At 46.3% G+C, this 144,179-nt stretch overlaps 1 protein-coding gene across 2 annotated transcripts; it reads right to left on the bottom strand.

The window, feature by feature from the left end:
* Positions 1-36,389: 36,389 nt before the first annotated feature.
* On the bottom strand, positions 36,390-109,620 carry RBM12B (RNA binding motif protein 12B). Of its 2 annotated transcripts, none has more exons than XM_078687043.1 (3): positions 109,500-109,620; positions 39,310-39,348; positions 36,390-38,771 (listed from the first exon to the last, which is right to left on the bottom strand). In XM_078687043.1, the coding sequence occupies exon 3, from the start codon at positions 38,744-38,746 to the stop codon at positions 36,737-36,739; it is 2,010 nt and encodes a 669-aa protein (XP_078543169.1). In that variant the 5' UTR covers positions 38,747-38,771; positions 39,310-39,348; positions 109,500-109,620; the 3' UTR covers positions 36,390-36,736. The 2 variants fall into 2 exon arrangements, with proteins under 2 accessions (XP_078543169.1, XP_078543170.1); XM_078687044.1 differs by having other exon boundaries at positions 39,292-39,348; positions 109,500-109,613.
* Between the last annotated feature and the right edge of the window lie 34,559 nt (positions 109,621-144,179).

Below are 144,179 nucleotides of genomic sequence, written 5' to 3'. Positions count from 1 at the left end.
GAATTTGCATATGTCCTATTGGGAGCAATTGACCCGAGGTTACCATCTGAACACGATATACTCCTATTAGACCTCATGCTTACACTTGCATGCAAGGTAGTTTTAAATAAATGGAAAAGTGCCTCCGAGGTATCGTTCAAAATGTGGCAAGAATGGCTAAACTCCGAGAGGTGCGGATAATGATGTCCTATACTAGTCACCATGACGGAAACCTCACACTAAACTCTGGAGCTCGCTTGATTCAAGGGAGACATGCTACGACCCACCTTAGGCCAGTATGGGATACTATCTACTGTCTCGCACCCTGTTTTGGTCTACTAATTGTATAGCAGTGGATTGCATGACTTGGACAAAATAGACGCTATTATAGACAATTTTATGATATTCTGTTACGCTGCTGCAACCTGATAATCTTTTTCTTCTCTTCTTCTTTCTCATCCTCTCATGTTCTTTCGCTCCCTAGCCTATATTGTTTCTCTCGTCCTTTCGGTCCTCCCTACTTTCCTTTTTTCTTTCTTCATCCTTTACCACATTGGTGTGTTAAGAGTATGGCTCCATGTAGGGATAATTTGTCTGACATGTTTATACTGTGTTTTTTTGCCATTTCATGACCTATTAATTATTCATGATATTCTTTTTTGCCCTCAGGATGTGAATCAGACAGATTATCATTTGAATGCACCGCACCCTCTGTATCCACTCGTATATTGTTTTCTGTCTTTTTCTCGTTTATTTTGTATGCCCTTTAATCCTTAATAAAAACGATTTGAAATCAAAAAGAATATCCCCAGGCGTCAGACTGGATCCGAAAACTTTTGCGTAGCAGTACCCCTCCGCGTCAGTCATTGGCGCCGGGATGACGTCACCGGAGTACTTAGACGCCGCCCTCGCGCGCTGACGTCAGTTCTTATACATAGCTTTTCCGCGCCAGAAACGCAGAGCCATGATAAAAACCAACACTGGTGCCATGAAACTAGAGCCCTGAAAGGGGATGACCTTAACCCTAGATATCGGTTCTAGGAACGGGGAGGATGGGTGGGGCGGTAAGGAATCTATCACTAACTAATGTCTCTTACAGATATATCGTTACACCAGTAGTAACTTGTGCATCTGAAAGAGACACTTTAGTGATAGATTCCTTACCTTAGAATAGATACCCCAGCAATACCAACCCCGGTGGTGGGTCTGCGAACCAATAATCACACCAGAAAGTCCTGGAGGACGGAACGACCAAAGAAGCCATCCCTCCGGACTTGGCTGTCCAGGCAGTAGTGTATTGCGAACGTGTGCAGCGAGGCCCATGTAGCTGCCTGACATATGTCCTGCAAGGGTACTCCCCGGCCCAGGGAAGTAGTAGCCGCCGTGGCCCGAGTGGAATGGGCCCTCAGACCAACAGGAGGTTCCTTCTTAGCCAAAGAGTAGCACGTCTTGATGCACAACACGACCCACCGAGAGATGGTCCATTTGTGCACCGCATGTCCCTTTTTAGGGCCCACGTAACCAACAAAGAGTTGGTCATCCAGCCGGAACTGGCGTGTGCGATCTAGATAGTATGAGAGCGCACGTTTTGGGTCCAGGCGGTAGAGCCTCTCTTCCTCTATCGTGGGATGCAGAGGCGGAAAGAAGGTGGGCAAGGCGATGGACTGCCCGATGTGGAAGGCTGTAACAACCTTGGGCAGGAAAGAGGGTCTTGTCCGCAACACAACCTTGTCCGGATTGACAGAAAGGAAAGGAGGTTTAGAGGAAAGAGCCTGGAGCTCACTCACTCTCCTGGCTGAGGTGATGGCAACCAGGAAAGTAGTCTTACGTGTAAGAAGACGGAGAGGACAGTTATAAAGCAGCTAAAAAGGAGCACACATCAGGTAAGTTAGAACCAGGTTCCAGCCCCACTGGGGAATCACGAAAGGAACAGAGGGGAACATATGAGTGATGCCCTTCAAGAATCTGTTATCGGGGACTTGAACAAAGAAGGCTGATCAGGAAGCCTCAAGAAGGCGGAAAGGGCAGAAAGGTAGCCCTTGATAGTGCCCAGAGCAGAGCCCTGCTGGGCAAGCGAAAGAAGGAAGAGGAGAACCTCAGAAAGGGGGAGCAGAGAGTGGATCCACAGCCTTTGCTGTGCACCATGCCACAAATCTGCTCCACCTGCATGCGTATACCGACTTTGTGGAGGGACGCTTGGCTGCCAGAATCACATTACAAACTTTGCACCATGCCACAAATCTGCTCCACCTGCATGCGTATACCGACTTTGTGGAGGGACGCTTGGCTGTCAGAATCCCATTACAAACTTTAGGAGGCAAGTCAAATGGCCTCAACTGTCGCCGCTCAATCTACAAGCATGGAGGTGGAGACTGGACAGGTTCGGGTGGAGGACCGTCCCCTGCTGCTGTGACAGAAGTTCCTCCTGAAGAGGCAGACAAATCGGGGGATCGACAGACATGCTGAGAAGCTCTGGATACCAATATCTTCATGCCCAGTCCGGAGCCACAAGGATAACCGTGGGCCCGGTCGAGCCTGATCTTCAGCACTCTGGGCAGAAGTGGTATAGGCGGAAAGGCGTACAATAGACCGCAACTCCACTTGTGACGAAAAGCGTCTCCGAGCGAGTGCCGCCTTGGAAATTCCAACGCGCAGAACTGATGACAATGCGCGTTCCCTTCTGTGGCGAATAGATCTAACCAAGGCTCTGCCCACTGCTGAAAGAGGCCTGGCGCCACGTCAGAGTTCAGACTCCATTCGTGATCCATCATGCACCGACGGCGGAGTTCGTCCGCCCTGGTGTTCAGGGAACCTGCCAGGTGTTGAACCACCAGGGTCACGCCCTGATGTTCCAGCCACTGCCAGAGGCGCAGAGCCTCCTGGCATAGGGTCCACGACCCCACCCCGCCATGTTTGTTGCAGTACCACATGGCGGTGGTGTTGTCCGTGAACACCTGCACTACACTCCCTCGGACAGAAGGGAGGAATGCCTTCAGTGCAAGCCGGATCGCCCGTAGCTCCAGAAGGTTAATGTGGAGCCGGGACTCCGCCGGAGACCAGAGACCTCTGATCTCCGCCTCTCCCATGTGGCCCCGCAGCCCTGGAGGGACGCATCCGTCAAAACTACGTGCTCCGGTTGGGGTAGGGAGAGGGATCTGATGCTGACCCAATCGCGGTCCGTGAGCCATCACTGCAACTGTCTTGCAGTGCCCTCCGAGACCAAGACATGGTCGGACAGTTGCCCTGATGCTGGGCCCACTGAAACTTCAGTTCCCACTGCAGAGCCCGCATCCGCCACCAGGCGTGATGCACCAGAAGGATGCAGGAGACCAACCCCAGAAGCCGCAGCGTCAACCTGACCGAGACTCGGGATAAAGGCTGAAAGATCGGAATCAGAGCCTGAATATCCCAAACCCACTGTTCGGGAGGATAAACACGAAACTGCGCCGGGTCTAGTACCGCTCCGATGAAGAGGAACTTCTGAGAGGGACACAGGTGTGACTTCGGCACATTGATTGAGAACCCCAGCAGGTGCAGGAGGTCGGCCGTAGTCTGGAGGTGGCTGACGACTGTCTGGGGCGAGCCCGCCTTCAACAACCAGTAGGGGAAGACTGAAACCCCTAACCTGCGCAGATGAGCTGCGACCACCGCCATCACTTTAGTGTACACCCGTGGGGCGCTGGTAAGGCCGAAGGGGAGCAAGGTAAACTGAAAGTGCTCGTGGCCTACCGTGAACCACAGGTAACGCCTGTGGGCCGGCAGGACGGGGATGTGGAAATAAGCGTCCTGCAAGTCCAACGCGACCTTCCAGTCTCCTGGGTCTAGGGCAGCTAAGACCTGAGCCAAAGTCAGCATCTTGAACTTCTCCTTCCGGAGGAAGCCGTTGACGTTCCATTGGTCCAAGATAGGGCGCAGGCCCCCTTTGCCCTTCTTGGGTACCAGAAAGTAGTGGGAGTAACAACCACACCCTACTTCTGGCCCAGGAACGCGCTCAATAGCCCCCTTGGCCAAGAGGGCCGTAACTTCCTCTTGCAGAAGTTTCAAGTGATCCCCGACAAGCAGTGGTATTGAGGTGGCATGGCTGGAGGGGACGCCTCAAAGGGGAGTGAGTAGCCCCTTCGGACGATTTACAGCACCCACCTGTCCGATGTGACAATGCGCCGGTGGTGGTGATGGCGGACCCGCCCCCCCCCCCCCCCACTGGCGTCACATGGGCCTGAAAGCACGGACTAAGAAGGTTTTGAGGCGGATGCTGCAGGGGCAGGTGTGGACTGGCCTCGCCGTTTTCTACGACCGCAGCCACAGCGGTTTCCACGCCCGCCACCGCGCTGGATGGAAGTCTCCGTCCCGTGGCTGGCAGGACGTGTGGGGGCGCCCCTTCCTTGGCCACGAAAGGGGCGAAAGGAAGCAGATTGCTGGCGCGGGGCCAAGAGGCCCAAGGACTTGGCCGTAGCCCTGGAGTCCTTAAAACGCATGGACTGCCTTTCAGCCAAAGAGGCGATGGCCATCAAATGGCATGTCCGTAAGGGTGTTTTGGACATCAGCCAAAAAGTTGGCGGACCTCAACCAGGCGTGGTGACGAATCGCCACCGTTGTTGCCACCGCTCTGCCCAGTGAGTCCGTGGTATCCAGCCCACACCGGATAGAATACTGCGCTGCATCTCGACCCCCCGCAAGGGCTTGGGTGAGTTTAGTCCGGACCTCCTCCGGGCATTGTGGCAGCACGTCCGCGACCGTGTCCCAAAGAGAGCGGGTGTAATGGCCCAAGAGGCATGCGGTGTTGACTGACCGCAATGCGGTCTGGGAGTTAGAGGCCTGGATGACCAGACTCTCGGGAGTGGGGTGGGTGGACAGGAAGCAAGGGTCGCCCGGAGCCAGGCGGTGGCGCCTGGCCACGTTCCTGTCTACAGGCGGACCTGTAGCGAGCTTGGACCAAGTGCCCAGAAGAACGTCTGACAAGACCTCATTAAACGGCAGCAGAGGCTCGGCCGAGCTTGGCAGCCCGCGTCAGCACCACACTATATTCAGCCCCCTCCTCCGTAGCCACGGTAGGAGGGGAGACAAAACCAGTGTCGGGCAAAGTGTCCAGACCACTGGCCTCCCCAAGCTCACCTGTCCAGTCCTGAGAAAACTGGCACTCATGTGCCAGAGGGTCCTTGGACCCCTCCCAATCCCCCCCGTCACCCATCGCCTGGTATTCAGGTGCAAAGGATGGGGCCGGGTCGCAGAAATAGAAATCTCCAAGCGGCGTCGAATGTGGCGCCGAGCGGTGCTGCTCCGACGCCGTTCCCCTATCGAGGGTAGGACCTGGGACGGCGCCGGCAACGACACCCTGGGGGCCGGCGAGGTCGTAAGGTCGACCGGCGATGACCCGGGCCCGGAACCGGCGGGACCCTGCGACGTCGGGACCGAAGTCGCCGACGGCGCCGGGACCGAAGTCGCCGACGGCGCCGGGGCCGAAGCACCCGGCCCGCGTGGGGACCCAGTCAGGACTGCTGGGCCCGAAGGCGCCGCGGAACCTGACGGAGTGAGCGACCTCATGGCTATGGCCTCGTCGGCCATCTTGGAGTGGGGTAGCCTTCCAAGGCAGCCGATTGGCCCCTATAAAAGTGAAAGCGTCGCATTGGCTCATCAAACCTTGCGATTGATATTCCTCTTGAGGCGTGAGCCGGGAGGTCGTTATTTGTTATGCTTGTCACTTTTGTTTTTTAACTTGCACGTTTTTACTAGCTGACCTTGCAGCTTATTAAAAATTCACTTCACCTAGCTTGACTACGAAGCTAAGTTGCTCGCATTTGTTATCCCTGCCTCTTGACTATTAAGCGGTAGCGTTTCTTCCTCCCATTTCCCTGCTACATGCGGGTTAGAAAATCGCTGCCTGAGACTCACCCCAGCCGATCTTAACGCTGTTTAGGGTGCTCAGAATAACTTCGTCAGCCATCTTGGAGTGGGGTAGCCTTCCAAGGCAGCCGATTGGCCCCTATACGAACGGAAGGCCATGTCTCCGCGCAGAAGACGCAATCAGCGGACGCGCCGGATCTGTGCCGGAGTCGTGCCAGAGTCGTGCCAGAGTCCTGCCAGAGTCCTGCCAGAGTCCTGCCCGTCTGCGCCCGTCCGCGACCAGGATGCGGCCGCAGACGCAGGTACTGCTCTACAGAGCTCCTCTCCTCACTTGACGTATGATAGTACCAGGCTCAAATCCCTGCGTCCTTCATATTGTACCATACCTCCCTCCATTAGTTCATCTGTCACACCCCGCTTTCCTTTGGTAAAATGCCTCCCACACTTACCCATCAATGATAAATACGATTGCCTTTTTTGTCCACAGCCAACTCCTCCGTACGCACGATTAAAAGCTGGCCTACTAAACTGCCGGTCTTTAGTAAAACACTCCCTTGATGTATTCCAAATTTTAGAAGAGGAACAATGGGATCTATTGTTCCTCACGGAGACGTGGTTAGGAGAAGACACTAACCCTGCGCTACACCTAGCAATCCCTTCGGGCTACAGTATATTATGCGCCAATAGGCAAAGTACCCACCCTGGAGGTGGAGTGGCCATCATATACAGAACCCACTGGACCATCTCGTCCTTCTCCTATAACCAAGTAGAACGCATTGAAGCGCTCCCTTTTTGCATTAAAACCTCGCCCAACTTTACAATTTCTGGTCTTTTGGTTTATCGACCACCCAACTCTAAACCAACACACCTCCCAGCTTTCTTAGACTACGCACTTCAAGCCTCATTGAGATATGCCAACTTCACCCTTCTTGGGGATTTTAATCTCCATGTTGATAATAGTGGGGATACCGCGTCTATGAACTTCTTGTCTACGATAGCAGTCGGTGGTCTGAAGCAGGTTATTAGCTGTCCTACTCACAAAGCGGGTCATACTCTTGACCTAATTTGTACTAACCTGGATGATTTAGATGTTCACACTCCCCTCCCTATGGTATGGTCGGATCATCTGTTTATTCCCTTCACACTGCCATGTAACTACATAAACCGCCATACTTGCCCGGCTAAACAACTGGGTAGAAACTGGAGCAAAGTATCTCCTGACAGCTTAGCTCCTTACCTACCACTGGTGGATCTTTCAGACATGGACTCAGATCTCGATACACGTCTTACTAATTTCAACGAGCAGATAACTTCAGTAATCGATCTTATTGCCCCAGTTAGGCCTATAAAAACCTATCGCTCCGCTCCATCCGCCCCTTGGTATTCAAATGATCTCCGAAACCTTAAATCGAAATGCAAACACCTTGAAAGGCGCTGGAGAGCCAACTACTCACTCGACTGTAAAATCCTTTATAAAACTGCCTTAAAAAACTATAGAAAGAAAATTATAGAACATAAAAGAGCATTTCTAGAAGAGAAAATCAATCGTTCCCAAGGATCATCTAGGGAAATATTTGAGACAGTCAGATCCTTTACAGACCCCCTGGCACTGAAACGCCCGCCAGTGATATCCCAGTCGCTTTGTGATAATCTTTCTGTCTTTTTTGAAAACAAAATAGCTTCCATCTATGATTCCTTCCCTGGTATCATTCCGGCAAATACAAGTCCCTCTCCCGCCGTTTCCGGACCCAAACTCATGTTTTCTGATTTCGCAGAGATCTCAGTGGAACAATCTCTAGCGGAACTTCTTAAAACTAAATCAGGCTCACCATTGGATCCATGGCCTGCTAAACAATACAAGTCACTAGCCCCTATTATTAATCCTTCACTGAACAGAATCTGGAACGACTCCCTGAAGCTGGGACTTTTTCCAGATACATGGAAACAAGCACGTCTGGTCCCTATTATTAAGAAGCCTAATGCAGACCCAAGTGACCCTGCCAATTATAGGCCAATCTCTCTTTTACCTGCTCCTGCTAAAGTACTTGAAAGACTGGCTCAACAACAACTAGCGAGCTTTCTGGAAACTACAGGAGCTTTTCACGACTCGCAGCACGGCTTCAGGCCTGGATACAGCACCGAGTCGGCCTTAATTGAGATGTCAGACGCTGTAAGATGGAGGCTAGACGAGGGATTCAGAGCGGTGTTGGTGCTGCTGGATTTGTCAGCAGCATTCAACACTGTCTCCCATCCCCTCCTTCTTGAACGCCTCCATTCAAAGGGCATCCGGGGCACGGCTTTGGGATGGATATCCTCTTTTCTGTCCAACCGGTCCCAGGCAGTTTTTACCCCCCCTTTTACTTCTGACAGCCGTCCGCTTCGGTGGGACGTCCCGCAGGGCTCCTCACTGAGCCCTCTTTTGTTTAATGTTTATTTTTCCCCACTTTTTGATATCATCGCTCAAACCGGTTTAAAGGTCACCTCCTACGCTGATGATATCCAGCTTTTGTTTTCTTTTAACAACCTTTCCCCCTCCACATTTGATCCCTTAAAAAAACTGCCTTCGCACTATTGCTCAATGGATGGACAGTAACTTCCTCAGGCTGAACACAGGGAAAACGGAGGTTTTGTTTTTCCATCAGCTTCTCCTCTTGACCCTAACATTTGGTGGCCTCTTGACTTAAGTGCCCCCCCCGTACCAAAAGACTCGGTGAAGAATTTGGGAGTCAAATGGGACTCTAACCTCACTTTTCATCAGCAAGTTCACTCAGTCTCCGCCGCCTGTCTAGCCAAGATTAGAATGATTAAAAAAAGTTTATACACTTCCTCCCTTGTAATACCAGGAAGATTATAGTACAGGCGCTCATTACCTCACATCTAGATTACGCCAATGCTCTCTATACTGGTCTGTCTGTGGGGCTATGTCATCGCCTACAGACGGTCCAGAATGCGGCCGTGCGACTAGTTGCAGGTATTCCTCTTCGTGAGCATATCACCCCCATCGTCGAGAACTTCACTGGTTGCCTATTCATAAAAGAGCTGAATTTAAAGCCCTGGTATTGGCTCATCGGGCCTTGCAAGGTAAAGGCTCTGCCTATCTATCCACATGTCTGATCCCTTATAATAATTTTAGGACTTTACGCTCCTCATCTAAAAATCTCCTAACAGTCCCCAGATACAGGAAAACCCGTTCAGGTGGGAAAACCTTCCCAGTACTGACCGCGGCCCTCTGGAATAAACTTCCGATTACCATCCGGTTGATCAAGGAGGAACAACCGTTTCGGAGAGCCCTCAAAACTTTTCTGTTCTGCTAAACGACCTACTGATCGACCTCGACCTCGGTCTCATTTAAAATCACCAGGTTGTATGTAATCACACAGGAGCGCCGGGACACCCCGTTGGGGTAGCTGTGCGCGATACCAAAACACACCAAATAAATGAGGAAGGCCTTGATCTCCTCCGGCGTTGCGTCCTGCCCAGGGACCGGCGGGTGTGGAGCAGGCCGCGATGCCTGCGGCTCTGGCAGAGCCACGAGGGCGGTGTCGCCCGAACCCCCAGCCATGTCGCACGAACGTCGTCAGAAGAGCGGTGACGCCTCTTCGACTTCTTGTGCCTCTTACCGGAGGACTTCGAGCCCGAAGACTGGTGACCACTCCCGGAGCTATGATGACTCCGACCCCACGACCGGTCCCTCGACCTCCTCGCGGACCGGGACCTCGAGCGGCGCGGGGCCGACTGCCGGAGCTCGCGTCGCTTGCGGGACCGCTCCAGTCTAGCTTTGGACGTCAGGGCCCGGCAGTCAGAGCAGGACTTGTCGTCGTGGTCGGGGCTCAGACAGTGAGGCACCGGCGATGGGGGTCGGTAACCGACATCAGTCGGTTGCAGTCGACGCAGGGTTTGAACACGGGCATCCCTACAGGCACCGTCTGAGACGAGAAACTTAAAAAATGATCAAAAAGGATCGAAAAAGTTAGTAAAAAATTGACTAAGGGTACCACTTTTTCCGGATCTGCGCTTGCTGGCGTGGAAAAAAGAAGAACTGACGTCAGCGCGCGAGGGTGGCGTCTAAGTACTCCGGCGACGTCATACCGGCACCAACCACGGACGCGGAGCCGCAGACGCTTACCGACACGCAGGGGGACTGCTACGCAAAAGTTTCCAGATCCAGTCTGACGCCTGGGGACATTCTAAGGTAAGGAATCCATCACTAACGTGTCTCTTTCAGATGTATGAGCCATTCGCTGATCCTTTGTTGCCATGCTAACTAGACACACTCTGGGAGTACAGCTGTGCAGGCTCCCTGCCACCCTCCATGCTGGAGGCCCAAATAGTCATGCTCCCTAAGCCGGGTAAGGACCCGCTAGACCTTGGGTCATATAGTCCAGTAGCCAATATTTTTACGTCTACCTCCAACATAGTTAAGACATTGGAAATGTGCCTTTGCCATGTGAACAATCACGTCCATATCAGTGTGGTTTTATGGCAAGCAGAGGAAAACACATGAAACTGTGGCAATTTTCCCAAGTTGCTCGCTTGATGGTAGGTGTCGATGTCCCACAAGCAGTCGTTGCATATGAAATTGAAAAAGCATTAAATACCCTAAGCTGGGAGCATCCCTGCGAGGTGCTAGAGAGGATGGGACTGGGCCAAGAGTTCATCTCCTCAATCCAGCTGCTTTATAGTAAACCAATGGCAAGTGTCTGCAAAGGAAGTGTTGTATCTGAGGACTTCCCTATAGAATGGGTCATAAGGTAAGGGTGTCCGCATCCCCTGCTACTGTTCACCATGGAGCCCTTAGCGATACAATATGCCAGTGTGGGACATGGGGGGTAGGTGGGGGCTTATGCACACCATCTCCTTATACATAAACACATTGTTCTATGTTTGCCACCCGGAGAGGTCAGTGCCTGCACTCTTGGAGGTGCTATCCTCCTTTCGGATGGTCTCGAGCTTACGTGTCAATAACAAGAAGACGGTTCTTTTACCCTCTGGCAGGGTTAGTTGGGAAAGATGCTACAGCTCTCCCTGTGACAGAACTACAGTGGCCGTGTGACCTCTTTCGATATTTGGGTATACAACAGATCTACACAGTTGAGGCAAACTATGGGCACAACATAGGAGCAGTCCTTCAGGGTGTGGATGCTTCTGTTCGATTTTGGAACCACCTCCCCCTCTTTCTATTATGGGGAAGAGGGATTAGTTACTTACCTGTAATCCTAGTTCTCCTCCAGGGGTATACTCATTAAAGTCCTAAGCACTGAATAATCTCCGCCCATGAGCGGGAACCCGGAACATATATGTGGGTAAATACATATAAAAATAGTACATAGTACTAAACAAATTATACACATATATGTATAACCAATAAAAAATATGCAGCCCAACATAACCCATAGGCTAATAAGGCCATAATTACATATTTCCTGCAGTATGAAAATAAAACATTAGTAATGCAATAAAAAGGCATGAGCCTCAAAAGCATTCCATAAACAACAGAAAACCTTTATTTTCATCAAAGAATTTGTAATAAAAGGCAATTAGCCTAAGAAGGCTGCATACAGAAAAACTACCCCTGTATAGAAAATCAGACTGACACCTCGCCTTTAAGGCATCAGAGAATCTGAACACTTTGCCTTTAAGGCCTCCAGGGGAACTCTGTTCCCATCATGCACCACAGGTGACAGTTAGGTCAGTTCTTTTGTACGGTACAGTAAACTTAGCAGGAATCTGCATCTAGAAACAACATAGTACCATCATAAAGCTACTGCTCGCCCGGGGAGGCGGGAGGGTGCTTATGATTTTAATGAGTATACCCCTGGAAGAGAACTAGGATTACAGGTAAGTAACTAATCCTTCTCTTCCAGGGGATACTCATTAATAGTCATAAGCACTGAATAGAGTAGCAAGCTCATACCCACAAAACGCGGGCGAACAGAAAAAATAATTACAACAACAACTGAAAACACACAGCCCTCGGATAGCATTAGCAAATACATTTCTAAGAGATGTTTGCCCAACCTGAGCATCTGCCTGTGTGTCTGAGTCAAGGCAATAATGGCGAGTAAAAGTGTGCACAGAACGCCAGGTAGCTGCCTTACAAATTTCTGCCATAGAAACATTTCTAAGGAGAGCTATGGTAGAAGGTTTCCCTCTTGTAGAATGTGCTTTTGGTCTTCCTGACAAAGACCTATTTGACAACTGATAAGTTAGAAGAATACAAGAAACAATCCATCTAGCAATGGACCTCTTAGATGCTGCAGAGCCTGTATCAACAGGACCATAGTTAATGAACAAACGGTCTGAATGTCTCAAAGTCTTTGTTCTATCTAAATAAAACTTAAGGACTCTCTTCAGATCTAAGGAATGAAGAGCCCTTTCAGCAGGACCAGTAGGATCTGGAAAAAAGGTAGGCAAGGTTATGACTTGATTAATATGACAATCGGACACTACCTTGGGCAGAAAAGAAGGATGCGTCCTGAGTACCACTCTATTGGAATGGAACACAGTAAACGGTTCTTTGCAACACAGAGCTTGAATCTCGCTCACTCTACGAGCAGAAGTAATAGCCACTAGAAATGCTACTTTCCAAGTTAAGTGTTGCAAAGAAGACGTATGTATAGGTTCAAAAGGAGCACCCATTAACTTAGTTAACACCACATTCAGCTCCCACGGTGGAGAAGGAGACCTGACTGGCGGATACACCTTTCTCAAACCTTCCAGAAAATCCTTTACTACATGCATCCTAATAAAAGGAGGCCTGAGTAGGTGATTTTCTGTAGGCTGTGATCGCAGCAAGATGGACTTTAATAGAATTAAATTGAAGACCAGATCTTGCTAAATGTAAGAGGTAGGGCAAAATCACCTGTTCCTGACCATGGATAGGATCAAATCCATTACTCTCACACCACAGGTAAAAACGTTTCCACTTCAATCCATAGGATTTCCTCGTAGAAGGCCGTTTCGCCTCCTTAAGGATGTTCATAGAGTCAGGATTCAACTGCAAGTGTCCATACTGGATGACTTCAGGAGCCATGCTGCCAGGCGCAGGGAGGACAGATTGGGGTGGAACACTCTCCCCTTCTGCTTGGACAGAAGATCCGGGCGACACGGCAATCTCCTGGGTGGTACTTCCGACAACTGAAGGAGATCTGGAAACCACCATTGGCGTGGCCACTCTGGGGCAATCAAAATCATCCTGGAGTTGGCTCTGTACATCCTGTTGATTACTGTTGGTATCAACGGGGTCAGTGGAAAAGCGTACAGTAAGTTCTGACACCAGTCTATCAAAAGGGCATTCCCCTGAGACCCGCTCTGGGGAAACCTGGACACGAAGACGGGGCATTTTGCGTTTTCCGCGTCTGCGAACAGATCGATATCTGGTGTTCCCCATGCCTGAAAGATACTGTTTGTGACTTCCTCGTTGAGGACCCAATCGTGAGCCTCGACGAAGTCTCTGCTTAGAAAATCCGCCTGAGAATTGAGAACTCCCGGCAGATGTACAGCTGTTATCAACAAGTCTCTCGCCAGTAACCAGCTCCAGATGGTCTGGGCTTCTATGGACAGAGTCCTGGACCGAGTCCCCCCCTGCTTGTTTAAATAATACATTGTCGTTGTATTGTCTGTTTGGACCAGGAGGGACCGAGACTGGAATGATGGAAACAGGGACTTGAGGGCTAGATGAACAGCCCGCAGCTCCAGCAGGCTGATAGGATAGCCCTTCTCTGAGTCGGACCATAGCCCTTGTACTTGCAGAGGGCCCATATGAGCACCCCAACCCAGGAGTGAAGCGTCCGTGATCAGAGTCTGCACCGGAGGGTCTTGATGAAACGGAACACCTCTCATCAAGTGTGATCTCTTCATCCACCACCTGATAGAATCCTTGGCGGACTGATGAAGAAGAATTCGATCCTCCCAACATCCCGTCCTCCGACTCCACTGGTCTTCTAGACACTGTTGTAGAGGACGCATGTGCAACCTTGCGGTGGAACTATGAAGATGCACGATGCCATGGATCCCAGAAGAGAAGATACTTGACGAACTGTTGGATAAGTGGATTGAAGAAGCAGTTGACACTTCGACCTGATTGATAACCACCTCTCCTCCGAATGACACACGTCTTCTCTTTCTGTGTCCAGAAGAGCTCCCAGGTAATGGATCCGCTGAGTAGGATTCAGAATTGATTTTTTGAAGTTGACCTGGAGACCCAGCCTGTACAAGAGATGAAGACATATGGACAGATGATCTTCCAACAGAGACGGGGACAAACTCTTCAGGAGCCAGTCGTCCAAGTAAGGATAAATGAAAATTCTCTGCTTTCGAAGGAAGGCAGCAACCACCGCCATACACTTGGAAAACGTTCGGGGAGCGGACTTCAGCCCGAATGGAAGTACTGCATACTGGTAGTGATGAACAGACACTCGAAACCTGAGAAATCTGCAATGCCTTTTGGAGATTGGAAAATGAAAATATGCATCCATCAGGTCGATGGAACACATCCAGTCCCCTTGATGTAACTGAGGGAATATTTGATGGAGCGCTAACATTCGAAACTTTTCTTTTCGAATGAACCTGTTCAACAGTCTCAGATAGAGTATGGGCCTGAATTCTGCCTTGGGACCTTTCTTTTACACCAGGAAAAACCGGGAGTACAGACCTTGGTTTCGCTGTGGACGAGGGACTTTCTCTATTGCTTTCTTGCACAGAAGGATGTTTGCTTCTTGTTGCAACAGCTTTAGAATGCGATGAAAAAGTACCTTCGGATTGATAATGGGAGGAGGTTTCTTGAACTTTAGAAGGTAACCATTTTGAATAATGCCGATAACCCACCTGTCCTTTGTTAATCGTCTCCACTCGTCCAAGTATAAAGCAATGCTTCCTCCTACCGGAGTGGACAACAGCTGCGGAGGAAGTCTCTTTTCATTGCTTCGGAGGCTGTTTTGCAGCAGAAGACTGCTGTCTATTTCCTCCTCTGCCTCGCCCAGGTCTGCGCTGTTGAAATTGAGACCTCTGTTGGTTTTGGCCTTGATTTTGCGACGACCAGTTTGACGATTGTCCACGTTGCTGGAAAGATCTTATGTCATAAGGACGAAAAATACGCCGGCGGAAGTCTTTCTTCTTCTCCAGGCCCACTGCCTTCAGAGTGTCCAGCTCCGATTTCATCTTGGTCATCTCATCATCAGCATGAGATCCAAACAATGTCGATCTGTTGAAAGGTAGGTTAACTATCTTTCTTTGGGCATCCGGCTTTAGACCCGTGAGACGGAGCCAGGCCGATCTTCTGGAGCATATGCCGTGGGCATAACCGTGAGCTGCCAGATCAGCCGAATCCGCAGCCGCACTTATACTTTGGTTTGCCACCAAAGCAGCTTCTTCCACAATCTCCAGGAAAACTTTCTGATCTTCCTTTGGAAGTTTGTCTGCAAACCTCGCCATAGAGTCCCATAAGAGGCGATCATAGCGACCCAGCAACGCCGCAGCACTAGCCACTCTCATGACCGAACCAGCTGTGTTACACATCCTTCGGCCCAAGGAATCCATATTTTTACTGTCTTTCTCAGGTGGAGCAGACGAGACAGACGTAGCCGAATGGGCCTTCCTGGCTGCAGCCACTATGAGAGAATCTGGTGGCGGTTCCGTGCACAGGAACATGGGGTCTTGATCAGGTGCCTTATCCTTTTTCGCAATCCTTGGAGGCCTGATCCTACAGTTGCTGGCGTCAAAAAAGTCTTCATTGCCGGTTCCAACAAACCAGGCACCAGTGGAAGAAGAGGCCTAGCAGAGGACTTTTGATGTAGAGTCTCAAAAATGACAGAAGATTTCACCTGAGGCACTGTCATAGTAATATTGAATTTACTCGCCCCACGACACAAAACCTCATTGAAGGTTCCCAAATCATCTACAGGTGAAACCCTGGAGGGTGGTGTTGATGAAATCGTGGGCGAATAGACTCTGTAAGAAGACCTTGTTAAAGATGAAGAAGCAGGAGATCTATGTCTTCTCTCAGGAGTAGTAGACCGATGCCTACTGCGTTCCCTAGAGCGTGAACGCCTTCGCACTGGAGATCTGGACCTCCTTGGAGAACCACCAGCCGATGGTTTCAAAGCGCCCATAGTTAGTGGTCTTCGATCAGGTCTTGGCTGCATCTTCAAATGACGGATGCTTTCTAGCCATCTTGGGAGACATACCTGCAGGTGGTGTTTTACGCACCGGAGCGCCCTCCGGGGAAACCTGCACAATATACATTCTCAACGATGATGAAGCATTCCGAACTGAATGTGGAGACCCAGAAACGGGAGCCTGCACCACTCTGGGGACCACCTGTCGTTCTCCTGACGCGGACTTCCTTGACCTCGAGTCAGAATGAGCCATCACTGAAGAATCTTGGTGTGGAGAATCTCCAACCACAGATCTGTTCACCGATGCTCTTGACTGCAGGTCGTGTGAAACAGACCTTGGAGGGTTATCCAACACCCTCGACACGGATTCAGACCTCGACAAAGACCTATGAGAGGTCCAAGAGGCTGATCTAGAATGTCTCGACGTCGACCGTGCGACACGCAGCGATCTCGACGTCGACTTCCTCAACGTCTGGCATTTTCTCAACGCCGACTGGATCTCAAGCCTCGAGCCCGAGGCATGCCTCGACGTCGAACCATGTCTCGACGGCGATCTGGATCGCCTTCTGTTTCTCGACGTCGTACCTTCGTCTCTCGACATCGATCTGAACTTCTCCCTCGATGCCGATCGAACTTTGCCTCTCGACGTCGCTCGCTCTCTCTCTCGAACGCATTGCTCTCGACGTCGTCTTCACAGCAATCGACACCAGATGTCTCGATGTCGATACACGTCTCGACGGCGACCTCGATCTCCGCCGACTTATGCCTCACCGGCTAGGTCTTCGACGTCGATGCAGTTTTCTGCGGTCTCGACGTAGACGGTGATCTTGCTTTCGACGCCGCACTTACTTTCTTCGACGCTTCCTGATTTCATTTTTTCTTGCTTATACCTTCAGGAGAAGCAGATCTTCGACGTTTTGAGTGAGAAGGGGACCTTCCAGATGACAACACTCCTTGCCCCCTTTTCACGACGTCCTTCTCTCTCCATAAGCCCCAAAAGCCGAACCTTTTCTCTTTCTTTCAAAGTTCTGCTAGAAAGCTTGAGGCAATGGTAACATTTTTCCACATCATGTGTGGAAGGTAGATAAACCACTCGAACAGAATGAGGATCTGTTTTGGACATCTTCTTCCCACAGGAAGGACACTTGTAGAATAAAGGTGGCATAACTGTCTAGAATTTTTCGAAAGACTCAGTCAGAAAAGGTAGAAAAACACCACCAAAAGCCAATTCTGTCAAAAAAGACAAGAAAATACCAAATTCTGACTGAAAACAGTCAAATTCAGCAGAGCTCAAGTTCAGGTTCCTCACAGAACAAGCCGGAAAAAAGAACTGACCTAACAGTCACCTGTGGTGCATGATGGGAACAGAGTTCCCCTGGAGGCCTTAAAGGCAAAGTGTTCAGATTCTCTGATGCTTTAAGGCGAGGTGTCAGTCTGATTTTCTATACAGGGATAGTTTTTCTGTATGCAGCCTTAGGCTAATTGCCTTTTATTACAAATTCTTTGATGAAAATAAAGGTTTTCTGCTGTTTATGGAATGCTTTTGAGGCTCATGCCTTTTTATTGCATTACTAATATGTTTTATTTTCATACTGCAGAAAATATGTAATTATAGCCTTATTAGCCTACGGGTTATGTTGGGCTGCATTTTTTATTGGATATATATAGAGAGAGAGATATTATATATATATATATATATAAAATTATATGTTCCAGGTTCCCGCTCATGGGCGGAGATTATTCAGTGCTTATGACTATTAATGAGTATCCCCTGGAAGAGAATGGCCCTAAGCAAAATGGTCTGCTACCGTGTTGCCTATACGTCTTACAAAAACTCCCCTTTGCTGCATTCCATGTACCACTTTTACTACTATGAATAGTCTCCTGGTATGGGCCGGCAGACGCAGTAGGGTGAAGTTAGATGTGTTTAAGCTAGAAGGAGTCTGGAGGCATTGGCCTGCGCACCTTTGCCTCTATTATTTTGCAGGATAATTGCCTTGTGCTGCGCAGTGGTGTGCAGCAGGTCCAAACATCAAAAAAGGCTTAATTAGTGTAGTGAGGCAAGAGTTCAGGTCTCCGGAGGTGCCCAATGATGTGATCACAGGTCACCTCCAGCTATCCATTCATAGCCAGGCAGGTGGCAAGAGTTTGGGAGCGGGCAGTTATTTTGGTGCTAAGCAGGGCCCCATTCAGCTTCAGTCGGATACAGAATGTGATGGACCTTACAGTGGTATGCAGGGGGATGCTTGATGGCTAGAGATCTCTCATTTTAATGGAACCTTCCTCACTTGAGTGAGCACCATCAAACACCACTGGGTCACTGCTCAGTGTGGCGTTTGCGCCATATGGGATGGCGCAACCACCTATATAGGTGCCACCCAGACACGCAAAGGCAGTTACTTGTCACTTTTTCCACACCAGAAGAGCAGAGCCATGTAGTGAAATGACTGTCAAAACTATGGCCCTGAAAAGGAAGCAAACCTAGCCCTATAAATTAGTCCAGAGTGGGGCGGCATGGGTGGGTCTGTAAGCATTCTTCTGCTAGATATCATCTATTCAAGATAATGAGTTACCATAGGTAATTAACTTGTTCATCTGTTAGAGACTTCTAGGTGCAGGCTCCTTACCTTTGAATAGATACCCAGGGCATACTTCCTGGTGGTGGGCTTCAGACAAGACTAGATTACTAGACTAGAAAGTCTAAGGCAGAATGGGCAAAATGCCCATACCTGTGGACCAGACTGTCCAGGCAGTAGTGATTAGCAAACATGGGCAGCCAAGCCCATGCTGCAGCCTGGTAGATGTCCACAACTGGCACTCCATGAGCCAACGCTGTGGTCGCAGACTTCTCGCTGGAGGAACAGACTTGTAAGCCCTTTGGCGACTGCTTCTTAGCCAAGGCGCAGAAGATTTTAATAAAGATGACAAGCCAGCACCAAATGGTTCTTTCTGTACTACCCAAACTTTTTTCAAGCTCCCACATAACCCACGAAGAGATAGTTGTCAATCTGGAACTCTTTCGTGCAACCAAGGAAGAAAGCAACGGTCTTTTTGGGTTCGGACTATGGAGACGCTCCTATTCCTTAAACGGATGCAGAGGAACAAAAAAAAGTGGGAAGTGTGGCCTAGATAAAATGGGGTCACCATTTTAGGAAGGAATGAGAATCTCGCGCTAAGCACCACCGCATCCACGGAATGTCATTAGATAGGGAGGCTTGGATGATAAAGCCTGCAGCTCACTCTTCTTGGCAGATGAAATAGCCACTAGGAATGTTGTTGGTAAGCAGCCAGAGGTAACAATTATGAAGTGGCTCATGTTGATGGTAAGCAGCCAGAGGTAACAATTATGAAGTGGCTCAAAGGGAGCAAATGGGAGGAAAGTGAGACCCAGGTTGAGATCCCAATGGGGCATAATAAAGGGCGTAGGGGGAAATGTATGTGCAAGCCCTTTCATGAACCTATTTACAATAGGGTATATAAAAAAATGAGGGTTGGTCAGACAGCCGCAGGAAAGCAGACAGAGCAGAAAGATAACCCTTGGGAGTGCCCAGAGTAGAGCCCTGCTGGGCAAGGGTAATAGAGGCAGCAAGAGGGTCAATAGACCTTTCTGTACAATATTGATTTTAGAGTATAGAGTTATGGTGGCTGGGCGCCTAGATAGGCAAAAACAACAGGTGATGGACAGAATGCATAACATTGTCATACATTCACCCCAGTACAGAGATCTGGGCTTAAATCCATCATTTTTGTTTCACTCCACACCACCCCAGGTCAGACATGGCCATATGCAAATCAGCCTTGACCCTGTGCCTCATGGGAACAGTCCAGCCCGAACTTGATTCCGGTCCAGGAAAGACATGGCTTGGCAGTTCGGGCTGGACTGTTCCCATGAGGCACAGGGTCAAGGCTGATTTGCATATGGCCATGTCTGACCTGGGGTGGTGTGGAGTGCAAAAAAGCGATGGATTTAGGCCCAGATCTCTGTACTGGGGTGAATGTATGACAATGTTCTGCATTCTGTCCATCACCTGTTGTTTTTGCCTTGGGCGCCTAGATAACCTCACAGACTTCGGGAGGAAGGTCAACTGTTGGCGCTCAATCTTCACACGAGGAAGAGACTTGACAAGTTTGGGTGGAGGACCTTATCCGGCTGCTGTGACAGAAGATCATACTGAAGAGGCAGCCTGATCAGAGGAGCGATGCTCATTCAAAGCAGCTCTGGACACCAGACTCTCCGTGCACAGTCCTTACCCACAAGATTGACCTGGCCGTTCTAGATCTTCTTGAGAACTCTGGGCTGAAGCGATGTGAGCGTAAAGGCGTACAGGAGGCCCGAGCTCCACTCGCAACGAAGAGTGTCACTAAGCGATAGTCACCTTGCAAACTCCAACGCACAACACTGCTGACATTGTGCGTTTCTTTTGGAGGCTAACCGATCTAACCAACGCTCGCTCCACTGCTGAAAGAAAGCTTGCGCCACCTCCAACTGGAGACACCCTTCTCGATTTGATAGGCATCAATGGCTGAGTTAGTCCTCTTGGTGATCAGAGAACCTACTAGGTGTTGAACCACCAGGATCACGGCCTGCTGTTCCAGCCATGCCCAGAGGCGAAGGGCCTCTTAACAAAGGGTCCACGACTCCCCACACCTCCCTGGTTGTTGAAGTACCACATGATGGTCGTGTTGTCTGTTAACATGTGCATCAACTTCCCCTTCACAGAGGGAAGAAATGTTGTCAATGCTAGTCAGATCGCCCAAAGCTCCAACAAGTTAATGTGGAGCCTCGACTCCGCCAGAGACTAAAGTACTCTGATCTCCACTACTGCCAGATGGCAGCCCCACCCCAGGAGAGACGCACTATAGTGAGATCTGGCCCAATCGAGATTAGTTTCCCACCACGGCAGGTCTTTTGCAGTTCCCTCTGAGATCTGGACCATGTCAGAGATTACTTTGAGGCTGTGCCTACTGAAGCTTCAGGTCTAGCTACAGAGCCCGCATATGCCACCTGGAATGACTTCCCAACAAGATGCATGAGGCCATGAGTCCCAGCAGCCTCAGTCATACTCACCGAAACCAGGAGAGGCTAAAACATCAGTATCATAACCTGAATAGCCTAGACTCGCTATTCAGGATACTCCCAGAACTGCACTGTGTAGAACAGCTCTGATGAAAGTGTGTCTTGAGAAAGGTATGAGTGACTTCAGCATGTTTATAGTGAAGCACAACAAATGCAGGAAGTCAATTGTAGTCTGGAGGTGGAAAAGAACAGTCTGGGGCGAGGACGCCTTCAACATACAGTCGTTGAGGTAGGGGGAAGACTGGCACCCCAAGCCTGTGCAGATGAGCTGCAACCACGGCCCTCACCTTGGTGAAAACCCGAGGTGCGCTGGTAAGGCCCAAGGGTAGCACAGTGAGCTAAAAGTGCTCCTGGCCTACCTTGACTGCAGGTAACTGGATGGGGATGTGAAAATATGCATTCTGCTAGTCCAAATCTACCAGCCAGTCTCCTTGGTCTAGGGCAGACAAGACCAGAGCCAATGTGAGCATCTTGAATAGCTCCGTTTTGAGGATAGGATAAAGAGTTGTGTTCTTTTGTGGTATCAGAAAGTAGCGGGAAGAGTAACCACTGCCTACTACTGTAATCTGAACCTGCGTTATAGCCCTCTTTACCAGGAGAGCTATGACTTCCTCACTGAGCAAAACAGGATGATCCTCCGCCAGCCGTTCTTGAGATGGCGGTAAAAAGGGAGGAAAAGATAGTAAAGGGAGGCTGTAACCATCCTAAATGATCTGAAAGGCCCATTTGTCCGATGAAATAGACTGCCAGTGGAGGAGATGTTGATTCCTCCATCCAACTGGACACCAATGGCCTTGCAGAACTAAATTAGGAAGGCTTGGAGCCTGCAGCTACCAAGGAGTAGGTGGAGGACGATTTCAGCTACCACATGAAATTGGAATGTACTGCGTCCTCACACACCGTGGCTAGTCTGTGCAGGACGGTGGCTGGGGTATGGCTGACTCAGTTGATAACCCCTTCCGTTGCCTCGAAAAGGGCAAAAGGAAGACTGGGAACAAGGTGTCACTGAGAGGCCTAATGACCTGGCCGAAGCTTGCGAGTCCGTGAAGCGCTCCAACGCAGAGTATTTCTCTCCGAAGAGACGAGTCTCATCAATGGGCATATCCATAAGGCTGGCCAGGAGATCACCAGAGAACCTTTATGTTCTCAGCCAGCATGGCGCTGCAAAGCCACTGTTGACGAAACTGCTCTACCCAGCGAGTCCATTATATCCAAACCACAACTAATGGTGAACTTTGCTGCATCTCTCCCATCTTTCACTGCTAGGGAGAGAGCAGCCTGGGCCTCCCCTGGGACCTGTGGCAGCACTTGCCCAACGGTTTCTCAAAGGGTGTGCAAGGATATGAGTAAGAGAATGCGCTGGTGGACGCATAGTCTTGGACCACCAACCTCTCAGTGGTCGGGTGTTGGCTGAGTAAACCTGGATCACCTGGTGGTTCTGTTCACAAGCGCCCTTGTGCTAGGCTTGGACCACACGCCTAGAAAGGCATCAGTCAGTGCCTCATTAAAGGGCAAAAAAGTTCAAATGAGGATACCCCAAGGCTGAAGCACTTAGTGCAAGTCAAGACTAATCTTTTGACCAGAGGGCAGCTCCAGTCCAAGTACCTCTGCTGCCCTCTTGACCACCATAGCATAAGAATCCACCTACTCCGTAGCCACAGTAGGTGAAGAGAACAAACCAGTATCTAAAGTTGTCTAGACCACTGGCCTCAGCAAGCTCCTCATACCAGCCTAAATCCTCACCAGGATTGCCTAGCTATTATTTTAAAGGATACAAAGACCCCCTCCCATTCTTCCCCCATGCCAGAAACTTTAAAAAAAATTACAGGCAACAAACCGAGCCTCTGGGCTCTGGCGTTGCCAGAGTCAACCTCAACAGACGGCAATTAGACTCAGTCGTCAAGAATCAGAATGGGTCTGGCACCAGGAGCATCAACTTTGGACCAGTGCAGGTCGTGTTGGCATGACCCGTGTTGAGCAGGAATCGGATCCCTGGGATCCCACAGGTGCGGAGGCTGCAGCAGTCATGATGTAGCCTCCTCTGAGACCGAAAGCGCACCAGAGGGGTCGCCCGCTCAAATACTCTGCACGTAGCTTCATGAAACTTGTGTGGAGGCGGTGGGCTTTGCTCCGGCTCCTGGAAAGGGTAGGCGAGGGTTGTACAGAGTCTAGCCTGGATCCTCTGAAGAACAGTGCCTGGACCCTTTTATGTTCCTCGCTAGTCACTCCTCAACAGACGAGGTAAAGTCAAAGTCTGCTCAGACTTATTTTTGTGCCTCTTCCGAGTGTCCCAAGAACCTAGAGTGGGGTGATGAGGATTGGAGCTCAGGAAGCAGTCCCGAAACCTTCTTTTCCTCAATCGGGACCACCAAGGAGTCGCACTTGATGGCGTTGACTGCAGGGACGCAAGCAGCTTTAGGGACCCCGGGACCCCCGGACCCCCCCCCCCCCCAAAGCCTACGGCACCATGCCCCGGCAGTCCAAGCAGAACTTCAAGTTATGGTCGCACTCGAGACACCGTACGAACACATGGTGAGGGTCAGTAACCAACAGTAACCAACATGGCACAGTGACAGGTACCAGTTGAGTTAAACCCTACATTTCTAGATATTACTACAAGACTTACAATAAAAAAACCTTCAACAAAACGTCAAAAAAAAGACAGAGGGATAAGCTCTTCTCCGGATCCGCACCAACTGGCGAGGAAAGAAAAGAACTGACGTCCACAAGCTTCGGGGGCACCTTTATAGGTGACCATGACATCTCATTTGCTGGCGACAACACGAGGAGCAGAACGAGCCAACCGACAGTGAGCAGGGTTACTGCTCATGCAAAGGTTTCCGGATCCAGTCTGACGCCTCGAAAATTCAAAGGTAAGTAATCTGCAGCTGTAAGTCTATATCCGATTTTATACAATTTACATCTGTGTCCCTTTGTAAGGTACCTCACTGTGCTAATTCTCAATAAAAACAAGAAATAAGAACTGTATCTGAATGTCCTATATTATGAGTATAGCCTTGAAACTGAAAATGAATATGCTACTTACCAGTATGCATCTGTTCTTGGCATGTAGGGCTGCTAACATTCATATCTTAGCATTAGATCGCCGCCTAGTGTTGGGTCCGGATGATTGCACATTGTTGTCCTGGAAGAGTCTTCGAAGTATCCTGAGATAGGTGGCTCCTCCCCTGGACTACAGTGCGCATGGGCATCGGCTCCATCCCCAGATTGTTTTTCGCCATTGTGGCAGAAGATGGAGTGAAAGGTGTAAAGGATGTCCATGCTAATGATTGAATACAATAGTATATCTGCAGCTGCGACAGGCACCGGGGAGGAGGGTGGGCGATATGAATGTTAGCAGCCCTACATGCCAAGAACAGATGCATACTGGTAAGTAGCATATTCAGTTCGAGGCATGTGGGCTGCTAAATTCATATCTTAGCATAGAATACATAGCAGTCCCTCCATCAGCGGCGGTTGCCCGTGCCAGCTGCAGAAACCTGAAAAAGTGTCTTGAGAACAGCCTGTCCTACAGCAGCTTGCTGCTTGGAATGCACATCTACACAGTAGTGTTTTGTAAAGGTATGTGGTGTAACCCACGTGGCTGCTCTGCAAATGTCCTCTAAAGGAATGTTCCCTAGGAAAGCCATGGAGGCCCCCAATTTGCGTGTGGAGTGCGCCCTTGGGGGTATTGTTAAAGTGCGCTTGGCCTTTTGATAACAGATTTGGATGCACTTAACGATCCACCTGGCTATTCCTGCTTTGGAAATAGGGTTGCCTTTGTGTTGTGGTGAGAAGGCAACAAAAAGCTGCTTTGTTTTCCTAAAAGGTTGTGTCCTGTCTATGTAGTACATCAACGCCCTCCGTACGTCTAACGTATGGAGCATTCTTTCCGCCACCGTTTGCGGGTTTTGGAAGAATGCCGGCAAGTCAATAGTTTGGTTGAGATGAAACTGTGACACCACCTTCGGAAGGAATTTGGGGTTAGTACGTAGCACTACCCTATTTGGATGAATCTGAATGAATGGCTCTTGGATTGTGAGCGCTTGCAGCTCACTAACACACCTCAGTGACGTAATAGCAATTAGGAAAGCTACTTTCCACGTTAGGAACTGGAGTTCACACGAGTGCAGTGGCTCGAATGGTGGTCCCATCAGTCTGGTGAGGACCACATTGAGGTTCCACACCGGAGCTGGCGGTGTTCTTGGGGGAATGACTCGTTTCAGACCTTCAAGGAAAGCTTTAATGGCAGGCACCCTGAAGACAGAGAGATGCTGCCTATTCTGAAGATAAGCTGCGATGGCGGAGAGATGTATCCGAATAGAAGTGAACGCTAGATTGCACTTGTAAAGATGTAGCAGATAGCAAATGATGTTAGGGATAGATGCATCTAGCGGGTTGATGTCATTGTCTGTACAGTAAATGACAAAACGCTTCCATTTTGCAGCATTGCATGCTCTGGTAGTTGGCTTCCTTGCCTCTTTGATGATGTTCATGCATTCTGGAGGTAGGTTAAGGTATCCAAACTCTAGGACTTCAGGAGCCAGATCGCCAGGTTGAGCTGTTGCGGATCTGGATGCTGAATTTCTCCATGGTTCTGCGTCAAAAGTCTGGGCGTGAGGCGCAGTCTTTGATGCGGCACCACTGAGAGTTCGAGGAACGTGGTGTACCATGCTTGGCGAGCCCACGTTGGAGCAACCAGGATGAGAGTCATCGCGTGCTGCCTTAGCTTTCTTGCCACCAGCGGTATCAGAGGGGCTGGCGGAAAAGCGTACGCAAATTTGCCTGACCAGTTCATCCATATCGCATTCCCCTGCGACTGTGGGTGATGGAACCTGGCGGCAAAGTGTTGGCATTTTGCGTTTTCTTTTGTTGCAAACAGGTCTATCTCCGGATGACCCCACTGCTGGAAGTACGGGTGGAGTACAGATGGGTGTAACTCCCACTCGTGCATTTGATGGCTGTATCTGCTGAGCAGATCCGCCATCTGATTGTCCTTGCCCGGGAGGTGTTCTGCCATGAGGAAGATGTTCCTCTGAATGGCCCACCGCCACATGCCCTGAGCCAGATGAGACAGCTGTGGCGAGTGGGTGCCCCCCTGCTTTTGAATGTAGTACATCGCGGTCATGTTGTCCGTCCGGACTAACACTACCTTGTTGCACAGATGTACAATGAAGGACTTGAGCGCCATGAAGATAGCCATCAGTCCCAGATAGTTGATGTGCATCTTCTGTTGCTGCGTCGTCCATAGTCCCTGCACTGTGTAAGTGAGCAGATGAGCTCCCCATCTACATATAGAATTATGCATGCACCAGTCTTAGAGTCTATTAGCCTTTGCCCTGATAACTTTTGGATTCTATCAACATGTACTCTAAACAACAGATACTAGATATGCCTGGGTACATGTCGCTCTGACACTCCAGACTTTAGTCTCCTCTTCTAGCGCAGAAGTCATAGCCCCCAGTTCTCCCTGGTAACACGTCATTGCCCATTTACGCGCACCACTAGGTTAGAGGTCCCAGCTGCTCAGGTAGCCCCCTCCATGTTTCTGCCCCGTTTATGACATATTCTGTTACGTTTACATCACATGTCTATGTATACGCCCTGTACACGCCTTCTTGTTACATCATTTTGCCCTTATCTTTCGCGACTGTTACGAACCACGCCTACTGCTACGCCTACTGTATTGAATGTAATGTATTTGTTTAAGTATATATACTGTACTCGCATATTAAAAGCTAGCCTAGCCTATCTTTGTCCGTTGCCAGATCCTGCCCCCGGCAGCTGCCATCCTATTCCCGTACAGGCTGTCCTGTTCTTGTCCTTTATGCCTGATTAAAAGCCTGTAAACTCCAGCTACCTCGAATCTTGACTCTTATTTATTGAGCTACCTGTTTATTGATTATTCTGAAAAATAGATCCGGTAATAAATTATTTATTTACCACAGGGTAGTTCAACGAGAAACCTAGATCGTGAAGGAGGTGAATGGTAGTCGACATGTCCGCGGCGCACTGTTGTTCCGACTTTGCTTGAACGAGCCAGTCGTCCAGGTAGGGGTAGACATGTATGTTCTGCCTCCTGAGGTGCGCTGCTACTGTCGCCAGACACTTGGTAAACACTCTTGGGGCTGTGGTGACTCCGAAGGGTAGGACCTTGAACTGATAATGCCTGCCTTGGATAGTGAACCTGAGGTATTTTCTGTGGGACGGGTGTAGTGGAATGTGGAAATAAGCATCCTTGAGGTCCAAGGTTGCTAAGAAGTCCCCTTGGTTTAACAAGGGAAGAATCTGTTGCAGTGTAAGCATATGGAAATGTTCTGACAGTATATACAGGTTGAGGGGACGCAGATCCAGAATGGGTCTGAGAGATCCGTCCTTCTTTGGAATAAGGAAGTACAGGGAATATACCCCCGTGCCTTCCTCTCCCACTGGCACGAGCTCTATTGCGCCTTTTTGCAGCATCACCACCACCACTTCCTGCTGCAATAAGTGCAAGTGCTCTGCGGACATAGGCCTTTGCCTCGGTGGAATGTTGGGTGGAGTGGATTTTAACTCTAGACAATAACCGTACTGGACAAGTTGTCGCACCCACCTGTCTGTGGTGATGTTTCTCCAGACGGGCAGGAACTGCTGTAGTCTCCCCCCGACAGGTGTTAAGTGGTCGGGGGGCAGTGACAGAGAGTCACGGTTTGCTCGGGGTAGAGGAGCGGGAGTTGTTGTTCCCTCTGCCGCGTCCTCTGGCGCTGTTTGCTCGGTAACCCCCCTTGTTCTGTTTGGGGTACGAGGATTGTGCTCCACCTCTAGAGAATTGTGATTGTTGACCCATCTGTCCTCTGGTGACTCCACGCGCACCTGAGCGACGAAAATTATTGCCACGAAACTGTTGTGATTGTAGGGCCCCCATAGACTTAGCAGTTTCGGTGTCTTTTTTAATTTTTTCTAAGGTGGTGTCAATATCTGGACCACACAGTCTATCAGGATTGACTGGCTGATTAAGTATGGTTGTTTGAATGTCAGGTTTAAACCCCGATATGCGGAGCCACGCCTGTCGTCTCAGCATGACGCTAGTGTTAATAGCCCTAGCGGCTGTGTCCGCGGCATCAAGTGCACACTTTATGGCTGCGTTGGGGATCAGTTTTCCCTCCTCTATAAGCAGTTTGGTGCCCTCTTGAAACTGCGGAGGCAGGTGTTGTAAAACTTGCTCTAGGGTGTCGTAATGCGCCCTATCGTAACGTGCCAAGAGTGCCTGTGTATTTGCAATACGCCAAAAATTGGCAGCCTGTGCAGCTACTCTTTTGCCTCCAGCCTCTAGCACTTTGGACTCCTTATCCGGGGGAGGAGCTTCACCCGTTGTTTGGGAGTTGGTCCGTTTGCGGGCATTTGCGACCACCAGGGAGTCAAGCGGCAACTGGCCCCGAATGTATGCAGGGTCTGCAGGTGCTGGTCTGTACTTTTTTTCGATACGTGGATTGACCACTCTCGCTCTGGTAGGTTCTTTAAAGATGTCCGCAGCATGCTTGAGGACCCCTTTGAGCATAGGCAGTGTCTTTACTGTCCTTTCAGAGACTGAAAAAGTGTCAAATAGAAAGTCTTCTTCTACCGGGTCAGCATGCATGTCCACATCATGATTAGCAGCTGCCCTCTCAATGAGTGCATGAAAACCTGCAGAATCTTCTGTAGGGGATGCACGTGCACTGAAAGGCTGTGGGTCTTGCCCCACATTTTGGGTGCCTTGGTCACCAATGTCATCATATGAATCTGGCTGTGCATCTGGTTCATTGATGGGGAAAGTGTATTGGTCATCTTCATCATATCCCTCACCCTCAGAGTGTTCTGGAGAAGGAGTTAGGCTCCTTCTTGGAGGAGGCTGGATAGGTTCCATGAGGCCTGAAGCGTCTTGGGGAAGCTTTTTCTTCTTCAGGGGGATGACATAGGAGTCCACTGGCTGTGAAGTGATCCTCCTCTTGTAAAGGGTCAAATTTGCCTGTGTCTGCGTCGATAAAACGCTCAGAATCCTCTTCTGAGTCGAGTAACCGACTTGAAAGTGCCCCTGCCGTTGAAGAATCCGACTTCTTTGGCATCGATTTTGTTGAAAAGGCCTTCGGCGCCTCTTTTGGCGGCAGAAGGAAGAGAAGTTTACCCGCAGGCTTCACCGGAACGTCCATCGGCTTCTGTGGCGATGGCATCGGAGCCGACGTAGCAGAGGCCTTCTCCCTGATTCTCTGTAGTGAAGAGGCAATGAGGGACGCGTCACTTACAGAGGCCTTTGGCACCGACGAGGAGGTCTTGACCTTGCCCTCGGATCCGACGTCCTGTTGGCCCTTCTGTGTTTTGGACGATGATGCCGCAGCCGCCGACCCAGAGTCCTTGGACCGATGCGCAGATGTGCCAGCCTTCGATCCTTGTGATTTTGTCGGCTCCGTCTCGACCACGCGTCCGACTAACGCAGTCCCAGTCGGAACCGGAGCCGTGTCGCTGGCTTTGGCGGGCTTTGCCGGCGTCGCAGCGGTTGACCCGTGCCGACCACCCTTCTTAGAGGATCCCTCCTCTGGCACCGATTTCGAATCGACAGATTTCTTCGACTTCTGTGGACCGGAGGCCGACGGAGTCGATGAAGCAGCGGGTTCAGCCGTTTTTGGTGGTACGGCCGCCATCTTCGGGACGCTCGAATCCATAAGTTTCGGTTTCGATTTGGGGTCGGCCATTTTAGGTGTAGTCGATACCGTAGGTTTCAGTTTCGGTTTCGATACTGGCTGCGCAGCAAGTATGTCCGTGGCCGGGCCTGAGGCGGGGCCGTGGCTTGCGGTACGGGGTCTTGGGTAAGGCCGACAGGCGATCCCGTGACCCGTTCTTGAACTTCGTAACCTTCGGGGCATAGCTCGTCCCCTGAGCTATCTTCCGCGGCCCCATAAACCTCTTCGACGTCCCCTACCTCGTCGACGTATTCAAGGCCTTGACCCACGACTCCGTCGTCGTCTTCCGGATCTGCCTCGACCTCCGTCCCGGGCGGGGAGATTTGAAGAGGATGGCTCCAGTCCTCCTCTTCTTGGTCGCCGAAGATGTTTTCGGGATCCGGGGCCGCTTGTCTGGCCTCAAGGCGCACCGCGCGCCGAAGCTTGAGTGTCTTCTTGGACCTGAATCTTGCGCAGGCCATGCAGTTGTCTTCGTTATGGTCTGGTGAAAGGCATTTGTTACAGACCGGGTGCACGTCTATATGTGGGTATTTTGACCCACAGAGCGGACAGTTCTTAAACGGACTCCGCTCCATGCCGAAAAGTTGCGTCGTGTCGCGATGAGAAGGCCTCGATGTCCGAAGAGTGAAACTACTCCGCTGATTCCGACTCCAAGAGACGGAAGAACTCGAGACCGTGCGCAAACAATACCGACGTAAGAATATAAGGCCTTTTGGCCGTAAAAAAGCTAGTTTTTCTCGGTTCCGACAGAGACGTCGAGACCGCATCCGAACCCAATGGCGGAAAAAAACAATCAGGGGATGGAGCCGATGCCCATGCGCACTGTAGTCCAGGGGAGGAGCCACCTATCTCAGGATACTTCGAAGACTCTTCCAGGACAACAATGTGCAATCATCCGGACCCAACACTAGGCGGCGATCTAATGCTAAGATATGAATTTAGCAGCCCACATGCCTCGAACCCTGTTTTACAAACTGGTAATACAGCAGATAAATGAAGCACATTTGAAATAAACAAAAGATTTGCACAAGTAATGATGTTTTTTGTTAAGCTCAGCACAATACGTTTTATACGCTATTTTATTCATAGACCTAGAAAGCATAAGTTAACACAACTGCATGTTTGTGCTTTAAAGCAAGGCAGAATGCAGCCATTAACTGATGAAGAATATCATTTTGAACAGAGACTGTAAGAATGTGCAGTTCCCTTCATCAAGATGCCATTTTTTTTATAACACTGGGTTAACTTTTGTATTCATGTGTGAAAAAATACTACATTAGTTAAATATTGCCTCAAAACTTTTGTCAAATATACATTTCCTTGAATTATAGGTTTGGCCTTCATTGCTGCATATTTCCATGTACGTTTAGAAAAAGGTGCAACTCAGTAACCCTGGGAAATGTAAACCTAACCCTCATCGGTAATGCAAAGAGCTAACCACAAATAAACAAATTAATTCTATATTATCAGTAGTTCTTTGTTGCCGAGGAATCAGCGACTCCAAAAATGTGTGCTAACAGTCAGGGAACGGTGTGCTCAAGGACATGGGACTGTCTCTAAAAGCAGCCTTAAAGATGTGCACACGGCGCTCCATTCACAGATCCTAGACTGTGTTTCCAAGAAGGTTTGGGACATTTATCCATGGTTTAGGTTCCTTAACAATCCTATTCAGAGACACAGAGTGTCTTTCAGCACACTGATCCCCGACAGTGTAAGCACTATATTTTGGAGTCATGGATTCCTCTTGCATAGAACAATTGCCAATACTGTATGATTCAGAGAAGTTCTCAAACTAGAATATTTATCCCAGAGTCTAATCTACACATCCAACCGCCCATGTGGATCCATTTCCATATTGTGCTAATAGAGAACCACCTCAGGCGTACCATCCTTTAGGTGCTTCCAATCATTATTCCTTCGTCCTGATGATGACCCCACTATGAAGAACTGTATATGGTTGGACTGTTAAAATTATACCTGTGGACTGTTTTTAATTTGTTTTGCAGCATATCATTGTTTGAGTGTACATTTACCAGCAATGTATCCATGTCAGTCACTATTCTTTTACATATAATTGTATTCACTGTGCAGTTGCAATATTGGCTGCAGCAGTTTACAGTGAAAAGCCCTAAAAAGAAAAGGTTAACTCTATTTTGGATTTTAACAGTAAGTAATAGAATAGTTCTTTTTTTAATCAAAAACCAATCTTTTGGATTATTATTATTAAGCATTACCAAGGTGGTTGAGGTTTACGCATATTTTCAGTGGCACTGGCTACAGGTTCTGAAATGGATCGAATCTCTGGCAAACTTTCAGAATACCCACACACAATATGCAATTCAAAGTAAAACAAATACACAAAATTAATAAAAATTGAAGTAATTTACACTGTGCATATTATCCAGGTTAACAACCCTGCTATAGGCTATTAAATTTGCAAAATGTCCTACATAAATATTCACATCGGATTTCAGTAGCCATCATATTCCAGACTGAAAGAATCCAATGACAACTTTCCAAAACACAAACAGCATGTGGTGCCATTAGTCCCAGTAAAACAATTTATACGAATCCATACAATAGGAACTTCTTGGCCAAGTCCCTTTAAGTGTGCAGGATAAGCTCTGAAGATCATACATTTTCCTCAATCCCTCCATAGCATGTTGTTTAGAAGTCTGCAAATGCTGAAAGCGAAAGTTCTCAATGAAGAGAAAGTAAAATCCAGACACTGCACGAGCAGTCAGAGCCACCTTTCAAGAGCCCAATTGGTGCTTCTCCCACGAAAGAGACTGAAAATAAAGGAATAAAATAAAAAAAAGTGGCTCCCAAATTGCTTAATATTTTTTGATGCTACATTCAAAGACGCTGAAATAAATAAAAAATAAAGGGTGACAAATAGAAAAGCAAATAAATATATAAAGTTGGAACAGATGCTCAGCACTGGAATATGTTAACATAAAAAATAAAACCGTAAAATATCAAACTAACAAGTAATACAGCGCAGAGTTCAATAATTGTAGGAAAGAATACAATTTTGCTACAGAATTCAGGAAATCATAATTACATTGTTAATAAGTTGTCAAAGAATAAGCTGAACTTGCCATGTTAACATATGGCCCTGCAAACATTCTATAACCTACCCCAGTAAACATATCCTCATTAAAGGAAGACTCGTAGATGACAATACTGCATTTTCTCGTAGGGCAATTTAGGTGAGAAGTGCGAAGGACAATAATAAAATAATCATTGAAATGAAGATTGGTCCAAAAATCCCAGCAACTGATGGTTGAGGCCCTGAAACGAAAGATAGCCAACCATTAAAAACTACCCGACATAATGGTCTGGCAAGCCAAACCACGTTATCTTGAACGCTTTATTATCCATGAAGGGTTGCTGTACAATCTTCAAAGGCATGTTATCCAGCTATTTTACCCGAAAAGCAAAGGATATCCAATATCAACTGACAAGGGATGGAGAAACATGGACGATTTAAATCTGAAGGGCTCCAAGTAGAAATTGGTTTCTTGAAAACCTCAGACATTCAGACACCTAAGTGTGCTCCAGCATAAATCGAAAGTTTAAAGAAACCGCAGATCCAACGCATTTTTAAGTGGCATTTCTTCAAATAACTAGTCAAAGTCTTCTGAGAAGTTGCTGATCCTCAGGAACCCACTTCAATGTTTTTGATGAGAACAGAAAGAAGCTCCTTTACGTCAAACATTTGGGTCTCCATCACGAACATTCAGAACTAGGTCCGTTCACTGCCCACAAAACCTCATTAACTTAATTCTTTCTCAGCCACACCTATAACCTCAAACAAGTTGACTGTGGTAGCTACTGGCAATAATGAGGCAAGCCACTATCTAGCCTTCATATATTGCTGCTTCCATCATTCAACCCAGCTGCGCAAGAAACCAACAGCAGGCGCCAAGAACCTATTAGCCTACTTGAAACCTCAATTCCAAGCAAGATATCAGAATGACATATTACAGGGGACTCTGACAGTTTGTAGGGGCAAGCAGCCTAGCTCCACGATAGTCAATGCAAGTGCTGGCAGCCAGTGACACCAAAATCAGTCTTTACACACATCCCAAAGAAATTTCTCCTACCCTTGAAGCAAGCCAACCAGCTGAGCAAATCCACATATGGAGCAGGTGGACAAATAATGATTTCCCACATGAAAGACTTTAGGAGGGGAGTAATTTCCAAACCAATAATGTACTTAATAAAAGAGCACTTTCGCAGACTGAAGTAAAGAAATCTGAAGCAAATGTATAAATATGGTGCACAGGTTCCCCCACAGTGACAGGAGAATCCAACTATCATTTATGTCTCCAGGTACTTTGAACCTGTTAGATGACGGATTTTTTTTTCTGTGTTTACGAATCAAAAACGAGAAGGAGTTCTGAATGAGACCAGAAACACATAATCCACAGCTGTTCCCTTGGCTGCATACCCACTCACTATGGGCCATTTTAAAGTCAAGAGGTTGTGAACCATTTTCAATGTTGGCTTTCCTTTAGTTTTTGGCTGAAGAAGCAAGCTATTGAGCCCTTAGGGCTCTCCACTCCTCCTTTCTACACTATCGTCATAGTCCATTCACTGATGAAGTAAACTAAACCTCTTTAGGAACATCTTCCCTTTTCTCGATTCTAATCACCAATAACACTTTCATAGGGATTTTGGCTCTCCCAAGTTTGGACAGGTTCAATAAAGTCTTGGTTGTTCTAGCCAAGAAGCAGCTCCAATGTGCATTGAACAGGGGGGAGGGAGGTGGGGGAGAACAACACTCACTTCAACATGAAGCAGCATGACCATCCGGTTCAGGCTCTTTACCAGCTCCCGGCAAAGCACATTTTACAAATGTTTCTTTGCATCATCCGCATGGGCTTCTGGGAAAAGAGTTATATCTCTAGAACGTTACATCCACTACGAGCTTTCGACTTCCTCGATCAAGCAAACAAATTTGAGGTGGGACAAACACAGGAACATGCTCATGGTGCCGAGCTATGAAAAAAACAGACCCAAACTACTGCAATAACCAAATTATCAGAAATTGATGAGATCTTAAGGCATGCTCTTAGAGGTCTTCCACCAACAATTCCCTGTACAGGACACCAGGCTCGGTGCCAGTCCTACTGGCTGACCAATTAAAAATGACACTCATCTACAATTAGTTTATGCCCAACAGAACAATTGTATATTGGCGAGATGTTGCACAAACAATTCCACTTCTCCATGCTGGCACTATAACAGGAGAACACCAAAGCCTACTGCTCACGAGTTAACTTGCCTGGAGGGGAAAAAAAAACCCAACTGGAGGAGGAGTTTTACTCAAATCGCAAATCCTGCCAGCATTGCTGATGCCCTAATGGCAACCAATGCAGCAGACATCAGCTCTTTCCCAACTCAATGAGAAGCTAATATCAGCTTTAAACATAACCATTTTCAAAACTACTGCCCACAGGCAGAAATGCCACCAATGGTAAAAACTATGTAAGTGCTTACCAAATCAGACCTCAAAGGGGGTCTTCTTCCACTGCATCCGCACATGTATAAAGAGAGCTAACATTTTAATGCCTGTAATGGGTGCTCAAGATTGTCAAAAATAGCAATCGCCACTGTCTGTCTGATTGAAGTGCACCAAAAGGCTTCACATTAAAAGCAGGTGTAGTCAATATAATCATTCTCTGCGCTTTAGAACGGTAATCAAGCTGCAAAGGAGAAACGTTTTTCTACAAGAAAGTCAGAGGGATCCAAAGCAAATTGCTTGCACTGTGCAGAAGACAAGCAAAACAATGCTCTATACAACTCTGCTACAGCCTCTATGCAAATTTGTTAGAAGGCCCCCCCCCCCCCCCACCCCCAACTTAGTTTTTTTGTCACCGTTCTATGTAGATGTCCTCTTTTCAAACAAAGTTGTGAACAAACACTGCACCATGACATTACTTCTAAGAGTGGTACAGATCAGGAGTCAAGAACTTGCTCAACGTTCAATATTTTCCTGCCTGTTGCTAAGGGGTATGGTCAAGACATTTGAAAAAGTCAATATGTCACACAGGCTATCATATCAAAAGTGATATTTTCCATAGTGCCAGTATTTCAACAATTTAATCATTACTTGAGCAGTGATTCAGGACAGTCATTGTCAAAAGTGCACTCTTTCCGCAACATGCTGGGGTCGAGTAATATAAAAATAAATCAGTAGAAAAGACATGCTCCGTTTGGGACTAGTGTCGTTGATTGCCTTAACCCCACTTCACGTGAAGGTTACGAAATTTGACCTGTCTGCAGTTGAAGAGAATAATGAAGTCCTTAAGACATTTACAAAGCTGACATTTACAAAGCTGACAGCTAGTGCAAAAGCGTAACTGCAGATACGGTTAAAAGACGATACAGAAGCTGGCTTTAATGAAATGACTGGAGAGTGCATTAGCCACCTACATACAAATAGGTGCTAAACAACTAAAAAAGGAAGATGTATGCGGACACTCTAAAGGTTTCTCTTGAAGAAGAAAACAGAGCAGTCGTTGGTTGAAGTGTGAGCCTGTGTCACATTTTACTTTTGGGAAATAAACCAATAGTATTAACAGGAGTCACTTACTTTGTTACCGATGCTCCTGTATATTACACAAAACATATCATACATTGTTAAAAGTAAAAAAATAAACTGCTACAAAGTAGTAAAATGGTATATGTTATTTTTTTAATCAACTTGGCCAACCAGCATACCATCTTAAACAATTAAAAAGTAAAACTGTATCAAAATGTTTAGCCTCACTAATAATGCAATAGCTAAAAGTGACTCAGCCAGGAATTGGGCTGAGAAGTACATATGTATTGGTCATAAAGAACAGTGCTGATGTTTACAGTTGAGAGGAGTTCATTGTGCATGAAACCGAGACAGCAAACAATTTGCTGTAGAGAACGTGCACTATTCAAAAACTAGAAACTGTAACAAAGTAAAGCCAGTTAAACGAAAATTAGAAGTGCATCTTACAGCACCAATAGTGGGACATTGAGCCATTCTTTTATGTATGCATAAATTCAGTCTCACTAAGCAAGCTTAAGCTAACTTTACGTGGGCCAATAGGTCTGTCATTTAGTTCGCGTATGGCAGCAATAGCTTCTTTATAACTTTCGACTGCAAGAATAGCAATTCCAGTTGGCAAACCTTGTTTTGTGTACGCTATGGTTACAGAATCAGGTATTACTCTATAACCATAAAAGAAATCTAAGATTTCATTAACTCTAACTGTGTAAGGAACATTCTGCAATCTTATTTTTGTTACTCCACCAGCAAAATCACCAATGCCCTGATTGGTGAACCTTTCTTCAGGAAACCTGCCCACTTTTGCCCTGCCAAAGGTGTCTGCTTCAACGAAGTCCATGGGTGGTCGGGGACTTCTAAAATGATCAGCTGGAGCATTAAAGGCTTCTGGACCACTCCTGAAATCAGGGTCACGTAAATCAACAGAAGGCAAATATTCCTTTCCACCATAAGGTGACTGTGTGAGGTCTTGAACCTTAGATTTGAGGCCTGAAAAAGCCTTCAGACCAAACTCTTCCATTTGTTTTGAAGTGATACGTTTCAAAAGGACCTCTGTTCCCAAAAATTTACGTCTGTCCAGACATTCAGCATTCTTTGCCTGTTCTTCAGAAGAAAATTTCACCAATGCTTCTCCGAGCCCCACGCCTTTATCATCAGTTAACAGGTAAATGTCATCTTCATGTACATTAAAGCCGACAAAGAACTTCTGAACTTCAGGCTTGGTCACATCAAATGGAAAGTTTCTTATGTATATACATATTCTTGGGCCAGGATATGCATCAAAACGTGTTTCTGGCAAATTCTCTTCTCCATGCCTTTCTTTAGCAGCAGCCCGTTTCCTCTCGAAAGCTTCAAAATCTTCAATCATCTCCAACATAGACTTCCTAGAAATGGCATATATGTATACTCGTTGTTCATTGAACAATTCCTTGTGAAACCCAAGAGCTCTTTTATAATCCAACTCATTCTTAAACAAGACAAACGCATCCATTGTATTGTGTTTTGTGGATATAATTTTGATTTGGGTATCTGTCAAATCAAAACTTTTAAAGAACTTTCTTACAGATCTCTTATCTGTTTGTACAGGCAAATTTTTCATGTGAATGTAAAACTCTAGACCAGAGGGTGAATGAGATCGCCTCTGCTGTTTCCTCGGAGGGGAGTTCGAACCTGTATGGTGTTTTGCATGAAGGTCTCTCGGTGGTGTTCTCTCTCTACTTCTAATGCGAGAAGGCTTTGGGCGATTTGTTGCAAGCCCACCAGAATGTATCCACTGTTCTTCAGTGGATGGCCTGACTTTTACAAATCTTGTACCAATATATTCATTATTGCGCTTCAGTCCTTCAAAAGCATCTTTATTTGTTGCAAATTTTACTATTCCACTGCCATTTCTACGACCATCTGGGTGTCTTAGAAGCATAATGTCATCAACATGAAGACCTTGAAAGAAGGCACGTACTTCCTCTTCAGTAACCGTGTAAGGCATTCCTGATAGATGCAAATAATGAAGATTCTTTGAAGTGAAGGTCTTCGTTTCTGCTACATTGCCACCATAATTGATTTTAGATGCACTAGTGTGAATGGGGCGTGTACCATTGGTATCAATTCCCATCTCTTGACGACTTGGATAGTCAGCTGAATGTACCCCTTTTCTCATAGCAGTGACTGCATTTGAAGGAGTCCTGGCTCCAGCTGTACTGGATCCCCTGCGCGTTCCTCTGTCATTTTTTCGATTTGATTCTACTGTGTGCTGCATTTCGGCCTTACTGCTAAGAAACAGCTGTATTGTTGATTTCTTGATAAATCCTCCTGTACGACCCATAGCACGCCTTGCATCTTCGTCTGTTGCAAATAGAATGAAAGCTTCACCACGTTCGCCACCAATAATATGAACCCCTCCATCAGGAATATGCAATCCAGCGAAGAAATGACGAATATCTGCAGAACCCGCAACAACAGGAAGTCCCTGTAAACGGATGACTACAGCCATGTTGAGTGTAAACAGTGAAAAACACCTGCAGATAAGAAAAAGGCACATGAAAGTACACATCTTTAGTAACAATACATTAAAATAAAACATTTGAACAATTTAGATTTTTAGAATAAACTACATTCAAATAGATCTGTTTAAAACATTGCTTTGGAAAGATATTTCAAAAGCTACAAGTCTGATTCAAAGAAACACAGTTGTGCCACTAAGAAGTTTGCAATATGTAGAACAATGTTTTAAAACAATTTTCCGATTTTAAAAGGGGCTGCGAAGCTCAATGTCTCAACACACATGTCAACATTTTAGAAAAGCGGAGACTCTTTGAGATATCAAATTAGGATTGTCCAACAAGGGTTTTACAGAAAGCAGAAGCAAAGCTGAATTAATAACGGTCCCGTTCTTGTTGCTTGTTCATGGCCATTTCTAAAAACCTTAGACCCAAGTGAATTTTTTAAAAGAAACCCGTAGAAAAGTCATTTGGCATGCGTAACTCTTGGAAAAGTAGCAAGTACATTGGACATTCAGGAAACCACTAAACTCCTTACCTTGATTAAATAGCTTACCTTGATTTGAGGATCTGGTAATCTATACAACCAAAATTTCTGCAAATAAATGGAAAAGGATATCAATGCCAAATAGATAACATTATTATGAAAATAACTTAAATCTCTACCTTTGAAACATTCTCTCCCATGGCAATATTTAGAAATCTAAAAGTCATTACAAATCCACGTTCCATTAAATGAAAAAAAGGTAGATATGGAGATTTACGATTCCTTAATAAAAGCTTAAATCACCCACCACCTTCATAACTTTTTAGCAAATTCAGTTTTGAAAGTTAATATACTTGTTTCAAACGACAATGCTATACCAGGCTATTAGAAAATAGGTTATGTGTACACATTACTGAACATAAATAAAACCCCTTGAAAAGATTTCTGGACCCTAGTTGGTCCATTCATGGTCACAAGTCTCATCAATGACCAGCACTAGGCGTACTGTGGTCTGAGAAAATGGGAGTAAAGGTGTCCAGAACGATACAAAACACACAACACTACAGCTCATCACAAAAAAAACACAATTCAACAAATTAATTGAAAACACACCATAACACATATTAAGACACAACAAAGTAGGTGGTGGAGCAGACGTGGTGGGCGCACCCTGAAGTAGCCCTGCATTGTGTTTAAATATCCTGCATCATACTAACACAAAAGCAAAGGTTTTTGCCTGAACTGACCCTCTGCCGGTCAGAAAAGTTCTGCAGCAGAAACCAATCTGCTGGTAGAATTATCTTTGATCTGCATGACCCTTTCTGCAGCCTAGACAGTATCTGAAGCCAAACGTCCCCCTGGAGGGCCCCCAGCGCACTTTCCTGGTCAGGAGCTGGGAAAACCTCAGGACCAGATGGCTTAGTCAGTGCCGACAGGAGACCAGCTCTTTCAAAATAATTGCAACCCGGGAGGATCGGAATGTGCAGGTGAGCACAGGGTGACTCCATGGAGGGGGTAAAAAATGTTCTCTACACTATTGCTAGGGCCCACAGTGGCTGGTGGACTCCTGCTCTTAATAAGCCGGATTGCAGTACATGCTGGTACCCAGGGCCCTAGGAAGATTGCCAGGGTGTCAAGTGTGAGGTGTTGGCCAGCTGCAAAGAAGGAAAATTTTGGCAGTTTTGAGGGGACTTAAAAGTGAGGCCTAAAACAAACAGCCGCTGACAGGGCAGCTCTTGAGTGGCGATCTTACTGGCTCAGTACCGTTAAGAATCCCACGCCCCCTCCCAACCCCATCCCTATGATCAACACCGGGACAGATCAGCAGGGGATAGGAGGCATGGGACTGTTGCAGACCTTCTAGGTCGGGGGCTCTTTCCTGAGCGAATGAGGGGGGTTGGGGGAATTATTTTACCCCCTTCATGAATGGATTAGCTGATAGCACCACTCTTGCGGAGGTTAGGGCAGATGTGGGTAGCAGAGAGGAGGTGGACCAGTCTTCCGTGGGGAGTGACAGGACCATTCAGAGGATGTAGGAGTGATAGCAGCAGACTAGATGGAAGAGGAGAACACCATTGGTTCATTCTTTGGGGGGCCAAGGCTGGCCTTAGAAAAAGGCCTAGTCAGACCAACAATCAATTGGCCTAACCAGAAGGGTCCTCCCTCCACCCTGAACTAGTACACCAAGGTAGAATAGATTTAACAAGCAGAATAGGGGCTGGGCCAGTTGGCTTAGTGCTCACACACTGGGGGAGACTTCCAGTCAGAAGGGGAGTACCTACTCTATGACTGCTCGTGTCACCATCAGAGAAGTATGCGGCTATCGAACATAAGGGCAGGTGGATAAACAATGGGAACTCACTTAAGGAGAAAGCCAGATTATACAAGCAGCAGAACAGTGAGCTAAAATTGGTCAACTTAATGGCAGCTGCAGAGCAATGGCGCCCCCACATAGTGGAGTGGGTGGCCCAAACTTGTAGCTACAACACATTCGTCAGAAACCTCCCTCCTGCACCTACATTCAAATTGGTCCTCGGCGATACCAACAAAAGCATGGATGCCTGTGCCCCAGGTGGGTCTCATTGTGCACAGCTGCTGGCCATGAATTTATACAAGTTGGATAGTGTATATATCATAAAAAGACAGGTAAAAAACACTTAATATGGGTTTATAGTTGTCATTAATAAACACCTCAAGGAAGGTTTAAAATAAACTACCTCTGAAATTCCCCAGGTATGGCTAGCTCCACAAACCACACCTCGCGTACCAAACGCAATGCTTAAGACTTCACAATATTTTTAATGATAACAATTTCATACCATATCTTTTTATAACAAAGATAATACTATGTTCACAGTGGTCTAAAAACGCAATATTACAGACAACCCACTCTCCAGTTTATATGGGGCAAGGATTAAAAGATTTTGCAGCAAACTACTGCAGGGTTGTTTTATTGACAAACATTAAATTTAGGACGGTATGACCTTGTGGTTTAAGTTAGCGGTAGTAAAGTATGTATAAATCGTTCACTAATCATTTACAAAAGTGTGCTGCATCATACACACTGCTTTAAAAACAAGCATTGGCATAGCCAATAGGTCTCGCCTTTGGGACCTTATAAGTATTTTGCATTGCAGAACACTTATTTATTCTTTTTTTTAATTTTCTTTTTTTTTTTTTTTTACAAATTAAGTACCTATATGAAATCACTTTAGATGTAGATGAAAAGGGAAAGACAAGCAAATGCCGGGTTAGGCACTAAGTTTTTCACTGTGCTTGTGCAAGGGACAGATTGTGAAATGCACCTAAAAGAGACAACTACTAGTTGAATTATCGACTGGGATTTTGTAATGCCTTAGGCCACAGTGATGAACAAACGACGTTGCCACTAAAGAACACACACAAAGGTTATCATGCAGCATTGGAAAGATATTACTATTATTAACTTGGCTCCATTGTTATCGTAGCGAGGACTGTTAAAGAATACCCATGTAGAGACATTCCACACTTAATCTTTTTTTCTTTTTTTTTTTTAATACTAGCAATAGTGGTTGATGCACTAAGATGATCACTGCTGGTAATCTTGTAAATTGTGGCCACTAGTGTAATCTTGTCTGATGTGGTCACTAACACTCTGATAATACTGGTAGCTCGAGAATGCCCTTCCTTGAACATAAAGTAGATCTTATTACTGAAAAGGTTGGAGACCTCCGAACCAGCCCTTCTCTGGTGTGTTCCTTTGAGAAGGATACTGCAAGGAGGTCAGAATACCCGAAGATTTGCAAGCATATGCAACTAAAGGATTCTTAAATCACTGACAGCGCTTTATTTTCCATTTAGTTCATACAGGATTTTTATCTGTGAGACCAGGCTTAATGAGGTATGTTGCTGCTAAATGAACATACGAGAAATGCAAACCACTGAACGAAAACAATGTACTGAGCTGCAAGGCAGAGATGACCTTATAGTTTGTTAGCCTTGGTTGATTTTTTTTTGCAGTTGTATATAGCATGAACTCGACTCGATAGTATCAGAGCGTTTTACATGATGACAAGTAGCATTACAGATGGATACATTCATTGAAGGCACGGGGGGGGGAGATTAAATGATTTGCCCAGAATCACCGGTTGATTGAGCTTCCAGCCAGACTTGAGGCTGGTTCCCCAGATTCAAAGTCGGCCGCTGTAGCCATTAAGCCACACAAATGACTGGTGACATAATTGTTAAAGCCTCAGCACAGTTATGAGAAAGACACTTAAGTATTATTTCCCCAATACCCTGGGGAGCCGCGGCATTGGAAATAAGCTGGCAAAAAAATCTTTATGGAATGCCTTAACCCATGGGCGTACTTCCCTCCATGCATAAACCTGCTTTTTTAGGAGTCTAGTGGAAGCTGTTACCAAAGAGGAGCGAGCTGCAAGGCCCCTAATGCCCCTGGGTTGCAGTTTAAATAGGCTAGTGGAGGCCAAAAATATGAGACTAGACTGCGGACTAACCACATGCATTGGCATAGCCAACAGTTCTCGCTTTTGGGACCTTATAAGTATTTAGTTATGCAGCACAATATCCTTGGTGCAACATCAACTGTAGCATGGCTAAACACTTAAAAGGTCCCAAATGCGGGACCAATTGGCTATGCCAATGCTGGTTCTCAGAGGCAATGTGTAAAGCATTTGCACATAACACAGTAACACAATGAAAACTCTACTAAAATCACTAGTAAATCAAATATCCCAATCATGGAAAACCAATCATAAAACACTTTCCAGTGGGATAGCACTAAATAACACTAAAAAAGTGTGCAGAGACACTAAACCAGGAAAAACGAAGACCAGCACACCATCAAAACCATAAGGTCAGAAAGCAAAAAGATCGGGGACACACGCCAAAAGATGCCAGGTCTAACACTATATGATGCAGATAAGGTGCCTTGAACAGAAATCTTTTCTGAACTGGTAGCCAGTGATTGAAGTACACAAAGTTGGCCGTAAACGAGTGAGCAACAATTAAGTGTGTAATATTTCTATAAGAATATATTTTTTGGAAATAAAGTACTTTTGCATCTGATTAAGCCCCAGAATTAGGGGGAACATTTTCCCACAATCTATCTAATGTAAATTTCAACTAATGTGGGTTCTGACTAGGGGGTAAGCGGTGCAATGAAACAGCGAGGATTCCAGCCCTGACTATTTCTTGTATAGGATTACAATCTGTAACACCCTTTTTCGTTGGTATTTTTGGTTTGTTTAATGTCCTGCTCGGCATATATGCACAGGACAGCTTCTAATATATGAACCCGACTGGGGCCCCTAAAAAATTGGCAATGGTGGGGTCCAGAAGAAACAGTCACCTCATGTATGTCTGGAACAACAGGACCTTTGGGCAGTCGAGTAGGAACGCAAGAATTACCCCAGGCACCTCAGTAGCTGTAGGTGTGTGCTGATCCGGAAGAGCGGTGAGGTACGAACCCAGGGACTAAGAGATACCGCAGTAGTATGTATCTGGGGATTAACCAGAAATGGAGGGAGTGGAACACATGAAACACCAGACTCCTCAGTATGATATATGTAGATCTATATATTTACATACTGCTTTGAATGGTTATCAAAATCATAAGCGATGAAAAAGAACGCGCATTTGACAATAAAAGGGGTATGAAAGAAAACAGAACACGAAAAATCCACAATGATAATTAGAAATAGAAGGAAAGAAAAAGGGGAATGGAAGGGATAAAGAGTCCCCAAAAATCTCTGTGCTCCAGCACACCACCAAATACACACCAACCACAAACCCCAACGGCCACAATTTCCGAATCTGTTGCCCCACTTTTCCATTCCTCTGGAGTCCATCAGTCTTCGCCCTTCCACTCACCGCCGGCGCTGCTGCAGGTACTGCGGTGCTCCCCGGCGGGGCTGAGGGCTGGGACAGGCTGGGGGTCGGAGGCTGTGGAACCAGGCAAGGGGCTTGAAGCCCATGCTGCGGGGGTGGCAGGGACCACGCGCTCCGCTGCAGGCTGAGAAGGCAGGCAACTGACTGGGGCATTGCCGCAGCAGCCTGCAGAGGTCTAGGTTGGCAACCTCCATGGCAGGAAGTGCCCAGGAGTGGCCCAGGGCCCATAGTATCAGCCATGGGGCAGACTTCACTACGGCAAGAGGGAAATCTCTCTGCACCTACGGATGAAAATCAAAGCAGACAGCGAACCCATGTTGAGCTGCTCGTCCAGTCTCACTCCTCCCCACCACGGCAGGCGGCACTTGCCTCCCCACACGTCTTCAGGGCTGCAGCATTGGAAGTGCCCTCAAGCCCGCCTCACCTCCTGCTCGCAGGACACCAGGCCAGAGATCAAATCTTTGAATTTCTACCCACTTTACATATCTGAAAGAAAACAGGTCAGCGCCGGGAAGCAACGGAACGCTGGGAAGCAACGGAGACACAAGGCAACGAAGTGCTGAGCACACAGGTCGAAGGAGCGTGAGAAAAAACAAGCTCCGCTGCCGGGATACTGGAGGAGCAGGAAACTGGCAAGGAAGTGGCTCAGTGACATGTGAAGGATGCTTGCGAGGAGAAGAGGGCTGAGGCTGTCGCCAGTGTGAAAAAATATAGTTCGTCCGTGTCTCCCGCCGCAAATAAAGCATCCAGTCCCCGCGTGCACATCTTCTGTCCTGTCCGTCCGCGTGCACATCTGGAATCCGTATTGATTCTAGAAGGCCCTCGCATGGCGAGAGCAACGCATGTGCGCCGCTATCGCCAAGCGAGACCTAACCAGCGCTGGCACAGCCAATAGGTTTTGCTTTGCTAATGTATTTTAGCATTACTTCTTCCGCTTTCCACAGCACTCTAATCTTCAGTTCGCCACATGTGTGCTCCCCAGCCATGGTGATCGTAACAGTAGCAGTTGGTTGTGTGAAAAGTCTGCCCAATTGTATGATATTCCACCACTGCCCAAACCCCCCCACTAGTTACCTGGGACCACTGGTTTTGGATCCACTCTTGTTTCTCATGTGTAGTCTTGCATATGGTATCAGGGGAATGCATGAGGACATTATGGCCATGGGGGCGTGGCTTGGCACGCAATGGCGACAGAAGCAGCAGGGTAAGAGCTCCGATCCGAGCTCCGATCCGAGCTCCCCTACCCCGGGCCGGTTCTCCGTCCCTCTTATCCTGAACGGGCCAGGACTGCAGGCGGAGTGGAAGTTAACCCTCCTCCGCCGCTTGGCTGAGTTTGAGGCCGATTGCTGCTTCGGAGCCGCTCCGGCGCGGTCTGGCGGGCCGCTGCCGAGTTGGACGCCGCAGATCCGGCAGAGAAGATCACGCGAGGCCATGGTCTGCACACACCCACTAGGCCTCAAAAAGCGGCGTACACTGCGCAACACGGCCTGCTGATCGGCAACTGCAACTGACCGATAGCCCCTACACCTCCACGACCCTGAAACCGACCGATAGCCCCTACACCTCCACGACCCTGGAGCACAGCGACGACCCTGGAGCACAGCGACCCTGCAATCCATGGCACCTACTCGCGCCCACCCCTGAGTGAGATCTGAGCAGAGGCTGGGGAATAGCGGAGCCCTGACTGCGAGAACGGGCGGGGACGAAGAGACGCGCCTGGTTGGGAGACGCGAGTCACCAGGCCGTGCTGACGGCCGGAGACGGTGAGCGGACGCGGGATCTTCCTGACCGAGGACCAGGGAGGTGTGCCCCGAACAGCGCCACCGGCGGGGGTCTGCTGCGAGGGGGGCGCTGCCCACCGACACCGCACTACAACTGAGTTCTAACGCCCCGAGCAGAGGGACGGCGCCTAATTTACTTGGGGATCCTGCGCAGGGTCTGGACCCAGTGGCGGATCACAGCGGCGCAAATTGTTAGCACACCTGACGGCGAGTCACTGGAAGACCGAGCCGCGATCTGGGCAAGCCACTGTCCGTCCGTCTCAGGCACCCCTCGCCGCACGAGAAGGAGGACCCCCAGTCCTATACAGTCCAAGTGCAACGTCAGAGACACTCCTTCCTTGATGTAAAGCGACGTCTGAGACAGGCGGATCTCAAGTACTCCTTACTCCTCCCCGCCAAATTGAGAGTGGTGGCGCAAGACAAGACACACTTCTTCACTCGCCCAGAGGAAGTCGAAGCTTGGCTAGATGGAGGAGTGAGCGAGACGCCCAGGCGGACACAAGGGACAGTTACTGTGTCGCGCTCCCGCGGATCGAGACGACGCCGCAGGCGCAAATCGCCCACGCCCCATCAAACACAGGAGGTGAGGACTCATTCCCCACCTACAGATATGGTCCTGCAGGAACAACAGGATGCACTTCGTAAAGTCACGGAAATCAGTAGCTCCCAGACACCGTCCTTTGCCCGTAACGCCAGCCCACGAGCGTTCCAAGCGATGATGAAGCCATATACCGAATATCAGACTCCCAGCTGTCTACGGACCCGCCAGATGTCACACCACAGACAGCGGATTTACTCAACTGACGAGAGCAACAAGTTCCCCCCAATAGATGAGGGACGGACACCGTCTTCTCTGCATCTTCAGAGCTTGCATCAGTGTGGAAGAGATGGGTCGATAGAGGATGGGAAACTCCTTTGACATGGGGAGGTGGCGACGACAAGACGCAGTGAGTAACAACCCCTGACATTAAACACTGTTGATGCATCATACTCCTGCCACCCTCCCCCATCCACACCAGCGGACTCTTGGCAGACGGAGGACTGGATCTGTCAGAGACGTGTGCCCCGGCAAAACTCTTCCTTTTGAAGTCCTACACTAGGTGGACACACTTTAATGAACCTCGGCGGTGATGCCCCAGGGACTGCCTGCAGACTGAGGCCTCTTCATTACCCCGTGGGTGGGGAAGATAACTCCCAACTGAATGCATGGTATCCTCGATTCAAAAGCTTGCGCTTAACGCCTAACACCCCCTAGAACTATAAGGTTTATTGTCTCTTGAGAATTTGGACGGCAGCATGTTCCGCAACCGACCTTTTGGTATTATTCACTGTTTAGGCCTATCCTGGTCAGTTGTGTTATTCTGTTTATACCCAAATTGCGTTAATGAGGACTACTTGCTAGTGACCCAATGCCTATGTTTGTGTGCGGGACGCCTGGGGGGGGGCTGCGTGGGGCGGGACGTTGAGGGATGGGGAGAATAGAAATCGCTTAGACAACAGACATGGCTGAGATAACAATTTGTACCTGGAATGTTAGAGGCATGCACACACCATCGTGTCGATATCAAATATATTCCTATCTAAAGCGACACAGGATACATATTGCACTCTTACAAGAGACGCATCTGAATAAAGCCGAAGTACGTACACTACACTGCAGGTGGCGTGGGCAGGTATACACCACGGAGTACTCATCATTTGCCCGAGGTACATTACTGTGGGTTCATCCTGGGACCCCTCTGACAGTGACGCAAACGCAGATTGACCCTGATGGCAGGTTCGTGGTGATTCAGGGCAGACTAGATGGCCAACCAGTGGTGCTGGGTTCCTTATATTCACCGAATACCGAACAGGGGGGGGTTTCCTAGCACGACTCTCACAGATATTAGCGCCCGGGCATGGTATCCCATGGATTTTAGGAGGCGATTACAACTGCGTCCTAGATGCACAGCTAGACCGCTCTTCCCCACCTCAACATGGCACGTCTGCACACGGGGCCATGAAGGCGCCAACTACCTGGGCCACACAATGGGACCTGCATGACGCGTGGCGCACACACAATCCCACCACTAAGGTATATTCATACTACTCGGGAGCGCATGACCTGCACGTGCGGCTAGATAGATGCATGGTATCGACTGACCTGCTGCCCCTAGTCGTCGACACGCGATATATGGGAAAGCACTCACTCTGACCACAACCCACACATATTAGATATAACGTGGGAACGCCCACCCCCCACCCCATCCCCACCTGGAGGCTCCAACCAGCCCTGCTACAAGATGCAACATTCCAAGACGCTCTCCTTACACAAACAGCGCAATATTTTGAGGACAATGCAGGCACGGCGTCCTCCCCCCAGATAGAGTGGGATGCCTTCAAGGTCGTGATTAGAGGGCATTGCTTGGGCACACAAGGACACATGCAGAAACAGTTAGAGAGTGACTTGACACATGTTGAGTCTGAACTGCTCCAACGAGAGCAGGATGCGATTAATGGCGCTCTGCTGAGGGCGCGCGAGGAACACACGCGACTACTGGAGATACTTCGTACCCTTAACTATGCAGCTCACTCAGCGCGCACACACACCACCTCTGTGACAAACCAGGCAAATTACTCGCATGGCTAATCAAACGGGAAGATCGGGCACAGCCGGTGTCAGCGATCAACACTAATGAGGGTGGGATGGTCTATACGCAGAAGAAAATACACGAAGCTTTCACAAGACACTACGAACTGCTCTATAACTCCCGTCTGCGGGTCCCCTGCGAGGCGATAGTGGACTACCTTTCTGACTTACAGCTACCACAGCTGACTGCTGCACAACAGGACGACCTCAGAGCTCCGATCACAGCTGAGGAGCTTCGCACAGCCATTTTCAACTTGTCTAATGGCAAATCCCCCGGTCCGGACGGGTTACCCGTCGAATTTATAAGGCCTGCGCAGAAGTCCTTATTCCTGCGTTACTGAAAGTGTATGCAGCGGCCACGGAGGACACCTCCCTACCACCCACACAGAACGAAGCTAACCTTATCTCTATCCTCAAGCCTGGCAAAGACGCTACACAAATGGGCTCCTATCACCCGTTGGCGCTCCTAAATACGGACTACAAGATACTTGCCTCCACCTTAGCCCAGAGACTGGCCCCCTTGGTCCCAGAGCTGGTACACCAAGACCAAAACTGTTTTGTCCCCACAAGCAGCACCTCACATAATATCCGCAGACTGTTTCGCATGCAGAAATACGCTATTCGCCTATGGCCGCGGTGCCTAGTACTAGACCTCGAAAAGGCCTTTGACTCGGTGGAGTGGCCATACCTAGCAGCAGTCATGGAAAAGTACGACTTGGGCGATGGTTACACAGATATGGTTAAATTGTTGTATCAAAGGCAGACTGTCCGCGTCCACACGGGCAGACTCTTCTCGGATGCCATACGGGTGCGAAGAGGCACCAGACAAGGTTGCCCCCTGTCCACACTGTTGTTTTCCATGGCCATGGAGCCTCTGGCTACGATATTGAGAACGCGGGGGGAGGAGTGGGGAACCCCGATGGCGGATGGTATACATGCAGTCTCGCTCTATGCAGACGACCTGCTTCTATACGTCAAGGATCTGACCAACATCCCGAGGTGTCTGGCTACAATCTTCCAGACCTTTGAGGACATGTCAGGCTTACGAGTCAATTGGACCAAGTCGGCGCATATTCATTCAGTCTGGAGACACCAGAATGCGACATCAGACTCGGGGGCGAACAACTCAATTGGTATCCCACGACGTTCCGATATCTGGGAATCCACATATATAGGAACCCAACGGATGTACTGGATGGGAACCTGATGAGCGATATCCTCACTACGCGCACAGGTGACTTTCTGGAAAACCCTTCCCCTGAATGTGCCAAGCCGAGTGGCGCTAACGAAAATGATAGTCCTACCACGACTATTGTATTACTATGCTAATATCCCGAACTACGTCCCTACCAAAGTGTTCCAAGATTTGGAAACCCTGCTTCGCGCCCTAATCTGGTACACGGGCAGACCCAGTGTGGCGCTGACGAAGCTGTATATGACAACCAAGACAGGAGGCCTGGCGGTTCCTAATCTGGAATTGTACTATCTGGCAGCACAACTGCAATGGGTATCGGGATGGCTAAGTGGCAGAAATCTGGAAGATACAACCACAGACACCACTCGCCGGACCCACACACAAATTTGCACGTTGTTCCACCCACTGACGAAAGCCCCACGCAGCTACACACAGCGGTAGCACACAAGTGCTTCCTACGTTGCTTGAAACCGACCCGAGCGGTGAAACCATACGCCCCAGTGCTCCCCTTACTGGGCACTCCCAGAGGAGATGGAGTAATGACGGAGGCTGTGCTGGAGAGATGGACGCAGGCGGGAGTGGAGACATTAGGGGACCTCTATGCAGACGGCACCTTGCTCACCTTTGCTGCACTTGCAGCGGACACAGGCTTACCAGCTGGTCAATTTCTAACCCACGCCTCCCTGGTGCGGACGCTAGCGAACACCTGGGGCGATCTTTCCGAGGAGCCGCCAATGCATCAACTCCTGCAATATCTGCATGTCATGGGCAATGGCACTCACGTGGTACACTGGCTGGCACAAGCTCTCTTGGAGCATACGCAACATTCTACCCGACAACTAAGACAAATGGGAAGAGGACAGAGGGCGGGCCTGGACGGACAAAGAGTGGGCGATGGTGCTACTAGGCCCAGTCAATGTCCCACGCAACTCTGTTTCAAAATTATACAGTTCTACATCTTGCACTGTGCGTACCTGTCACCTGACAAGATTAACAGATACTTCTCGAGTCACCAACGCTGCGTGCCAGCGATGTTCCTTGATTGGAGCAGACCTGTTGCATATGCTCTGGCTTTGCCCCAACATCCAGTCATACTGGAGCACAATCACATCACTGCTGACACAATGCACAGACGAAGAAATACCACACACATGGGAGGCTTGCATCTTGTGGCTTTACAAAAGGACCAAACTGAACAAGGTGCCGGCACGATTTTGGGATCTGGGACTGGTTACAGCCAAACGTCTACTCACTAAACGCTGGAAACACAGCGGACCCCGCATACTCGACACTGGTACACCTCTTTCACTAACTGGGTGGTGGCGGAGGGCACAGTGTTGCGCCGAGAGGAAACGATGGGACTGAGAAAATTCCCAATTGCACACCTCTGAGATGCCGCGCTGGAGTCCTCCCAGCAAGCCAGTCTAGCACAAGGGATCACCTGAAATTAGACACACTTCCGGAACAGACCGAAGATATGGGAATGGACAGATGCCCCGTATGCCCGGCGCCTCCCTCCCAACCTGTGCCTAGCTACAAGACGCGGCATGCAGCAAATTATGATTATGAGCCCAGTGCGCATAGGCGTAGATGCTTCCCAGAAGCACGGAACCGGCTGCACTGTCTCCCCCTCTCCCCTTCCCCCCTGGGCGGACACCCCATCCCACAAGCCGGACGTGGACAACATCGCCACCGCTGACTCCCCAATACCCTCATACCGACACTCCCCCACACGCAACTACAACTGACACTAGCGACCACACCACATTTTAATTGTTTTTTTAACCCCTTTCTAGTTTGCACTTACCTCTTCCCCGCCTACTATTCCTATAGAAAAACTGCTTTCATCCTCCCCCCCCCTTCTCCCCGGAACCATCTCACCCCACTGTATACATGATGGTTCCGTAATTGAAAATAGGGTGCTATCACTGTTAAGACTCCTTTTACAAAAATTACATATGAGATTGGTAATAGCACTTCAACTGGCATTCAGTACCTTCTCACCTGCTACAGTGAGGTATGATACAACATGCATAGACAGCAAGATATACCCTGGGGGCGCGTCACACTGAGAAACACAACCAGACCCACTCCTCAGTTCTTTATTATACCCCTCGCTCTGCTGTCCCCGACCGCAGATGTCGCCACATGCATACAAAGACAGGAGCCTCATTAGACTATCTGCAACACCTAGACGACACACACTTAATATCCCGAAATTTATGAGCAACTCATTGCTAGATGAAGCAATCACAATAACGGTGTGAAGAGATAATAACTGATGTATAACTTCTTATTGACATTCTTCAACTGCTTTTTATCAATCTGTGTACTGAATACAAATGCCATTGATTAAGAAATGCTAATAAAAATATTAAACATAAAATGAGGACATTATGGCCATTTTCTACACAGGCCTCACTAGCAGAGATGGACCCTTGCAGCAGAGGCAAGCCTGTCCAGTGATTGTCTTTATCTTCAAGAGGTATGAGGCAGCTCTTGCCTCTACTGTGTTGATTGTTGCTCTCAGGAAGATTTTCTCTTTCTGGCTTCATGGACTACTTTTCTAGGTTGATTGTGAACCCTAGTCTATGAAGGGTGTCTAGGACTGTCCTGGTGTGCCTCCTGCATTGAAAAGAACTTACCTTAACTAGCCAGTGGCCTAGAAACCGATATATGTGGATATACTTTTTAGGTAGGCAGCAACTGTGCTAACTTGAGTCAGAAAGGGAGCACTCTGAATAGGTAGATGTTTTGGTTGACGATGAACCGTAGGTAGCTTTTGTGCTTGCGGATCATATGGATGTGTAGGTAGACCTATTTTAGGTCTATGGATGCCATGTAGCCCTTTTCCCGCATCTTTAGAATGACCTACTGCAGCATGGTCATTTTTTTAATTTTTGCATTTTTATTAACTAGTTTAAGAATCGGAGGACTAGAATTGGTCATAAGAGACCCGTTTGGTTTTAGGATTAGGAAATATGAGGAGTAGATTCCTTGGTTGAATTCCGTTCCGGGTTCTCCATTGCCTTTTATTCAATGAGCTCCTGCAATCTGCGTTGCATTCAACATCTCTCCTCTTAAGTGTGATCTTTTCCTTGGTGTGCCCCCTGCGCAGTGTCTTTAGACGTTCTATGCAATTCCTATATTGGACGATATTGAGGATCTATTTGTCTAGCGTAGCCCGCCTCCACTCCTTAAGGATGCCCTCTATTCTGCCCCCGACTGTGTGGTGGGGCGATTGATAAGGAGTTGGGGAGGAGGGGGGGCAGGGGGTCACTTGATTGAGAAGCAGCCTCCTAGGGAAACCGTCCTATTCCTCTGCCCTGAAAGGGTTTGCCACGGTTTTGTTGATGGCTGTTGCTGCCCTGCATTGTGGCAGGATGCCAATGGCGGTATGGACTCCTAAAATGGTATTTCCCTCCACTTGTGGCCTTGAAACTGCAATGCTCCCATGGCCTTGGCATGGTTTCAATTGTTGCAGCATGGGTATTGGTAATGCTTCCCTGCACCTCACTCCTGAACCCAGACACCCACAGCCAGGCGTGCCTCTTCAGGGTTGTGCCTGTGACAATCAGTCTTGCTGGCTGGGTCTGTGGCGTCAAGGGCAGACTTCAGGAATTTTTTGGCGACTGTCTTCCCCTCTTCCACTAGGGCAGCTACCAGGCTTTGGAACAGCTCAGGGAGAGGTTTCATTAGTTCTCCCATTTCTTCCCTGTGTTGGTGGGTGTATTAATGTAGGAGGGCATTGAAGTTTGCGATTTCCCACTGTATTGCTTTATCGCCCGCCCATTTCCACTCTCTTGCTTTTTAATTGAAGGTGAGCTCGTGGAGATGGATAGGTTGCCTCTTTTTGCTGTGGTGGATTTTGGAATCCACCACAGCATTTCCCTGGGACGTACAGTGGATCCTTGGAGGAGTGCTTATAATTCTTGGCTCTTAGAAAGACATTCCTCTCTGATCCAGAATGCTGGGGAGCATCGGGCTGTTTTGGCTTCTGCTTTGCAAGAGCACAAGTGTTTCAAGGACAATGCATGTCTGTGCATCCTCGAATTGGACTCCATCCATACCGATGTGTTGGCTTTTTTTTTTTTTTAAACGGTTTATCGATATATAGATTTAGCTGTGCTTGCATACATGCATAACATTTGCTTGACTTAACAAGAGATTAACAGTCATGGTACACACCAAATAAGACTGCAGCCATGTTTACACATTGGCTCATGCAATGTGCCACATCAGTGAAGTTGCCAATGACTATGTGTAGTTGCAAATAGGCTTTACATTTGTTAAGTTTAACAATTAGACAATTTGTGTAACATATTTGAACATGAACAACAAGAACTTCTGAGCATTCTAGTACAATTTCTTTTCACCCCATGAAATAAGTTGCCTATGGCTTACACAATACTATAGTAACAAAGCAGATGTGTGCGAGACTGCACATCAGCTTGCTGCTGTCAGATTTATACGGTTAATACAATACCGAGAGGGGCGGAATGCAACTCACCTGCGGTGAGCAGGACATATGTTTCTAATGTGGTATATTTAGTTTGTGAATGGGTGTTGCATGCATGATGGCATCGTATGTTACCACAGGGCCTCCTTCCAGTAGTGCCCCCCCCCCCCCAACTCCAGGAGCCATAAGGGGAGGGCATGTAGGGAGGTAGGTGAGGCAACACTGTGGGCCTACCGTGTTTTAAGGGAAGTCATCGGCTGCAACCTATCGTGAATGGTGACTCCAGGGGAGGTAGTGGCTGGGGACCCCATCCCGCCCTCCAGTGACCTGTGAAACTCTTGCAATATAGCCTCCCACTGTATTGCAATAGGTATGTCCTCTACATGGAGAGCTCTGCCCTCTGCTCTTGCCCATACCGATTGACTCCACGCGGCTATTAAGGGAGGGGGGTCCAACCTTTTTTCCACTTTTTGGTTATCCAGCGTTTTGCAGTGAACACGCCTAGATCTAAAAAGCGGAAGTGGCTTTTAGCTTCTTGCTTCTAGGATAGAGATACAGAATACATTCCTCCCAATTGGGCTCCAGCTGGCGATTAGTGGCTCCCACCAGGGCGTCACAGACTTGATTCCAGTATGTATGCAAGGACGAGCAGGCTTACAGCATGTGTAACAGGTCGGCTCCTAGGTGCTTACATCTGGGCATACCCAGTCCGCCCTTCCATAGTACTTATTGATTTTTTTTCAGGGGTGAGCTAGGCCCTCTGGAGAATATAGTGCTGTATAAGTCTAAAGCATGAGTTACGCGGAATGTATATAGGACTGAACAGTGCCTCTGACCATTCCCTGTCTGCCTATTTCTAACGTGCATTGTTGTTGCGTAGGCGTGAGTACGTAAATCCCTGGGGTCTATCCGAATAGCGTCAGTGTACAGGGACGCTGCATGTGTGCCATCACCCAGGAGAATACCCCACTCCGTACCCTGTTTTCTGAGCATTGCTGCCAATGGCTCCACTGCCAAGCAACAATTGAGACAGGGGATACCCCTGTCTGGTACCACGCCCGATCAGTATGGGTTCAGAAATGTAAATGCCTTTCTTCACTCTTGCTCTTGGTTGTGCATAAAGCAGCTGAACTAAACTGAGAACAGCCTGCAACACTTATTAAGCACTGCAAAGAGATAGTCTAACTTCAGCAAGTCGAATGCCTTCTCCAAATCCCAAAACCAGGCAGCCTGAGTTTGGCCAGCTTTGGGAGAATAGGCAGAGAGACCCTGAAGAAGCAGCAAAGATTCCATGATGAATTGCAGGCTGGGACGAAGCCATTCTGATAAGTTCCGACGAGCAGCAGCACCAGCGGGGCCAGACAATCAGCAAGCCCCTATGCCAATATTTTGAAATTCACAGTTAGCAAAGCTAACAGGCGATATGATCCAGGCTCGGTCGGGTCTTTGTCTGGCTTGAGACACGAGTAGCGCTTCCCACATAAAGGGGTGTGTGGGGCGAGAGAAGCCCACATCCAATGTGGTGTTATACAATTGCTGCAGGTGTAGCGTCACTACAGGTGCATAAGCTTTGTAATAGAGGCAAGGCCATCCATGCCCGGGTTTTGACCATGGCTAATGCTCGTATTGCCACTCCAATCTCAATGGGTGTGATGGGCTCTTCCAACTAGAAGGCTTGTGCCTGATCCAGTGTCGGGAGCGGTAACTGGGAAAGCATGGAATAGAACTGCGTCATTGAATGTGCTTCTGGATGTGTAGAGGGCTGGATGTGTAGAGGACTGTATAGAAGCGAGCCAGCTCTGTGTGTATTTCAACTTGCCTGCAGAGCAGCCGGCCTTCTACATCACGGAGGGAAGTTATGGGCTGCGATTTTGGGCTAGTGGTATAAGCCATGCTAATAAGCGGCCTGCTCGATCCAAGTGCACATGCACTCTGGCAGAGTGTGCCAGATAGTTAACGTTTCGCAGGCGTTTCAATAATTCTGCGGTACAAAAGGGGGTGGTGATGGACGGAGCATCTGAATCAATCATACACTCACACCCAGTCAAAAGATCTGGGTTTAATCCATCACCGTTAGGGGAGAGGAGTTGGGTTTAATCCATCACCGTTAGGGGAGAGGAGTTGGCCTAACGGCTAGGGCGCTCGACCCAACCTGGGTTTGAGTCTCGGTAACGACGCCAAAACCTCCCGTGATTCTGGGCAAATCACTTAATCTCCCCGTGCCTAAAATGAAAGTAACTGGAAACGTATAATGTAATGTAACTGGAAAAATATGTAAAGCGCTCTGATACCTGATTCGGTTCGGGTCTAGTTCGCGCTATATAAAACTCTGCAAAAAAAAACCAAACAAAAAAAAAACGTTCTTTAGCCCACTCTGCCACCCCAGTTCAGACATGGCATTATGCAAATCAGTCTGACCCTGTGCCTCATAGGAACAGTCCAGCCCGAACTGCCAAGCCATGTTTTCCCTGGACCGGAAACAAGCTTCCGAGGACCTGTTTCTGGCATTCCAGCCGTCTTCAGCCCGGCTTGCTTGAATCCAGTGGCAAAGTGAGCAAGGGACTCACGTCTGAGCATACCCTGCCACACTTATGGTGGCCAAAAGCGGTACAAAAGAGGGTGGTGATGGACGGAGCATCTGAATCAATCATACACTCACACCCAGTCAAAAGATCTGGGTTTAATCCATCACCGTTCTTTAGCCCACTCTGCCACCCCAGTTCAGACATGGCTATATGCAAATCAGTCTGACCCTGTGCCTCATGGGAACAGTCCAGCCCGAGATCTTGGCAGGGTATGCTCAGACGCGAGTCCCTTGCTCACTTTGCCACTGGATTCAAGCAAGCCGGGCTGAAGACGGCTGGAATGCCAGAAACCGGTCCTCGGAAGCTTGTTTCCGGTCCAGGGAAGATATGGCTTGGCAGTTCGGGCTGGACTGTTCCCATGAGGCACAGGGTCAGACTGATTTGCATATAGCCATGTCTGAACTGGGGTGGCAGAGTGGGCTAAAGAATGGTGATGGATTAAACCCAGATCTTTTGACTGGGTGTGAGTGTTTGATTGATTGATTCAGATGCTCCGTCCATCACCACCCCCTTTTTGTACCGTTTCAATAATTCTGCCAATTCACCCCGTTTTGCCTCAAGTGCCGCTATGTTCTCTGACCTGACTGCCCAGTTCGTTTCCAAGTGCATCAGTTCGTTCTATACGCTTCCCGCTGCTCCCAGAAGGGCAACTTGAACTGTTCAAAGGGGCAGAATCCACTCTAACCGTAAAAATTACTCTAAAAAGTTGTGTGTAAGAAATTACAAAAAGGGAGAGAGCAGGTGCCTTAGGTAGCAATGAACTACTTGCTTTTAAATTTTGCACACTATTAACAATAAAAGTGTTTCACCGGCAACTGTTTGGGGTCAGAAAGCTAAAGTGCACAAACCAGTGTTCATTCTACACTACAAGCACATGGGGGAGGGGGTGTAGATAGAATACATCAACGTTTGGAGCCTAACAATGCAGCTCAAAAGTCACATCTGGTTGAAAAAGTTGGCATTTGTTCCATTCGGCATCCTTTAGCGCTTAATTTGTTTTTATAGCCAATTTTCCAGATTCACACATGACTTTTATAGTTTCAGTAGACTACAATCGGTAACCTTGAGGCAAACAAGTGTTCAGAGAAAATCTATGGTTGAGAATGTGGCTAGATTGAAAGATTGCCACTCTCCTGAATACATTCCTCCAACAAACCAAAAAATACTTTCCTTTTCGGAGATGTAGAGCCTGTGTCCAAAGAGGAGTACGAAATGACATTCGTATGTACTTTCCTGAGTGTCCTTCTAAACATGTCCCATGTGTCCACATGTTTTGAACTCTACCATACACAACTCAAGTACTGGGAGCAACCATGAGAATTAAAGACAACTGGCAATATGATCTGTATTGCTACAAATTTCTGTTTAGACCCCAGTCTGCCAATTATTTGATGTGTTTACCAATACCTGGCATGTATGCAAACATCTTCTACCAATAGGTAGGTTATTTTAAAATTGGGGGGAAAATACATTGAACTTAAGTTGCACTCTTTAGTTGCATTGCTTAAGTTGAACTCTTTAGTTGCATTAATGTTTGCGCTTCGCATGTGCAATAGGTTTAATCTGGGAGTGTTTTAGAAATTAAAGTGGCATGGAGCTTCAAGGTGACGTCAAAGTTTCGGTTTGCTTGCAATATAAGGTAGAGGTTGGCTGGCAAGGTGCGGTGGCAGTGGACTGGCGTGTTTGCAATAGTGGTTGTCTGATAGGGATGTGTGTAGTGACTTAATGATTGAGTGTTTGTAACTTGGCCGATGTCTGGGTGATGCGAGTGTTGTACTGTGTTGGGCCACCAGCAGACATTGTGAATGGCTGTGTGTGATGCATGAAAGACATGTGAATGGCCTGTAAAGTGGATGCTTTCTTCGCTAGCTTAGCTCAATTCTGCGAGTCATAGGTTCAATATTTAGACATTACAATTAACTTATTAACCCTTTTTGTGCGTGTGTCGGCCAATGGTCGACACACGCACTACCTCCCTGGTGCGGGTAACGGAAACTGGCTGACACCGGGGAGGGTATCCTAAAATGCTACAGTACAAGGCACCTTTGCACTGCAGGTTGCTTTTCTTTAGGTCTCGCGTGCGATAAAAACTGTACCCAACAAGCGTGGGTGGGCCTAGCACTCACAAGAAAGGGGCTAATAAGCAATGTACTGGCATCAACATTTCCGGTCCAAAAAATGTCCTTATTTGGCAATGGAGGCAGCTGCAGTATTCGAGCCTGGCTTGGAAGCCACCTGTGAAAACCTACCAAACCCTGACAGTTCTGAAAGCTAGACACTTGAGGGAGTCCAGGGTATTGTATGGTAATTGGATTTAGATTGCACTTACTACCCCGACGAGGCGTCGAAGCACTTTTTGGCGAGTAGCACGCTACTCAGGAACCCAAAAAGGATTAGTGATAGATTAGTATAGTAAATTTGAGAGGTGGACATGTGAATCTGTTAGTTGGATTGAAAAGGATGATGCGGGGATAGAAGAGGGAAGAGTCTAGAAAGTGTTTATTGGGAGATCATAGTAGTAAGACTAGGTTTGGGGTGAATATAAGGAGAGATGGAGGAGGGAAGCATCTCTAGTAATGGATTAGGGAGATCATAGTAGTAAAATGAGTTTTGGGAGGAGTCAGATGAGTGATGAGGGAAGAATTTTGAGTTGTTAGGGAGATCATAGTATCAAAATGAGCTTTGAGGTAATTCAAAGAGGGATAGAGAAGGGAAGAGTCTAGAAAAGGTTATTTTGGAGATCATAGTAGTAGATGCCCTTCATGCTCTAGGAATTTTATCAACTAATTTAGATCATGTATGTGCAAAAAAAAAAAAAAAATCAAGCTCACGGTCAGAAAATAAATTAAAATGAGGGTTTTTTGCTTTCCTACTTTCTCTCTCTTTGCACTTATTAATGTTACATTTTGCAGGTAATTATGAGTCAAAATATCAAGTATCACACTATTTTGCTGCTAGGAACTCCTTTTGGATATCACAAACTACTAACCAGATACCCTCCACCAGAAATCTGCTTTCAAAATGCAGGAGAAAGAATGAAGACATTCAATTAGGTACCAACAAAACATGGATACAAAAGAAAAATCGCAATATGTCAGAGAATCATACACAACTTGGTGAAAGTAGTAGTAAGTAATATTTTATTTTGTATATGATTAATTAAAATCTTTACAGAAATATAAAACACCATATGACAGTACAAATGATTTAAAATACAGCAGTTACTATTGTCAATTCAAGGTTGTTATTAAGTCCCGATGAATCTTTCAGGTGTGCTTGAATCTTTCCTTCATTAAATCAAAGAAGTTCACAACCTGACAATTCAGTTTAATATCACTGGAGGAAAAACACAGTTTGACTGCCTGCCTACAGGTCCGAACAGCATGTGATCTAAAAAAAGGTAGCAACAGCTTATGCATTTGCCCGAGACTAATGGACCTGAGGCATATCACATGGATGATTTCCTCCTTGCCAAATTTACACAGGCGACAGAGCCGAGGCGTGAGTTCTCTCCAATGGCGGCAGGTGCGGTAATATCGGGATAGCTCCAAGGCGCAGTTTCAGGAACTTTTCTTGGATTTTTATTTTCATACCGGTATTAAAATATGCCTGTGGTCGCATTTTGCAGTAATCTCCCACCGTTATCCATCCATGCGCCCTGTTGGCTAGGTCTTTCTTATCTTCTATTGCCGAAATTATTCGGGCAGATGTTTTTGCCAACTTTTTGAAGGACTGGTGATCTATGGCGGTTTCCCAAATATCGGATAAGCCTAGCACATCAAGAGATCCAAATAGGTAGTCCCTCGGCAGTGAAGTGCGACATCTAAGTAGCTCTTCCCAAACGCTGGCATTTAAGGAGTCAGGATCTGCATCGCGAATCTTGCTCCAGTTAGTTACATATGCACTCAGTCTTTCCAGTGTTTGTTTGACCACCCCAAATTCTAAACGAATGTGGGCCGGAGACGCGTATTTGGGAAGATTGAAGATGGCCCTGTAACAATTGGCTATGACTGTCTACCAATGCAGAGTCCTTCCCATGCAACGATTCACTCCCATAGGTGAGCGTTGGTTGAAGTTTCGCTCGGAGGGTTTCAAGGAAGGGTTTAAGGGTGAGGTCAGGGAGTTTAGTCTTTAGTGATTTCAGTGCGAGGTGGGTCATTGTTGCCTTCCCTCGGATAGACTGGAGTTGAGGCCTAGACGTGTTCTTAGAATCCAACATGACGCCAATGTACTTGTATGTGGCTACCCGTTCAAGCTATACTCCGTTCAGGTACCAACAAGGGATCCTTTTCTTCCTGTAGTTCACTGTCATGACCTTAGATTTGTTGAGGTTTATTTCTAGGGCATTCTTTACCGAGAAGACATGGGTACAATTCAAAAGATGCTGAAGGCCTATTGGCGACCGGCTTATCAGCACTAAATCGTCCGCATATAACAGACTAGGGAGGGTGATTTTTCCTAGCTTGGGCGCATGATTGCGGCATTTGTCAAGTTCTTCCGGTAAGTCCGAAATAAACAAATTGAAAAGAATTGGCGCTAATAAGCACCCCTGCTTTAGTCCTTTAGTTGTCCTAATCTGCTTCGAGAGGTGCTGGCCAGTTCCAAGTTTAATTTTAACCCAGGTGTTAGAGTGGAGCAGTATTAGGACATCTAGGAGATGTTTCGGAATGCCCCAATTGAATAGTTTTTCCCAAAGTTTATTTCGGTCCACATGGTCGAAGGCCGCAGTGTAATCAATAAATGAGAGGAATAGCGGTAGCTTGGTGGTGTTCGTTCGCCCATCAGTAAGGACAGGGCCATGATGTTGGTTGTTGTCCCTTGGCCTTTACGGAAACCTGTGTGATTGGGGGGGGATAATGGCTTTTTCGGACGCCCACGCCGATAGTTCTTCCAGAATGAGACCGCTAAAATATTTTGCTTCTATATCAAGCAAAGCAATGAGACGGTAGCTGTTCGGATTACTCTTGCTCCCATGTTTGTATATCGGACTAATGATGGACCCATGCCAGGAGTCCGGAAGGGATAAAGTAAGTCTGGCCTCGTTAAAGACCTGACCCAAGGATGCACTCCAAAAGGCTACGTCAGATTTGTACAACATGGGGGGGGGATTCCATTCGGTCCCGGGGCCCCATTCGGTCGTCCCTTGGTGATTCGCCGCCCGATGTCTGCTGGGGTGTATTCCGTGAGCCCTGTCTCCATGTTCTTTATAGGTCTTCCTTCCCCTTCTAATGTTCTGGTTGTGGTAAGGTCATACCCTTAAACTCCCGCAATCCACACATGCTTGTCCCGCTTTCATTGCTGGAGTTACCATCACGACCAAGCTTTGTGATTTCCATGCAGGGAGACTTTGTTGTCGTATCTCCTATATTGTCATTATTAAAGTGTGACAATAAGTATTTGGTCCATACTTCCTCTGCTATGTGCGAATTTTGCCCCAGATGGTCAGGGTTCTGGATTCCTTTCACCATTTGCCAGAACCTAGAACTGTTTTTCTGCTTTCCTTCGTGGACAAGTTTCCCCCCAAAGTTCTTCGTTCCTTTGTTTTTGACTTACCCATTTCAGCCGTTTGAGTTGCTTTTTTGCTTCCCTCAGCACTACTTGCAAACTAAGGTTTCCACGATCCTTTCGCATCTGCCTCAGAGTTTGATTAATCAGGCGTTTGTGTTTTCATATCCAACCACATCTGTCTCGTGCGTGAGGGTCCCCTCACAAGGAGAGAATTGGGGGGCCTGGTACTACCCAGTTGTTCCCCGATGGTGATGATGAAGTCATGCCAGACATTCGCCAACTTAGATGAGCAATGAATTTGGTGGAAGAGGGTTTTCGCAACTGAACCAATAAGGTCGATTTTGTCAAGACTACACCGTATCCGTTTTAAGTTTGCACTGACTTCTGTGTCTGGGCCAATGTAGCGTTCTTTTTTCTCTGCCGAATTGGATTTTATCTCAGCCACTAAGGGCAGGTGGTCACTGAAATCACTCACTTCTATTTTAAATGAAGTTATCCAGCTGAACATGTCTAAGGACATGAACATGTAATCCAAATGCGAGCATTGTGTGCTAGAGTGGAAAGTGGCTGCCGGTGGATCGTCTTCAGCATAACGTCCATTTAGGGCCCTTAAGTTATGGGTATTCAATTGCCAAAGAAGGTTTTTTGAGTGTTTCGTTAAGTTGTTATTTTTTGTTCGACCTTGCGGCGGCACGCCCCATGCTGTGTCTAACTCATAAGAGAGGTCAGTCCTTGCTCATTGCTGTTGACAAGCACGTTAAAGTCACCAGCCAGGATGAAGGTGTCTGACTCCCCGGAGTCCCTTATTTTTTGTAAAACGTGCCCCAGCTCTTCCACCGATTTTTGTTTCCATTTGGGGTGAATGTATGTGTTTATAATAATAACTTTCTGGTGCTGCTTTGTTAGAGGGAGTGAGAGCTTTACCACCTGTATGACACTTGGGGGTGGGGGTTATATGAAAGTCCAGAGCCCTAATTTCGCCTATTGTCGTTATAGAGGCGAATACCATCAATCCTCTTGAACCGCGGCCGAAGGTTTGGTTGCTGGCGTACAGAGTGACGTAACTCCCTGTAGATCAAATACTTTATCTTCCCAAGTTTCTTGTATTAACAGGAGATCAAATGAGGTTAAATATTGTATGAGCTCCGGATCGTACTTTTTATTAACTAAGCCATGGATGTTCCATGAACAGATTCTTGTGGCCCTCCGTACCGCCATGAAGTTAACGGGCACTTGCCCATTCTGTCAAACATCAGCAGTCGTTGTCGCGATAGTACGCTGAATACATCTCAAATTAGGGTCTGTCGATAACGACAAGTTTGTATCTTGATTGCGATAGTGACCTCGTTGGGGACTTGTAGTGTGTCGGTAACGTTGCCCCGGTGAGCAGCTCCTAGCTCCCTTTAATATTGAAGTGGAGTTTTTTTGAAGCTGAGGTTGGATGGAGGGTAGAAGCGGAGTTGGATAGCGGGGTTGCCTTTCCAGCTTCAAGGCAATTCCCCATTGCTGGAACATTGCCTCCTCTTTCAAGATTTTGTTAGCTATCTCCGGCGAAATCCAGGTAGTTTTGGTAATATCAGGCTGATGGGTCGAGGTGTTGGATTCGAACCCTACTTGTAAAAGGTCTTTCGTGCTCATGTTTGCTAGATTTGTTGAAGAGTGCAGGAGTCTTAGTATGTTCCCCCTATTCAATGTGTCTTCATTCCCTCTGGATATATATTCTGGGATAAACAGAATTTAGGTTGGAATGCTCTGACATAGCACTTTTGTTGGAACCATCGGTGGGCTCTTGATGGCCTGAGAAGTTTGATCATGGGCATGGCTAGAGGATGATACACCTAAGGCGAGTGCGCCCCCACCTTGGTCATTGTCTAGCTTCGTAGCCCAGAGGGCACGGTTTGTTTTCGGCTTGGGCTCAGGACAAATTTCCGAGGTCCTAATCGTGGTATTGGTTGTTTTCGGCTTGGACTCCGAACAGGTCTCCGAAGTCGTGACCGGAGGGGTGGCATTCTGCCTGTTTTTGGCGGCTTCTTCACCCGATTTAATTTTACTGTTGTCCGGAGTCTGGCCTGGCTGGATTATTTTAAATTGTAGAAGTTTCTGTTTGGTGCATTTTTTTGATGTCATCTTCTTTGTGAGATTATGTGTTGATTTTAAGGACTGTGAAGGGGACTCTGTTGGCGCGCTGTCTCGGGCGAGGGAGACCGATGGACACTGGGTGACGGGCTCCGGGCATCAGTGTCTGAAACCGCAGTAGAAGGTGATAATTCTTCTGTATTAAGCCTTGCGCCTATTAGGGTACAGTTCCTACCTTTCCTTTTTTTCTTTCTGCGGGACTTTGCGTTGGTTTGAGTCGGAGGTTCAGCTGTACTCTCGATAGTGGTCGCTTCCTCTATTTCCAGTAGCCCAGTGGATGGAGCTTGGGGCGGCAAGGTAATGGCTAGGCTCGGGTCACTTGGCAACTTGATCTCTTGCCTTGAAGCAGTTACCGAAGGAACTGCAGGAGGGTCGGCGGTATGTTGCTTTAAAGGTTGGAGGGCTGATGCTTTTAAGTCGCTTATCAGGTCCCCTAGCATAGGTGGTAAAGATGATAATTTATCTAAGAGGGGATCATAAGGGGGGGGGGGTTGGATGGTAACTGAGTGATCTGCGAGGACTGCGTCTTGGCTCCTCCTTACGAGTCCATTTAGTTCCGAGATTTTCCAAATTGACTCGGCCATTGACTGCAAGACGGTAAGCTGCAAGTCCATTTTTTCTGACTGAAAGTCCAGAGCAGTGGCCGACTGTTGCAAGGTGCTTAGGTTTGTGGACCATAGGGTATCCGGGACTGAATTGCCTAAGTTAGTGTCCCCTTCCGGTCTTGGGGAGGCATTGATCATCGGCTTCTCTTCGGGGGGTTTGGCATTGTAAGCCGCAACTAGTTCCTCCCACTCTTGCATAGAAATAGAAGACATATCATTGTTTATGGTATTATTTGTAGATTGGGAGTCATTAAACTGCATCAATGTGCATCGTTGATATGCTGTTGACACAGTTGGTCCAATAGTTGAAGTTAGTTGTTCGAGGATTCTGCTCAGGTTGCCTTGGGATTTTTTTACGGGGGTCAAAGGAAGTCCTAGTGATTGGGGCAAGGGATGCCCGCTTTCTTCTCTTATTAAAGCCATTGGTGGCTCATTTGGTGGCTCTGTACATGCGCCTCGAGTTTCCATACCAGTGAGTGCGCGAGTTGGGGGAACTGCTAACTCGATGGAAGCCAGGCGAGTCTTCTCTTCCCACTTCCCTATGAACCATGGCCTTAGTTTCCTGAGACCTCTCTTGGCTACTCAAGGAAGATAAACCGTGCTTACTCGGTTGAGTCAAGTTAGAGGTGGATTGGGTCTGCACACATATGGACTCAATTATTTCCGCTTAGTTTGCAGTACTCTGCTCAACCATATGGTTTTTCCTGACTGACCCGTTTCCCAGAAAGTTAGAGGTGGTAGTGCAAGCATGACTAGTTGTAGAATTAAGTATAGCCATGTCCCCTGGGTCCGTTGGTGTTAATTGTGGTGGTATTGACGCGAGTATGGCTACCCCGCTGCTAGGTGAAGAAAAGTCATTTGAGCAGGTCAATGAGCCTGCTAGGCTCTGTGTTGTAGGGGTATCGACTGCTACACCTTTGAGTAGTGTAGTTTGGAGGCCACTGATGTGCCCTGTCTTTGAAAATATGGCTGTCCTTGGGTCTTTAAGACTCTAGAGGGAGGCTATGCTGCAGATGGGTACGGAGCCCGAGACCAAAGTGAGGCTGAGGATGGCAGCGCAGCACTTGCGTGCTTCCGCGTTGCACGCTGCCTGTTTAAGGCTTTGGTGGCACTCAAATCCTGTGACACCATCATTATAAAGCCAGCTGACAGGGAGAGTGGTTGTCCTAGACAAAGAGGACTATCGCGCAGAATGCCAAAGATTACTCAACGATATCAGAAACTACAAACCCCTACAATCTGACCCCACAAATGATCTTAGAAGTGAAATCAAGAATCTTGTAGACCATGGTGAGTCGGCAGGTTACATCTCAAGACAGGAAGCAGACTCACAAATAGTGAGGGCAGGATTCCGTATTTTTATACACTGCCCAAGATGCACAAGGGTAAGCTTCCTCCACCAGGGAGGCCTATTGTATCCGGCATCGACTCTCTACTTGAACCCTTGTCTCACTTTTGAGACTTCTTTTTCAAGGAACTGGTACAAAAAAACCACAGCCTACCTGCAGGATACAAAAAATCTACTCAGATTGCTCACAGACATCACTGTGGATGAGAACACCATCTTGGTCAGCTTTGATATAGAAAGCCTTTACACCAGCATCCCCCAAGACGACACTAACAGTCCTGGCTAAAATCCTTAACGAAACTCCATGGTGTTACAATACACCTAAAACCTTCATCCTAGAGTGCGTCAGACTAGCACTGAAAAGGAATTATTTTGAATTTGAGGGTTCATTGTACCTCCAAACTGGAGGGACGTCTATGGGGAGTATTTTTGCCCCTAGCGTGGCAGGACTCTGTGTACGACTTCGAAAAGAAATTCATACTTAATAATCAAAACCCCTTTTTCAACTACATAAGTTTTTTGGAAAAGGTATATCGATGTCCTTGCCATTTGACAAGGACTGCTCGATACACTAACAGAGTTCACAAGATGGATCAATAACTGTGACCAAAATCTGAGGTTCACAAACACAGTGGAGCAAGACAGAATGATTTTCCTGGATATTACCATCACTAAAGAGAACGGCCATCTTGAAACATAGACCTATCACAAACGTAGTGCCAAAAACAACCTGCTTAGGTCTGAAAGCTTCCACCCCAGACCACTGAGGGAAAACCTACCGTATGGCCAGTTCTTGAGGCTACGCCGCAATTGCAGCAAAGTCACTGACTACCACACTCAAGCAAGTGCTCTCACTGACAAACTAGTCAACAGAGGATATTCCAGAAATATCTCTGCAAATGCCAAAAGAGAGCGCAAAATCAACCGAGGGAAGCACTTCTTGAAGACAAAATACGTGAAGAGAATGGAATACCCGTGTGACAACCTACAACACAGCATCCAACAAGATGACAAGATCAATCAATAAACACTGGTCTATCCTTAATACAGGTAATCTTCATTGGGAGAAACCACTTTTCTCGTTCAAAAAATCACGGAGCCTCAAAGATTCCCTGTTGAACACACATCCTAAAATAATCAGACAAGAGAAAACACAATCCATCACAATGGCATTGGGTCTTCCGAGCATCGAAGGCCATTTTCAATGTGGAAGCTGTAGTGTTTGCCAGCTGACCAGCAACAGCAAAACTTTGGCCTTGGAACCAGGAACGGTGTGGAACCAACTTGTCGACACCAATTGTAACAGTACCAATGTAGTATATCATCAAATGTCCGTGCAACCGTTCCTACGTGGGAATGACCAGCAGAAAAATTAAACAGAGGATCTGCGAACATCGCAGCACTATTAGGTGCAGGAAGAACGTGACAAAACTGACAGAACATTTCACTGAGAAAAATCACACCACCAATGATATCAGATGGACTGTTATAGAACAGATCAGAACTGGCCTTAAAATGCAACAACGCCTTTTCGAAAAGGAACAGAATTAAATGATAACATTCCCTGGAACTCAGTACTACAAAGATGAGACTATTTTTCTTGTACTAAATACCCTATCTTCTATACATCATCCATCCTGATCCTTCTTACTGCAATTGTCAATGTCAGCCTTTGTCCATGTTACAGCGCTTATAACTATATAGACAGTCTTCAACGTGGCTTCATACACCTCCTAATGCCACCCACTTTCCATGGCTGATCCTTTTTACTGCAATTGTCAATGTCAGCCTTTTTTCATGTTACAGTGCTTATATCTATATAGAAAGTCTCCAAAGTGGCTTCATACACCTCCTAATGCCACCCAACTCATAATGCCCCTTGCCATGACCTATTTGCAATTGGCAAATGTCAGCCTTTTTTCATGTAACAGCGCTTTCAATTATTTAGACATTCACCCAGGTGGCTTTATTTACACCAACTAATGCCGCCTTATTTATAGCACGACTTTCCATGACTGTGCCGATGCACAGACAGCCTGCACCTTTAAGACCTGTGTAGTCTGTTATTGCCTTCCTTTTAGGTTTTTTCCTTTCCCCCCTTTTTTCCCCCCGCACCATTCCCGGGCGGCCAAGAATACCTTTTAATTCACATACCACAATCATACTAAAAAGCTCACTGTAGGAATTCATTATTGTAACGATAACGGCAGCTTTCTCCGCTGTCTTCTGTTTCCATAGTTATTCTATGGAGACATCACGGTGCCACGAGACTATACGACCACGCCCCCATCCGGAAGAGACCGCCAAATAACGCGGTCGCGTCTTCTCAGTGTAGCAGCGGGGAGCGGTGGTCGGCGTTTAGGCAAAAGAGCCGAACGATCTTTTCTGGCACAGTGTGTACTTAGATGGGATCCGCTGGCGGTAGACTGTGTCATCCGGCCCGGACTCCCTCTACACCATGCTGTTACTCTTTGCACTGGAGCTTACCTCAATTCTCCTTTTTTCTTTATTTCCTTTTTTTGTACTTTAAATACAGAGTGCCTCAGGATCTTCAGCCTGACCCGGACTCCCATGAGGCTGAATACTCTCGAAATACGAGTAAGCATTTACCTGACCTCCTTCTCCCCCCCACTCCTCCCGTGTACGGACGATGCCTACGTTTTAAACACCTATTCAGAAACTTTGCATGCATTTATTTCACGCCCGCAGATTTAGTAAGTGAGCGTGTGAAACCACTTTTCCCAAAAAATTGTGTAATAGTGAAGTTTTTAAAGATATACTCACCAGCGCACATACTATTGATAGCGTGTGAGTATGTGAGACACTGCAGAGTCATGGCTATTCAGCCTATCAAACAGAACCCATTGTTTGGATTCTAACACTCCTGTATATCAATTAATTACAGGACTAATATTTATGCATACCTAGAACACTGCGCCAGCATCGTAGTCACCACCCTTTACAGTATGCATTTTTTAGCGCGGTCACGCATGAAGGGGAGAGCATGAAACAATACACCAAGGAGAGACCACATTACAGGCACGTATTATGTATGTTTGTGATTATTTTTTGTCTCCACCGGTTCCTGCTCTTAATTTTGGATGCAGGGCACCCAACTGTACATACACAGTTGGGCCACTGGGGCAGAGGGTTGGGTACACCTTAGCGAGTGTATACCGCCCAGGTCTCTTTTTACTTGATCCTGACGAAAACCTGGCATTTTCCACCAAAGGTTGAAACATGTAGACCACTCACATAGATACTATCGGTGAATCTAACCTACAGATGTATCGCAAAATTGTTTTTAACACTGTCCAGTAGCTTCAGAATAAAACTTTTTCTTTGAAGTTATACTTGGCCAGTTTTTAACTCACTTTTTTCACCAAATTCACGAGAAATTACCCGCTCCACTGTAATCAGGTGTTGCAGCACACCCGGATGGCACTCGGCTGTCCGGGTGGGACCCCAATGATGAAGCATGTCACCAACCAGGTTGGTGAGTGAGGGAGTCTTCTAACAATAGAATAATTTTCTTTTGGACTTTCCCCTTCTTCCAGCTCCACTGTAATCAGGTGTTGCAGCACACCCAGATGGCACTCAGCTGTCCGGGTGGGACCCCAATGATGAAGCATGTCACCAACCAGGTTGGTGAGTGAGGGGGTCTTCTAACAATAGAATAATTTTCTTTTGGACTTTCCCCTTCTTCCCTTTCTCCCAATAGGACCTTCTTAGGTTCATTGTTGATTCTCCTCTCTTTGTTTATACAGGCAGCAACAAAGAGCCAGATATCTGACGGGGGTAGAGGGAGGCTATGCTGCAGATGGGTAAGGAGCCCCGAGACCAAAGTGAGGCTGAGGATGGCAGCACAGCACTTGCGGGCTTCCACGTTGCACGCTGCCTGTTTAAGGGTGCACGCAGTGTGCTCATCAGCCAAGTGAGTGTAAAGCGGACAGTGAAGGAGCATAGCACATGGCCGTAAAGCCGCAACCAGTGTCACTGTATTTTCTGCTCTTTGTCACCAGTCTCCACAGACCATGGAGGGGTGGGTGCGGGGTTAGTTGTAGTCACGTGCAGCAGGCGGGAGGCAGCTTGTTGATGCGAGGTGGGCACTCCTGGCTATGGCGTAACAGAGGAGACTGTTGGACGCCTCTGTATAAACATGCTCTCTGCTTCAGTTTCCAGCTCATCGTGACAGTGCTGTTTCGTGATCTAACGCCTTCAAAAGAAAGCTTCTTTGGCTGGGCGAGGACGACCATGTTCTGCTTCCCAGTCGTGCTGAGCCTATGCAACCCTGGTAGCAGTCATCAGTAACCTGATCCACGACCAGCCCAAACAGGCAACTTCCTCTTTTGTCGATGATGCTACGTTGTATTTTGGCTCCTTTCCCATTGTGGGAGTTAGGCCAGCCCACGCACCCACACAACGGAGATACCATTTTTATTGGTAATACGTGTAGAGGGTAAGGGCCTGACTGGTAGGAAATATGTGGCTCGCCTCAGATTCAAGACAACTCATAGACATAGGAGGTAAATGTGTGTGCTTAGCCAAAGTTTGATGTTTCTGGGTAAGTAACCGGTGACAGCCACATAAATCGCACCACCACCGACTCTGCATGGTGTCTACTTTTTGTGATATTTGTGAGTTTGGTAAGATTACTTGTGTCCCCTGAGCCTGGTCCCAAAATCAAAAGCTAACCAAATTGCAACAAAAACAAGCATTAGAAATGCAATCGGGCTCGGATTTATTTGACTTTGAGCTAATGGCATTGTAAATGGCAATGTCTTTTCGCCATGTGTTATGGAGTGTGTGCATGTGGTGTGTAGTGGAATTATGTGAGTTAGATTTGAATTGTAGCAATGGTGGCATGCTGTGCTTTACATGAATATGTTTAAAAGTAAAGTGTAGCATACTGAGATGGCTACAATAGTTAATTGTGGATGCGTTAACAACTGACGCGTGCACTGATGGCTGGTGGTGTGTGTGACTATGACGCACTGGTGCCACTGCACCTGCTGCACAATGGTAGCTACGCCACACTGGTGGTACTACACCTGCTGCGCAATCATAGCTAAGTAACACTGATAACACCTCACCTGCTCCACGAATGGTAACTACGCCACACACTGGTGCCACTGCACCTGCTGCACAATCATAGCTAAGCAACACTACCACTGCACCATGTCCACCAATGGTAGCTACCAATCACCGGTACCACTGCACATGCTGCACCAATGATAGCTACGCCACACTGGTGCCACTGCACCTGCTGCACAACGCCATCTACCACACACTGGTGCCACTGCACACACTGAGGTTTACACACACACACAGACATATACTCTGCGGTTTACACACACACGCACGCACACACAATGAATAGTAAGGTTTGAAGCACATACATCACACACGCGCCCCCACACACACAAACACACAGAATGAATAATGAGATTTGTAACACACACACACATCACACCATAACACAGGCACACACACACCGACACAATGAAGAATGAGGTTTGAAACACACACACACTTTTTCTATGTCTCCAATGGAATTGTCGGGTATTTGATACGACGGAGGCTTCACAGGGTTTTGCGCCCAGGCACGAGGTGACCTTGGTCCCTGGGTCGGACAGGCCACCGGCAGCCATGGCACCCCCACTCTGCCGCCTCGAGCATTGAAAGATCCTTTGCCCCGCTGGTCCGGTAGGTGAATCGTTGCAGAGTGGGACCAAGCTGTACTTGACCCCTGCCTTTATGAGCGCCTCAGTGTTTGCCTAAAACGCAATCGGGCCCGACAATAGAGATTGCTACCGTGTGACACGGACCATTCAACAGATAGATGTCCACCGCGGCGGAATCACAGCCAGCTTAAGCATTTGTTTCAAAAGCAGAAAAAAACACCATAGGTTAATGTCCGAGGAAGGGAGGGCTCCTTAAAAGAAAGGGTGGGAGTGTTTACATTTGCTGCATGTCTAGTTGCTAATATTGCAGAATTGAATGCAGCTGAGGTGACCACACCAACCCCCAGCATCCACCCAAGCCCCGCCCCCTCACACCCACTTGCCTCGTCCTTTCCACTCCTATAACTGTGGAAACCTGTGGAATTGCTGCACTGTTTGGCGTCTTTAGTCAAGTTATCGACCTTGGAAGGATGGAGGGCTGAGCGGCACCTCTGGCACGGTGCCCTTCACCTGCGCAGGTCACTTGGCCAGCCGCAGACGTATCTCGAGCGCCCGACCCCAGAGAACTGAGTGCCAGTCGATGCCCCACTGCGCCCCAGGCCGCGTGCGGTGAACCCTCCGTGTTTGCGCTTCTTTGCACTGTACCCGCTCTGTGTGCATAGGGTGCAACGGCGGCGGGCAGGCGACTCCGTTCACACAGTGGCAGTCAGTGCCCCCGGCGCCCCACTGTCCCCACGTGCAGTTAGGCCTCATGTTTCTGCTTCTTGCTGTGCCCGCTCTGTGTGCATAGGGTGCAGCGGCGCCCTGGCAGAGCAGCTGCACTCACACACTGCCCGTGTCAGACATGCTCTTGCAGTCCGTGGTGCTTGGTGGGTGTAGGGGGGGTGGGGGCAGCAGACAAGGGGCAGCACATCTTTACGGTGTGTTTATTAAAATAAGGCGTTTGCTAAAGGGCATGGTGTTCCTGGAAACTTAGACACGGCGGCGCTTTCTTTTATAATGAACACCACTTCCGACAACAAGGAGTGCAGAGGGTGCAGCGGTGCCCGGGCAGGTCGGCTGCATTCACACACTGCCGGTGTCAGACGTGTTCTTGCAGTCCGTGGTGGGTTGTGTGCATAGCGTGCAGCGGCCCCCGGCCGCACGTGTGGTGAGGCCTCCGTGTTTGTGCTTCTTTGCGTTGTGCCCGCTCTGTGTGCATAGGGTGCAGCGGCACCTGGGCCCCGGCCCCACGTGCGGTGAGGCCTCTGTGTTTGTGCTTCTTTGCGCTGTGCCCGCTCTATGTGCAGAGGGTGCAGCGGCGCCCTGGCAGGGCGGCTGCATTTACACACTGCCGGTGTCAGACGTGTCCTTGCAGTCCGTGGTGGGTTGTTTGCATAGGGTGCACCGGCACCCGGGCAGAGCGGCTGCACTCACACACTGCCCGTGTAAGATGTGCTCTTGCAGTCCGTGGTGCCCTGTGTGTTTATAAGGGGGAGCGGGGGGTTTGCGGGGGCGGCAGACAAAAGGGCTTGAAAAGCTGCAGCTGAAACAGCACACCTTTAGGGTGTGTTTATTAAAAGAAGGTGTTTGCTAAAGGGCATGGTGTTCCTGGAAACTTAGACACGGCAGCGCTTTCTTTTATAATGAACATCACTTCAGACAGCAAGGAGATGAGAAATGCAAGAGATCGAAAGCGAACGCCACCTACAAAAAACAAGAAAGACAGTGTGGACGAGCACGTATGAGTCATCTTCTGTGAGCCTCGCCTGCTGCCTCGCCTCTCGTCATTTTACATTGAACGCGCTCACCGCTCAGACCATCTGGATTGCATTACACGGGCACTCTGACAGCTCCTAATTAAAATGTATGGTCTGCCGTGCGCGTAACCGCACAGAATATGCCAAAAATGGCCGACTAACATTACATATGCCCTATCGCATCAAGACTACTAACAAAACAGCACCGCGACGACCAATCACTATTCAGATAATAAAATAGCGCACTGAAAATGCACGAGCAAAGAAAAATGTATCCAGCACGAACGAGAAACCCGCTACAATACGGCTCACAGCTCCTCCCCACTTCGTGGTGACGTCGCCGAGCCCGCAAAAACCACACCATTTTTTAAAATAAATTGATTTTGAGTGGGAATAAGCTATTTGTCCATGTTGTGTTTTAGGCCCTCTTCTGTTGTGAGGTCAAGGCCTACTCACACAAGTTGGGTACCATTTGTAGCGGGAGACGTGGGGAAGATGACACGTGTTAGGACATTTGTGGATCCCTGCAGATTCCAGAACTTTTTCCCCACAGAAATTAGGAAAATGTGTATTTTTTGAGAAAGTTTGAGGCTTCTGGGTAAGAAACCATTGTAAGAAGGTAGGTCCTTGTGCCAGCTCTCCCCAAAGATGCTTGTTGCTCCTGTGTTTCCCTGCCTGCCGCCGCTTAGCCACTCGCGCGTGTGTGTGACAGCTCTGCTGTTTTAACTGTATCAACTCCTACTTTATTGCCAGGGTATCTTTATTATACCTTTGTCTGCCGGTGAAATGTGCCCATTCTTATTTGTTTTATATCTTGTGTTTATCTTTCAGCCCCTTTGCTTTACTGTTGCTACTTTGTGCTCTGTTGTAATTTGCATTTTGTTTCAGCGAGCTGGGCCGCCTCGCACGAGCTTTCCAGCTGTTTCGTAGCTCCCATTTCTTGACACCCAGTGCGCCTCTCTGCTTCCAGGACCTACTTGGTAGGGGCCACAGCGCTGGCGTGTCAAAGGCAAGCCTGTCTGCACCCGTCCGCCCCTGGACAGCACCCAGCACCAGGAACCCTGGCCCTCCTGCCATCTAGAGATATTCCACCGCCAAGTTCCAAACCCTGGACACTGAACACTGCAACAACTACTGCTGCCTCAACACCTCAAACAGTAGGACCGTTCACTTGCTGGCACTGTCACTTCTCCTTCAACTCTGGACCTCCAGCCCATGCAGAAACCACCACCACACTCCCTGCACAGACCACAACCACCCCATAACCACTCCACTAACTCCTGCTCAACTCTCAATCGCTCGGCAAGCATGTCATCGAAATCTGGGACGTCACCGCCCTCACCCATGACGCCAACTTTATCATAGAGACCTGGCTCAACCAGCTTTTGTGGCAGATATCACCACTGCCACCCCAACGGCTACAAGATGGTTCATGAAAACACACCAACAAACACAGAGGTGGTATCTCAATCATCCACAAAGAAACCATCCACCGCACCACCACGGAAGACAACATCACACTGATCATGGAACACCTCAACTTCAAACTTCATACAGACAGCAGAACAACCATCGGAGGCACACTCGCCTACAGACCCACCCCCAGGACCTCGCCCGGCCTTCTGCAAATGCATCCCCAACTTCATCGCCCCACTCGTCATTGACTCCAAACACTAAATCTTCTTCGGAGACCTCCATTTCCATGTTGATTACCTCAACACCACCAACCTCCAGGAAAGCGTGAGCAAAATCGACCTTAATCAAGTGGTCACCAACCTCACACAGAGCACAGGACACATGCTCAACGGCATCTTTACTGCTAGCGATACAACCACATACTCACAAAGGCCTACAACGCCATCATCCATTTCATCATCACAGGATCCCCAGGCATGACCCCCAATCCTCTCAGCTCCTCCCACCTTAACTGCAGCAAAATAACAGAACCAGTGGACTAACTCACTCAAAACCACCCAGCCTGAACCAGCTATCAACCTCGAACAGACAGTCAAGAAACTCTCCACCTGGATCACCAATTGCACCGACATTCGCCCCAATCAAGCCCTCCTAGGGCGGTCAACCTCAAATCTAGGCATCCGGGTTCAAGTCTCAGCAAGGACGCGCAACATCCTGTGTATCTGGGTATATCACCTCCCCGTACCTAACAAAAATGAGTGTGTCCTCATGTAATACAACTGGTGCTCGTGTAAATCGCTCAGAAACATTCGGGTCAAGTTTGTGCTATATAAAACTCTATAATATAGTGCTTAGTGAACATGTGCACTGAAGCCCATGTTGCCGCCATGCATATGTTTTGAATCGGTGTGTCAGCCAGGAAGGCTATTGTTGCTCCCTTTTTACTAGTAGAGTGGGCTTGTGCCCCTCCTAGTAGTTCTTGTCCAGCCTGTTTGTGGCAGAATTGTATAGTTTGTGATCCATTGTGCGATGGTGCCCATTGTTACTGGTCTTCCCATGAAACTGCTTGCGAAGGACACCAAGAATTGCTTTGTTTTCCTGTACTCTTTAGTTCTTTCAATGTAATGCATTACTGCTCTTCTAGCGTCCAGAGTGTGCAGTGCCCTCTCTGCGCTTGTGGCTGGTTTCTGAAAGAATCTTTGTATCTGGTTTGTTTGGTTCATGTGAAACCTTGACACCACCTTTGGCATAAAGTGTGGGTCCGTTTTCATTACCACCCTGTCATTGTGTATTTGAATGTAGGGTTCTTGTAGCGTTAGCGCTTGCAGCTCGCTTACCCTGCGTAGCGAGGTGATTGGCACTAGAAAGGCAGTCTTCATTGTGAGCATTTGTAGTGAGGCTTTATGGAGAAGTTCAAAAGCGCCTTCATAAGTTCTGTTAGGACTAAATTAAGGTTCCATGCAGGTGGTGGCATCCTCTTTTGTGAGGAGATCCATTTGCCCCTTCCTGGAATCTCTTTACTACCTGGGATGTAAAGAAACTTTCCCGTCTCTCCTCTTGTGTACGCTACTATCGCTGCTAGGTGTACTCTCTGGCGAATGTTGGAGTCCACAGACCCCCGAACCTTGAGCTGGTTCATGTGTGCTCCCCATCCCCTCTGGGATGCGCCTGTGGTGATGGTCACTGTTGGGTTTGGTGGTTTTAAAGGTTTGCCCTTTGTTATGTTCTCCTTGTTCCACCACACTATCTCCTCCTGCCCTGTGTGTGTTACAACCACTAGATCTTCCCAACTCCCTGTAGCTTGTGACCATTGCTGTTGGAGCCATTCCTGGAATGGTCTCATGTGGAGTCGTATATTTGAGACTAGGTGTATGCAGGACGCCATCACCCCCAAGATCTTGCCCACTGTCGGAGCTCGCACCTTCTGGACTACTGTGGAAGCAAGTACTTTGCACAGAACTTCATATTCTATTCAACATAATCTGTGTTAATTAGCTACCCTGAAAAGAGATTACGTTCAAATGGAACTTGAGAAGTTATCCATCTTTTTGAACTATAACATTTTTATTAAGTTTAAGTTCCATCATCAATCATTTTTCATTTCGAGTTATCACAGTCTACTACAGGTGTCTCCAACCAATCGCTTTGGAGCTCCCAGACACCTTCAGAGTAGCTCACCGCCATGAGTTAGTTTTTAAGTAAGTGCTGGGTCACATTTTCCTTACAAAATTATGGGAAAGCTGTGTTTATTATACATGATCAGAATGCAGACAGCATAGCCTGATAATGAGCAGTGCCCAATCAGATTTATGACCCAGGCTGGGGCACAGAGGTGAAGAACTGAAGCACTGAGGTATTGAACGCTTAAAAGTGCTTGTCAACTCAATATTGGAACATGAGAACAAAGTGATATTTCTGAATGCTTTTAAAGGGGCAAAGTTAATGAAAGGTTACCTTAATGATTAAGTTTACTCTTAATATTAATTTTCTCCCATTTCAAAGTGGTGTATTTACAGTGGGCCTCTTGCTCCCACCGTGCTATATATATATATCTCATCATCATCATCATCATCATCATCATCATCATCATCATCATCATCATCATCATCATCATCATCATAATATAAATATATATATATATATATATATATATATATATATATATATATATATATATATATATATATTCTTTTGTTCACAGGCACTGGCTGATATAGAAGATATCCAAATTCCATTGAGGGTTTGAGAGCTGCAGGAATCCAACAACAAAGAGACCCAAGTAATTTGAAGGAAAAAAAAAAAATCAAGGGTTCTACCTCAAACTCCTCATGACGCGGTGGATGTATTTAATGATGCGGTCTTAATGGACCTACAGAAATTGGCACCAAACACAACAGAAATGGACATAAAAATCCTCAAATATCACTAGGAAAGAATGGGAGGCCATCAAATCCCTCAAGTCTGACTCGAACATTGAAATAAAGCCCTCGGACAAAGGGGGAACTGTGGTGTTTAACAAAGAAAAATATAAGGAAGAGGCAATGAGACGGCTAACGAACAGGGACTGTTATGAAACCATATCAAGGGCAGATTATGTGAAATGTACCGTAAAACCTGTTGGAAGGGTGGAGGGACGAGGGGATGCTTAATAAAAATGAATTTGAATATTTAAAGTTACGAGACATGAGTGATCCCCACCTTCTACCACCTCCCGAAGGTGCATAAAGACTCAAAAAATCCCCCAGGGAGGCCCATAGTCTCCCCAATTGGCAGCCTTCTGGAGAACACGTCTAGGTTTATAGATACCTACTTAGCTCCATCGTTAAAAGATGTATCCTCTTATATTAGAGACACCCAGGACTTCCTAATATTAATTGACAACATTACATGGGAGTCAGACATGCTTCTCATAACCATGGATGCAAGTTATACACCTGAATAGGCCACAGGGATGGCATATCAGCTGTTACCTGGTTTTTGGGCAGCAAACCATTAAAGTATCATCAGCACAACCGCATGCTAATAACAATGACAGAATTCTGCCTTGAAAATAATAATTTTCTATTTTCAGGGACTCTGTACAGACAGGCATGTGGGACAGCCATGGGCACGTGCTTCGCCCCCAGTTACGTGAACTGGTTCGTGGGCTGGTGGGAGAAGCACGTGGCCTGGGGCGAGGCCAATGAAGGCTGGTTGGACAAGATCATGATTTGGGCAAGGTACATTGACGATCTCTGTCGTTTGGCGTGTTGACCGAGTATGTTGCCGCGCTAAACGACAATGAGCCCAATTAGAGATTATCCAGCAATATAAGTAACATTATTTGGACCTAGAGGTCTATGTGACAGGAAATACTCTACAAACAAGATTGTACGAAAACCCACAACGGGAAACGCTGTGCTACATGCAGCAAGCCACCATCCTAAAAGTTGATAAGAAACATACCTTTTGGAGAACTTAAGCGTAACTGCTCAGGCGGGGAGGACTTCAAAAAAGCCAAGGATGAGGCCTCAAGATTTCAAGAAAGGGGCTACTCAAAAACAATATTCACTAATGCTGCCGGAAGAGTAAAAAAAAGATAGACAGGAAAGATCTACTGGTGGACAAAACAAAACAGGAAATGGAGGGTCCTACACGTTAGATTACTAATTTCAATATTAGATTAAGGGAATTAGTACAAGTGTTTAACAAAAATTGGCATATTTTACAACAGATGCCACCCTGAAAAGAATCCTACCAGCACACCCGTCCATAATATATAGACGTTGCCAATCGCTAGGTGATCACCCTGTACGAAGCCACTTTAAGGGTCCAGCAAGAGCAGCAGCTATGAAAATTATGAAAGGTTTCTATCCATGCCTTCGTTACAAAGCCTGCAAACACAGCAAGAAAAGATTCAAATATGAAGGAAGACCTAATGATCCCCGTCCCATGAGAGAAATTTCTAAATTTCTCAACTGCAATTCAGACTTCACGATATATTGCTTGGAATGCCCATGCTCCAAGAGATACACCGGGAGTACTATTCACCCAACGAAGAAACGCATATTAGAGCACATGCTGCCATAACAAACCAGGATAAGCAGTATCCCATGGCACGCCATTTTGAGACACATCACAACAGTGACAAGGACCTCCTTACATTCTTCTGTCTGGACCAGGTAGACAGAAAAGAAAGAGGGGGCGACCGTGTCAAAGCTCTAAGGGTGTTAGAATCTAAATACATCATTGATTTGCAGAGTAAATGGCCTATACGGCTTAATAATGACGAAGAACTATGGATTCACCTGTAAATGGGCTTCAGTAAATAAAGAAAACCAGGATGCTAGCACAGGAAGGAGGAGAGAACATCTACATCAGAAGGGACTACAATAAGACAGAATCAGGAAATGTAGCAAACAACTTCCCACTACTCAGTGCGGCTGCGCATATAACAAGTGTTTAATTATATCTCTCTTTTGCATAACACACAAACATAGAAAAGCCCATAAAGGCGGGAAAGCAGTTGAGCAAGCCCATATAGGGCGAGATATTTTGTGGAGAATGGTTTGCTGACAAGTATGGATACATATAGATATATTTTACATCACGAATGGTACTTATACTTTTGCCATCTGAGTCTCTTTGTGCATGGTATATTATGATTACTTATATCCATAGGGTTAGTATTACTAGTGTACAAAGACATTTTAAACTTGTCGGAAGGAATGAAATATCTTTCTTCCTTTTTCTCTCCACGTAATGAAATAGTCTTCAAAAAGGAGAATGTTTTTTTTTATATTTGCACTTGCATTTTTTGCAACCATTTTATGTAACGAAAAGACCCAGTAGAAACATGTTTTAAGATGGCCTCCATAGTGGCATTCATATATAATATATATATTTTTAAATAAAGAGTAATTTAAAGTGAAATGAATTTAAAGTGAAGAAAAACGTCCCAGACATTTTGCAGAACGTTTTTGTGCATGTTAAATTTCTCCCATTTAAAACAAGCATTGGCATAGCCAATAGGTCTCGCCGTTGGGATCTTATAAGTGTTTAGCCATGCAGCACACAAGCTGCAAGGTTACAAACATCAGAAAGTACATTCAGCAGCCGGTCACATTTCATGTACCAGCGTCAGGACCAGAACAATTCCACCCTGCATGCCCTGTGAGAATGATTAAGCAAGAGCATTAACAGATGTGGTGGGTGCTAAGCAGACATGGTAGGCAGCAAGGCAGTGTTGGATGGGTTGAAGGGTGGCTGGATGGGCGTGGGTCAGTATTGGACAGGTTGAAGGGTAGATGGATGGGCGTGGGTCAGTGTTGGATGGATTCAAGGGTGGGTGGATGGGCATGGGTCAGTGCTGGATGGGCCGAAGGGTGGGTGGGTGGATGGGGGTGGTCAGTGCTGAATGGGCTGAAGGGTGGGTGGATGCGGGTGGTCAGTGCTGGATGGGCTGAAGGGTGGACAGGCGTGGTCAGTGCTGGATGGGCTGAAGGGTGGTGGGGCGTGGTCAGTGCTGGATGGGTTCACGGGTGGACGGGCGTGGTCAGTGCTGGATGGGTTCACGGGTGGACGGCGTGGTCAGTGCTGGATGGGTTCACGGGTGGACGGCGTGGTCAGTGCTGGATGGGTTCAATCATACAACAGGCGACGCTTGGTGTTGGGTTTAAGGGCCAAGGGCGGCAAGGCTGGGCGGGTTCAATGCTTCTCCTGCGTGGCTGTCCCCAGCACTGCAGGCTCTGACCTGGGCTCAGTTATGAATTGGCATGGCTTGATGCAGAAGGTTTTTGGTTTGTTTTGCTTCGATAAGACTGGCGAGGGCAGGTGCTGTTTCATGGGCAGGGTTCAATATTGAGGTGCAAGGGATAGCGATCTAATTGCTCCAAGCAGCAGGTGACACCCAGCTACATCAACAGAACAAGACAGCCCTTCTAAGCCAAGTAGCCCTCCAACTGTAGGACATGTGGCGCCGCGAGATTATAACAACTTCTCACAGGTACTATTCAATAGGTAGACAAACTGAGCCCCAACCCCCCTCCTATACCGCACTGCCCCTTCTGCTGCCACCTAAGGCTAACAAAATGCAAACAGCACCTACGTCTTCATCGGTCTCGTAAATAGAGTGCTCAGCAGGTTCATGTGCATACTGCGGAGACCTGTCAGTACCCTTCAGATCACAGTGGAAATCCAAGCACAGTAGTTGAGTGATCAGCGTGTGTGTGTGTTGGAAAGGGTGATCCCACGCTACCGGGGCACATCTTGATCGCTCATGCCGATGCCTACTTGCCCCCCTTGAACCACTAAGTATCTGCATAGATGCTCCTCCTGCAGAAACTTCAACTAAAACAGGTAGCTCGTGCCAGAATGAGGGAATAAGTGCGTGCAAACATTTGTGTCCTCGAGCTTGCATGAGTAGCGCATTCTGGTACTTGTCTTGCTGCACAGTAAATCTGTAAATACTATAACCTGAGCTCTGCTCCATCCACAAAGAGCATTTGTTTAAATCAAATACTGTACAATTTCTCTGGTTGGTAGTAAAAGACCGCGGTTTATTTAAGTTTGCTGCTTGACCACTTGCAGTTGTGTCGACTATCACTGCACCCATACATCTAAAAACAATGTGGCAGCTTGAATAACAGCCGACAAGAAAATGAAAGCCAAACCAGCACGAGCACGCACATGTATACAAACATGCGCGCCAAAAAAAGGCAACTCCAACAACACATTGTCAGGCAACCGGGCATGTTCCAGTGCCTTGAATATCAGCCGTCAAGAAAATGAAAGCCAAGCCAGTGGGAGGAGGCACATAACTAAAGGGAACGCGACCGCTATCGGTATACAAATAACGCGACTGCAAGACAGGCAAATGTAAACTAGCGTGGGCACGATCATTCGATACAGACAACGCCGCTGCTCGCTCCCGCAAGGTGGATGCCGTACACATGCACGATTGCTCATTGGAAACTGCAAATATAAACCTTTCCACGTCCTCCTTCCCCAGGAGAGTCACATCAAAAATATTGTTTTTACATAATGTACTTTCTAGAAAATATCTGGGAACAATAGATATGTTCTTAATGATAAGCATAAAGACCATTTTTCCCGAAATGGTTCAGTGGCACGAGAATCAAGCATATAAAGGGCTTTTACTCCCATGGTAGGCAAAGCGCTTTCAAACTTTGGGGTATGATATGGAGGGTGATCCTTTCATTAAATATTGTAAACTCGTATGCCAGATTTATCTGAAATCCTCACCATGTCCATTATGTTGCATGCTCTTTTTCTATAGTCATATGGTCCAGAATATCATCCGCCAACCAGATGTCTGGGTTTTTTCCCCTCCAGATAGCCAAAACTGTAATCTTTGCCACTCTCAAGCAATTCCAATCATATTGTTGTGTTTGGATTGGTAGTGCATCTGTACCCAAAAGGCCAGGAATGTAAAAGACTCTGGGATTGGGTAACCCAGCACAGTTCTCATCGCTGAAAAGATGCCATTCCACAACAATTTGGGACCATGAAATATGAACAACTCTCTCAAATGGACACAATCCAGCCAACCTTTTTGGCTCACTCTGGGAAGGAGTCTATACAGTTGAGTGGAGTATAGGAAGGGCCACTTGAATTATGAGACTGTGGGGATTTTCTCATAATTCTAGATTTGCCACAATCCATCTGCTGCATAATCTGAAGATTTTAACAAAAAATGTTTTGGTTTCTAGTTCAAACGGTTCAAAAGTTACTAAAAAAACATTGAGACTATGGGGGATCTCCTAGACCATAAGATCTCTAAAATGTATCAATCCCTGGTCACGCACTGTTCCCCCTCCTTGCAACGTTTGAGGGAGGCCTGGGAGGGAGATGTGGGTTAGATGGAGGAAGAGGACTGGACGGAAGCCTTGGTTTCCCTGCGAGGGGCAGCCATTGCAATGAGCCTGCGGTTGATTCAGTTATAGTATCTCCATCGAGTTTACTTTACCAGGATTAGACTTTGGAGGGCAGGCCTGGTGGCTTCCCCGGTGTGGGCACAAGGAGGGGACTCTGTTGCACACTATATGGCAGGAGTCTGGAGGGGGGTTTTGGCTTGTCTCTCTGAAGTATTGGGGTGGGAGCTTCCTAGTTCACCAAAGCTTGTCCTTCAGTTGATGGAAGGGATCGGGGTAATATTTAGAAGAGACATCTCATGCTCCTTTGTTTTACTTTTGCGAAGAGGGACATAGCTAGAGCCTGGAAGGCGGTGGTTGCCCCTTCAGTTTCGACTTGAAAAAAGGGGCTTCTGTATAGTTCTTGAAGTTCCCATTTTTTAAGCTAGAGGGTGCCCCCGCAAACAAAATCTGGAAGCGCTGGGCAGATTATTGGGGTCTGGGGTTAGAGCCGCCGCAGGGGGGAAGAGGACACGACCCGGGGTAGCCTGTTGGGCCCTTCACATACCTTACGCTTTTCTCCTGAGTGGCTTGCGGGTGCTCGGCAGGAGATGGCATTGTTATCTAGTGTAGATTAATGGCAGTCCGGGAAAGCGATTTACTGTTCCGGAATAAGGAGGCGGCGCTCTGGGGTGTTGGTTGTTTTGCAGGGATTGATTTTATTTGGATTGCCTTTCATATTTCCCTTTACATAAATGTGTAAAATTGTCAAAGTCCAACGTTTGTATCTTATATGCGGCAGTTGTCTCTGGGACTCGGAAGATCTGCATTGTATGTATCACTAAAAAATAAAATCTGTTTTATAAAAAAAGAAATTGTGACATGAGTTGCTGAACAGTGAAAGGCCCTCTGCAAAGGTTGACCAGTCACCTTCTGTAGCTTATTGCTGTGTTTGGGTGTTAAACTGGTCCTGGTGAATTGAAACTAATGCCCAGACAGAGTTAGTTTCATAATGACAAAATAATGAATACTATCCAAAAAGGTGTTGCATAATTTGCTTTTTCTTGACGCATAATTTACCCCTCTCCCGCCGCATAATTCAAGTGGCAAAGCGTATAGGTACCAATCATATGCAAGTTTGTAATGTGGCTCCCTTCCTAAAAACACCAATGCTTTGTAGAGGGATCACCATAGTTGATCCAACTGCGCCTCAGTAAGCTATCACTTATTCCATTTTCCTTAGCAGAGATGGTTTGTGTCTACAGTGGTATCTATCACGAGTTGATATAAAAGTGAAGATAATACCCCGTGGAATTGTGTAAAAAACGGCACAATGAAGCTTATTTCTCTACTACAGAATAACCATTCTAACACCTCTTTCTTCATCCAGGATTCAATCAATCAAGATTTATAAAGCGTGGCTAATCATCTGATAGGTTTCGTCGGGGGAAGACCGAGGCTATGGCGTTCTGTATGGTCTAAAGTCTCTATAGGAGGTGTAAGACGATTCCTACATAGAGGGCGCCACCGTAGTCCAGTTGGCTGCTGATAATGGCCTTTGTCACAGTGTGTCTATTGTGTAGTGGTAGCCACTTGAAGATCTTATGTAGCTTGCGCAGAGGGAGGAAGCAGGTTGAGGAGACTGCACTGATCTGTGATTTCATGGCGAGCTTGTTGCCAATGTGTCCAAGGTTTCTGACGTCAGAGTGAGTGGGTGGGTGCAGGTCCTAGGTGTGAGGGCCACCAGGAGTCATTCTGTATGTTGCTGCTGTTGCCAAAGATCAGTACTTCCACTTTGGCAGTGTTCAGTTGCAGGCAGTTCTTCATCCAGTCAGCTGCATATGTCTTGCATCTGTGGAAGTTGGTTCTGGTGGTGGTGGAGTAGTCGGTGAGTGAGAGGATGAGCTGGGTGTAGTCTGCGTAGAAAATTATGCTGAGACCATGGGATCTCACTAGGTTGATCAGCAGGGTCATATATGCGTTGAAGAGCGTGGGGCTGAGGGGTGAGCGTTGGGGATCCCTAAGGTTCAGAAGTGAAAGGTGGGCGGTGGATCCTCTGGGTCTTCCAGTGAGGAAGGTGATCCATCTGAGCGTGCCTCCCTTGGATACCAATGTGGTGGGATACAGTGACAAAGTATCAACACTGCTTTTTCTCCTTGGCCGATTAGCGTTCGTTGTTGTCAGTGGCTGCAATCAGGGCCAGTTCGATGCTGCGATTGCTGCGGACGCCGGATTAGGAGGCGTGGAGTAGCTGATTCTGTTCCAGGTGGGTCATGGGTGGATTGTTGATCTTTTCCAGTACATTCGCTGGGAATGGTAGAAGAGAGATTGGCTGGTAGTTTTAGAGTTTACTGGGTCGGCGGAGTTTTTTTTTTTTGGAGTAGAGATTTAACAGAGGCATGTTTCCCGGCTCCTGGAAATGTTGCAGTGGTGACAGAGGTGTTGTGTAGGGTGGCGAGTTCCTGGCCAACCCTTTGATTTGCAAGATGTGATGCAGGCATTGGTCTGTGGGAGCATACAAGTGAACGGATTTCATGGTGGAGGTAGTGTCCTGGGAGGAGAGTATGTTACAGGTGGTCAGTGTGTGGTTCGTGTTGGTTGCGGTGGTGGTGTGAACGGTCTAGAGGTCCATAGGGATGGGTTGGGGTTTGAAGTTTATGTAAATGGCTGCAATCTTCTTGTGGTATAAGTAGGCGAGGTTGTCCCACAGCTCCTGTAGGGTATGGTGATGTTTTCGTGGCAGTCAGGTTGGAGAATTCCTTAACAATGTTGAAACCTTCCTTGGCATTGTTGGCAATGGTTTTGATTTGTGCGGCAAGGCCTGTCTTCTTTGTTGCCCCCAGCAGACAGTGGTCTGCAAGGCTGCCCTGTTGGAGGTGTACTTGGTGGCGCGCCATCTCCTCTCCAACTGTTTACTGTCCTGTTTCGCTGTAGTGAGTTCTTGGGTGTACCAGGGCCTTATTGGAGGATTTCCTCTAGAGGTTGCTCTTGATGGATAGGACGCAGTCTACACAATTGGTGGTTCAGGCGTTGAAGTTTTTCACTCCCTGTTCAAGGTTGATGGCGGTACCAGGGTTCGAGGATGTTCAGGGCGCTCACCCAGCTGGTCTGATTTTGTTTCACCTCCGGTGGGGGCTGTTGGTCATCTTGGGTGTGGAGGCTGGAGAAGCTGAAAGGGAAGAAAGATGGAGTGCGAGCTCCGTGACATGGATGTATTGGACAGTTTCTGGAGGTGATAACTTGTCAAACGTGTGTGTAGGGTCGTGGGCGACCCGAGTCAATCTGAGGCTGCTCATACTGTCAAGGTGGTGTGCGGTGCTTTTGTTATTGGGGTTGATGTGGAAATTTAGGCAGCAGGGGAAGATTATGGTCCTTGGAGTCTATAACCAGCAGCGCAATGAAATCTGCGATGGTGTTGCAGAAGCTGGAGAGTGGGCCTGGGGGTGGTTGGTATGCGAGGGTGCCTCTGATGGCTGTCTTGTTGTCCGTGTGGAGCTTGAAGTAGAGATGTTCAGTGGGGGTAGTGGTGTTGTAGGTGGTAGTGGTATACTGTATGGTCTCTGTTGATGATGGTTGTTGCTCTTCCTGGCTAGTTGTCGAGGTGCTGGTGAGTGAATTTATATCAATCAGGGATCTCTGTGGCAAGGTTGCGGTTGAGCCAGGTTTCAGTGAGGAAGACAATGTCAAGCATGAGGATCGCCATAAAGTAGCAGTTTTTTTGGGTACCACTTTTTACCTGGGTCCAGTGGTCCTACGGGTTACCCCATTTAGCATACTCGCTCGCTTGTATAGTGAGCTTGTGTTGAGAAGAGCACATGCAAGTTGGTGTTGTTCTTGTGGTGTCTTTGGGTAGGAATGTCGGTGGGCTGGTATGTGTGCAGTGGCAGGTGAAGTAGGTGCAGGTGAAAGGTCCTACCGTATAGCACAAAACAAATATTAGCAGGTATGTGCGTGGATATATTTGAACTGATTGAGAGGATGAATGGCTAAGAGCATAGGTTGACTTAAGATTTGACAATACATTTTAGAGTTTATTACACCCAGATCTTGCAGACCACTCCAAATTAGACAACGCAAACCAAACACACGAAGCACAAAAACGCACTGTTTAAATCCCTGAGAAATGCTAATCTGCCAACTTTCTGTTCTAGCCGGCAGCATTCACCTTTGACAAATACAGATTTAAACTGACTACCTTTCTTCAAAAAATAATATTTAAAAAGGCAATCTAGACTGAATTCACATTTTAAATAATTTCAAGATATAAAATGTTAAATTTTGACTAGCTCTAATCCCCTCTATTTCCTGATATAAAAAACTAATCTTGGCAAGGCATCTTGTGCACTTTCCGTGTGCGTTACTGTGCACTTTTTTGCTTGAGATATATTCTGCAAGTGGTGTAATTTAATGTATACTTGAGCATGGAGCGAACACTGACAAGGATTCGATTGGCAACTGTCAGTTGCCGCTTCATCTCTTAAGCCAGATGAACGCTGCATACTGCAGGTGATGCCAAGAGTGGAAATACACGAACTTTTCTTTAACAGCTGTGTGTTGGTTTCACTTACTACATTTGAAAGCGATTGAACATCACCCATCAGCACACCCATGTAGTTTTTCGACTGCTTTCTTTGTTGGATTTCTGCTGTTGAGCAATGTAAGGGGAGCCGCTGGAGTGACCCGTGACATACTCTGACGGACTGGGTCAGCTGTTAGGATCCTGGCGCTGCGTCCTTGGATCTTAGAGCTGTGCACTGCATGCTCATAGTAGATTGAGGATAACAGAACAGTATTTTGCGCTGTCACAGGAGCTTGGAGGCATTATTCTGTGTTGCAGACGTAGCTCTACACTACAGGCATATCTCTACTCGTACTGACATCTTCATGTCGTGCGTGAGTGTCATAGTCACAAATTGCTGAAGGGTCCATGTCCTTGTGGTGGCCATATTGTTGTGGCTAAAATTTGGCATTTATACATGTTTTGTCGCTGCTGACTAGAATGGTTATCGGACGCCTGCTGAAGTACAACAACTGACTTCCCAGCCGTTACATGCACAGGAGAAAATCTAATTATTTGGTGGTCACAGCTTTTACCATAGCCCTTGTATATATCTGTTGGTGGTTTTGGTTAGGGTGGCATCTCCTCCAGATAGAATATTCTGCTACGCGTAGTCAGCTTTCCTTTTCTCGTAAACTATGGCACATTATACAACATGGCAACCCCACATCAAATCACCACCACCATTTCTCAATAAGCCAGGTAAACTGGCTATTAAATGGTTGAGATGGTTTAGGCTGTTTGAGAACCATATGGTAGTAATTGACGTAAATGAATACAATCCAGCACACAAGTTTGCTGTGTTATTTGGGAGCCTGGGGGCAAGCAGCGCAACAGATTTTTGATAGCCTACCACCTATACTGCCTCTTTAAGCACAGTCTGGTGATAGGTAGTGGAATGAATATTTAGAGACAATAGCAAGACTGAGGAAACTATTTTCAGATGAGACTATTATGTTGGAACATCATACTTTTTACAAACACAAATGTGTGATGAAAATATGGAGGAATACATTTCAGCTCTCAGGGTATCGACAAATAAGTGTGGATTTAATCTTATGTTGGATGACTACATTAGGGATCAACTTGTATTTAACTGTTCGACAAGGAAGACTCAAGTGAGATACCAGCTGAAGAAACCCAGCTCTCTGAGGTTACTGAAAGGTCATCAAAGTCGTGCTCACGGAACCCAGAGCTGGCGTCAATGTATCTTCTGCAGACTTGAATCAGGAAGAATCACTGTGTGGTAAGCACGAAAGGGAAAACATCAAAATGTAGGAATAGTTGTCAGCATTTTTGTAACAGATGTGGATCTAAAAGCCACAGGAACAAATTTGCTGGGTGCCCAGCTGTTGGAGAACGCTGCTCAGATTGAAAAAAAAGAATATAGGGCATTTTCAGAATGTTTGCAGGAGTAACAAAAAGCAGTTACGGGTAGGTAGAGTTGAGGTAGAAGTCAATACTTGTTCTGATCCTCTCAGTAATGTGACCCAAACGCTTGACTGATGATAAAGGACCATTATCTACTGCTATCATTCATATTTCTTTACAGGTCATGGCCGACTCGGGTCAACTATAACTATCGTAAGACAAACGACCTTCTACGAGACCTAGGGATACGATTTTCCGTTGTCACAGTCTGTTGTGAGCCCCAAAGAATTTGAGAAGGATAGGATAGAAATTTATAGAGCGCACTAAACCAAGAAGGTATCAAGGCGCTAGGCGGGACGATGGGGAGGGAGACAGTCACCAACTACGAGGCGAAAAGCCAGGTCTTTAATATCTTCTTGAAGGAAGCGAGTGAGTTTGCAGTGGTGATAAAAAGAGGCAGAGTGTTCCATAGTTTGGCGCCCCCCCCCCCCCCCAACGCCGCACCTGGAGCAACAAAATCTAGGAGAGACAAGCTTCTTCTGGATGGAGGACCTCAAGGTTCTGCCTGGGGTGTACCAGTGGAATAAGGTTGCAAAGTGAGATGATTCAGTACCAGACATGACCTTGTTCACCAAATTCAGAGCCTTAAAGGTGATGCGCTTCCTAATCAGAAGCCAATGTAAGTTACGGATTCCTTCTCTAATGGAATGATGTTAGAGAATGCTCAGTATGAGTCTTGCCACAGCGTTTTGTACAACCTGCAGCTTGTTCAGTGAACCTTTACTGACCTTGAGGTATAAAGCATTGCAATAGTCAAGCCGAGAGGAGAGTAGGGCAATGATAGTGGGCCGATGAAGATCCGAGGGAATGTAAGGCAGTACTTTAAGCATGTTAAGAATATGAAAACAGGTGCTAACCGTGCGGTTCACCTAGGCATAGAAAGACAAACCCTTGTCAAAGAGGACTCCTACATTTTTGGCAGTTGTCACTGGAACAGGAAGAGCGCCGCAGGTTTCAGGCCACCAGGCGGCAGACCAGATTAGGGCTTGAGTGCCAAAAACCAAAACTTCGGTTTTCTCCGTATTAATTTTAAGAGAGAGTTGTCCTGCTGCAAATCACCAGAGATTGATATAATGATTTGCGTGTCGTCCGCATAGGAGAGGACTTGGAAGCCAAAACATCTCACCAATGAAGCCATGGGGGAGGGGGGGTCACAAAGATTGAAAAGAGTGGGGCTAAGCAAGGAGCCCTGGGGGACCCCACAGAGAACACTGAAGGATTTGGCTGTAAACCCGTAGTAGCTGACTACATTAGTTCTGTCATGCATAAAAGAGTGGAGGAGCTGTAAGGCCTTCCCTGTGACAACATCCCGCAGTCGCTGAAACATGCTAACTCGGGGAAATGGTGTCAAACGCAGCCGAGAGGTCGAGCAGGATCAGCACCACTGACTCACCCTGACCGACCTGCATGCGGATACAGTCTGAGGCTGCAACCAAGGCATTTCCGGTGCTATGTCCTGCCTGAAACCCGTTCTGGGAGCTATCCAGAATTTTGTGCCTCTCAATGAATTCCATAAGTTCAGTATTAATACATTTTTCCTACATTTTGGCAGGGAGAAGAGAAATAGGCTTACAATTCTTTAGTTCTGAGGGGGTCGGCATTAGATTTCTTAAGGAGGGGTGAGACCGTGGCTTCCTTCCAGATGTTTAGATAGTGTCCAGATAGAAGAATGTTATAAAAAAAATTGCATAGGAATACTGCTATAAGATCAGGCGCCAGCTTAAGTGTGGAAACTCTACAAGGATCGATAGGGGACGCGGATTTGAGGCAAAGTAGGAGTTCCATAGTGAGAGAGACTGACAGCTGGGAACAGTGCCAAGTTAGGCGTAGCAGGTAGGGCTGCCAACGTGCAATCTGTGGCAGGCTTGCTTTCCTTGGAAGAGGAGAATTCGTGAAAAAATTTCAAGACTTTCTGCTGAAAATAAAGGGCTATGTCGTCACAAAAGTCTTGGGTAGGATTCAGGAGTGGAGCTCCTGGGGGATCAGTAATTTCTCTAATGACTTTAAAGAACATGCTAAGACGAGTTGTCGGCTGACCTAATTTGGTCTGTAAAATATTGGGATTTCGCCAGGAAGATGGCACGCTTATAGTCCTTCAGCAAGGATCTCTCTATAATTTTTTCATGTAGACAGGGGGCTGCCTGCCACTTCCGTTCTTGCTTATGTCAGAGCTGTCTAAGCGTTCCAAGTTCATCAGAGAACCACAGGGCTGAGGGTTTGGCTCTATTACTAATACATCATTTAACAGGAGCGACAGTGTCCAATGCGTTGGTAATCCAGTCACGGAAACCCTCTGCCATTGTAGGATAAGCAGTAGGGCTACTGGCCGAGGTTAAGGTAAGAGCATCCTTCCACTTCGTGGCCGTGACCTTATGCAATCTTCTACTGAATATGTTTTTGGGGAGGGAAATTAGACAGGACCTTAGTAAAAGAGGGAAAGGTGACATCAAACTCAACCAGCCCATGGTCAGCCCAGCTAAGAGGCATAACGGCTTTGATCTTGAGATAACTGTGGTTGACAAAAATGCCGTCCAGAGTGGGTGGGGGAGTGAATAAGTTGCTCAATGCCCATGGAATTTATGAGATCAAGAAGGTGTACTGAATCAGTATCCAGGTTACAATCAAGGTGGAAATTGAAGTCCCCAATAATTGTATAGTGTGTCATGATAGCAAAAGTTACTAAAGCCTGACCCCATGTTTCAAGAAAATTTGCCGTGGACGGCGATAAACCAGAAGGCCTGAGAAACTACAATCTTCTCAAGATTTAATACCGAAAGTGGCCGCTTCTAGAAGCGATCCTGGGACTATCACCAGCGGGGTGAGGGTACAGTTGAGAAAGTCTTTAGCCACAAGAGTTAGGCCGCCACCCATTTTGCGGGGTCGGTCATGTCTAAGGATGGTGTAGCCTGGGGGAACAGAATCGGTCATGTCGGGCCAGTGTTCCTTAGCCCAGGTTTCAGTGATAAAGGGGCAGTCCAATTTAAGCGTAGTAATAGTCAGGGCAGTTTCTGTCTTATGCTTTATCATGGAACTGGCGCGAATAAGTGCCCCCTTAAGAACAGATGGTCTACTGATTGTCGGGGGCGGTAAGTATGCATCTCTGCATCTCCCAACCCCTGCGGCCAGTCTAAAGGACCCAAAGAGGAGGCTAGACCATTAATGGGGCAACAATTGCACAGTTAGCACTGATCAGCCACCCCCTTAGTAAAGTTAATATTGGGTACACACTTCCTATGTGGTGATTTAGGTATAGTGCAAGTAATTGTGACCCAGAGTGCATCATTTTCTGGCGGTTACTATTTTTTGTGGAACTTACAGCATACCTGGCCCATGTCAGGCGCAGACGGGCTTGCCTTTGGCGCGCCCGCTGCACGCTCGGGGAGCATCTAATTGATATGCCCCCTTCACCGGAACCGGAAGGGGGTAGGAGGAATGAAAATTGCCGACCCAGAAAAAATGGCGTCTGGCTGGGTGTAGAAGACCAAAGGTCTTGAATAATGATCCAGAAAAGGTAAGTACTCCAAAAGAGGTTTATTCGATTAGGTTTCCAATCACAGGAGGAGCGTCTCATCAGCCAGGAGTCCAAGTAGCAACTGACCAAGCTCAACGGACACCTGGCTACTGAGAGTAACTCCACATTCAAAAGAATACATTCTATGCACATGCACAGGCATGTGCACACGAAATAGAATAATCATCAGCACGGGAACAATAATAACAAGATTCAACACACTACATCACCTTCCCCCTTATGTAAATGTAGAAAAGAGAATTAGTTAAACAATTAAAATGAAACAAATTCGTTATATCTTGCAGGAGGTTTTCTAACACGTCCACTGCGACTGCAAGATGGTACTGAAGGATAAACGACAGCAGGGGAAGCTTTGTTAGAAGGAACAGGTGTCGTAGAAGGTAAATTTACGTTAGCATGAAATATTTTTGGCTGAAGCCAATGAGACCAATCACAACCCTCCTGAGTGGATAAATTCTTCCTCCTAGAAATGAGGGTAGCTTGATCTGGTGTTAACTTTGCCAACTGTCTCACGTTCCACCAACCTTTGTCCCCCAAAAAGACTGTATTTTTACTGACTTTAAGGATTTGTACAGGACTTGAGAACATAGACAAACCTTTAGCAACTTTATAGGGCTTCTTGATCATAACCCAATCCCCCACCAACATTTGAATGTCTTTTACACATTTTGTCCTGTCATAATTTTCTTTCATTATAGCTTGTTTCTGTTTGACTGCTAAGCCTACATTATCACTAATAGGAGGAAATTGAACGTCCTCCCCTTTCTTTAGCCAAGCAGGAAACAAAGGAGAATGAAACTCTCTTCCCCGCAACAATTGAAAAGGGGACACTTGGGTTGTACAATGTGGTGAGACGTTATAGTTCCAGATTTTCTTTTCCAAAAATTTAAAAACATCCACACCAGATGCTATGGCTGTCTGAATTCCTTCTTTCAAAACTTTATTGCCACGCTCCACTAGACCATTAGATGAGGGTGAATAAAGTGCCACCTTCAATTGTTTCACATCATGCGTTTTCAAAAATTTACACATCTTGTCTGAGACAAAATGGGTCCCGTTGTCAGTTACCAAGGTTCGAGGGGCTCCTTCCAACAAGAACAGTCTTTCAAGAAAAGAAATGGTATTATTTGAATCTGGAGCCTCTACAAATCTATAATACATCCATTTAGAGAAATAATCGATTGCTAAGATAAGGTACCTCTTTCCTTCTGGAAGAACTTTATATGGGCCAGAGAAATCTAAGGCCACCTTTTCCCAAGCCATCCCCGGAAATTGGGAAGGCTGCAAAGGGGCCTGGTGTGTCTTCCAATGCTTATCGGACAAAAGACATTCTTCACAACTGTCCACAGTAGTTCTAACCTGTGAGTCGATACCTGGCCACCAATAATGAGTTTTGATCCTCATACAAGTCTTGGTCACACCAAGGTGACCTTCATGTGCTAAATTGACAATCTTGTTCCTTAAACCACTGGGGGGAACGAACTTATCACCTCTTAACAGAACTCAGTCTTTGACTGATAGTTCCTCTGCCACCTGAGCAAAATTCTTTAGATCCCCTGACAGGTTCCTAACATCTGGCCAAGTTTTAGTCGAAAACTCCAAAGCCTGTGACAAAACACCATCCATTTCACTAGCTTCTTTCCAATCCTTTTCAGAAATGGCTGAATTCCACTCCTCCACAGCATCCACCATAGAGACACATTCTACATCTTCTTCAACTAAGTCATCCTCATCATCTTTGTCCATCAACATTCTGGACAAGCAATCTGCCCTGAAATTTTTACCTCCCGTGATGTGCCTTAATTCAAAATTGAATTCCTGTAGTTTAGAAACCAATCTGGTCAGCCTAGGAGACAGGTTATTGGTACCAGAAATTTTGTTGAAAATAAATGAAAGGGGTTTGTGGTCAGATAGCATTACAAACTTGCGGCCCCAGATATACATTTTAAACTTTTGTGTCGCCCACACACAGGCTAACGCTTCCCTTTCAATTGTGCTGTAGTGTTTTTCAAAGTCCTTCAAGGATCTAGAGGCAAAAGCTACCGTGTGTTCCTTGTCTTCCACCTGTTGACACAGTACGGCACCAAGCCCTTTCATACTTGCATCTACTGCAATAATGCACATAGAATCATCCCTAAACGCCTGAAGGGAACGTGCAGAGAATTAAATCCTTGATTTTAGCAAAAGTCTCACCCAACTCTTTTGTCCAAATAAACTTTTGACCTTTCTTCAATAGTAACCTCAGAGGTTCCACCACCTGGGCGTACCCTTCTACAAATCTGGCATAGTACTCGGCAAGGCCTAGAAACGAACGTAGAGTGTCTTTATCACTTGGGGGTTTAGCTTCCATTAAAGCCCTAATAACAGAAAATTTTGGTCTAATGCCAGTTTTCGAAATTGAATGACCCAAATACTCTAACTCAGACACTCCAAACTTGCATTTGTCTTCTCTGACTGTCATACCCCTACTGCCGAGAATGAACAAAACCTTTTTGAGTAGTACATTGTGTTCCTCCATCGTTTTAGTAAAGACCAAAATGTCATCTAAGTATGCTTGAACTCCCACCAGATCCCCAAACAAAGAGTCCATTAACCTTTGGAAAATACTTGCTGCTGATGCTAACCCGAATGGAAGTCTCAGAAATTTAAAAGCTCCAAACGGGGTCACAAAGGTTGTTAACTCTTGAGAATCTTTGGACAAGGGAATCTGGTGGTAAGCGGACTTTAAGTCTAACAATGAAAACCACCTAGCACCACCCAGATTTGCTAGTAGTTCTTGTATTTTGGGGAGGGGATGACAATCAATTTTTATGTTTTTGTTGAGACCCCTGAGGTCTGCGCATAGCCTGATCTCATTATTTTTCTTGCGTGCGACGACGATGGGCACAACCCATTGTGAGGATTCTGAAGGTTCTATAATCTTGTCTCTAACCAGATCCTCAAGCATCTTTTTAAGTTCCGCCCTGACACTAAGGGGAACAGGGCGAACCTTATGGAAAACAGGTGATGCTCCGGGAATGAGTCTAATCTTGTGTTCTGCGCTACTCACCAAACCAATTTTATTACTAAACACATTTTTAAACTCTCTTAACAATTCAGTTCTATCTATTTTAGTATCCTCAATAAAGCAAATAGGAAAGTCACGTACTTTGATTGGATTTTCGTCTCCAGGAACAAGATATAGACCCATTTTAGCAAGGTCTTTCCAACCTACGATATCTTTCCCTTTAATTGCTACGTAGACTTTTGTAATAATGGATCTACCCAGGACTTCTACACTTGTTAAGAAAAAGCCTAACATGTCAATGTCTTTCTCCCCGAAAGCTTTAGAATTAACATCAGATTGACTTAATTTCACATCTTTTCCCCATTTATCAAAAAATGTAGAATCCCTGAGGATAGTAATGGGAGCACCAGAATCAGCCATTACCTGTAGTTTAATGTTGTCGATTATGGCTTCACACAAAGGTCCCTTAATAGGTTCAGAATCATCACACTCCACCATTAACATTAAATTATCAAAGGTGTCATTACATTCATCCATATCCACATAGTTGACCTTGACAGATTTCTTTTGGAATCTGCAAACCTTTTGGAAGTGTCCAACTTTCTTACACCCCACACACCGTTTGTTCATGGCGGGACACCCTTTGAAATTTCCAATGTGAAATTTGGACCCACATCTAAAACAAAATTTTTGCTTATTTGTATTACCACTAGACTTATTCTGCCACTTTTCCTTAGTTTCTTTACTAGAAATGGCATATAAACCATCGTTAGACATATCATCAGAAATGAAGTTAACCTTAGTGACTGAATCTAAAGCCATGGCTTTTGTAGAAGTTACGGATCTTTCAATACTAAGGCTAAGATCGATAACTTCGGACAATGAAGGATTCTTACAACTTAGAATTCTTTCTTTCACCTTGGTAGAAGAACAATTGAATACAAATTGATCACGAATGTAATTGTCCAGCAAAGGACCAAAATCACAGGTTATAGCCAATACCCTTAATGCTGAAATATATTCATCAATTTTTTCATCCTCCTTTTGCTTTCTTTTATAAAAATTGTGTCTCTCCAGCATGATATTAGGAGATTCTTCAAATTGATTCTTTAACCTGGCAATAGCCTCTATATAAATATTCCATTCGTTATCACCTGAACCAGCAGCAGCTGGAGGGGGAATGGGAATCAGGCTCTTAAAAATGCGTTGTGCTGCCAACCCAAGACTGCCAAAAAGAAGAGCAAATTTCCTAGGAGGAGAATAGTCCGAAGCATCAATTGCTAAAATGTGATTCTCAAACAGGCCAAACCACTCTGACCATAATAACGTAGGTTTTCCAGGTTTTTCAAGGAAAGGAGGGGGTTGAGTGACCTCCCTAACAGAAGCCATGTTACAAATATAAATTAAGGAAGTAAATATGTAGAACCAATAACACAGAGAAAAACAAAAAAAAACTTGAAAAACACAATTTGCTGAAAGAAAACGTTTTGGTTAAAAGGCACCAAATATAGTTACTGTTACAATTAGATGTGGTAGTAAGGCGTGTGAATCGCCGGTACACACGCAGGGATAAAGCGTTGTTAGGACTGTCTGTCACTTGAGCAGTCCGTCGTTTAAACTGCCTGTCACTTGAGTTGTTTGTCGCTTGAACAGCCCACCGCTTGAATAGTCTGTCGCTTGTACTGTCTGCTGCTTGAACTGCCCGTCGTTTGGACTGTCTGTGAGGGGAGTGAATCTCCGAGTACGAACCTTCACCCTTTACCAAGATGGCAGTCTTGTGTAGCGTCCAACGTGCGACGTGCCGTTAGTGTGCAGCGTCGTAAGCGTGGAATCCCAGAATTCCACGCGTATCGAGAGTTCCAAGGATTCCGAAGGTTCCAAGACGTGCTGCCGGGGTTCCAAGAGACCGGTAAGCGCGTAATTCAAAAAGTAAAACGAGGCAAGTTTAGATTCAATTCTTAGATTAAATCCGAAAATAGCATTAAATCCCCAAACGACTTTGAAGGAGTTTATCGTCTCAAGAAACACCGACGACACTTAAATCCAGAAAAGTGTCGGTGAAACAAATTTGAATCCGCTCCTCCTCTCTCATGTAAACGTGTCCCAAAAATCCGAAGATCCGTTTGAAGTGACTAAATAAGCCAGTATGGAATAAAAGGTCATCAAAGGATCGTTCGCCAAAATTCAAATTTGATGCGAATTCATCAAAAATCTTTTTGCGTGGGTCGGTGATGGAAACAATCCCATCCTCGTCGCCAATATGTAGAAGACCAAAGGTCTTGAATAATGATCCAGAAAAGGTAAGTACTCCAAAAGAGGTTTATTCGATTAGGTTTCCAATCACAGGAGGAGCGTCTCATCAACCAGGAGTCCAAGTAGCAACTGACCAAGCTCAACGGACACCTGGCTACTGAGAGTAACTCCACATTCAAAAGAATACATTAATACATTCTATGCACATGCACAGGCATGTGCACACGAAATAGAATAATCATCAGCACGGGAACAATAATAACAAGATTCAACACACTACACTGGGTTACGCTGAGGAACAGAGAGCATCAGGAAGATTCTTTCCAGGGCTTTCCGCTCAAACGGGAAGCCCCGCGGCGGACCAAAGAGTCAAGGAAAGTAAAAAGATAACAAGAATGTTTCTAAAAGGACTAAGGTAATAAAATAGGCAGTAAGATAAAAGAAAAGAAAAATGTTAAAACAGCGAGATTAACACCCAAATAAACCAGGAACAAAGTGGTAAACAGCGTGAAAGGCAACACAGTAGAATCAAGACATGGGCACATGGTAGTAGGCAAATAAGACTTACTCCACGCGAGTAGAAAGAGATGGATGGTTATTTTAACTAAAATACAATGTTTAGGCCGAGAGACCCAAATGAAGGTATATGTAGCCGTAAAAGGGAAGAACATAATTGGATGGCAAGACTTGGCACATATGGGCCTGTATCTGGTTCCGTGGGCTGGGAACCCAGTGATGGTTCGGGATTCGTCAGTAAGGCGTGTGGATTGTGGGAATGGGTCAGGTAATAAAATTCTGTCAATTTTTGGCTGTATTTAGATATAGGAATGGGTTGGTAAAAGGTGTGGAACATCACACTGGGTTAACACCTGACGTACAACCGGTAGCACACAAAGTACGACCTGTCCCCATAAGTGTCAGGTTAAGAATTTAAGGACACGTTACAAAGTTTGTGCACACAAGGAATCATTCATGCTACATATTTGTAAAAGTGGGTGCCTGTGACTGCTTCCATTTAACCTGTTGAATTCCCCGTGACTATCAGTTTTTCCCTCCAAATGTCTCATTTGCTCTGTGCTAAGACCTGTATGTGAAGCAGTGCACCCCCAGCGACCATTTTGTGTTAACCAGTCAGTGAAACCCGCCACCCCTCCCCTCTGAGACAGCAGTGATCTGCTGTAAGCTGTTTAAACTGTGTTTAATAGGGACAATGTACTTCGTTTTTTGGCCAAGAGAGGGAATAAAGTGTTATACAAATAGTGTTGTTAGAGGACAAGTTTGTTGGGGCCTTACCTGCAGAAGTCCAAAGTGTGGATTGAGCCGGTCTGTCTCCTATGAGATTTCTGAATAGGAGCAGCTTCCGACTCCCTGGCCAGCAAACCTTGTCCGAGGTAGCTGGCACCTTATATAGTCTGATCTTGTTTGGTACATGTGTACAGTGATTGGTGGTTGTATCTGATGTTTCTATTGGATTAGGGTTAATGTCCTCATTGGTTGGGTATTTGACTGTTCTGATTGGTTTCTGGGTCTGTGATTGAATCAATCTAGGGTTGGGGCTAGGGTTAGGATTTCTATTGGAAGTAGGGACTAGGGCTTCCTGTGTTATTGGTTAGTGGGACTAGGGCTAGGGTTAGGCCTTTAATTGGAAGTAGCAATTAGGACTTACGGTGTGATTGGTTGCTGGACTAAGTGTGGGACTAAGAGTAGGGTTAGGCATTCTATTGGAAGTAGGGACTAGGGCTTCCTGTGCCAGTGGTTCCTTGGACTAGGGTTGAGACTACTGGTAGGGCTAGGGCCTCTATCGGACGTAGAGATTAGGGTTTTTGAAAACTGATTAGGTGCTTGGACTAGAGCTAAAATGGGCTATAAGGTCCTTGTCTCCTATTGGTTCTAGATTTTAGGGCTAGTCCTGTGATTGGATAGTGTTAGGGCTAGGGTTCCCATTGGCGGAAGGGGTCACCTGACTAGTAGGGCTATAAACGGCCAAGGCTTAGGGCATCTCAGCTAAGGGTGGAGACGACACGGGTGAGTGCCTGTTTGAGCCTGGTCAGGACCAGGGCCAGGAATGCTGCCCATTTTCCCATTCATTAATACCCACCCTAAGTATTATACCTCTGTATATAAGCATTTATTTTCACTATAGATAGGTGCCTATCTTTGTGTATTGCTTTGTATAAACATGTACAATAATGTTATAAAAACAAAAACAAAATCATCTTTAATCTACATGTACTTGCTTCCATTGTGCATCTATGTAGCCCATGTACTTGGATCGGTGCGACTTACTTTTCTCCTGAAAAAGCATATCCAATGCACTACCCTATTTCTCACCCGTTACCTCTATCAATATCTTTAATCTGCATATACTTACCTCCTTTATGCATCTATATACTTTCAATGTAATTATGGATCTATATATTTATCATTTTCTTCTAATTTAGCATTTCCAATGCACTACCCTATTTCTCAGCCTATACTTCTCCAATATATCTTCTAGCCCAAATTTCTGACTCATCTCAAACTTCTTTCTACTACTCTTTCCAATTCACTACCCTGTCTCTCTCCCTATACGTCTATCATTATATCCTCTACATCCACTCTCATTTATCCCAAACCCCATACCACTACTATGATTGCCAAAATAACCTTTTCTAGACTCTCCTACTCTACCCCTCCTTGCATCATCTGACACCTCAAAAGCCTCCTCCTATTGCTCATCTATCCCTCCACTATGCCTTTCAATCGAAATTAACTGTAACATGTTCACTTCTCAAATTCCATATTAAACTATACTAATATTCTACCCGAATAACTTCACTACTCAGATTACTTCATATTTTTTTTACTATACTAATTTTCAACAGTAATCCTTTATGGGTTCCGGAGTGGCGTGCTACTCGCCAGAAAAGCGATTCAACACCCATCAAGGGTAACAAGTGCTATATAAATGCAAATCTTTCTTCCTCTTTCAACCCTCCACTATCCTTCTCACTCCAAGTAACTGAATGATATCCACCACTGAAACTGCAATATCATATGTACGCCGACGATACACAACTTTATCTTAAGATAAATACCTTAGAAGACATTAAACGGCTTAATACAACACTCAAGAATACCCAAAACTGGTTTGCACAAAATCACCTCAAATTGAACGCTTTAAAGACCGATTTCCTTCTTATTGCTCCACCTGCTAATATCCCTGCTATGCAAGACCTAAATCCAACATATCACCGCATTTAACATTCAACCTACTATCGTTGACTCTGCAAAATCCTTGGGTATAACCCTAGACAGTAATCTCTCTATGCAGAAACACATTAGCAACGCCACAAAGGGAGCAAACTTCCAGATCAACATTTTGAGGAAGCTAAAGCCCTTCTTGCCAGCCAATGACTTCAAGACAGCTGTTCAAGCGCTAGTTATCCCTCGAGTGGATTATGGTAGTGTCTCACTTTGCAGATTATGGTAGTGTCTCACTTTGCGGCCTCCCAAAAGTCATCACAGCCCCTCTGAGAGCCTCAATAAACACAGCAGCAAGACTCATCACAGGCTCGAGGAGAAGCTCTCACATCTCCCCTGATCTTAAAGCCTTGAATTGGCTCCCGCTTGAAGCTAGAATTCATCTAAAAATAGCATGCATGACACACAAGGCCTTACACCACAAGGCTCCTATCTACCTTGCTCAGAAACTGACAATCTCTGGCGGGCCTAGGTCCTCTAGGGGGGGGAAGACAACCTACTTCTAAAACCTCAAAGATTCAACAAAAAGCAAACATATAAACGAACCTTTTCAGGAATGGCACCTAGGATTTGGAACTCTCTTCCCCCAGAAACCAGATTGAACTCTTCTACCGTCTCCTTCAAAAAGGATGTAAAAGCGATCCTCATGGCAAAATATATGTGACTAGACACTAAACCCATCTGAAGAATAATTCTGCCCATTTGGGGAGGTCCTTCCACTCTCCCCAGGAGCGTGGAAGCCATGGAACTTAAGAATTCGAGACATTCACGTTAAGTTTTCTACTACTGTTCTTGATCTGATTTTAATGTTATCCCATGTTTCTTGTCACCACGTATTGTATTCTGCACCCTTTTATTATTCTTTGCGCAATTCTTTTTACCCGTTTTTAATTGGTCATTCTTCTCCCTATGTATTATGCAATTCTGAATACTGGAAAGCGCTCTGATATCCGCAAGGATCTTGTCCGCGCTCTACAAAACCTTCAAAATAAAAAATAAAATAAATAAATATTAATTCACCACTAATCCTTTGTAGGCTTCCTGAATAGCATGCGCCAACAAGCGCTATATAAATACAAGCCTTTGTCCTCCTCTATCCTATCCTTCTGCTATCATTACAAATAACTGACTAACCTATCCACCACTTAAAATGTACTTGCATGTTTCACTATACTAATTCAACACTGATGCTCTATGGGTCCCCGGAGTCGCAAGCTACTCGCCAAAAAAGCGCTTCGACGCCTCTTAAGCTTGCCAAAGACAGCCACAACACAAACAAGCATTTACAATGCAACGGTCTCGCCTTTGCAAAAGTTAGCGCTTTTGGCATTGTAAATGACAAATGTTTTATTTATGTGTTGGTTTTGGAAACAGATAAATAAATGGCATTGTCATGAGTAGTAGAGAGTGAGTAGTAGAGAGAGTAGTAGAGAGTAATAGTGAGTAGTAGAGAGAGTAGTAGTGAGTAGTAGAGAGTGAGTAGAGAGTAGTAAGTGAGTAGTAGAGTGTGTAGTAGAGAGTAGTGAGTGTGTAGTAGAGAGTAGTGAGTGTGTAGTAGAGAGTAGTGAGTGTGTAGTAGAGACTAGTGAGTGTGTAGTAGAGACTAGTGAGTGTGTAGTAGAGACTAGTGAGTGTGTAGTAGAGACTAGTGAGTGTGTAGTAGAGACTAGTGAGTGTGTAGTAGAGAGTGTGTAGTAGAGAGTGTGTAGTAGAGAGTGTGTAGTAGAGAGTGTGTAGTAGAGAGTGTGTAGTAGAGAGTGTGTAGTAGAGAGTGTGTAGTAGAGAGTGTGTAGTAGAGAGTGTGTAGTAGAGAGTGAGCAGTAGAGACTAGTGAGTGTGTAGTAGAGTGGTGAGTGTGTAGTAGAGTGGTGAGTGTGTAGTAGAGTGGTGAGTGTGTAGTAGAGTGTGTAGGAGAATGTGTAGTAGGGAGTGTAGTAGAGTGTGTAGTAGAGAGTGTGTAGTAGAGAGTAGTGAGTGTGTAGTAGAGAGTGTGTAATACAGAATGTGAAGTAGAGAGATTGAAGTAGAGAGATTGAAGTAGAGAGATTGAAGTAGAGAGATTGAAGTAGAGAGATTGAAGTAGAGAGTGTGGAGTAGAGAGTGTGGAGTAGAGAGTGTGGAGTAGAGAGTGTGGAGTAGAGAGTGTGGAGTAGAGAGTGGAGAGTAGAGAGTGGAGAGTCTGTAGTAGAGTGTAGTAGAAAGTAGTGAGTGTGTAGTAGAGTAGTAGAGAATGTGTAGTAGAGTAGTAGAGAGTAGTAGAGGGTGTGTAGTAGAGTGTGTGTGTAGCAGAGTGTGTAGTAGAGTGTAGTAGAGTGTGTAGTGTAGAGTGTGTAGTGTAGAGTGTGTAGTAGAGAGTGTGTAATGTAGAGTATGTAATGTAGAGTGTGTAATGTAGAGTGTGTAATGTAGAGTGTGTAGTAGAGTGTGTAGTAGAGTGTGTAGTAGAGTGTGTAGTAGAGTGTGTAGTAGAGTGTGTAGTAGAGAGTGTAGTAAGTAGTGACTGTAGTAGATAGTGTGTAGTAGAGAGTGTCTAGTATAGAGTGTGTCGAAGAGAGTAGTGGCTGTAGTAGTGAGTGTGTAGTGAGTGTGTAGTAGAGTGTAGTAGAGAGTAGTGACTGTAGTAGAGAGTGTGTAGTAGTGTGTAGTAGAGAGTAGTGACTGTAGTAGAGTGTGTAGTACAGTGTGTAGTAGAGAGTTGTGACTGTAGTAGATAGTGTGTAGTAGAGAGTGTCTAGTATAGAGTGTGTCGAAGAGAGTAGTGGCTGTAGTAGTGAGTGTGTAGTGAGTGTGTAGTAGAGAGTAGTGACTGTAGTAGAGAGTGGGTAGTAGTGTGTAGTAGAGAGTAGTGACTGTAGTAGAGTGTGTAGTACAGTGTGTAGTAGAGAGTAGCGACTGTAGTAGAGAGTGTGTAGTAGAGTGTGTAGTAGAGAGTGTGTAGTAGAGTGTGTAGTAGAGAGTAGAGTGCGTAGCAGAGAGTAGTGACTGTAGTAGAGAGTGTGTAGTAGAGTGTGTAGTAGAGAGTGTGTAGTAGAGTGTAGTAGAGAGTAGAGTGCGTAGCAGAGAGTAGTGACTGTAGTAGAGAGTGTGTAGCAGAATGTGTAGTAGAGAGTAGTGACTGTAGTAGGGAGTGTGTAGTAGAGAGTAGTGACTGTAGTAGAGAGTGTGTAGTAGAGAGTGTGTAGTAGAGAGTGTGCAGTGATTTGAGTTTTACATCAAATTAAAAACGGGAACGGAACAAACTCATCCTATACATTATTGTGGTAGGTGCCCACGCATATAGGGTTAAATGATGCGTTAGATGCCACAGGTCCCACCAACACGCTTCCTTTATGATAGGAGAATGCCCAACATCGCGGAGATTTGCTCTCTGCTCTTCCCGGATATTTGTATTTTCAAATGTATAATGTTATCCTGCTAAACGAAGACGATGCTCAAACTATAAAAGAAGAGGGTTTCACAGATATGTTAGTCCTTCCGGGCAAACGAAATGACCCAAAGAAAGATCAAGTGACAGTTTAGAGCTCCAAGTGAGTCTTAATAAAATCAGTGTCTGGAACGCATAGCATCAAAAAACGAGCGGGGCATCAAACTGCAGTGTCATTCAATCAAAGCTTCAAGGCTTCTGAGCGCTAGCCGAGAATTATTTTTTGTGAAGCACTAATCACTGTGGAAGGTGCCCCTGCTATCCCAGATGTGAGAAGTCAGTCTGATATGAAAATAAGCAGTATTTGGAATGAATGTATTTGGCAGGGGGAAGGTGGGGCGGCGCAAGACCGTACTGACGAGTGAACAGGAGCCATTTTGTACCGAGTGATTCTGCCTGTGTGCATGTAGACAAACCAGGCAGCAGCATGAGCATGTGATTCGGTAAAATAACAAGCATTTACAATGCAATGGTTTTGCCTTTGTTAAAGTTAGAGCTATTGGCATTGCTCTTGACACTCTGAAGCTCCACTCTGCACTCTGAAGCTCCACTCTGCACTCTGAAGCTCCACTCTGCACTCTGAAGCTCCACTCTGAAGCTCCACTCGGAAGCTCCACTCGGAAGCTCCACTCGGAAGCTCCACTCGGAAGCTCCACTCGGAAGCTCCACTCGGAAGCTCCACTCGGAAGCTCCACTCGGAAGCTCCACTCGGAAGGGGCAAAGATCGGAGCATCACGGAACTAAAACAAATATAAACAAGGCAGTGAGTGCAGCACCGCCTTAGCAGTGGGATAGCAGCCTTGATAACATCGGAGCAGCCCCTGCGCCCGGCCTCAAAACAATAAAGGCAACTCTAGAATGCAGATTTACCTGTATCCCACAAGTGATGTACGCAGATGGGAAAGAAACAAATAGCAACCTTGGAGAGCTGGCGGGGCAGGCAAACACAGCATCGGGAGACGCAATATAAATAAAATAACAGCTAGTATCAAATTATACAAAAGCCCAACGTAACGAATTGCTCAAAAAAGTCAAACATCATGTGTACATGAAGACGCAATATAAATTAAAAAAAAAAAACAGCCACCAACAGATTAAAGAAAAGCCCCTCCATAGCGGATCGGTAAATAAACTCCAAACGCATCTGTTTATGCAGCATCACACAACCATCGGGAGACGCAATATAAATAAAATAACAGCTAGTATCAAATTATACAAAAGCCCAACGTAACGAATTGCTCAAAAAAGTCAAACATCATGTGTACATGAAGACGCAATATAAATTAAAAAAAAAAAAAACAGCCACCAACAGATTAAAGAAAAGCCCCTCCATAGCGGATCGGTAAATAAACTCCAAACGCATCTGTTTATGCAGCATCACACAACCCACATGCCCGTAATATTAAACAAACAAGTGATAGCCGCAAACCTTATCATTTAAATTAGTTAAAAAGCCGTTGTCCGAGCACCCGTGAATTGCCTGAGAGCTGGGGTACAAGCCTTCGCCAATGCAGAACGGGCACAGAGAGGCAGCCTGCTGTGGCGGAGCGCAAAATGATGCCCCCCCTGCAGAATGCGAAGAGGCCCCGAGGCTCTTGAGTATAAAGCATGCCTCGCAGATATGTAATGAGCTTGGGCTGAATAGGATCCCCCCGAAAGGCTGCAGGGTTTCTGCATGTTAGCCCCTAAAGAGCGGTAACATTATTAAAGCCGGTTTATGAGGTAATGGACAAAGTAAATGACTTCAACTAAAAAGGGTGTAAAAAAGGGCCGTGTCTTGATTTCGAGTGCTCGATCGGTTTATGAATTATGTGATGACTCGGTTCAGATATGGGGTCCAGGATCAGTACATATCCAAACGCCTTACGCTATCGGCTTGGATAGAAAGTATTGTAACCAAACTCGAGGGGACTTCAGAAGTACAGTGCCATAAAATTCAGCCATCAATGTTTAAAACTAAATAAAAAGGTAGCGTCCCAAAAAAATAAATAAATAAATAGCGCCTTCGGGTAAAGTCCGCGCTATATAAAAATGCATAAATAACTAACTAAATACATACCGCAAATCACTGCCGTCACTCTGCCGGCCTGCGACCAGGAAGTCAGGCAGGCCGGCGCGTCAACAGGAAACAGGAAGTAGGAGGGCGGGAGCCTACCCCGCCTCCCACGGAAGAGCCACGATTGGACGGAGCCGCCGTGTTTGGAGCACCGGAGCAGGCAGGAGCCTACCCTGCGCCCCGGTGCAGAAGGAGGTAAGAAGAGTCCTGCTGCCGGGCCCTGCAGCTGAGGAGAGCCGCCGCACGAAGGAAGCCGGTGAGTGCGTTGCTGAGCGGGGGGAGGCGGGGGGCGCGGGGAAAGCATGTGCGGGCGCGGGGAAAGCATGTGCGGGCGGGCGGGCTTTGTATGTATGTGTGCGTGCGTGTGACTGTGGGGGAGGGGGGTGTGTGTGTGTGTGCGAGTGTCTGTGTGCCTGTATGTGTGTGCCTGCGTGTGCATGCGCTCGCCTGTGTGTGCGTGCGTGCATGCAGAGGGGTGGGGGCTGCCTGCCTGCGTCTGTAAAAGCAAGGGCTGTGAGTTACTCTGCGCATGCGCGGGGGCAAGCCTGTTCATTCCAAGCCAGCCTCAGCCAGCCTCGGGAAAAACGAAAGTAATAAAAAAGCGAAACTGACACTGCCACTGCAGACAATGCTGCGCGCTCCCGAGGTGAAATCCGGCACTGAAAACGCTCGTAACACTTTGGTGTCCACTCTCCTAAAAACGGATCACATTAGTTGTCGAGCTGACAGCATTCATGCTTCGCATGAATGCTAACGTCAGCTCGACCTAAAAAGGAGAATAGCTTTAACTATAGTGCACGAATTTTAGGCGGTGGAACGGTAAAGTAAAACCTTTTGGTTTACCAAATCATGATTCTGCAGTGTGCAGCCTAAATGTTGATATGCTGCCTTTCCTAAAGGGATTACAATACGATGAGCATGCCGACAGGTAACACAAAACAATGGCCATGGAGTCTGTGACGAGAATTTTATATACAGCTTAGTCAAAGTCAAGCATTGAACTGAATATTCTAATACACGCTAGTTTAAATGTGGCGTGGCGCTTTATATTGCTTCTAATTTTAGTGTATATATTTTAACTTTAGTTGAGAAAATAAGTACGAGCCCTATTCTAAAACAGAAGAAAGCCATAAAGCAAAAGTTCAAGTCTGGCATGTACAGGTGACTGAGCTCTCAAGTTATGAAAAATTATTTTAAGTGACAACTAATCATCGTATCTTAAGAACGCACAGGAAGAGGAGTCACACATTGATACTGTTCATAAGACAGGATCAGGCAGTTTAACGATAAAACAAATCAAAATTAAAGTAAAATTAAAAGCCCACCACAAAAGCTCAAAAGAATGTATGACAAAAGTTGTGAGGCGACTCTCCTAGGTGTCCAAATCTGTCCCTGCATCAAATGAAAGATTGCATTCCCCCAAGATGATACAGCTTCCGGGAGCCATTATGTCCATAGCAGACTTTCAGAGGTGCATTTAAAGATCAGGTCCTAGTCTTCAAAATAAGTGACATTTTGCCTGCTGTCACTGAGAACTGAACTAGACCGCCAGTCCATGTTTGTGAGCCCCACTCTGAATAAGGGAGACTTAATATATCTGGGGTGACAACCCAACACAAGAACACACGTATACAATTGAACGCGCAATCCCAATTAACCCTTAAAAGGCCGTCCTGTGGGAAACCCCAGAGGCAAAAATGTGCGGAGCTGTACCCTGCTACTTACAAGCTCAGTCACTAAGAACATGCGGCCTGAACTCTTTGCCGAGCCCTCGCTTGCGGTCTACGAGTCTAAGAAAACGTAGCTGGTGTGGAGACTGTTTCGGACTTTACGAGGTCGACTACGGCAACTTTTCCTTCACCACGCAGACACATGACAACATGCACCTCTCGTTTGACTAATTCACCCGCCCGAGATCGTCCCGCACTCACCGCTTCCAGCCGCCTCCTCCTATCTCCCCAACGTACAATGCGACAAAATGGCGCCACCACAGGACGCGCGAGAGCACCCCTCGATTGCTCCTTTCTACACCAAAAGAAAATGGCGACTTACTGACTTGTTTCGGAAGCGCTCTCACCAGCCGCGGTGCAGACTGGGAGCGTCAGGGCCACGCTCCGATTTCTTTTGTGCTTTTTTCGAATACAACTTTATGAACAAAATCATCAATGCACAAAATCAATTGCAGTATGAAAACGGCATAAAACGGCATGAAATAAACTAAAAGTCATTACATCCCTTAATTAAAAACAATAGTTTTTTGTCAGAACTTACTAGTTATTCGATTTTAAAAAGTTCCATTAAAGCACATTTCCAGCAAATTGCAATCTACTCTGACTGGTCATTTAAATTTCGATTTTTCCTTTGGCAACATGAGTGGAATCTTTCACAAGCACCCAATCACCAACTTTGATCTCATCTGAAGGAAGTGACCTGATTAGGGCCACCCGGGTAACTCGGACCTCAAATCTCTTTTATTCCAAAGACACTTTCAGAACTAATTCCCTCCTTCTCAGACCCCGCCAGGAAGTTCTTTAGTCATTGTAAATTTGTCACATATATGTTTATATTTTTGCTTGTACATCCTGTGCTTGCTGTGTTTGAAATTGTGTTCCTTTTGCCTGCGTTGTTTTGATTTTATGGCCTGCTCTTGTTCGCCAGGAAGTTCTTTAGTCATTGGAAAATTTGTCATATGTATTCTTACTTTTGCTTGTACAGTCTGTTCATGCTATTTTTGTTTGTTTGTTCTATTCCTGCAACAGTTCTCTCATGTAACGTAACTGGTTCTATTGTACAGTGCTCTGACACCTTTGGGTAAAGTTCGCGCTTTATAAAAATGCATTAAATAAATAAATAAAAATCCTCTCAGCCTTCCATACAAAGGAAGAGCCGGTCAGACAGTGGATAATACAAACCAAGTATATTTTGTTTAGGTACACTCGGGCGGAGTCCAGTCTGACCAGCCTCCTAGGATTGCTGCAGAAGGACTGACTTCAGCAAACATAGAGATACATTTTGTACTCAGTCCTGCCAAGTATCACGCATCAGTAGTGACACTAACGCATTTCAGTGTGGTGCTCCGCATCACCGCACTGAAATGCATTGTCACGCATAATGCATAGTGGTTGAGTTGCCTGTTAGTGCTACCTACAATCTGTGTGCTGTCAGTGCAGTGCGCTACCTGAAACCTGCCTGTGCGCGCCTCTGTCGCAGTCTTGGGGCGCTCCCAGCTGAGTTAGCTAAGGCCTGGAGGTCAGTGTTACAATGTATCTTCTTGTGATTGTTCCCGCGGCGCAGCGCAGCTCTGAGTTAGACAGTGTCATCCTGCGTGGCGCCACTGCAGAGTAGTGCTCAATAGCTACTACCGCGAGAGCTGTGCCCACTTGAGATTGTGTGACACAATTTGTGGACTTGGCACCGTGCAACGTTACGTCCTGTTGCATTACAGCAGAGAGTATGAGAGAGGCAGTTTGTGTGTAGCTCTGGCCGCAAATCATGACAAGCCTACCTGGCCGAGGGAGAGTCCCGGGACGGTGCGAGCAGCAGCACAGCGGACCACGTCGTGATTTTGACGGCTTTCGGCTTTCCAAATTCCTCCTGTGAGGGCCAATTGTATATTGCTTATAATAACGGCCGTTGCCTGAAGGCAAATTTTATAAATAAATTTCCGAGCCTGCTTGGAAAGCCGACTGCAGCACGATGCAGCGGGCAGTAGGACCGACAAAGGTGGATTGCCACTGGGGTAGCTCGCTTGCGGCCTGAGCCAGCCAGCAGCTGTAATAAATTCAGAGTCAAAGACGAACCCACACCGGCAGTTGAGTGAACCTGACTGCTGGAGTTGTTCCTCAGCTGCAGCGGTTCCTCAGCACACCAGCAGCCCGTAGTTTAAATCATGCATGGCAGCGCCGGTGTTGCCGTGGGTGGGGCCACCATGGAGAGTCCGAGTAGTGGGCACCGGCTACCAGCAGGCGTGTTCCCGCAGAGTAGCAAACAAGTAAGTGCCTGCAGTGTGTGTGCCTAACTCCAATGTCTTATGTAACTTTAAGCTATATAGAAAAGTAGCGGAACGCAGGATAGCTATCTTCTGTCTTTCACGTATGCTGTTTCTGTGTTGTTTGACAGAGGGGGGGCAAGGACTGGTTCTATGGCCCGCTCTCAGACTTACCCTGTTCATTGGTAGGGAGAAGCAATTCAGCAACTGAAAAGCTGTGTGATCACTAACTTCCGTAACAAGGAAGTGTTAATTATCTTCAACGCTTGCAAATGTCTTCTCTGTACCTTCGTTTTGCAAGGTGTTTTAAGCAGAAACTGCTGTTACACTGCTCTCCCTGAAGGGTTCTGTTTCTGTAAAGATTTTTTTTTTTTCTTGTTGGGATAGAGTCCATCAGGTAAAGTTGATGCGGGGGAGGGGGCAAAGCGCGGAAAGAACGTCCATTCACCCTAGTATACAGTTCACAGCAACCTCTATAGCTTTTGAGTTTAGCAGGTTGACTTCAAATTAAATGTATTTAGAAAGCGCCTGTGAGCCCTCCAGACACCCTTATTATGCAGTCGCATCCTGCCAGGCCGCCTTCTCCACCCTCCCTCTCACACACGTGCCTGCCTTGGACTTTTCTTTTACAAATCAGCACTGTCTCTGGTTTCAGTTGGACCAGTTTATCCGAATCTGTCAGCACTACACACAGCTCTTGGAATACATTACCTAGTTAATGAAAGTGAGTCGTGCAGTGCTGGTTACACGGTGTTTCGTGGCAGGAAATATTCTTCTTGTTAAGGCCTAAATATAGTGCTTCGGTATATTTGGCCTCAATGCACTTGCCATCCAAGTGTGTTTGTTAATTAGCAAATTCATTTTTGGCACAGCGCGAGGCAGTCAGTGGGTGCTGGTCGTACAGTGTGTCAGATTATAAAACATGCACTTACTTACTGTGCTTAAGTGACAGAGGTCAGACCTCCGTTGCATCGTGCAGGATGAGTGCAAGTCAAGATCTACTGTTGCACTGACCTGCTATGCTATGAAAATGTTGCTTTTGCTGGCGCAGTCACATTGCTCAAATGGGTGTCATTTCAGTTATTTGTTTCCCTGATCTTCTTTGCTAGATTTTGCTAATGAGAAAGTGTACTCAGTCGGTGAAATGTCACTCATAATTACACAGAGGCCCTTCTGCCCTCTGTGAAATGGATCCAGAAAAGAAAAACACTTTTGCAGGAAATGTGGTATGGTTCTGATATTTTAATTCCAAAGAGCAGCATCGGAAATAAAAGGTTACAAATATGAAAATTAACTAAATAAAGTAAGACAGAGTGGTAGCAAACTGGCAAGATTGATTTTATTCACACGTAAACACATTAGCGCCACTTTTACAGAGTTTGCCAGCGAAGCGCTTATTTTGTTTTCTTGTCTTTGTTTTCCCTGGGCTTGCAACTAGTGAACAATCCTGGAGGGACTGCAATGTGTGGAATGGAAAGCAAAATGTCTACTGCGGCTCTGCGTCCAGGGATGTGATCTTTTTACCATACTGCTTACGTTTTGTAAGGATAAAAGCAATGGACATTGAAATAGGTCCAGTCAGGGCCCTGTAGTCATGTCCTTAACTTTTCAGGCAAAAGCACTCACTGATTTCTGAATAGTGAGCAATGTTCCCTCTAATTGTTTCCTCTGTGTGTGGCAGTGGAGAGTCTTTGTGTGCTGCAACCGTGGCTATGTGTGCCAGGAACCAAACCACGCATGTCTGCGGCGCCAAATGGCACTCAAAACGTCTACTTTAAAAAGTGAAAAGATGGTGCATTTTCACACATACAGAGCCACAATAAGGGTCTTAAGGGCAGTTTGCAAATTTATTGTATTGCCTGTATTTTCATTGTTGTGTCTCTGACTGCTGTTGTCTGTCTTCCCCGCTGCCTGTACGTGGTCCGTGCCCCATTTTTCTTCCCTCTGTTCCCCTCGCTGTCCCCGTGCTCTCTCTGCCCGGTCTTTCCTTCTGTACCTCTCGCTGCCCGTGTCTCTGCCCAGTTTTCCCTTCTGTTCCCTCGCTGCCCCGTGCCTCTCTGTCCGTTCTGCCTTCTGTTCTTAGCTGCCCCTATATTTCTGTATTCTGTATTTTGCCTCCGTGCCTTTAGTTTTTTGTGCCCGTCTGCCCTCTGTGCCACACGTTTTTGTGCCCCTTTTGCCTTCTGTTCCACTCGTATTTCCCTCGTTTTTTGTGCCTTTCTGCCCTCTGTTCCACTCGTTTTTTGTGCCTTTCTGCCCTCTGTTCCACTTCTTTTTCCCCTTGTTTTTTGTGCCCTTCTGCCCTCTGTTCCACTCGTTTGTTGTGCCTTTCTGCCCTCTGTTCCACTCGTTTCCCCCTCGTTTTCAGGCCCTTCTGCCCTCTGTTTCACTCGTTTTTTGTGCCTTTCTGCCCTCTGTTCCACTTGTTTTTTGTGCCTTTCTGCCCTCTGTTCCACTTCTTTTTCCCCTCGTTTTTTGTGCCCTTCTGCCCTCTGTTCCACTCGTTTGTTGTGCCTTTCTGCCTTCTGTTCCACTCGTTTCCCCCTTGTTTTCAGGCCCTTCTGCCCTCTGTTCCACTCGTTTTTTGTGCCTTTCTGCCCTCTGTGCCACTCGTTTTTCCCTCGTTTTTTGTGCCTTTCTGCCCTCTGTTCCACTTCGTTTTCCCCTCGTTTTTTTGTGCCCTTCTGCCCTCTGTTCCACTTGTTGTTTGTGCCCTTCTGCCCTCTGTTCCACTCATTTATTGTGCCTTTCTGCCCTCTGTTCCACTTGTTTTCCCGTCTTTTTTGTGCCCTTTTGCCCTTTGTGCCACTCGTTTTTTGTGCCCACTGCCCTCTGTTCCACTCGTTTTTTGTGCCCTTCTGCCCTCTGTTCCACTCGTATTTTGTGCCTTTCTGCCCTCTGTGCCACTCGTTTTCCCCTCGTTTTTTGTGCCTTTCTGCCCTCTGTTCCACTTCGTTTTCCCCTCGTTGTTCGTGCCCTTCTGCCCTCTGTTCCACTTGTTTTTTGTGCCTTTCTGCCCTCTGTTCCACTTGGTTTTCCCCCTTGTTTTTTGTGCCCTTCTGCTCTCTGTTCCACTCGATTTATATGCCTTTCTGCCCTCTGTTCCACTCGTTTTTTGTGCCTTTCTGCCCTCTGTTCCACTTTGTTTTTCCCTGGTTTTTTGTGCCCTTCTGCCCTCTGTGCCACTCGTATTTTGTGCCTTTCTGCCCTCTATTCCACTTTGTTTTCCCCTCGTTTTTTGTGCCCTTCTGCCCTCTGTTCCACTCGTTTTTTGTGCCTTTCTGCCCTCTGTGCCACTCGTTTTTTCCCCTTGTTTTTTGTGCCCCCTTTGCCTTCTGTTCCGCTCTTTTTCCCAGCCGCTGTGCCCCCTGCGGCACGCCCCCCTGACTGCCCACTGTGGCATTTTGTTTAAGTATTGCTGTTAATCAGAGCCCCTTCACGGGCTCCGATTAACAGCAATACTTAAACAAAAGGCCACAGTCTGCCCCGCGCTTTACTAACAAAAGCGAAGTCAGTTTCCAAACACAGCGCGTACTTTAGCACACGCTGTGTTTGGAAACTGTCTCTACGCTTTTGTTAGTAAAGCACGGGGCAGACTGTGGCCTTTTGTTTAAGTATTGCTGTTAATCGGAGCCCGTGAAGGGGCTCTTATTAACAGCAATACTTAAACAAAAGGCCACAGTCTGCCCCGCGCTCCCACATAGCCGCAAGCGCCACAAGCCCCACCAGCCCCACCAGCCCCCCGCCTCCTTACCTGCACTCCTCACACCCGCCCCACCGCCACCGCCAGGAAAAGTGCCTCATGTTTGCGCCGCTCGCCTCTTTAAAGCGGCCGGCGGCGCGACTCTCTCTAGCGGCGTCCTGTGTGCGCGCTCCACGCGAGGTGGTGCGCGCTGACGTCAGGGGAGGTGCGCGCGCGCCCTAGAGGGAACAGTGATAGTGAGTGTAAAAGAGTTAAGGTAACCATGTTGTCCTTGCTTACATTTCACATGGTTTTCTAAATTTTGCATTTCCTATGACTGTTTGCTTTTTCCAGAATGTTGTTAATTTTTTTTTTTTGTAGGCCGGATATTGCTCTTGTCTAGGGCGTAATTTAAGTTGAGCCACATCCAGGTGTTTATAGCCAGCAACAATTGGATTGTAGTTAAAAGCAGAGCAAGGTTTTCTCAGTGGGGCAGTTTGGTGTTCAGTGGGGGAGAGGATGTGGCACTATGGCCAGAGCTGCTTAATTTGGAACTGGAGAACCAGGTTGAGCCTTAATGACCAGTCCACCAGACCACTCTCCTGAGAGAGCACAATCCCATGCTAGACCTTAGAAGGCTTCGCAAGACCTTAGAAGCCCTGGTGTCTTAGCACAAGAAGGTGGACCCTAGCATGATAAGTGTAGGTTAACCTTCAAGTCTTGTTCACCACAATCCATACTGAAGTTCACCTCTAGTTTTGCGGGCAGGCCTATGAAGCAGCACACCCTGGAACAACCGTGACTCTGTCACTGAGACCACAGGACCCTTGAGAAGGACCAGCTCTAGGGTGGTGCAACCAGTGTGATCGCACCCGGTGCTGACTTTGGGTGTAGTCATTATGTTTGCAGGTATATTATGGTTTTAAAAGCGCTTGCTGCCTCCTTCCTGCCCTCCAGCAATTTTCGGCAACAATAAAAATTTCATGATGACTCTTGCGATTAATGTTCTTCCTAGAGAGAGATCGGAATTTTGTCTAGTGGAAGTTTTGACTCATGGAAAGGTAGCGCTCAGAGGGTTAATGTGCATGCTGCAAAGAACATGTACCATTCAGATCACAAAGTGCACATAATGTAAATAGGTCAGTGGGCTACTGCTTTTGTCAGAGAGATCCTTTTGTTATTTGTAGTTTATAAGTTAAAATCCTAACATAGAACAGTGAGCTATTAACTGTCATCTAAGAGCTGTATACAAACTGCAAGGTATAAATTAGTGCTTTACGCTTTCCCCCCAGTTTTTTATTATCCTAATGTTGCAAAAAGTGTTCTTTTGGACAGATATCAATTCTGATTATTAAAGAGAACCCTCAACCATGGTATTAGGTTTTAAATTCTGAGTTTGCGTTTCTCCAGACCAATCACTATTAAACTATACAGCCTACTAGTATGGTTGTCATGTGACTCCTACACCTTGTAGTCCTTAGTCTTATGTAACATTTTCTATACAGTGATTTACACACATATTGATTGTCTCTGTGTAATTTGCGTGATGTAAAGGGCTCTGACACCCTACAATGGTATGAGTGTCCCTGTAAATCAAATTAAATGCATCTGAGAGAGAGTGTGGTTATGGAGACTTGAGGGGCACTGTCAATGTGTGGTAATGAGGGACTCCATGGCAGAGGTGGTCATTGGAGGGCACTAACAAACATTAATGCACAGGGCACCAACAGTGCTAAGGCCGGCCCTTCCCTTAAGGCCAGTCTGCCTCACCCATAGGTACCTCCATTGGCCTTGTTTCAGCAGCACTAGCTGCAACTCACCAGGGTTTGGCAATGCAGGATTTGCACGCACACCAAACTAAGTTTGCAAATTTCACAGTCTCTCTGCTTCATTCGCAAGCACTTTTAACATGTGCTGCCTGCTGTGGGGCCACTGGAATTAATTATGCAGCAAAGGAAGACAGAATTATGCCACTGTGTTAACTATATTATGCATTAAAAAAAGGGCTGCAGTGTAATGTAGTATATTTTCCGATATTTTATTATTTTGACATGTGTACACATGCTAACAGACTCTGGAAAAGATTTTGCCCTATTAGTACCTGCGTAACATACAAATGCAGCAGTGAGAAAGGTGATCAGTCAACCTTTGCAATAGGCCATCCACTCCGCAGCAACACATCACCTTTTTTATTAACTTTTGATAAGTTTGAGCTATAAACAATTTATTCGTTTAAATAGTCAGATCATGCAGCAGATCTTGCATTTATGAGGCAAATATGGCAGATCCATAATTATATAGAAAACAATTGCAAACTAGGATATTTTGCCATTCATGTTTGCACTGCTGTTGTGGAAAAAGGGAGACGTGCTGATGACAGAAACTCCACGGCTCGGAGACATATGTTTTGTGCTTCCACATTTTATCGTATTTTGGACATTCTGTAATTAGAAGCATATCCCACTTAGTGAATGTATTTTAATTTCAATAACTCATTATAACCTTAAATAATCACGTGTATCCATTAGTTGATTAAACTGGGCAGTGAAATGCCAAACAGATACTAAAAATTTAGATGTTTGCACATTCTGGCCGCACCTCTTGCTCCTCCCACTGATCCAATTCTTGGGTTATTCCCACCCTCTGATTCTCCACCCACAGTTCTACTACTTTGTTCCCCCCACTTTGACCACTGATGCAGAGAAGCAAAGGACATCAACACTCAGAACTATCCATATACTCCGTATCAGGAATAGATGTTGCAAAGGATGATGTCAAACCAAAAATGCCCTTGTATATCTGCATCATGTCGGCAATGTCTTTTTGCAACATGATGGCAGCACTAGTGTCAGGAGCTGGCTTTTTCGGTTTAGGGGTGGGAACACTTATACAATAAGTACAGCAGGTTGGGAGACAGTGTATGCAAAGACAACATGCGAAGAAAATATCTGCAATCACAGCTAGAAAGATAAGGATCTTTCAACCCCAGGACATGAACATACCCCAGAACCATCCAGAGAGAGTACCCTTTTCTTGGTGTAATGTAGGATGAGAGTCTATGCAATTTCTGTATGGCAGCATACACATTGGGGGCGTGGTTAGGTATGTACACACAACAGCTACTGCCAATGACACGACAGGCCCCACCCCTATCTGCAAGTATAACGTCTAACACCATCCGGTTCTGCAAGGTAACTAAACATGTAGTCTGAATGAAGCTAAGCAGTGATGTTTGTCAATATACCAGCTGTTGTATTAATAGCCCCTTCAACAACCCTTGTTAACCGGCGAATGTTAAAGCTATTGGACATGGGACCCCAAAAAGGTACGATAACCTTCATGGCATCCTCAAACTGTTGTTAGGTGGTATCTGTCTGATCTTTATCCTTCATGTCAATAACTCTTCTGACTCTGGGCAAGTATATACTCCTACACTGCAGCTGATGATCTTTATGGTAATTGGACGGAGCTATATACACAGGGGGAAGGAGAAAAGAGAGATAACACCTGCCTGACCACCCCCATGGAATCCAGACAAAACCTTGGGATCCACAGACAAAATAGACATTAGGGGGTGGGATTAAGGGCGATTATTGGTCGTTCTCGATCTGTATGTGGAATTGCATCTGCTCTCCCCCACCTTTATCTTCCCAGTCCACTGGACACAAAAGGTAGCTGTTGTGTTGACCACTGACACTGGGATTGGCTGGTCCTCTGTAACATTACGAGCCTGGAAAGACTGGTAATACTCAGACGTGTTAAAACCACTGGAAATCAGCCATTTCCATTCGAAACCAGATCTCGTTCTTCAGTCTTTTGTATGCGTTCATACAGGACTTTAAAACAATTTACCAAACATCTCTTGACCTGTCAGTCCTACGGAGAGAACCCTGTGATGGAAATGTACATTCTGTACCACAGTGCAAGAATCAGCAGGTGTCCTATCTAGAGTTGAGAATTGGGGATGGGGACGCACCATACTGAGCAACTCAAACAAACCGTCGCAGCTACTGATGTATGACAGTGGCATGGACAAAAAAGTATCACTTTTAAGAGTCACTGATGGAAGCAATCCACAACTCCATCAATTAGTTGTATTAGAAACCTCATGAGCCTGATGCAACACTTGTTTGAATGTATTATCTGTAAAAGACTTTCGGTGCTCTCCTTTGTGAGTGGCCAAAGTAACAATCATGTGTTCAGGGGGAACGGGCGTGGTACCAACCAAGGAATGTACAGGATACTTCTCCTCTAGAAACCAAGATATTCCAAGTATTGCTACTAGGGCAATCCCAACTATTAATGCAAAAACTATTTTACTGTTTGTGAACCAACCCCATTCTGGATGTGGTGGTGCAAATGGCTGTTCCTCCTCAGTAATAGGCCGACCAAACAATACATGATTAAACAGAAAGGGAAAAGCAGTAAAAAGTAATAATAAAAACAATTGTTCCCAGTGTCCATCTGAGCCTCACTGGTACAGGCTCCTATTGTTCATCAACATTGGTGCTCTTGAGCACCGGCGGTGGAGCTGCTCAGTGTTAGCTCTCGAAGAATCCTCGTAGCACAGGATAATGTACCCCCCCTCCAAGGGGGCACGGTCGATCTATCCTGTCCAATGTCAGAACAATGCACTAATCTCGCCTCACCCTAAACTAACACCGTTGGTACTTAAGACAAAGTAAACCCTGGCTTGCACAGTCCATCCCTAACTAATCTGACTTCTCCTTTGGTGCACCTTCTTCAACAAAGGGAGCAAATTGTACCTGGTGACTCCAGGAATAGAGGGGCAACAAAGAGGGGCTCTTTTATTGCTTGGATCTCAGGGGTCTGCTGCATTTAGCACGTCGTCGTTCTCAGTACCCGTTTGGGTCCATATAAGCTGCGCATCACTGAAGGGAACGAACTGTGGTATCTTTTCTCCCTCAGCAGCCCCAATACCATCCCTCACCCATTGGTCATAGGGTAAGGGTACTCAGTGGCAGTAACTGAAATATATCCAATTCTTTCGGCCAGCGACTTACACTGCGGTCCTAGTAGGGAGGAGCACCTGCTCAGGCCCCATCCACCGGGGCTCCACGCACTTCTTCCGCTGACATTTTCGGGGTAACACCCAGTCCCCCGGCTGAATGTTATGACCAAGCCCCTCTGCTACAGGCGGAAGCGATTCCTTTATCTGTTGGTGAATAGAATGCACATTTTTAGTTAACTGATACAGGTAATCGGCGCCCGACATTTGCCGGGCGTCCAAACACAACCTCATTGGGTGACAATCCTGTCTTAAAATGTGCTGTTGTTCTTGTGGACAAAAGAGCTAATGGTAAAGCATTCGGCCACTACAACCCCGTGGTCTCCAAAATCTTTGCCAATTTCAGTTTGAGCGTACAGTTGTACTTCTCAACCAACCTGCTGACTCGGGGTGATTCGCAGCATCAAATTTCTGTCTGATGTGTAGTCCCTCACAAACGAACTCAATAACCTTGGCATAGAAATGACTTCCGATATCACTCCAGATCAAACGAGCAAGTCGAAGCGAAGAAAGAACTACTTCAGGAGTATCTTTGCAGTCGCAATGGCTGTATTTTCTTTGGTGGGGTAAGCCTCAACCCATTTACTGAACGTACAGACAACCACCAACACATACTTCAAATTATTGACCCTGTCCATTTCAACAAAATCCATTTGAAGGACCTCAAAAGTCAAAGTGGGAGGTGCAAAATTTCCAGGTGGTGTAGGGGTACCCTTACCAGGATTGTGCATCACGCACACCATACAGTATTTCACTAAATGTGCAGCTGACCTTGAAATTTGATCATTCTGCCATATGGGGTCTAACAACTTGCAAATTCACTTAGCGCTGATATGAGCTGGCCAGTTAGCCATAGTCACTACAGGAAGAACATATGCATCTGGCAACATCCATCTCTGCTTCCCTGACTTGTCAATCCAACATCCCTCATCATTCAAATTTGCTGTACTTTCTTACCACACTGCTAATTCCTCCACTGTGGCCTCACTCTCCTTCACATTTTCAAGTGTATCCTCAAACATGGAGAACTCAAGCACCCACCTGGCGGGACTTGCTACAAACATTCTTTTCATCTTGGTTCAGGCTGTTTAATTAGCTGTCTGATCTGCAAAAGCTTTCCCCTTACCCACATCGTCAGTAATATTCTTGTGGGGCCTGCACTTCACTATGGCCAATTTTTTAGGGAGAATCAAGGCGGTCAGAAGCCAATGTATAAGAGGACCATACTGAATGCTTGTTCCATGGGAAGTAAAGAACCCTCTCTCTGCCCAGAGCCGCCCAAAATTATGGGCGACCCAGAAGTCTGTCAGTATAAATATTAACAACCAGTCCCTCGCTCAAATCACAAGCTCGAGTAAGGGCGACTAACTCAACTGCCTGGGCGGACTTATAAGGAACATTTGATGTCTCAACTACCGTATGCAGAGTAGTAATTGCATATGCTGCAGTGGTGGTGCCATCTGGTAATTTGAAACAAGAGTCGTCAACATATTGGTCCCCTTGGGGTCAGATAAGGGAACATCAGTCAGGTCTATCCATCCCTTCGTCTCTTCTTCGGTCCGGAAGATACAATCATATATATCAATCTCCTCATTCTCAGAAGGGAGGGGTAGTAACGTGGCCAGGTTCAGAGTGGCACAGTGTTTAATCGTAATGTGCCTTTGAAAGAGCCGTAGCTCATTACCGGTCAGACATGCACTGGTGAGGTGCTGTGTCCTTGTCTCACTCAAAAGTGTATCCACAGCATGGGGTACCATAACTGTGAGGTCAGTATTGAGTACGAGTCCCGCCAATTGTCTTATTGAGACAGCAACACCTGCGACCCCTCTTAGACAGCTCGGGAGGGCTCGGGCGACAGGGTCAAGCACAGCAGAGAAATAAGCACATGGACGTTGCTTATCTCTACATTGTTGTGTCAAAACAGAAAGCGCACAACCACCCAGTTCATGGACGTATAATACAAAGCATTTAGCATAATTTGGGGTACCAAGCACTGGAGCTGAGCAAAGTACAGTTTTTAATTGCTCAAAATACTGCTGACACTCTGACGTCCAAGGCAAGGGTTCATGCACATCCTTTAATGTTAGCGCAAGCAGGGGTTTAATAAGTAACTAATAGCCAGGTATCCACTGCCTGCAATAGGAAGTGATACCTATGAAAGCACGCACGTCATCGCACGTCTTTCTGAGTTTGCGGGACAGACATTTTAACAATGGTACTGATGTGCTCAGGGGTCAATCTCCTACCCTCCTTTGACAGTAGGTGACCTAAGTAGGTGACCTCCTGTCGGCATACTAAAATTTGGAAAGGGATAATTTATGGCCACATTGAGCTAAATGTAGCAGCAATTTGAATGTACTGTCTCTGCAGCCTTGTTCTGTATCCGAGGCGATGAGCAAGTCATCGACATCCTGGAGCAATACATTACCTGTAGGGAGTGACAAGGAATCCAGCTGACCTTTCAATGCCTGACTATGGATACTCAGACTTTCTGTAGAGATTTGAGAAGCGCAACAGAATCTTAAAACTTCTACCAGCAAGGGTAAACCCGACCAGGTATCTGCCATCAGGATGAATGGGAATAACAAAGAATGCATTTTTCAAGTCAGTGACAGAAAATAATTTAGCAGAAGAAGGAATCATCGTCAATACAGTCGTAATGTCAAGGACCACTGGAAACTGGGGAATAACTATTTTGCTAATTTCACACAAATAAATCACAAAATGAGAAACATCTTCATGATGCTCAGAGGGACCTGAAGGCGTCCTTTTAAGAATGGGAATAATAGGGCTATTGGAAACTGCCACTAGGCTTGACTTGAAAACCACTCATCAGCGAGGACCAACCAGTTGTTGCCTTTGATTAGCTAGGACAACTATGTCTGAGTGTATGACCTTTGCGAATAGTAATACTTGGAAATGCTGTAATAGAAGAGCTGGACAAGTCATCATCCTTCAAGAGATACCAGTGCCTGTTACGTATACTGTTAAGTTTCCCAGCATCTCTACCATAACATGTAAATGGGCTAATCATATCTTGAGACCTTGAGTTTCTCTTCTTAGGTCCTTTTTTCATTCAGTTCCATGGCTTAAGTACTTGCACACATCATTGTTTGTTTGTAATAGCCCTGTCATGCCTAGGCGAAAATAGGCATTCAGTCTCTTTTCTTTTCATCAACAGATGTTTTTGAATTTTGTGCAGATGAAATAAGAACATTAGGGCACACATTTAGTTTGGCAGACAAAGGTAACGAACTGGGTGTTATGAGACGTGAGGTCGCTGGTTTATCCCGCTCTAGCCCCACTGATATGAGGGGAGGACAGTATAGTAAACCTTGGACCTTACCGCCACCACCGTCTCATGATACCGGTGCTGGGCAATCGACACATAGCATGGGAGGGGGTGCAGGTCCTTCCACCATACAGGTCATTCAGCCCGCACAGCTACCATTAGCTCCACCAGAAAGATTTTTGGGGGATCCAAAGAAATTCGGTATATTCCTAGGGCAATGTAAATTACATTTCATGTGTAAGCCTGCAGTGTTCCCCAAAGACCAAACTAAAACAGCTTTTGTTATGTCTTATCTTGAGGGTAATGCAGCTAGCTGGTCCTTTCCCCTCATTGAAAGAGATGACCCTGCCTTACGCAACTTAGATACCTTCTCCGAGGAAATGCGTAAGCTCTTTGATAGGAAGGCACATTCACTCTCATTAGACAGAGAATGGATTACTCTCATACAAGATAACCAGGACTTATTGTCATACATTACCACTTTCAATAGACTCATTGCTGAAACAGATTGGCCTATTGAGAAAAGAACTTCCCTGTATTATCAAGGATTGCGAAGTGAGTTGAAGGATGTTCTGGCACAGGTAGTACATATGCCAACCACTTGCGATGAGCTTATAGATCTCACAGTACAATTAGATCACAGACTGCAGGAACGAAGAGGAGATAAAAACCGCTTTGGAACAAGATATGTAACCCCTAGTGCGGGAGCGGTTAACGAAGGGCATTCTCCAGCCGCCGATGGGAGAGAACCCATGCAGATTAGTGGGATAAGAGGACCACTAAACCAAGAGGAAAGAGAGCGAAGAAGAAAGCCAAAATGATGTATGTATTGTGGCAAGGCAGGACATTCATTAAGGATTGTAAGGCCAAAACAAGAACAATATATAGAGAATTCAAAGGGGTTCAAAAAGCATCAGTAGTGGATTATCTCTCTGAGAAGTCGGAAAACTAGCACGCCCAAATGAGACCCAGACCCCTTGTTTGAGGCCACGTGAAGAAGAGGTCTGTCCCGCAGCGGTTAAAACAGTCCAAAATGCAGTAGCTCACATGAATGTGTGTGTCACCTTGGATATTCCTGGAGCAGCGGTAGTACTAGTACATGCTCTTTTGGACTCTGGAGCCACTGGCAACTTTATCGACCAAGGCTATGCACAAGAAATAGGCATGTCGTGTTTGAAGACGAAAATCCCAGAACTAGTAAAGGCAGTAGATGGCACGGAATTGACGTCAGGACCAGTACGATATCATACCCAGCAAATACAGATGCAAGTGAGCCTAACTCATCATGAGTACATCCAGTTCGATCTGATAGACGCCCCGCATTTCACTCTTATTTTAGGCATGCCATGGCTCACGCTACACGATCCCTATGTGCAATGGTCAGCACGTACAGTCACGTTGAACTCTCAGTATTGTAAGGAACACTGTACTCTGGACAGAATGCAAGACCTTCCTCAACAAGAGAATCCTGCGGAATTACTAGCCAGCAGTTGTGGTACACAAAGTGTAGGATGCATCACCACACTACCCATAGAAGATCAGAGATACCATACCGTGATCAGCAAACAAGAAGCCAGTAAACTTCCTCCACACTGAGCTTATGATTGTGTTATTGAGCTAGAACCAGGATCCAGCATTCCGTGTAGCCGTATTTATACCCTCACAGAAGCAGAAACTACATATTTACAGCAGTATTTACAAGAGCTATTGGCCAATGGCTTCATCCGTCCTTCATCTTCACCAACCTCCGTGCCTGTTTTTTTAATTCCGAAACGCGAGGGAGGCCTAAGGGCTTGTATAGACTATAGGGCGATCAATCGTGTCACCAAGAAGAACAGATATCCATTGCCATTGATTCCGGTGTTGTTGGATCAATTAAAAGGAGCCAAAGTCTTTACCAAGCTTGACCTCCGTGGAGCATACCATCTGGTGAGAGTGCGGCGGGGGGATGAGTGGAAGACGGCCTTTAGAACCAAGTTTGATCTCTACGAGTATCAAGTGATGCCTTTTGGGCTCTGCAATGCCCTCGCCGCTTTCCAATTTTTCATTGATGAAGTGCTTAGAGTATTACTGGACATCTCATGCATCGTTTATATCGATGATATATTGGTATACTCTACTAATATGGAAGAACACATCCTTCATGTGTCATCCGTATTGGAAAGATTACAACAATATTCTCTATTAGCTAAACTGGAGAAATGCTTCTTTCACACCCAGGAAGTGGAGTTTTTGAGGTATGTCATCGGCCCTAATGGATTATGCATGGATCAGACCCCCCAGGATATAGCGGCATGGATTTGCAAATTTAGCGGCACAAATATGGAAATTTAGCGGCACAAATATGGAAATTTAGCGGCATTTTTGCGGCACTTTATTTTACTCATAATCATTAATTTTCAGGCTCAAATCCTGGAGGGTCTTTACAGTGCATTACACAAGTGGGGGGAGGCAGCGCCTAGGACTGGGCTACCAGCGTGTCATCCCCTGTGAGGGTGCTCTAGCAATGTCGCCTTGTGGTACCCGCCAGTGACGCCACCCACAGCATTGTTCAGACAGTGTGTGCTGTCTACCATAGAATTTGTATTCGAACCCCTAACCTTCCAATATATATTTCTGTGGCACCAGCCTCTCCAAGCTTTTTTTTGGTGTGGGAGGAGGGGGATTGGGGGTGGGATGGAGTTCAAAAAGTGCCTCCTAGGTACTTCTCGGCGTGTCCTTGCATATGCAGTGCCATGATCTGTGCTACTAGTCTGCAGCCTGTCTTCATATGTGCATCGCCATGAGCAGTGCTGTTTGTAGGCAGCCTGTCTGCAATTGTGCTGTGCCATGGCTTTGCTCCGACAGCTCTTTTCCCTAGGCGTAAGTATTTGTATGGTGGGAACACCAGTGCTTGAGTTTTGAATGGCTGTTGATTTTTGTTTTTTAATCACATTTCCAGCACATTCTACAAGTCAGAATTAATCTATAAACGGTCCAGTTCTTTTTTGTGCATCCAGCACCACTATGTAAAATGTAAGCTGAAGAAGTGAAGCTCAGTAATAATTGGTAATGTAAAGCTGAGTTACCAAATATATTGTTCCATATACACCTATCATTCAGTATAACTAACGCCATGTGCTCATACAAAGCCACCGGGCTGCAGAGGTGCCTGCGCTGCTCATAAACAAGAGAATGGCGGGGAGTGTGGCCTCTCCCATCAGCTAACTTCGGCAAACTTGCAGCCACTGTCCACAACCACAAGCCCGCGCACGGAAGTTAATTTTGTGGGCGGCTCTAGATTTGGACCTCTACCAATGAGAATTGCAGTTCTTGGAGGGTGAGGGGGGGGATGTGCATTCGAAGGTGGGTGGTCATACCCTTACTTGGAGGAAAGCACACTAATCACCCAAAAGGGTATCCAGGCGTTTTATGAGTCATTAAGTGCAATGTTCATAGTGGACGACTGCAATAGTTGACGACTGCATTAACTGTTATTTGGTCTAACAAATACAATACGTTTTATTGTTAACTTTTAGAATGGTGATGGTAGAATGATGTGAAAGTATATTTCTCCAGGCTGTGACTAACTTGTGTGCAAATGGCGACATAACTGTCCAGCAGAACTTGGGTGCCTCAGTGTGTCAACAAAGTTACTCCAATTCTGTATTTAGAAGCATTGGTTGTATTGGGCCACGTGAAATGCACTCCCACTTCATTCGCAAACACGTGAAGATTTACAACTGCGCTAAAAGACCTTTCCGCCTCAAACTACTACCCGCATATCCCGCCCCATTAACTGATTATTGCTTAGACCCTCTCCTGTAATGCAGGAAAAATATCATCTATTTTGTGGTTGTGTTTGACGGAGGTGCATGCATTTTCGAAGTAACCACAGAGTCTCTTGCCTGGTAATGTTTTTATAGTCATCTTTTAGCAAGTGCAGCTGGGCACTGTAACTCTCTCCAGAATTATGATTTGCTAAACAGAGCATACACATTTGTGGTGGTTTTAAGCTGCCCGTGTGGGTACACACATTTCTGGCTCAGTGTGTGGCGTCTGAAGTTGGTTTGATTGAATCAGATGTACACTAGACACCACCACAAATTAGCCAGCTCCGTTTAACTGACATTGCATTACCCACAGAAAGTACATAAGCAGTGCGTAAATCCTAAATATGTATGTTGATAAAAAAGCAGTCTCTGAAATGACAGGTGACTGGAACTTTTTTGTGCCGTAAAATGTACGCATTTCACATGCTCCTCTAGAAAAATAAAATGACCATGTATTACCCATGTCAATGGGCGTGGCTTTAATTGTTCACTTGTTTTGCTTTTGCAATTATGTGCTATATGAAGAGTGTTCGCAAAGGAGAATAGGAAAATCGGAAAACAACTGGAAACATAGGCAGGAGAAGCACACACGTAGCTCTAAACTACTCAAGTACAAGCCCTGCTTAACAGGCAGTGACAGACTCGAAGTTCGGAAACAGATAAAGGAATGAAGTGATTATGGAATACCATCTCTACACGCAAACGTACGACTTCGGCGAAGATGGGAAAATAAATGTAGTTCTCTCTGCACGAGAGGTTCAAGGGGGCGCTTGTTTACCTATGGGAGAGTTCACCAAAACACGTCCTTCGTGCTTCAAGCAGCTGCGAAATAATACAAATCCGCACAGAGAACCGAGCAGGCGACCTCTGACCTTCCACTGCTTCCTAGGAATGGAAGTGAAACAATATGATCCCCTGCCGGTATGCGCGTTTAATGAACATCTCCGTGTTTATGTTCAACCTTAAACACACATTGCTGCATGGTATGCTTCTATGATAAATACGATTGGCTTGCTAACTCACAATAAGATATGGTTGTTCTTGTTTGGCGCTGCCTCCTTTAGGATTTAAATGCTCAATGGCGCCGACGGCACAAAGTAAGTCAGCTACTAATGACCCCGCTTTGTAATTCAGATAAGGGCGCTCTTCTGTTTCCTGCTATTACAGCTGTACAGCGCAGTTCACGTCGTGACGTATGCGCGTACAGCCAATTAAAAGGCATTATTTTTTATGTCTGCCAGGAGACCTGTTTTTGCGGCCGAAATAGTCAATATCGCGGCTATCGCGGCTTTTGGCCGATTTCGCGATTATTTTGTGAATCGCGAAATCGCGAAATGCTGGAGGGTCTGATGGATGAAAAGAAGACACAAGCTATTCTGAAGTGGGAATCCCCTTCTAGTGTAAAGGCATTACAGAGTTTCTTGGGGTTCGCAAATTTTTATAGAAGATTCATAAATAACTTCTCCATTATCATTCAGCCTTTAACATATTTATAGCGGAAAGGAACTACCTTCAAGTGGACCACATCTGTAGAAGAAGCCTTTCAAACTTTAAAGCTTCAGTTTACCAGTGCCCCCATCTTGAGATATCCTGATGCATCTCAACCTTTCATACTTGAGACAGATGCCTCCTACTATGCCTTAGGGGGGATTCTTTCCCAGTGACACCCTGATACTGGCCAGCTACATCCTATCGCCTTCTTTTCAAAGAAACTCTCCAGCTGTGAAGTAAATTACAGCATTTCGGATAAGGAGTTACTGGCCATCAAAAAGGCATGTGAAGAATGGCGACATCATCTGCTGGGGGCCAGGCACACGGATCATCGGAACCTACTGTTTTTGAAGAGTGCCAGAGCCCTGACACCCCGACAATTAAGATGATCACTGTTTTTTGCAGATTACGATTTCATTATCAAATATAGACCTGGACCACAAAATGGAAAGACGGACGCACTTTCCAGACCCTTGCCTACCATTACTGAAGAACCTGATATGGTAGAAGATACTCCTGTAATTCTGCAAAAGGCTTCCTTTCCTACAGACACGGTAGCCTTAACCACTACTCAAGACTTTCTGAAGGAAGTAAAGAAACAGACCACAGGCCTCGATAAGAATGCATTGGCGAGTGAGGAAGCCCTTCATCGATCCGTAAAAGAAGATTTGATGTTTCACGATAACAGACTGTATGTCCCTGAAGGCACCCTACAGCAACAGGTATTGCATTGGATCCACGATACAACTCTAGGTGGCCAGATGGGAAATCAGAAGACGTTACAAACATTGGCTCGATATTTTTGGTGGGAGACTCTCAGAAGAGACACAGCCAAATACATATCCGAATGTTCTGTTTGTACTCAAGCCAAGGCACAACATCAGTGAACCAGCGGGCTACTCCGTCCAATACCCACACCACCGGCACCATGGGACACGGTATCTATGGACTTCATAGTAAAGATGCCTCTTCGTTCCGGGTGTGACACCATCTTGGTGGGTATTGATCACTTAACCAAAATGGGTCACTTCATTACCCTGAACAAACTACCCACGTCCGCAGAACTAGCCGCTGTGTTCCCACAACACATCATCAGACTACATGGAATCCCTTCAGTCATTATCACAGACAGAGGCACTCAATTCACTTCCAGGTTCTGGAAAGAACTATGTGAGATCATGAAAATTGATGCCCGCCTGTCCTCAAGCTACCATCCTCAAACGGACGGTAAAACCGAACGGCTAAACCAGACATTGGAACAGTACCTTAGGTGTTTTTCGTTGTTACAAGAAGTAAATTGGAGCAAACTTCTGTGGACTGCAGAATACGCCTACAACAGCGCCGAACATACGTCCCTGGGTTGCTCTCCCTTCTACTGTCTTCAGGGCTTTCATCCTAATATGCTACCTTTTGAACATCCTGTGTCCTCCAAACTACCTTCTATTCAAGAACCCCATGCGCATCTCAGACTTGTATTAGATAAAGCCAAAATACACTTAGAAGAAGCATGAACAAGGGACAAACTACAGGCATACAAGAAAAGAACCACTGAGCCCTCTTACAAAGTAGGGGATACAGTATGGCTTAACACCAAACAGCTAAAGTTTAAGGGAAACAATAGGTTGCAGCCTAAATTCGTAGGGCCATATCCCATAGAGAAAGTTGTAAATCCTGTAGCCATGAAGCTAACACTACATGCCTCCTGGCGAATCCATCCAGTATTACTTGTGTCCCTCCTGAAACCTTGCCTTCAGGGTACACGTTTACCAGTGAGATCTCCAGCTATAGACGTACATGGGGATGAGGAGTATGAGGTACAAAACATCCTAGACTCTAAATATGTAAGGGGTAGAGTGCACTACTTGGTGGACTGGAAGGGTTATGGCCCAGAGTACCGTTCTTGGGAACTAGTGGCCAACTTACACTGCCCTGGTCTATTCAGGCGGTTTCATGCTCGCTATCCCACCAAACCCGGTGGTCCGCCGAGACAACGGACTTTGAGAGGGGGGTACTGTCATGCCTAGGCGAAAATAGGCATTCAGTAATAGGCACACGTTATATGGTATGATGCATATATGGGAAACTACATCTCCCATAATCCTTGAGTAAAAGTAGACAGGTCACATGACCCATCTATTTAAGATCCTCCTACACCTAACTCAAGGCTTGTCACTCGAGAACACATTTTGTATGAGAGAGGACGGCGCAGCTTTCGGGCTTGCAATGCCCTTCTGATCTATTCCAGGACTGATCCTTTCCTGTTCAGCCATAGATTCCACGGAGGAATCAGACGGAGTGTTTCCTGTGTTGCCGTTTCAACCGCGGTGGGCGGTTACCAACATCGAGCCCCGGTTGGCTTCTTTCAGCTGGGAATTGTTTGTAGCGGCACGGGGTTTTCACGCTGTGTGGCCGCTGAAATAACAAGATCACTCGAGCTTGCACCGGAGGAACTTTCACACTCGCTCCGTAATTATTATTTCCAACAAGCAGCATATTTATCTGAGGGTGCCGATGGATTAGCCCTGTTTTGTTTATGGAGCCTCATAAATCCTTCCATTTTCCCATTTTTTGACACAAACCAGCATCGTAGCACTAGTGCTACGGATGTGCTAAACTTTGTTTCCTTGAAAACCACTGTTCCTGCTTCAGCTTGGCTTAAAGACGCTAGCTGGCGCTCTAAGATTAGGTTTGCTCTAATGATACCCGCACCAACTTCTGATTGTGTTTTGGAGGAGTGGTGACTTTCTGGAAATTATCTCCGAGAAGTTAAAAGACAAAAGGATGACCAGAGGATTATCTGCTGAACGATAAGTACCTCAAGGATATAATAGAGCAAGACTATTATTTCTATTTTTGTTTCTTTATTTTTTCTGTTTTTTGTGACATTTTACGTTAGGAGATGTGCAGTTTCTTGAGATGTAAGTACCATCACACATAGGGGTACAGGGGGTGTGGTGGTTGAGAATCAGTTATCTTATGTGTGTGTTGTGCTTTACTTACAGGGCCAGCGGGGTGGATTGTAGAAGAGAGAGGTTCATCTTTTCGGAAGACATCCCTTATCTGAGCCAAGCAGCTGCAACTTTATTGTTTCTTTGTCCCTTTTTTCCCTTTCCCCGGTAGTGGTGTTTACATACATACTCATGGGTAGTACCACATAGGGGAAGGGATTACTTAGCATCGCATCGTTCCCGCTGTACCCGGCTATAAGGTTAGTGGTAACCTTCTTCTGTGAGCGACAAGCCCCTTATCAAAAACCTCTGTACAATATCATCAATATTCTGTTTGAATTCCAGATCTCAATTACAATTTCTTCTTGCCCGTACCATTTGTCCAATTGGGATTGCAGTTAATTGTTTCCTTGGGTGTGCACTAGATGCATGTAATACTGCATTGCAAGACGTCTCTTTTCTTTTCATCAACAGATGTTTTTGAATTTTGTGCAGATGAAATAAGAACATTGGCTGAAAAGCGTTCATCTAGAACTCGAGCCTCCGTCCGAAAGAACTGAGGAAAGAGAATGACGGTGAGGAACTGAGCAGAAAAGGTTGTGTCTTCCAGACGGGGCACTGTATCAATGATGATAGTAATGGGCAAACGCCTGTGTAATCTAAGGGAGGTATTGGGAGGAATTACTGTGTGCATCGATGATCTCCAGCACAATCCTGTGCAAGTGGTGGTGGGCGGCCAGCCAATACAACAGCTTCCCATTCTTGTCCCCCTACCCGTAGACACTGGCCGTTGTGGTGCACCAAAGATGTTTGGCAGCTTCCAGATTGGAAGCCTGATTGCGTTATGTAGAACAGCCAGCTGTCGGGGGGTATCTCCCCTGGGATCCGTCTTGAGATTTCTCTCCAAGCGGAGAGTGCGCACATCCAATTGAGTGATGTGAAGAGAGCGGGCGCGCTCCTGTGTGCATATTCACCCCCTGGCAAACCCCTGTATAGTTGCCTTACTGGTGGCCCTGAGAGTAACAACGGCTGTGACCAAGTTCATATATATACATATATATCCGTTTCCCTTTCTTTGCAGCCTTTGCACTCTTGTGTAGTGAAGTCACATTGTTATTCATTAATGTTCCACCTTGCACCACCATTGTAAGCAATTAGCCTGAATGTACTGTATTTTATTATTTGGATGTTTATATATATATATTGTTTTTATCTAGAATTTCAAGAGGTACTCCTGAAGAAGGTGATTCAACGCCGAAACGCGCGTACAGATTGTCATCCTATCTACCTCAATTTCTGAAAACCCTTGTCAAATCTTGTTTCTGGATACAGATGTTTTTATGAATTATTGATAGAATTATATGGTGGTTGTGTTATGTTGTAATTTTGCTATTGCTTTTTTAAATTGAATTCTTCTTTTTTATGTATAACAATCCAATAAATATATATTTTTTATAATTCCATTGTTTGTTAAGATATTGAGGCTTCTGTTTGTCAACCTTCTATGTTTAACCTGATTTTAGACAGGTATGTTGTTGCCTAGGAACCATTATTACTAAAAAAGGAGGTGGCGATGGACAAAGGTTAGGACTGTAGTGCGTTTCATCCAGTCCAAGAGGCCATTAACATTCCAGGACAGAGTGCCACAGGACACCATCATGGGGCAACAAGTGGATTGTGTAGCAGTGAGGAGATGAGGGACCCCATCTGATATGTGGGCAGGACCGTAATTTCTCCGTGAATGAGTAGGAGCCGGGCCTTGTCGCATAGAAGATGATGTGGGTGTGTGTTGGTGTCTATCTGAAACCAAGAAAAGCGAAATAACAAGTGAATACTAACAACTGAAAACAACAATAACATTGTATTAAATCCCCACCCGCTGCCCCCCAACTCCTTCTCTACCCCATACCTCCATCCCAGAAGCATCTATTGCCCTGAAAAAGAAAACTAGAAAGGAAATTAACATTTATAGAGGGGAATCATGAATGCTGGACCCCTTCACAGATAGCGGATAATTGGCTGCCATCGGAATAAGTGGACCATAGAGCAGTTGAGAATGTGACCAAGTCCAGTGGACTTTGAGTAGCAAAGGTATCACAATCCGGGACTCTGAGAAAGAACTATGACCGCTCGGTTCTCAGCAGGTAAGAGACATGCGATGTCAAGGAGAGTTTCCGCGTCCAATTCCTCATCCCCCTCACCAGGGGCTTGGGATGATGCGATAGGAAAGAAGAGTGTTCCTGGATTGTAGGGGATCTGGAAGGTGATGTGGAGCGAAGCAGTTGGCGTGGTATCTCTTCTGGGAGTGGGTGCAGTATTTGCGCAGTTTGGGTGCAGATGAATTCTCAGCAGGTACAGCAGTCCCTGATCCCTGAGGTGAGACCTTCATGCAGGCTTAAAAGGGCCATTCCTCTGTGGGCCACAGCCAAGCCAACTCCGGACTTTCAAAGAGGCAGACTGGTTGGCACAGATCACGTGGAGCCTGGCAGGAAACAGGAGACAGTACTGGAGGCCCTGAGCTTTTGCTTGACCTCAATGTACAAACTGAGCTGTTGCTGCACCTCACGGGTGTAGTTAGGGAAGAGGAGAAATCTGGCATCTCCACAGCAAAGTTCTGGCTGGGAACGGGCCTCCCTCAGGATCGCGTCTCTGAAGAATAGGATTCATGCGATAATTGGTCTAGGAGAAACAAACAGAGGAGGTTTAGGGGTCAGAGCCCGGTGAGCCCTGTCGATTGCGAACCAGGACAGTTGGTCTGGTGGCATCCAGAACTTAATCCACGTCTCCAGAATGTCTGCTACTTGCTGAGGCTCAGCTCCTTCAGGGATGCAAATCACGTGCACATTATTGTGCCGGGAACGGTTCTCAGCATCTTCGGTGAGGCGGTGCAACTCTGACGTATGCATGAGGAAGCCAGTGACCTGGGCCTTAAGGGACATGACTGCATACTCTACGGTGGAGATTTGAGACCCGGCCTCAGTGGCCCGGGCCGTGGCGTTCCTGAGGTCCTGGCAGAGTAGCGCTGCATCCATGCACACTTCTCCATTTTTTGTTTCTAAAGGCTTTTGCGAGGTTTGAATACTTGAAGGATCGTGGTGTGGTCTTACGCCAGTGAGGAGCCACCTTTCCCTCCTCCGGCACCCCTAATTAGGACCATTCATAGGTTAGTTTGTGAATTGCTCTATACGAGTCTGTGAGGTAGCTCGGCGGGCAGGCTTGTCTTTAGCCATAGCAGTGGTGTGGAGAATCTATAGAACACTGCTTGCAGTCGAGATATGGTCTTCTTGTTACAGCTTCACGATAGCACATGCACCCAATCTCGTGATGATAGAGAGAGTCTCTCGCGGCCAGCGAAGAGGGCCGGAGGTGACGATCCAGGTGTTTGTTGAGTATCGCCAAGGGCAGCGTGGATCGCTTCCATCAGGATCTCCCCCTGAGCAGGGTAGAGGTGAGGTCGAAAGGGAAGTCAGGCCGTGGCCCCTCAGTCTGGTCGCTACATAGAGGAAGTGGCAGTGCAGCCTGATGGTTTAGTGTGGTGGCAGGCTCTAAAGGAGACAGGCCAAGGTCAACAGCTATGAGTCCAAGCAGGTACTGCAGGAGGACTAGGCCAAGAAGTGGGCCCCTTCAAGTAAGTTAGTAAAGATAGGCCATCAAGCGCCACCATCGCCCACCAAAGAGTGCCAGGGAGGCTGCAGGACCCATTAGTCGCCGCCAAGCATAAAAGACGAGGATCCCTGAGAATGGCGTGGGGTCAGCATGCCCTACTGGGGTCTGCAGTATGTGGGCAGTGAGTGCAGAAAGTTCAAACACTGGGGGTGTTGTGTAGCGATGTAGGCTCCGAGTGAATTCTCCAGATTCATGCCCTTATATAGGCACAATTCACATTGCCCTTATATAGGCATAGAAATCAATCCCTTATTTAGACATAGCCCATGCAGACCAAATACAGGCATGGCTACTTCCACCCGTACCAAACGTCACAACTATTTCTTGGAAAATCGGCTTAAGCAGTTAGGGAACTTCCCCTTGCTTGAATATTGATTTGTCCAAGAACTCATGTACTTAGCAAATAACAACTATTCCCTAGGGGTTCTTTCCTGACGTTATTATGCCCGACTTTACGTCAATCTATGGCATACCTAAACACCTTCAAGAAAAAATATACCTTCACTTGCTATGGCAAACTACGGTAGTTCAGAGCAGTTCGACTATCTACTTGCCCGACGCAGCTCGCTACAGCAAGTGCCGAAGGAAGCCGACCCTCCAGCTGACGCACTGATCAAGAGACTGCCTTTTTCTTGCCAAGAATCCAGCTCCAGTGTTTCCAAGCTCCCCTTGCGGGGTGTTGGGAAATCGAGTCCTGAGACAGATACCAGACCTCCTTCATTCTAAACCAAGGTACAAGGTATGGAGCTGATTAGAACCTAGAGAAACCTTTGGTAGATTCTTGGCAAAAACAACTAAACCTATGCTACACAATACTTACTTCTTCCCCCGTACAAGACTTAGGTTAGGTACATTGGGGTAGGCGTATTTAGAAGCACCAGTTGAGTATTTTAGTCAATGTTATTTATGAATGTATTTTTATATGGCTTAGAAACCATACAATGCTTTTACAGTATTATTTTATAATACTATTCTCGCTGTACGCATTATACTTTGCAGTCTACTTAACGATTGTAGCAGTTCACTTCTCTTGCATGAGACAGAAGACTGTTCAATAAACCTTTTTATTGAAAACGCCCGTCTCTCTATTTATCTGCAACTCTGTTGAAACTAAGCATGCACGATTGACTGAGTGAAATACTTATCTATTATTTCCGCGACTGTAGAGATATATTTCCTATTCTTGGGAAGCAAAGTTATCATGTTTATGCAGTTGTCAGAAACGAATACCTTCTTGTGAATTCGAGTAAGTTTCTAGTGACCTCTGAGCTAGCTGGCACTCACTATTAAGTTTAGTATATTCGATAGAGACCTCGTCAACCTCAGTCCTACGTCTAATCTATAGGATATATTATTCTAATGCGCAGAGCCTATTGGGAATGTAGGAACCACACTACATGGCGCCCAACGTTTGGTAAGGCACTAATTTAACGCTAGATACTAAAGTAACTCAGTCGTGCTTTTCTCAGAGACCCCTTTTCCCGTAAAATACTCCAATAGACGTCTGGAGTGGGTGAAGGGATAAATATCCGCCATAGCTAAGAAGGACGAAAATCCTATGTATTCATTTTTGGTTTATTTAACTGCTGAAGGATACAGTTATCCAAACTATTGTGCACCTTATCTTTATTTCCTTGAAACTTGCTCTGCAAACTTTCATTTAACAAAAATGCCGGATAGCAACACCGAGAACGGTGAAGCTACAGGCAGCAATGCCGTACAAGCTTTAAAATTTACAGGTCTCCAAGAGACCGACGCGGATGCTATAAGCATTCCAGAAACTTTAAGGGAAGCCATCACTAAGAAACTTATAAGAAATGGCCTCTCATCTAGAGGTGGTAGGGTAGTTTTTGTGATAGAGGCACATGAATATCATCAGACTGAGGTATTCTATTCATGGATAGTCTTCCCTGAAGCAAATCCAAGAACAAAAGTGTTTCACTTCCACAAAGAAGATGAAGCTCCAGAGGAATGCATTCCTTTCGAGGATGTTGAAATTCCACTAACATACCAAGAGCATGTGCTCTGGTTTAAGGACACCCTAAAACATACACATCACATTACCAGGCTCGGTCCACTAGGTAGACCAGGAGCAACATGGCCGGTATTAGCCAGCTATACACCACATCCTGCCATTGAAATGATGACAGATGCGGAATTATTAGTTCAAATAAAAGAGCTAATTAAAATCCACAGACAATTAGTTCAATATGTCATGCGGACCTTTACTGTCCAAACAGCAATAAGGATTCCACAACACACCCCTTACCAGGGGAACACAAATAAAATTACACCACAGACTATACAATCAGTCATTGGCAAATTACCCGCAAAACGGGAACAAATTCCATTCTGGATAGATCAAAAAATTACTCAAATCGAGGCAGTATTTCCTGATACTACCCCTCATGAGAAACATAGGATTCTAACAATCTGTTTACCAATGGGGATTGCACCACACCTGGAGGACTGCGACACCAGGGGTACAGTCTTTGCTGCAATCTACACCAAAACACATGGTGTTCCGTCTATGGCGATAATACCAGACGTCCTGAAACAGATTCAAAATGAATACGGGGCAGAACCTGCTTTAAATCTGGGTATGAAACTACTGAAAGATTTCAAACTGGTCTCAACAATAGTATTAGCTAATATTAAAGCATCCGTGGCGATCCGCCAAAGGTTAAGAGAATTTGATGTAACTGAGCAACCATATGAACTGGCCAGAATAATTGAAAAATCTTATGAAGAACTAGGTAGAGACAGTTTGGGTGGTAAACCAGTGAAACCCCAACTGACTGAAAGTCCTGAAAATGTCTTTAATAAAAACACTCCTACCCCTCCCAAAAAGAAGTGGGAGAACACTAAACAAACTTCTAAAGAGAAGCGTTCTTAATCTCGAGGTAGGTCTCCTCAAAAGGAGCCCTCTGAAAGGAGTTATAACCTCAGGAATAGGGATAATTTGAGAAAGCCTCATAGATATCAAGATACTGATACACGTTCCTCTCGTACCTTTCAGACTTCCTCACAGAAATCCAAAAGAAGAGGACGATCAGAACAAAAGGAAGAACGCATGAAGTCCAAAGACGACTAGCACGTTCCAAAAAATAAGAATACTCAATTCACCAAAAAGAAGGTAGCAGGTCTAAAAATCAGACATGCTGAGGATCTTGAGGACACAACTCAAGAACGGGGAATGGGCTCAAACGATGTTGGACAGCGCAGCAGAAGTCACCATAGCTCGCAAGAACTTGAAGGATCATCTGGAGACAGTGGACTTGAATAAGTACATCCAAGTTTAAACTGCAGATACCTGGGTTAGTGTCCCACATAAGTTACATGAAGTAACACTCCGGATGGAGGTGGACATAACTAGAAAAATAAGAGCACTCTTTTCGGAGAAGCTCTCTCAGGGTTATGACATTCTTTTAGCTGAACAAGACTGACCACCTGAATTTGTCAGGGTTTGCCCACATGGCGAAAACATCATTATGCCAGCTTTCTCCAACCATATTCCAATTCATAAAAAATATACCTATGCCAGGAAATGCGCAGTAGCCCAGGCTCCTGCATTATATAAAACTCATGTAGGATGGGATGAGGATTCTCCTCAACATAAAATCCAGTTAAAAACTCAACCAACTGCACAAAGGCAGTACCCAGTTAAGCAAGAAGCTAAAAAAACAGGTCAGGGAGATATTAGATCAACTTGAATAAAAAGGGGTGATTGAAACATGCACCTCGTCCATGAACAATCCTTTGTTTCCTGTATCCAAACCAGACAATACATATCGTCTGATGAAACGCTGAAAAACTTACAGTTGATTCTAGGTTTCCTAAATTTCGGAAGAACTTACATTCTAAATTACGCAGACAGGGTTAAACCTCTCTACGAATTAATCAAACCAGATTTCAAAACAGTTAATTGGACACAAAAACAACCAGAAATGTTCTGTTCAGTCCAAACGGACATGTTGGCAACAAAACATTTGCAAACAAACGTAAATGTACGCAACTTAGTGATCCGAATCATTCCAGGAAGATGTGGATTCACGTACTTAACCTTTAATGAAGTAGAAAAAGTACCAATAGCTTACAAATCTCACTTGTACACACAAGCTGAAATGAAATTCACTTCTACAGAAAAATTCTGACAGCGGTTAAAACTGTAGTAGCAAAAGAGAGAGCCCTCGCATAAGGTAAGCGCATAATGGTCTTTACTCCTGTACCTGCCTTAGAGGTAGTGACGAAAGCGAGCATTCCGAATGCAAAAGCTTTACATCCAAGATGGATACAATGGGTTAATTCTCTTGCTGCAACAGACGTTGAATACGTTTTTGACCCTTATTTGAAAACACAAGAATTTCTACAATATAAAAAAGAATGTCCTCTGCCTACTGAGATTCTGCCTCTAGAACTGTATAATTTATACAGACGGATCAGTACAGCCCGCTATTGGGGGTAAACAAGCTTATAGTGCTGCGTGCGGGATCGTTAAAGGTTGCTGGCGGGATGGCAAATTCCGACCAATGGTCACTAAAACCCAATCTCTAGGAGATTGTACAGCTCAGCGAGCTGAACTACAAGCATTCAAGATGGCGCTTGAAAATACTGATCGCGAATTCCCCACACTCATAGTGTGCGGTTCGTAACTGTGTTCAATCTTACAATGAATTCTTGCAGAACTGGATTGAAAATGGTTTCAAAGATGCAAAAGGTAGCACAATCAAGCATAAGTTGCTTTGGGAACAAGTAGTTCAGTTACGACAAGAACTACAAAAGTCTCGCGTGATACATACACTGAGTCATCAACGTGATGGCGTTCACGTTGCACAGAATTCATTTTCTGATGAAGCCGCGAAGGCAGCTGTGAAAAAGGCTTACGTAGCTGCAATCACTCGTTCAAAAACAAAAATAGACGGCGAAATAATGCAAACTGTCAATGCTTCAAGCAAAGACAGTGGTAAAACATTACCAAAAGGCTGTCCACTCAAATACTCATACATAACTGATGCAAATAACGTTCCTTTTGCTCAAATCCCTGGAGTGGGGGATAGAGTAATTCCAAACATGGAACATAGATTAGGACTAATTTTAGCAGCACATGAAGGGCTCGCCTCTGCACACGCAGGTGTGTCCGCCACAGTTTCATTATTAAAACAAAAATACTGGTGGCCGCGCATGAGGAAACAGACCAGAAACTATGTTTTGGAATGTGAAATCTGCCAAAAGATGAAAGTGTCTACAGTGAAACGTCCTGCACAGACGCCCCTATTAATTTCTGACAAACCATTAGCTTGTGTTTACCTGGATCACTGCGGTCCCTTACAGAGGGATGGTAACTATAAATATATCATGGTTGCTGTGGATTTGTGCTCAAGATTCATTTGGATGTGGCCTCAGTGTTCGGCTGACGCTCAAACTGTTATAAAAGATTTGCTTGTACTTATCGGCACATACGCAGTCGACACCTACCTACTGACCAGGGTCCTGCATTTAGCTCTCAAACTTACAAGGAGGCCATGGCCAATATGGGCGTTGCATTGCGGTATTCTAGTCCATTCCATCCTGAGGGAAATTCGGTAGTGGAGAGAAAAAACGGGGAAATAAAGCAATCTATAACAGCTAGGGTACTAGGCTCGGGTGACGGGTGGGTCAAACATCTCATAAGTGTCCAACATAGTCTTAACTATCTGCCAAGAAGTTCTCTAGGGGGTATCACTCCATATGAAATTCTTTTTGGAATTAGAATGATTGTGCAGGACCTCGATTGTCACACTTCAGTGGTAGAACAAAAACACTTTGATATCAACGATCATTTGGCTGTTTTGCAGGACTTAAATGAAATAAGATCCAGACAAAGTAACGTACTCCTGAAGTCAACAACCACTGAGGAGAAACCATCCGTCCCAGCAAGACCTGTCTGGATTCCAAAGATTGGGGATCTAGTCAGAGAAAAGATCGCGGACAAGAAGGAGTTTGGGCCTTCTTACAGACAACCAGTACCTGTCCTAGTCATCCATGGATCAAGAACAGTATTATGGCCGCCTCTTGCTGGTAAAAAAGAGAACAGGTTCGTGGCCATGGACCTGGTCAAACCACATCATGTGGCCGATCATAATTAGTAGGCCAAGTGGACTCCAAAGATGTAGCAGACGCCCGAATTTGGCTACTATCCAAGAGGTTCAAACTGAGACTGTGGAAAAGTAAATTTTGCCATGTTCTGTGTCCCTACGCCTCATCCATCATATGTTATGTGTGCATGACCAATATGCATATGTTATTCCCCATGTCCGATTAATGACGCAATTCCAGTTGTGTCCACCTTTAGTATGCTAGTTTCCAGTCCTCGTGAATACTACGAATATCAGGCCTATGTAAAGTTATGTTGCCACGTTTCTCAGTGTGCACGTTATTCCATTATAAAGTCCCCGTTTCTAGGCCTCAACAGGGCCCGGACCACAGATTCAGCTCCTGTCTCCTGAAAGCCTCGCTGAGGAGCGATACAGCCCCCACCTGTATCCTCGACCCTTCACTTACTTCCTGCCTCGCAGTGCCCGGTGCAGCTTGGCTCTGCCTCTGAGTCTGCCAAGAGTATGTTATAGTTCCAGTTATCAGTTCAGTCCTCCTTCTTTGCATTCCTAAGCCACTGAACTGCATCAATAGTTTCCGTCATTGTCTAGCCTATTCGGCTCCACGTTAGAGAAATACTGTATTAATGGTCATTTAATATTCCTCATCACGCACTACATGTAGAATAATGCATGGTCCAGTCTTAGAATCAAGTTAGCTTTTCCCCTCATGACTTCTAGTTTATATCAACATGTTCCCTAAACATTAGATACCAGATAAGGTTTAGGTACATGTCGCTCCGACCCTCCAGACTCAAGTCTCTGCTCCTAGCACAGAGTTCGTAGCCCCCAGCTTCTCCTAGTAATACGTCATTGCCAGTTTTCGCGCACCATTAGGTTAGAGGTCCCGGCTCCTTAGGTAGCCCCCTCCTATGTTTCCGCCCATTCATGACATATTCTGTTACGTTTGCATCACATGTCTATGTATACTCCCAGTTACACCTCTTTTTACTGTTATCTTTCGCGACTGCTACGCGTCACGCCTTCTGCTCCACCCACTGTTACGCCTACTGCAATGTAATGCTATGTGTTGCGCTATGTATATAAGTCAATGTATTATTATTAAAAGTTAGCGCGCTCATCCCAGACCAAGCCCCGGCAGCTGCTGGGCCCCAGTTGTCCTGCTGGGCCCTGTTACCTCTGTTCCTATGCAGGTTATCCTGATCCTGTCCTTATGCTGTAATAAACCTGCAGAAACTCCTACTACCTCGAATCTTGACTCTTATTTTATTGAGCTATCTGTTATTCATTCATTCATCCAAAAATAGATCCGGTATTATTTATTTATATACCACATAATGGCGCCCGAATAGGGACTTGCCCTTTCCCCACGCGTCGGTGAAGCCACGCCGACCCCCTGACCCTCTGCAGTCGTGACGGAACTCTTCTGCGCAGTGGCAGATATTTCTGCTTCAAGTATCCCTCAGGCCCACGGAGGAGACGGAGGAGGCGGTCCAGCATCCGAACGAGACGGTGGAGGAACGCGGCGAGTCCCGACCAGAGCCCAAGCCGAGAGTTCAAGGTCCGAGGTATCCGGAGGCCCACCCGTAACTGAAGTCCGAAGTCCGAAGTTCGTCGTCGTAGCAGTCCAGTCCCGTCCGAGGCCTTCCGTTCCGTGCTGCCCGGTGAGTACCATTGCTGGGGTAGTATCTAGACAGGGTCAGTCTAAATTGACTCCTGGTCCGTGGGTTGGTGGTACCCAAGCCCACAAACGAAGTGTTCACCTAGGTGGATACGGGTCTTGATGCGTCCCTTTATGGGACCGGTATGTTCCGTACTGTTACAGCAGTGCATCCAGTAACTCTAGTCTGTTCAGTTCTCGAGAAAGTCTGTTCTGTTTATTCTGTTCGAACTGTTATGTAATGATATTGTTTAATGTATTTCCAATGTCGTGGTATGCCTGAATTGTTTTCCCAATTGTTATTGTTTTTCGTGTATTGTATTGTGTTCCGATTCAAGTTTACAATGCCGCTCTTTTCAAGATTACGTCAGTTAAAAACTAGAAAGGGTTTATTAGAGGAAGCAGTTCCTGTCCCGCCCAGGGACAGTCCAGGTCACTTTATGTATCAGAAACATGGCATAAGCGCCATATTGTATCTAGATTTATGGGTAGAGTATACCAAACAGTTAGAAGAAAAGTATAGATGGCCCGTATCGGGTACATGGGATGCCGAATGTATCATGCGAGTAGAAGAAGCATTATGGAAAAAGAAAGCCAGACAGTCACAGAAAGATGCCATCGAGTTATGGCGTAAAGAAGCGCATAGAAGAACCGAAAAGGAAGTCAGAAAGTCAGAGTTAAGTAGAGAATCCCAGGAACGAGCCCAAGAAAGAGAATTAATCGAGATAGGTGAACAAGTCAAAGCCGAACAGTCAGACAGACAGAGGCATGCCCTCATTAAGGGTATGTATCCTCTTCTTGCCGAGGGCTTGCCAAAAGCGACCCCAGAGGTATCCAGTAATTTCCCGCCACCATTAGTTCCGACCAAGCTACGTCACAAACCGACCGCAGCTGATATTTTTATTTCGTCCTATTTGGACGACACAGTCCCAGAATATGCAAATCCTGTTC

Source organism: Lissotriton helveticus, chromosome 4_1, assembly GCF_964261635.1.
Source record: "Lissotriton helveticus chromosome 4_1, aLisHel1.1, whole genome shotgun sequence".
NCBI lineage: Eukaryota > Metazoa > Chordata > Amphibia > Caudata > Salamandridae > Lissotriton > Lissotriton helveticus.
The sequence above is the reverse complement of the archived record's forward strand: the minus strand, read 5'-3'. Positions and strand labels throughout refer to the sequence as shown.

Coding starts and splice junctions, on each gene's coding strand:
- RBM12B (XM_078687043.1), bottom strand. CDS start 38,746: ATGGCTGTAGTCATCCGTTTACAGGGACTTCCTGTTGTTGCGGGTTCT.